The sequence below is a fragment of the Oryza sativa genome, chromosome 3 (assembly GCF_034140825.1).
Source record: "Oryza sativa Japonica Group chromosome 3, ASM3414082v1".
NCBI classification, from domain to species: Eukaryota; Viridiplantae; Streptophyta; class Magnoliopsida; order Poales; family Poaceae; genus Oryza; species Oryza sativa.
This window is the reverse complement of record NC_089037.1, coordinates 28,202,969-28,341,054: the sequence shown is the minus strand read 5'-3', so window position 1 is coordinate 28,341,054 and position 138,086 is coordinate 28,202,969. Positions and strand designations below refer to the sequence as shown.

General features: G+C 42.9%; 16 protein-coding genes, 4 long non-coding RNA genes, 2 other non-coding genes and 1 pseudogene across 29 annotated transcripts in view; 14 read left to right on the top strand and 9 right to left on the bottom strand.

Moving 5' to 3' along the window:
- Positions 1–1,126, bottom strand: part of LOC4333767 (calcium-dependent protein kinase 9-like) — a 5,775-nt gene extending 4,649 nt beyond the window's left edge. Inside the window, exon 1 of the mRNA NM_001418494.1 lies at positions 1–1,126. This exon is cut by the window's left edge and continues 216 nt beyond it. Coding sequence (NP_001405423.1) covers positions 1–550 — 550 coding nt within the window. The 5' untranslated portion in view covers positions 551–1,126.
- Positions 1,127–4,563: 3,437 nt separating this feature from the next.
- On the bottom strand, positions 4,564–9,814 carry LOC4333766 (uncharacterized). Of its 2 annotated transcripts, none has more exons than XM_015775839.3 (4): positions 9,057–9,814; positions 8,629–8,801; positions 5,306–5,380; positions 4,564–5,232 (listed from the first exon to the last, which is right to left on the bottom strand). In XM_015775839.3, exons 1-4 carry the CDS (start codon positions 9,742–9,744, stop codon positions 4,768–4,770), a joined length of 1,401 nt encoding a protein of 466 aa, XP_015631325.1. In that variant the 5' UTR covers positions 9,745–9,814; the 3' UTR covers positions 4,564–4,767. The 2 variants fall into 2 exon arrangements, with proteins under 2 accessions (XP_015631325.1, XP_066164640.1); XM_066308543.1 differs by having other exon boundaries at positions 5,309–5,380.
- Positions 9,815–12,566: 2,752 nt separating this feature from the next.
- On the top strand, positions 12,567–13,633 carry LOC107277939 (uncharacterized; annotated as a pseudogene).
- Positions 13,634–16,866: 3,233 nt separating this feature from the next.
- On the top strand, positions 16,867–17,893 carry LOC4333765 (60 kDa jasmonate-induced protein-like). Its single transcript, XM_066308251.1, has one exon. The coding sequence runs from the start codon at positions 16,971–16,973 to the stop codon at positions 17,706–17,708; it is 738 nt and encodes a 245-aa protein (XP_066164348.1). The 5' UTR covers positions 16,867–16,970; the 3' UTR covers positions 17,709–17,893.
- Positions 17,894–19,534: 1,641 nt separating this feature from the next.
- On the top strand, positions 19,535–20,431 carry LOC4333763 (uncharacterized). Its single transcript, XM_026023809.2, has 2 exons — positions 19,535–19,694; positions 19,783–20,431. The coding sequence occupies exon 2, from the start codon at positions 19,829–19,831 to the stop codon at positions 20,294–20,296; it is 468 nt and encodes a 155-aa protein (XP_025879594.1). The 5' UTR covers positions 19,535–19,694; positions 19,783–19,828; the 3' UTR covers positions 20,297–20,431.
- Positions 20,432–22,490: 2,059 nt separating this feature from the next.
- Positions 22,491–23,425, top strand: LOC4333762 (60 kDa jasmonate-induced protein). Its single transcript, XM_015773938.3, has one exon. It carries the CDS (start codon positions 22,527–22,529, stop codon positions 23,259–23,261), a length of 735 nt encoding a protein of 244 aa, XP_015629424.1. The 5' UTR covers positions 22,491–22,526; the 3' UTR covers positions 23,262–23,425.
- A 2,870-nt stretch (positions 23,426–26,295) lies between these two features.
- LOC136355684 (60 kDa jasmonate-induced protein-like) lies at positions 26,296–27,042 on the top strand. Its single transcript, XM_066308509.1, has one exon. The coding sequence runs from the start codon at positions 26,296–26,298 to the stop codon at positions 27,040–27,042; it is 747 nt and encodes a 248-aa protein (XP_066164606.1).
- A 4,522-nt stretch (positions 27,043–31,564) lies between these two features.
- LOC4333761 (formin-like protein 5) lies at positions 31,565–36,258 on the top strand. 4 transcript variants are annotated; one of them, XR_001544783.3, is made up of 5 exons: positions 31,565–32,376; positions 33,393–33,445; positions 33,659–33,764; positions 34,058–34,138; positions 35,528–36,258. XR_001544783.3 is itself a non-coding variant. In XM_015777207.3 (4 exons), the coding sequence occupies exons 1-3, from the start codon at positions 31,800–31,802 to the stop codon at positions 34,115–34,117; spliced, it is 690 nt and encodes a 229-aa protein (XP_015632693.1). In that variant the 5' UTR covers positions 31,565–31,799; the 3' UTR covers positions 34,118–34,138; positions 35,528–36,258. The 4 variants fall into 4 exon arrangements, 3 of the variants coding, with proteins under 3 accessions (XP_015632693.1, XP_015632690.1, XP_015632689.1); XM_015777207.3 differs by lacking the exon at positions 33,659–33,764; XM_015777204.3 differs by lacking the exon at positions 34,058–34,138.
- A 13,066-nt stretch (positions 36,259–49,324) lies between these two features.
- On the top strand, positions 49,325–54,628 carry LOC9269916 (protein NRT1/ PTR FAMILY 2.11). Its single transcript, NM_001418486.1, has 3 exons — positions 49,325–49,557; positions 49,656–49,873; positions 52,884–54,628. The coding sequence occupies exons 1-3, from the start codon at positions 49,413–49,415 to the stop codon at positions 54,282–54,284; spliced, it is 1,764 nt and encodes a 587-aa protein (NP_001405415.1). The 5' UTR covers positions 49,325–49,412; the 3' UTR covers positions 54,285–54,628.
- Positions 54,629–54,874: 246 nt separating this feature from the next.
- LOC4333759 (Protein FLOURY ENDOSPERM 6, chloroplastic) lies at positions 54,875–59,824 on the bottom strand. Its single transcript, NM_001418483.1, has 9 exons — positions 59,248–59,824; positions 59,103–59,156; positions 58,888–59,009; positions 57,435–57,632; positions 57,123–57,358; positions 56,442–56,587; positions 56,215–56,362; positions 55,449–55,517; positions 54,875–55,372 (listed from the first exon to the last, which is right to left on the bottom strand). Exons 1-9 carry the CDS (start codon positions 59,766–59,768, stop codon positions 55,277–55,279), a joined length of 1,590 nt encoding a protein of 529 aa, NP_001405412.1. The 5' UTR covers positions 59,769–59,824; the 3' UTR covers positions 54,875–55,276.
- Positions 59,825–62,288: 2,464 nt separating this feature from the next.
- Positions 62,289–64,863, bottom strand: LOC9271648 (uncharacterized). The gene is made up of 6 exons (XR_001544361.3): positions 64,573–64,863; positions 64,317–64,490; positions 64,118–64,203; positions 63,871–63,986; positions 63,731–63,763; positions 62,289–62,865 (listed from the first exon to the last, which is right to left on the bottom strand). It is a non-coding gene; the product is annotated as an uncharacterized lncRNA (long non-coding RNA).
- Positions 64,864–67,733: 2,870 nt separating this feature from the next.
- LOC4333758 (uncharacterized) lies at positions 67,734–71,012 on the bottom strand. 2 transcript variants are annotated; one of them, XR_001544039.3, is made up of 7 exons: positions 70,248–71,012; positions 70,088–70,139; positions 69,727–69,841; positions 69,322–69,508; positions 68,996–69,120; positions 68,711–68,918; positions 67,734–68,018 (listed from the first exon to the last, which is right to left on the bottom strand). It is a non-coding gene; the product is annotated as an uncharacterized lncRNA (long non-coding RNA). The 2 variants fall into 2 exon arrangements; XR_010740281.1 differs by having other exon boundaries at positions 69,370–69,508.
- Positions 71,013–80,045: 9,033 nt separating this feature from the next.
- LOC9271693 (myosin-17) lies at positions 80,046–93,265 on the top strand. The gene is made up of 39 exons (XM_015775920.3): positions 80,046–80,588; positions 82,398–82,526; positions 82,756–82,899; positions 82,986–83,131; positions 83,241–83,397; positions 83,494–83,552; positions 83,668–83,827; positions 83,939–84,088; positions 84,181–84,317; positions 84,402–84,548; positions 84,646–84,747; positions 84,837–84,894; positions 84,978–85,079; positions 85,897–85,931; positions 86,087–86,213; positions 86,299–86,469; positions 87,165–87,296; positions 87,365–87,474; positions 87,575–87,635; positions 87,812–87,989; positions 88,080–88,285; positions 88,481–88,600; positions 88,685–88,783; positions 88,864–89,085; positions 89,620–89,759; positions 89,907–90,021; positions 90,121–90,174; positions 90,246–90,326; positions 90,449–90,619; positions 90,959–91,111; positions 91,198–91,404; positions 91,494–91,634; positions 91,711–91,781; positions 91,859–91,958; positions 92,029–92,085; positions 92,167–92,223; positions 92,308–92,388; positions 92,525–92,607; positions 92,697–93,265. Exons 1-39 carry the CDS (start codon positions 80,586–80,588, stop codon positions 92,806–92,808), a joined length of 4,578 nt encoding a protein of 1,525 aa, XP_015631406.1. The 5' UTR covers positions 80,046–80,585; the 3' UTR covers positions 92,809–93,265.
- LOC136355704 (uncharacterized) lies at positions 86,204–87,242 on the bottom strand. The gene is made up of 2 exons (XR_010739977.1): positions 87,128–87,242; positions 86,204–86,777 (listed from the first exon to the last, which is right to left on the bottom strand). It is a non-coding gene; the product is annotated as an uncharacterized lncRNA (long non-coding RNA).
- A 1,030-nt stretch (positions 93,266–94,295) lies between the features above and the next one.
- Positions 94,296–97,021, top strand: LOC136355703 (uncharacterized). 3 transcript variants are annotated; one of them, XR_010739974.1, is made up of 6 exons: positions 94,296–94,907; positions 95,093–95,211; positions 95,342–95,564; positions 95,676–95,787; positions 95,884–96,072; positions 96,693–97,021. It is a non-coding gene; the product is annotated as an uncharacterized lncRNA (long non-coding RNA). The 3 variants fall into 3 exon arrangements; XR_010739975.1 differs by having other exon boundaries at positions 96,649–97,021; XR_010739976.1 differs by lacking the exon at positions 95,676–95,787.
- A 142-nt stretch (positions 97,022–97,163) lies between these two features.
- On the top strand, positions 97,164–97,985 carry LOC107276780 (BTB/POZ and MATH domain-containing protein 1). Its single transcript, XM_066308532.1, is given in 3 exon segments — positions 97,164–97,660; positions 97,663–97,812; positions 97,815–97,985. Coding segments are annotated over 3 exon segments (669 nt in total). The 5' UTR covers positions 97,164–97,306; the 3' UTR covers positions 97,980–97,985.
- A 1,050-nt stretch (positions 97,986–99,035) lies between these two features.
- On the bottom strand, positions 99,036–103,235 carry LOC4333753 (uncharacterized). The gene is made up of 2 exons (XM_015777461.3): positions 102,833–103,235; positions 99,036–99,305 (listed from the first exon to the last, which is right to left on the bottom strand). Exon 1 carries the CDS (start codon positions 103,138–103,140, stop codon positions 102,856–102,858), a length of 285 nt encoding a protein of 94 aa, XP_015632947.1. The 5' UTR covers positions 103,141–103,235; the 3' UTR covers positions 99,036–99,305; positions 102,833–102,855.
- A 307-nt stretch (positions 103,236–103,542) lies between these two features.
- On the bottom strand, positions 103,543–116,469 carry LOC4333751 (calcineurin-binding protein 1). The gene is made up of 21 exons (XM_015776149.3): positions 116,347–116,469; positions 116,159–116,233; positions 113,629–113,748; positions 113,507–113,547; positions 112,052–112,263; positions 109,993–111,953; positions 108,668–108,892; positions 108,427–108,574; positions 108,223–108,336; positions 107,803–108,002; positions 107,462–107,697; positions 107,138–107,348; positions 106,889–107,044; positions 106,614–106,771; positions 106,337–106,529; positions 105,655–106,046; positions 105,344–105,524; positions 105,030–105,259; positions 104,308–104,953; positions 104,159–104,228; positions 103,543–104,067 (listed from the first exon to the last, which is right to left on the bottom strand). Exons 1-21 carry the CDS (start codon positions 116,347–116,349, stop codon positions 103,817–103,819), a joined length of 5,823 nt encoding a protein of 1,940 aa, XP_015631635.1. The 5' UTR covers positions 116,350–116,469; the 3' UTR covers positions 103,543–103,816.
- Positions 116,470–116,881: 412 nt separating this feature from the next.
- Positions 116,882–120,812, top strand: LOC4333750 (uncharacterized). Its single transcript, XM_015772769.3, has 11 exons — positions 116,882–117,146; positions 117,233–117,274; positions 118,063–118,110; positions 118,332–118,451; positions 118,958–119,103; positions 119,237–119,384; positions 119,589–119,672; positions 119,749–119,864; positions 120,001–120,059; positions 120,141–120,231; positions 120,355–120,812. Exons 1-11 carry the CDS (start codon positions 117,044–117,046, stop codon positions 120,580–120,582), a joined length of 1,185 nt encoding a protein of 394 aa, XP_015628255.1. The 5' UTR covers positions 116,882–117,043; the 3' UTR covers positions 120,583–120,812.
- Positions 120,813–121,390: 578 nt separating this feature from the next.
- LOC4333749 (uncharacterized) lies at positions 121,391–124,752 on the top strand. Its single transcript, XM_015777088.3, has 5 exons — positions 121,391–121,505; positions 123,452–123,505; positions 123,697–123,777; positions 123,869–124,041; positions 124,413–124,752. Exons 1-5 carry the CDS (start codon positions 121,487–121,489, stop codon positions 124,500–124,502), a joined length of 417 nt encoding a protein of 138 aa, XP_015632574.1. The 5' UTR covers positions 121,391–121,486; the 3' UTR covers positions 124,503–124,752.
- Positions 122,164–122,278, top strand: LOC112938429 (small nucleolar RNA U19). The gene has a single exon (XR_003241629.1). It is a non-coding gene; the product is annotated as a small nucleolar RNA U19 (small nucleolar RNA).
- On the top strand, positions 123,167–123,299 carry LOC112938454 (small nucleolar RNA snoR138). The gene has a single exon (XR_003241654.1). It is a non-coding gene; the product is annotated as a small nucleolar RNA snoR138 (small nucleolar RNA).
- A 5,452-nt stretch (positions 124,753–130,204) lies between the features above and the next one.
- LOC4333748 (gamma-glutamyl peptidase 3) lies at positions 130,205–133,895 on the bottom strand. Its single transcript, XM_015773037.3, has 4 exons — positions 133,395–133,895; positions 130,870–131,025; positions 130,608–130,775; positions 130,205–130,517 (listed from the first exon to the last, which is right to left on the bottom strand). Exons 1-4 carry the CDS (start codon positions 133,782–133,784, stop codon positions 130,350–130,352), a joined length of 882 nt encoding a protein of 293 aa, XP_015628523.1. The 5' UTR covers positions 133,785–133,895; the 3' UTR covers positions 130,205–130,349.
- Positions 133,896–138,086: the final 4,191 nt, after the last annotated feature.

Here is a 138,086-nt window from a genome sequence, read left to right as displayed (position 1 = left end):
CGTCGCAGAGCTCCATCACCAGGTGCACCGCGTCGGCGTCCTCGTAGGCGGCGCGGAGGCGCACCAGCGCCGGGTGGTCCGGGAGCGACGCCATGATGGCCACCTCGCGCCGCACGTCGGCGACGTCCACGGCGGTGCGGAGGCGGCGCTTCGGGATGGACTTGCACGCCAGCCGCTCCCGCGTCGCGCGGTCCGTGGCGAGGTGCGTCACCCCGAACTCGCCGCGCCCCAGCTCGCGGCCGAGCTGGTACTTGTCCGTGACGCGCAGCCGCGGGTGGTGCGGCACCACGCCCTCCAGCACGCGCACCGCGGACGCGGCGGCGCCGCCCCTCGCCGGCAGCACCCGCGGCGGCGCCCAGTCGTACGGGTTGGGCTTCGCCCTCGCCCTGGGCTTGGGCTTGGGCTTGGGTTCTTGGCCATGCCTCTGCCTCGTCGCCGTCGTCGTCGTCGCCGACGGCGCCGGCGACTTCTTGGCCGCGTGATGATGATCTCGCGGCGGCGCGCCCACCTCATCGGTGGTAGCCGGAGCGACGCAGCACGTGTTGCCCATGGCGATCTTCTAGAACCTTCTGGAAACTTCCTCACCACAGCTATATATCTACCTCTCTAGCTAGCTTAATTCTATCTACTTCTACATCTCTCGCCCATCTCAGCTCAGCTCAGCTTAGCTTGGATGAACAAGAAGCATAAAGAAACAAGGGAAATTAAGCCGCAAAATATATATATATATATAGTGTGAATCAAATGGTGGAGAGAGACGGGCGGGAGGAAGAGAGGAGGGATAAGAAGAGGTCGATGTCTTGAAGTGGTCTACTACGCAATTGCAATGAGATCAAATCGACAGAGAAAGAGAGAAGAAAAAAATGAGACAGGAATCAATCAAATATAGTTTTTTGATGAATGATATGAGCTGATCTGAGTAAAAAAAAAACTTAATTTGATCGGTAAGAAGCATCAGTGTGCACGCATGATGCTTTGCCATGCATGGTCGATCGATCAAAGCAGGGGGTAGAAAGAGGGAGGCAGTGACGACCAGTGAGGGAGGGAGCTTTGCTTCAGGGCTACGTCGTGTCGAGAGATGGGATCAGTGAGTAGTAGAGATGAGAAATGAAGAAAGAAAGGGACCATATATATCATGCATACTCCTACTGCATGATGATGCATACTAGTAGTATATGAACAAGTTGCAGCGAAAGAACAAATTAAACCGAAACTAGTTAACGTAAATTTACAGCTATATTCTTTTTCTTTTAAAGGCTTGTAGGTGTTTATCTCATATTAATATATCTTATTAAGTTTCCTTTTAAAAATGTAACTATTTAGCTAACATGTTTATATAAACGAGATGGTATCCTTGAGAAAACACTTTAATTTCCCTGTACGAATCTGAAGTTTTGATGCGGATGAAAGGATGCGTAGCTTCCTAGTACGAGGGACAGCTCTACCAAGAGGCAGGATTACTATAAAATTACCTGATACCTTTGCTGTCTCGATCTCCAACTAGCTACAACCATTTCTAGCTCGAACTGTTCTTTTTTATTCAACTTCTTTTTCTCCCATACCTTTCTGTTGCTGTCGAAGTGTCGAGTTGCTGCTGCCTCTTGCATTGCGTCGGTCCATTGAGTTGGTCTCCCGGTGTAGGCGTGTATAGCTAGGTGCCTTTGGCTCAAATGCAGAATTTGGCCTCGTATCGTATATACTCGCTACGTCTCAAAATAAATCGATCTTGTACGATCGTACCAGATATAAACATTTATTGTACTACAACATATCCAGCCTCAACGTTTGGCATATTTTTTGAATATTTGCAAACAAAAATTAATTTGTGAATAAAATTTTTATATATGTGTTCTTAGCGATCTAAAAGCAAAGGCTGAAAAATAAACTTCAATGAAAAAACCCCAAAATCAGCTCCAAATTTAACGTTGAAAATTTAAATTTTGGCTTATAAGCATATGAATATGCCAAACGATGAGGCCCGTCATATCCGATATGAGATTGGTTTATTTTAGGACGGATGGAGTATGCAGCTAGTCAGCTGATCTATTAGCCTGCGGTTTGTGCATGCTTAATTTAGCTTTTCTGTGTGTTGTTCCCTGATCTGTTTGTTGTTCATCATGCCGCGCAGCTGGGGTCGATCTAGCTGATGCCGTGTGGATTCCAGCACAAAGGGTACAAAACGACCTGGGCTTCAGGCATGCAAGTGTCTGTGGTTTCTTCGAAAAAAGTTAAGAATTTATTCGGTTATTTAAAAATATACAAGTGGGCAATACTATTGCTCGTACAAAGACCCATTTAAATATTTTATATCCTAAAAATTTTAGAAGAAAAAATAAACTAGAATTATAATAATCAGGGAAAAAAACTGCTTGTCTACTCCACTGGCATCCCTAGCGCTACCTGAAGACGGATGCGCGTAGAGCTTAAGCCGTATTTGTTTTGTTCCTACAACAAAGCGAGAAAAAATATATCATTTTTCATGCGCACACTTTCCGAACTGTTAAATGGTACGTTTTTTATTGAAAAAAAGAGAAAAAAAAATTACTTTAGAAACCATATTAATTATTTTTAGAATTTAAAATAGCTAATACTCAATTAAACATGTGCTAATAGATTAACTTGTTTTACCTATATAATTTTTCCTTCCCACCTCTCAACAACACACCCACTACAAAATGAATGGATGAAAAATGAGCTGTTGTGTGAGCTACCCCCCTTAATTGCATCGCTAGTAATGCGTCCCAATCCCTCAGATATAGCTAAGCTAGCTACTACCGTTTGTTTGTTTGTTGCGATCAAGACACAATTGAAATGTGGACACGTCTTCTGACCAAGTGACCAGACGTACGTGTGCACAATGTTTTGTTCGTGATCAATTCATATGACATGACACATATCCAACTCCCAACATCTCGCCATAACCCATACTATAGGAGTAGTAGGAGTGAGGTGACTCGAGAAACCAAAATTTCTCTCTTGCAATCTCCACCACAAGCATGGCAGCTGATGCAATTAATGAACCTTAATCAAGCTTAGAATTTAGGAATGCCGGAAAAGCACTTGTGTGGTGTCGAATCGTAGGAAAATGACCCATCCATTAGGGCTAATTTTATAAATCCTAATTATCACAAATATTACACACAACGAAGGGAACTTTCAATCGAAGTTTACAGCCACATTGTTTCGCCTATTTGTAGAATAAGCGAAACGACATTTTGGAAACGAAAAATAATTTGTGAATAAAATTTATATATATATATATATGTATATATATGTATATATATATATATGTATATATATATATATGTGTATGTATTCTTAGCGATCGAAAACTAAAAATTGAAAAATAAACTTTGATGAAAAAACCCTAAAATCAGTTTCAAATTTAAGGTTGAAAATTTAATTTTTGGCTGATAAACATAAATATAAACGAAAAGATGATGCCCTAAGTGTGATAAGAGATGTACCGTCAACTTATGTCCTTTTAGCATGTATAATATTGTGTGTTCCGCCGTATAATTGAAAAAAAATTGCCCATCCTGCAAGTAAGAGAGGACCACTTATTAAACAGGGCAGTGAGAGCTAACGATGGAATCGGCGCGAAAGGACGGAGGAACTGTGCAAGCTAGAAAGGTGAGTACAACAAATTCCTTTCCGCTTTGAGCGGATTAAGCAAATTAAACAAGTGCTAATTAGAAGAAAGGCAATGGTCAAAGGTTTTGGGAGGAGATAGCTAACATGCAGGGTCATGATTAAGGCATGAAGCGACGTGCACCGGGGCCATGATTAGTACCCATGATTTCGCTCCTTCGGAAAGCAAGTGCCCGGCTAATTACCATGCCATTCGACACTCTCTCTCACACACACACAGACACTAATCAACCTGTCCGGTTTGCTAAAGTCAGCGTGATAAACAGGATTACATGTGTGTTTATTTTTTTTGGTAGACAGAAATGTTAGGTGGAATGGTGGTTAAGAAATGGTCAAGTAATTTAGGTGGAGTGTTAAGATGTGGCATTGTCCATGTCTATTCGCTCAGCAGAAACTCTAGGTCTTCTCATAACACAAGAAACTATAGGTCAGCTGTCTGATTAAGTCCGACCAGAACATTTCCTCGAGCTGAATGCATGCATAAACAAATTAAAACAACAGACTGGGTTAGGTATGCAAGAGACAAACATAAGACAAAAAACATAAACAAAAATGTTGCACATAGAGCACATAACCGCAGCTCTCGGCTCGGATTGCTCAGGTAAACAACACACGGTCGCACCTGGTGACATTTGCAGGGTCGTCATAGAACAACAGCTAATAAAACAATCCTCACAAAAAAATATGGTACAGTAACGGACGGGAAACTTGGGAGTTGAGTTGGCACGATTTAGCAGCATCTATGAAGCCAACTCATGAAGAAAAAAAAAAGAGCAGCACCAATTATGTGTATCATGTTGTTGTGATATGTAGACAGTAGATGCATGATAAATCTCATAAGCAGAAAATGAGAAGAGAAGTAAAACAACCACCACACATAAACACAAGAAATGGAATTAAGGAGAACGAATATGACCTTAAACTACTTCCCCAAAGTATTCCGCATTATCAACCAACCATCCATATGAAAGTCATTGGAGTGACAAAAGAACTCTGAGGGGGGCAAATGTTGACATAATAAAGGGCTAAGTTAGTTCTATAATAACAAAATGGCTCCCACATATTATGTCCTCTCCTCGCGTAACACTCACTCCTCCAAGCAAAATAGTTAGGAAGCTAAGCGTTTGCGCCCAGCTCAACCCTCCCAGGATGGGCGTGGCCACCTCCCTGCGAACCTCCACCTTGATTGTTGTAATAAGAGTTGCCACCACCAGAGCGACCACCCCTGCCTCTGTTGCTGTACCCCCTCTGCTGGTAGTAACCAGGCTCATTATAGTAGTACCCACCACCCTCACCCCCACCACGGCCATTCTGGTAGCCACCGCCGCCGCCACCACCACGACCATTCTGGTACCCGCCACCGCCCATTCCTCGCCCCCCACGTCCACCACGACCTCCATTCTGGTAACCCCTCCTGCCACCACCACGACCACCACCACCGCGCTGGTTCTGGTAAGGCCGTCGAGAAGTGAACTGTTGATCTGCATTCCTCTCTTGTTCCTCCACATCTGCTTCAAACTTCTCCTGCTCCACCTCTGCTGCTGAGAACTCTTCAGAAGGATTCACCGGGGCTTCATCCTCCTGAAGTTATGTGGTTAGTCAGTATGAGGAAACATATTGCATATAGAAATATCAACAAATCATTGGTAAATACCACATTCTGAGCATCAGCTACATTAGGCTGATTATCGTTGTAGATTTCTGTAGCCTCCGAAGCCTCCTTCTCATCCTGTCAACAAACAAAATATAAGATATCAGTAAACAAGATATAACCCGTGCCTCAAAAGAACTGACTAGGCAACAAACAAACTACGCCAACAAAACAAATTGATCACAACATTTGCCCACAGGATAATAGACCTTCAAGTTTCCTAAGTCAAATCACATCCAAACTAAAAATCTCTCTTGTAGAAATGCCTCTACAGTGCACTAGATGCAAAATAAGATAATGACAATTTGGAGCAATTATGCCCACACAAAATCCATCACAATCGATAATGGACACAATTCTAACCTCACAATATAGTGTGTTCTATCTAAATATTGCTCAGTCTATACACACGTAAACCAAAAGATTTGGCTTTAGAATGCCGAAGATGTTGCAAACATCACAAACTTTTATCAGACTCTTCTAGCAAATACTACAAATAATAATATATAATGAGCTCAATATGCCAGCAATTTCAACAGTACTATATTACACAGGCACAGTAAAAAAAATATCCACACATATGGCTAGCCAGACAGTTTTGGGTTAAGTGCCCATTAAAGGCACGACTTTGGTCATACTAAAAGGATATCGATGCATAAGCATTAATAATGTAAGAAATAATAAAGCAAAGTCTTAGCAATGATGAAAATATATCCTTCATTTTGTTGCTTCCTACGAACTGATATTAACTAGCAACATCGACAAATCGCATGTACAAAGTCTGTAGTCGTCAAAATAATCTAATCTTTATCCTTCTCTAGACCTCCATTTGTTATTGCTGTTCCTAATTTAAAAAGACACAATCAAGTTATGTCATGCATTATGGAATATGGATTATGAGTACCACAGTTCTCAAAACACAATCTCTCGAAAAACTTTCTACATCAACATTGCTTAGATAACTAGTTCTAAGCTAATCTTTTGGTTAATCCATCCCTATGGACGATTGTCTATAATCTGTTCAATCATCCATAAAGAACAGAGCTTCAGTTTGCCATGTTCATTCACAAAAAAAATTATCATGCACAAACATGGACAACATTGGCACTTTAAAGCTCAAAATAGAATTCTATAAGTTGTTCGATATTACATACTACAGAGTGACAAATGATTACAGATATTAACATATATATGAATGTGGGCAATGCTAGAAAGTCTTATAATATGAAACGGAGGGAGTAGCACTTATATAGCCAGAAGGGAGCTGATTAGGTGTTTACTCAAATGAATAATGTCAAATAATAAAATAAAATATCTTTAAAACTCAATCACACTTCAAGGCTCAATCATACAAAATTTATCAACCATCCTACAAGCGTGAATGGGGAAATAAGCATATTAAGGGTACATCTGATATTTGACATGCAACAAGGTTATCCAACCTACCTCATTAGAATAAAAAAAGGAGGGTTATGCCTGAACCATAGTCCTTACTTTCAGCTTGTGTTCTATTCCTACAAATAGGAATGACAATGATACACACAACTTTTAGGTGCAAAGCATTTTTTTTCCATTTTATAAATGCACTACCTTTTCTCTAATTGCTTCACTTAGGTGTTATCAACTCGAAGAATGAAAACATGTATGACAGACACCCATTAAAGGAGTTGGCATGCCTGTATACTGCCGGAAGGGAGTTAATAGTATTTTCTTTGGACAAAATGAACTCCATAATGGTAGTTGCTATAATAAATTTGCACAGTGGTTCAATATTATCTAAGCATTTTTCAGCAATGAACATTGAACATGTGCTCATAAGAAATCTACCTAAAATTCATAGCAGAACTCCAGAACTATCACAATAAGATAAATCTAATATGGTATGACTGTTGTCTGCGATAAGTTCTAGTCTTTATTTGTTGATGGTGACTTCAGATATGACGAAACAAGAGCTCTAGACAGAACAATATGTAAATGGGAAAGCAGCACTAGCTAATAATGGGCACATGTTCAGCATGGAAAACTGGGTCATACAGAAAGCAATCAGCAATCCTATGTAGTAAATTAAATTGATCTGAATACATCATATAGACACAGATGCAATTTGGTGTGTTCATAATATCCATCAGAACAGGATATTCATGCGAACTAGATCAGTAGACTGTAAACCTAGTTGCACATGACTGAGAGCAAATGAAAACAATTATAAACATATCCATATTGAATTACATCACCTTATAATGATTTTAGAATAAATATAATCACCATTGTCAGTACTTGTTAGTGGTTATCGGTGGGTTTTTGGATGAACCTATAAAAGATTAAGTAGGCAACTCAAAGTTTAAGATGCAAATTGCAGGCACCAAGCAAATTGGTAAAAAATGCTTGTCAAGAATGCATGGCTGTACAATAGATAATATATTCAGAGTCAAAAAGCAGTAAAATAAAAACTGAGTACGTCTAAAACTTGAAAATATATGCATTAAGCCATTAAGGCATCAGAGAAGCAATACTTCAGCATAACAATATATAAGGAGTATATTATTGCAGACAAAGCATATAAAACTTAAGTTACACAAATTGAAAAGGAGAATATTTTGCAGATCAAATCCATCCATGAGGCTTAACTGGTCGAAAAAGAAGAACATGTACAGAAAAAATAGATCTTTTAAGGACCGTATAAAAAAATCTTAAGCATAAAAAGTTCATGGAAGTTGTAATTTTGAACCCTCAGCATCTTATATCATGCTTTCAAAATGATAGCAGGCAAGAGAAACATAGTAGTATATTTGTCTACTACAAAATAATCGATTAGAGATACACTATTGTTAAACATATCAATTTCCAACAGCGGCAAAATCATTGGCACCTATATAGTGGAATACTCATGCTTTTTACTTCAGATATATGTGACATCAGACCCAGAATAATACAAATATCATGGTGTAGTACAAACAAAGAGTGGCAAGTTAAATGGGATACATGAACCTTTTCCAGCATAATTCTCACACACAGGCACTAACTGTCATTTGTCATCAAATAAACCATATGCAAGTTATCTAACTTCAAGCTTTTGATAAACACAATTCGGATCTGCCTTACAATCTCTACCCCCAAATGAAGTAATTATCCACAGTTGATCATAATAATAGCACTAGACAACAAAATCAGACCAGATATAATAGTACAAGCAGCAGCAATAATAACATATTGTACTGCATCAAATCCATCATCAATCCACAGCATGATAAAGTTAGCAGGACAACAATCATTGGGCCACGCCAAGTAAAGTTAATTGGCAAGAAAAGAACAAATATTTTTTTCACCTTGTGTCCCTCAGCCTGGCTCTCTTCCACAGCCGGCGCCTCTGGTGACACAACCATGCTCTCCTGCACAGCAGCCGACAAATCGACCGCAGCCCCCATCTCCGGCATCTCCGGTTGCGCTGTGTAGTAGTCTGAAGCCATGATCTTGTCCAACTTCGCCCTAACCGCTGCATCTGTAACCAAATAAAGCATCACGGATATATATAAATCATCCAATCAGCAGCTAAAATCAAACGAGAAAATTGCAATATTAGGACTGCAAACATGGTGGCTTCGCTGTTTTGACACTCCGCGTGGATGACAAATGGATCCATCTGTGTCTATGAAATGTGGGTCCAGTGTCATTATAGCAAAAGTTAATGTTTGCAGTGTCATAATTGCAAATCCCCCAAATCAAACAACATTATAAACAAAACCCCTATACTTACAAGTGATGCTGGATTCGGGGTGGATTGGCTCATCGGCACGGCGAAGCCAGAGGCGGGCGTGCTGCGCGCAGGACTGGAGCGCGTCGCGGTGCGAGACGCCCACCGCCGCGGCAGGGCGCGAGGCGGCGAGGGCGGCCAGAGCAGACACCTTGTCGAGATCGGACTGGTGCAGCAGGTCGGCGGCGTCCTCCGTGACGTAGTCGTAGGTGATGCAGCAGTCCCGCTCCTGCGCGCGCGCGACCATGGTGGCGACGAACTCGGTCTGCGGCTTGAGGTCGAAGAGGGTGCCGAAGTAGATGAGCGCGAGGAGATCCTCGACGACGGACGAATCCGCGGCGCCTGCGGCGGAGGAGGATGCGGGGGGCGGCGGCGCGGCGGAGGAGGAGGGGGCGGGGCGGGAGGAGAGCTCCTCGGCGAGGGCGGCGGCGAGAGGGGCGCGCATCCGCTCGAGCTCGTCGATGAGCGCGACGACGGCGGGCTTGGATCGGAGCACCCCCTCCTGCTCCTTGTTGAGCTTCCTCCCGCCGGCGAGCGACTCCTCCATCTGGAGGATCCGGTTGTGCTTCTTCCGCAGCGCGCGGAGCCGCTTCGAGACGACGCTGAGGGTCGGCCCGTCGGTGGCCTCGGCCGCCGCCGCCGCCGCGGCGGCGGGGGCCGAGGAGGAGGAGCCGGTGGGGGAGGCGGCCATGGCGGCAGGGGGTGGGCTAGGGTTTTGGGGATTCGGGCTTGGAGATGGAGCGGCGAGACGGGTGGGAGGCGATGGGTGGAGGCCGTGGGAGAGAGAGATTTATGGGGGAGAGGAGAGAGAGGCCGCCGGGTAGGGCATCTGGTTGGGCGGATTGGCTTGCACGAATCTTCAAGCGGTGTTGCCATTGCCGCCTCTCGCTACTTCCTCACCGGTGGTGTGCCGCTTGGACTTTGGACCCACCCTGGGCCTTTGTTCTAGAGCCTTCTTCCTTTGTGTTGAAGTACTTCCTCTCAAATATTGGGTGTGTTTACTTCACATTGAAATTGAAATAATGTGATGGAAAAGTTGAAAGTTTGTGTGTAGAAAAGTTTTGATGGGATAGAAAAGTTAGATGTTTGAAGAAAAAGTTTGGATCTAAACAAGAGCATACTGTAGGAGTTTGTTACTCGTTCCGTCAAAAAAAATCCATTCCTAACAATCTAAGGTGGAATTAGTGGAGAGTGAGAATGACTAAAATATCTTTAATTATTGAAAAAAAATATATTAGTAAACGTGATAATAAAACTTCTCGTTTTACCTGCTGAGGGTAGGTAGGACTGTAGGATTGTAGAAGTTGTTTTTTTGGACAATATTTAAACTCTAGAAATTGAGTTTTTTTATGGAGGGAATGCTCCTGGATATATATACACACTAGAAAAATATTATTTTAATTATATTATTGTTATACGGTATAGGTAGGGTGAAATTCACCATTGGAATTCGCTTGGATATTTTTTTAAGAAAATCATGAGCTATAATTAGGAGTCCGACTTTCATCCTAAATTAGCATGTGAGTTTTTTTAAAAAAAAAGATTTATTATATGACTCCTAAGCAATCAAACTTAAAATCCGATTCAAACACGGATTTGTATTTCCAAAAAGAACAAATCTAAAAACCGATTCAAATACGGATAACGTACCAAAATACTGACAAAAATATTTTTTATTTTTATAATATAGTAGAGATAGAGAAGATACGTAGTATTATAACTTTTGTTTAGAAAAAACAAGTGCAGTAATTTGCAAATGGATGTTACTCTCTACTAACAAGTAAAAACCAGACAGTTCGTTGGAAAGAAATACAATAATACATTACTCCTCTTGACGCACAAAGCGTAAATTATCTGCTATTTTTACCACTTCCAGCGCTGTAAATGGCTTCTACTTCGCCGGCGGCCGGCGGCCGGCGGCGTCTGCGGTCAGCTGATGTCTGATTACAAACAGCCGATGGAAGTGGTTTTAAAAAAAAAAAAAAGACCGCCGGGAGCAGAGACGGCTGGCATCGAGGAAGACGCGTTGCCGCATTTTTAGGCCAAGCCCACTAAGGCCCACAAGTCATGGGCCTTTAAAGATTCGTGAGCCCAACATATTAGGAAAAAGTATACTGAAGGTCCCTCAACTTGTCATCAAGTTACAAAATCACCCCCCCCCCACGCAAAACCAGATATCTGGCGTCCCTTAACTAATCAAAACCGGTCACAATAGATCCTTTGGTGGTTTTGACACCGGTTTTGTACTACGTGACGGCTGAGTCAGCGTGGGACCCACATGGACCCCACATGTTAGGATGCGGCAGCGGCAGGTTGGCGCCCCTCCTCGCCTCCTCCGGCAACAACACCACCCCGCCGCCGCCGCGCTCCCTCTCCGACGCCATCACGGCTCCCAACGCGATCAACGCCGCCTTCCGCTCCACCGCGCAACTTCTGACACCACCGCGCTGCCTCTTCGATTCCCACAGCGACGGGAACTTTAAGGACGGGATGCGGCACGAGCTAGCCACGCCGCCTCCTCCTCTCCCGCCTCGCCCCAGTGGCCTCCTCCCCAACCGCCAGCCGGCTTGCCCATAGAAGAGAAGAGCGAGAGAGAGAGGAGGGGTAAGAGAGATGACGTGGCATCCTGATATGCGTGGTCCACGTGGGTCCCACGTTGACTTAGTTGCCACGTAGGACAAAACCGGTGTCAAAACCACTTAAGGACTTATTGTAACCAGTTTTGATTAGTTAAGGGACGACAGATGTATCATATCTGGTTTTGTGGTTGGAGGACGATTTTGTAACTCGATGACAAGTTGAGGGACCTTCGATGTACTTTTTCCAACGTATTACGCATTTACGCCACCACTTGCGATTGCGATGACCGTATGGCAAGTCGCAACACTGCTCACTGCACGCACATTTCCAGCACGCGCAATCGAAGAAGAAAGGTTGCGAGCAAAGCAGATCGGGGAAACTGTTTTAACAGCTCGAGTGGACGTCCACCCGTTTATTGCATGTCATCTAAATGATTATGAAAAAAATTAAAAAAATATGAACAAGATAGATCAATATGTAATATATCAATCCGCAAACATGTAAGTTAAAATTCAACTTCTACAAGTTGTTACAAAAATAAGAAACAAAACTCAAATTACAATATGTATATTTACAATTAAATTTGTTATTTTTTTACAAATTGTAAAAGTTGAATTTAACTTGCATGTTTGTGGAGTGATATATTACATATGGATACATCTTATCAAATTTTTTGAAAATTTTTCGTAACCATCTAGTTGACATGTAATAAACGGGTGGATGTCCACTCGAGCTATTAGAATCCATCTCGGAGCAGATCGATTTTCCCCACGGTACACAAATGCATAGATCCAAATTTAAGTTCCGAAATTTCGTATCGACGCAGCTCGATGCCCGCCTCAATCAAACAAGTGACCTACCATTTTCTCTCCCACCCGTGCGTGCGTGCGTGCTGTACTTGCCGGTCGCAACGACGACGATTCATCACAAACCATGGTGCAGTTGTCCAACGCGACCCGCATCCGCATGCATGCAACCACGACACTATCATCACCACAATTATGTACACAATTTGCTCTCGATCGTGTCGCTCGATCGACGACGACGATTCCACTATCCAAGTCCAAGTCGAGCTCTCATCATCCCGCGGCGGCGTGCCGGCGAAGAGGAAGAAGAAAGAGCTCTCGCTCCGGACTCCTCCTCCTCCTCTTCTTCGCCCTCGCCGTCTATCTCCTCGACCTCTCGGCCGGCCGCGGCGGCGGCCGGCGCCTCCGGGGAGGAGGAGGATCAGTGGCAGCGGCGGCGGCTCGCTCGGCGGCGCGACAGGCCGGCATCTCCGGCGACGACGTGTTCCTCATCGACCTGGACGGCGGCGAGGCCACGCTGGCGGCGCACCGCCACGACCTCTCCTTCGCCGGCTTCGCCAACCGGAGCGGCCACTGGCACGTCTTCCGCGGCGACGAGGGCGCCATCCCGAACGCCTGCAGGCGCCGCCTCCCGTTCCGCAGCACCTACCGCGACCTCATCGGCCCCAGCCTGCCGCTGGGGAGAGCGGCCGCGGCGGAGGCCACCGAGGCGATCGCGTCGTACGACGCGGACGCCGCCGGCGAGGAGGAGGCGGCGGCGGCGGCGCTCAGGCGGGGCGTGGCGGCGCCTGTCGGTGATGCTCGTGGAAGCCATATGCGGCTGAAGCCGATCGGGGAGACCCGTGTCGAACGGGTGGCGGGAGAGCGGCGAGGCGCGTGCGTGGCGGCCGCCGAGCACCTGCCGTACATCGAGCACTGGGACACCATGTCGTTCGAGGTCCTCCGGTGGAGGCGCACCGGGAGGTGGGACGGGGCCGTTCACCGAGCTGCTGAGGAGGCGCGCCGGCATCCGCAGCGCCGGCGAGGCGCTCGCCATTGCCACCTTGGCGCAGCTGATCCTGGCTCACTCCACCACCTGATGCAAAATTGCAACCTCTCTCTTTTCTACTGCTTGCTAGCATGACCGCATCGCGCGTGCTGTTTAACTATTTGAGTAATTGAGTTGAGTATATATCATTCCGGTCAGGAATCTCGAGTTTCGAAATTACATGACTTTGTCGCTGGCACGTGAATAGGATAGAATATTTTGGACCCACATGTAAGTATTAAAGGCACGGTGACTTCAATAATAGAGGATCTCAATCCAACGTATACATGTGATGTGTTTCGTTTTCTAACACCAGTTTGTTTGACTGTGTGGTTGTTTTGAGATCACGGGGAAATAACTTAAATAATTTCTTTCGGCAAACTGACGGAAAAACCACATTTCTCTGTGGTCTCGGCTATTCCTATAGGTATATGGTGGTCGCTATTCCTATAGGTATATGGTGTGTACCACACAGAAATATTTTCTAACAGTAATTCATATTTTTCCCGATGGTTTTTGGCAAGTGTAAAAAAGACGTTAATATTAAGAAATGACCTAATATCAAATAATTAAAAGGAGTGAGGTTTCGAACCCAAGTCATCTAGCCCTCCATCTTGTAAAGCTAGCCGGAAGACCCCCAACATCTTCGGCCAGTGTAGACTAGAAGGTCTGGTAGTGATTTATTATATGAAGATGTGTGTGCCGTGTGCGCCTCAATGTTGTTCCATTATTCACCAACTGACCATTTCCATCTTCATGTGCATTTGCATCACATCGTGTTTCAATTTTTCAATAGGAACTGCCCGGAAATGAAATTTCATGAATTAACCCTACAGCTTCACACCTTAATGGAGGCTGCTAGTCACAAGTTTTTCATCAATATGAATGCATCAAGCCATGAACACCATTCATAACGTATACGTATGAAGCGGCAGCATACGAAATAAAAAATAAAAGCTTACAGACCACGAAGAATATACGGCCGGATCAGCTTACAAGGTATGCGGTTCCTAGGGTCAATCAACACAAACTACTCCCTCCATTTCACAATGTAAGTAGATTCATTAATATCACTATAAATATAAAAAATACTAGAATGACTTTGTTGACGAAAAAATCGAACGCACCGGCCTGAGAGATCTGCTTAGCTCCTGTGCAGGTCCAAAGATTGATGAGATGCGGGCGTGCCAGTCAGTTTGATCCTGCAACTGACAAGATATGCAAATAGTAGATCAAAACAGCCGATCGGCTGACAAGCCGATGGAGTAATTCCAGCCGATAACAGCTGATGCCGATATCAGCCGATAGCGATAGGGTTTAAGCAATCGGTTGATGATGATATAATAAAATAACAATATAGTCCTGTATAAACCAATCGGCTAGCAATGATATGATAAATAAGCATCGATCCGAGGGTTAAAGCACACATCGGCTAGAGGTCTGATATCATGAAATCCACAAGATTAGATTAAACAGTGAAACCTTTGTTGTCATCGGCTAAATCCAACTTTTATGTATATGCAATCCTTATGAGCCGATGCAACGTCCAGATAACTCACCGGCTGAAACCTCGATGAAACCCTTATTGGCAATCAAGAGGCAGGCTAGAGATTATGGTTCTAAGCACGACTTAGTAGATCAAACACAATATCTAGACAATCAAGCCGTTGACTGATTTTCAGGGTGGTAGATGCCTAGGCTAATCTAATCTAGCAATGCGATTTAGCCGATACCGGCAGAAACCCTAAAGCGAGAGACAGCTGATAGAGCTAAATTGATATGCTAAGACTAGATTAACAGAGACATGATAAATAGGTAGGCAAATATATCATCCAAACCAGAGCAATCCAAGAGGTCGAATGTACTGATGCAGCCTTGAACGACGCCGACGTAAACGATACAATTGCCTGGGCCGACGGAACATTGGACTTACCCCTTCGTCAGAGATCGAACACCGATGCAGCCCCGCGTCAGGTGCCAAATCCTACCGGACGATAAAATAAAGTAGAAAAGGTAAAAGGTGGCGATGCGCCGAATTGTATTGATCGTGAGGATAGATTACAATGACCCAGGGTGTACATATTTATACCCATGGGTTGATACAAGTCTTTGTCGGACAAGAAAGAAACCTTCCTAAAGATAAAAGGAACAGATAAAGTCCTTATAGGACACTAAACACATTTTTCTAAAGATAAAAGGAAACTAACAAACTATTTCTATTTAATAGATAACTTGCCATGCCGCATTCTTTTTAAACTCGGTCACTTATGGATAAGCTTCCGTTAGTAGATTGATTTCCTTAGCCGAATATAGCAGGAATTTGACTATTGGCGACTTGATAACTCCCATCGGCTGATCCCGAGATGCTGCAGCCGATAATGACTCTAAGCCGATGACGTCTTTGCTGATTACCAAATTTCACTGTTAACAGACTTACATTGTGAAACGGAGGAAGTACTAAGATATTGACCTGGAGTCCTGGAAACCATATACCTCGAAAAAATATTGACCTGAAAACCATAGATCTCGAAAAAAAAATGCAAGCTCTTTTCTTGAATAGTTGTGCAAAAAATAGTTTGTGCTTCGATAAATTGGTAACCTGTGAATGGCCAAACAACGCATACCCACCACACACTAGATATGTGCTTCCACCTCCTAGCGAAATGCATGGTTGGCCAAACAACACATACCGCGTGCTTTATCACCACACACTAGATATGTCCTTTAACTTATTAGTGAAATATAGATACACGAGAAAAACTGAGATATCTTATCTAATTAGACGACCTACGAACATCTCAAATCGTCGAAATGGAGTGTAACCACAATGGTTTATGAATGATGGACAGCACTAGCAATCGGTAAGGGACAAACGAAAAAAAAGGAGTCTGCACCCTCTTCCTCCTCACGACATGGAAAGCTTGAAAGTAGAGATGGATCTTGGAAAGTATTTTCTACATATGGATGCTATCATATCTAGGAGTATGCATGTGGTTTAAATAGTTACTACCTCATTCCCTAAATGTTTGACGCCGTTGACTTTTTTAAACATGTTTGATCGTTCGTCTTATTCAAGAACTTTTGTGAAATATGTAAAACTATATGTATACATAAAAGTATATTTAACAATAAATCAAATGGTAGAAAAAGAATTAATAATTGCTTAAATTTTTTGAATAAGACGAACGGTCAAATATATTTTAAAAAGTCAACGGCGTCAAACATTTAGGGGATGGAGGGAGTATATAAAAAAAATAAAATTCATACTGAACCAGCGGAGTCATACAATTAGTTTCTCCCAACAGTGCCCGGGGTCCTGGCCCCACCTGTCATCCCCTTTCTCCGGAGAGGTAGAGAGGACACGCTCTTTTGACGTGCTAAAAGCGATCGAGCTAATATCTCTCTCGTATTTATATTCCAGTATCACACTTGCTCAGAACGAAGCTATAGCTAGAGAGATTGGGAGAAGTAGGGGTGCAAGCTGATCGATTGATCGATTTGGCCATGCATTTCCAAGCCGCCTTCTTCCTCTACTTCCTCCTCGACCTCGGCGGCTACCGCAGCGACGTCCTCTCCGTCTCCGACCTCGAGCCGCCCTCCGACGGCCTCTTCGTCGTCGGCCTCACCGGAGGCCTCGACGCCGACGAGCTAGCCGCCGTGGCGCTCCAGGGCCACGACCTCTCCCTCGCCGGCTTCGCCAACCGGACGCGCCACTGGCACGCCTTCCGCGGCCGCGAGGGCCTCGTCCCGTCCGCGGCCAGCGTCCTCCCCTTCGGCGGCGACACCTACCGCGACCTCATCGGCGGCATCCAGAACCTCCCCGGCGTCCCCCTCGGCCGCGACGCCATGGTGCGCGCCGCCCGCGTGCTCTCCTCCTACGACCCGGCGGCGTTCGCCGCCGAGGGGAACGAGGTGGAGGAGCTCGGGCGGGCGCTGGCGGCGGTGACGGTGATGATCAGCGAGGCGGCGCGGGTGAAGCCGATCAACGAGACCGTGTCGAGCGGGTGGGGGGGGGGGGGGGGGGGGGCCCGCGTCGCCGCCGAGCACCTGCCGTACATCGAGCACTGGGACACCATGTCGTTCGAGCTCCTCCGCTTGAGGCGCACCGGGAGGTGGGACGGCCCGTTCACCGAGCTGCTGAGGAAGGACGCCGGCATCGGCGGCGCGGAGGAGGCGGGCGCCGTCGCCGGCGTGCTGATCGATCGCGACCTGGAGGAGCTGCAGCTTGCTCACGGCATCTGATCACTGCAGCTTGCAGTGCTTGCTTGCTTCATCGTCTCACGCGCGGCTGCTCGCTGAATAAAAATATTGTTGTGTGTTGTGATGTTGTGTTTTGTGTTTTCAGATCAAAGTGTTTAGAACTTAATTTGGTGAGCCGCCTCTGACGATTATTATGCAGTAAATGTTTTGTGCCTCAGTGCTGTTTACTGATGGGAGTTCCGTTTCATACAGATTGGTATTGTGATGGTTAATCCAAATTAAATTCAGCATCAAAATTTCATGAATCTAACTGCACCTTTGAGAGTGTTGACACATCACATCTACAGCAAATTAACAGCTGCAAGCATTGTTGAACATACTGTCAAAAAAAAGAATATGGCTCCTACGAAAAAAAAGAACTGTTGGATATGTACAGTGGTAACAGATTTCTTCTTTCACCGTCTGCAAGTTAAGCGGCCGCCAATGATTCTGTTACACTTCTAGTTGCATATACTGTTTGAAAACACAATCGATCAGCACGAGCGTCAATTCCAAGTGCCAAAGTGTTGGACCGAATGGGGATACTTCTTTTACTGGACCTGTTCTTCGGCACAGGCTTGATACTCCTTGTTCAGTTCATGAGGATTTGGGACATTTGCCAAACTCATTCTAGATCAGAGCAAGGCACGAGGATCTGGGCATTAGCCAAACTCATTCTAGGCCGGCCACACGCTTCTGAAATGATCAAACAGAAGCGTCCAAACAAATTTCTCCGTTTTCCTTCTGCCAATGCAAATGGCTGCACGGATCATCGGATGATTCAAATTCACACAAAATACGTTCCAATGTGTGTGCCACCAGATCATGCGCAAAAAATCTTGTATACTCATGCCCCACCTGTCTAGGGGTGGACAGAAAAAAACCGAACCGAAATGACCGAGACCAAAACCGAACTAACCGAGACCGAGAAATTCGGTCATAAATTCGGTATGCACTTTCAACTAACCGAATTTAGTTCGGTCAATTCGGTCTTGAGGCTCGGTTAACTGAATTGACCGAAAAAACCGAAATATATCAGAGGCCCAATACCACATGTGACATCTCAGCCCACTAGGCCCAATACCTCATCACGTGAGCAACAACCACCTAGTCCCTGCTCACGAAGCCACGATCTTATCCTCTGCAACTCCCAGTCCCGATGCCCGACGGTGCAGCACCGCCCAACGCCGCCCGACGGAGGAGCGCCTCCCAAGAAGGTCGTGCGGCTGTGGCGATCCCTTCCCAACCCGACGCACTCTAGCCCGGTCGCCCAGCTGCACCCTGGTGGACGGTGGTGGAAGAGACCTCGCTGGCGGAGGACGCCGGCCGTGAGCTTGTGATTAAAGCGATGGCAGCCGCGGGTAGCCGGGAACAACGACGATGGGAGACGAGATGGATGAGATATGGAGCTTTCGGAGGGGCGATGGAGATCGACGGGATCCAAGTCACAGTAGGATTAATTTGCTTGATTTGCTTCTTTTCTCTGAGTCGTGCTCTACCTGCTACTTGCTCGTGGGATCATCATATTGCTGTCGACCTGTCGTTCATCCGAGCTGCTTTGATTCGATCTGAGTTGATTTGATTCATCGATCTTTTACGAGTACTATTTTTGTGATTATTTTTTTCTGCCGTTCAAACCACAGTTAGTGTTACGGTTAGTTCGGTTTATGACCGAGACCGAACCGAACAAACCGAAGACCGAATCGCTCGGTCCTGAGTTTTCTTGAAGACCGAGTGATTCTAAAAACCGAATTTTTTAAAAGACCGAAAAACCGAACCGATTTTTTCGGTTAGACGGAATGCCCACCCCTGCACCTGTCAGCGGCTCTACTTTTCGCCTTCGCGGTCAAGAGTTTCGCTCACGCCGATCGCGCGCGGCGAGCCACCGCCGCCTCCGGCAACAAACTCGCCGCACACCTGCCACTCCGCCGAGATCTCACGCCGCCCTCTTGCCGGGCCGGCGGATAAATCGCCGCCCGCTTGCCCAAGGTTTGCACGCATTCCTCACTCCTCACCATGGCCGCCGCACCATTCCTCTTCGTCCTCCTCCTCCTCCCGCTCGTCTCTCTCAGCGCAGGGGGCACGTCGAGCTGTCCCCCACGAGCCTGAGGGGCAAGCTGTCCATGGTGGACCTGCTCGACTTCGGGAGCGGCGCCGGGGCGCTGGCGGTGAGGGTCGACACCATGTTCGTCGCCGGCTTCGCCAACCGGAGCGGCCACTGGCACGCCCTGCGCGGCAGCGACCACCTGTTCCACCGCGGCGACCACCACCACCAGCGAGCACGGCCCCTGCTGCTCCGGCCGATCGCGCGGGCCGTGCTGGAGGCCAGCCGGATGGGGAGGGCGCCCGCCGGGGAGCAGGCCCGGATCGCCGACGAGCACCTGCCGTACATCGAGCACTGGGACGCCATGTGGCACGAGCTCGGGAGGTGGAGGCGGCGCGGCGAGTGGGGCGGGCCGTTCACCGGCGTGCTGAGGGAGCGCGCCAACATCGGCAGCGCGGAGGAGGCGCTCGCCGTCGTCGGCTGGACGTTCCGGCAGTCGGCAAAAGCTGCTCGGCGACGGCTCGGCGGCGGCGATGTGCCGCACTGAGTCTACTGACCTCTATGATAAACTGTTAAAGTTAGTTGTAGAGTAGTAGTAATAACGTTTCCATTAGCGACAAGTTCTCGTTCATTTGTGTATGTGTGTGAGTCCACAATTTCCAGCAGCAGATTAGCTTGCGCCTGTGTTCGATTGTTGGGGTTGGAAACCATCCCCTCTGCACGAAAAACGGAACCGTTTATTAGCGCGCGATTAATTAAGTATTAGTTATTTTTTAAAAAAATGATTAATTTGATTTTTTAAGTAACTTTCATATTAAATTTTTTTTTAAAAAAAAATACACCGCTTAACAGTTTGAAAAGTGTGCGCGCGAAAAGCGAGGGAGTGGAGGTTGGGATCCTGATTGAACGAACGCGGAAAAAATGCTGTGTTGTTACGTTTTCGTGATTATGGTGTGTGCTATCAGCGTTCGACCAGTTCAAAACAATATTTTTGCGTGAGAGAATTGCTTTTCTTCTTTTCTAAGCTAGGCAAGGTGACTGCAGTTATTGGGGGTGGTTTCTTCTTCGAACAAGCAAGCCAGATCAATACTTATTTCCTAGCTTAACTAGCTTAACAAACTGAAAAGTGGTTGCATATTTAGAAAAAGATATTCACATAATGTTATTACTCACAGTCTATGTGGTCTGTACTTAAATATCTAGGTGCTTAATGCAAACATATAAATTCTTTTGTTTCTTCCCATGAAACGCTAATTTTCCCTATTGGTTTGTTGCTCCCCACCTTTTTTAACCCTATACCCTTCAGGACAGTTGGTTGTACCGTGGTTTAAGGTAATGTTATTATATTATAGCCATTATATCTGAAGTGAGCTTCTTCCTTTCTATGCATTTGTCTATCTTCTAAATCTGAATTAGTAATCTGTAACCTCACAATGCCAAAATATTTGCAACTGAAAACATAGGTGACTTTCTATAGTCCACCAAGGAGTGACGGCAGGATAAAAGTGGTTTTTCTCCACCATGTTGATCCATCCCAGAAAGCTTCTCCAATCACTACATCCTATTTTGCATTGAGTTAAAGCCAGTTTAGACACATCAAGTATTCTCACCCACTTTAGCATATTGCTAGCTTTTTTTAGCACTACAAAATTAATTGTGTTGTATATGCAGAGTTCAGGTCAAAATTTCCAATCCAACTATACACTCATTCATTTCTTACCTAAAATGGAAATATTTGTGTGGAGCATTTCCAGAATACGAACAAGCAAAGTTTTATATAGTATCACAACTGTCTAGCCTTTTTAGTATAGTATTTCTTTTCACCAGAGTTGATATGGGAGAGAAATTACAAAACTACTCAAAAGTGTTGTAATTTTGTATCGATGTGTGATATTTAAGTATCTTAATCTATCAATTTGAAATTACTGTCATTGGCAAGCATTGATGATTGGTAAGCATTGATATGATCGTTCCTTAATATCCTTTCCTTTGCATTGAAAGACTACTGGGAAGTAGTATTCGCTTCTTATCACTGCTTAACACTGATGCAATACAAAGCTGGTCTGATCCTTCACAATCAAGTGACACAATAGTTTATCGGTACACGATGTGTTGATTTCTCTACTTTCAGATTTATGTGCCAAAGCAAACTTGCAAACGACCTCCTGTCGTGTGTACGAGATAATGGTAAATAAGTCTCTTCAATATGTTGAGATAATTATGTTTGATACAATGTTCAATTGTTAATTCTCTTGAACCAGTTTGAGCAATTGTGTATACTCAATTCAGCAGCATCATGGTCAGGCGCGGCAATATTTCTAGTTTTTTCTTTTCAAAAAATGCATGATGTTTAGCAGTCTAGGAGCATACGTGTGAAAATTGCGAGAGTTTTTCTTCCCTTTCTCTAGCTGCCTAACGCTAGGAGGGACACGCTTTTTTCATGGCGCGACCAAAATATTGTAGACGAGCTAGGCTCTTGTTGGCACGCCGATCAGACCGGCCCGCAAGCAACGGTCTGACCGGCCAATACACGGCGGTTAGACCAGCCTTGTAGAGAAAACCAGTAACTTTATCAAATCTTGACAATTCTCTTCAATTTTAAACCTAAATGCCAACTTTAGGTGTAAACAGCTCTATCAGCATTCAACCAGTTCACCCTCCTGGTGCAGTTGCCCAACGCAAATTGCGAGGATTCATCACTACACACTGCGCATATATAGCTTTGCTTTGCTGAGGAGAGCATCAAAGCTTAGGGAGCTAGCTAGCTCGATCTCACCATGGCGAACTTCCAGGCCGCGCTGCTCCTCCTCCTCCTCCGCTTCCTCCTCAATCTCGCCGGCCACCGCGGAGAGGTTCTCTCGGTCTCGGCGGCGCAGCAGCAAGACCCACCCGGCGACGACCTGGTCTTTCTCAAACTGCGTAGCGGCGACGGCGACGGCACCGTCCTGGCCATGCACCGCCACGACATCTCCTTCGCCGGCTTCACCAACGGGAGCCACCACTGGCACGTCTTCCGCGGCGACGAGGACGCCATCCCCAACGCCAGGCGCCTCCCGTTCCGCAACACCTACCGCGACCTCATCGGCGGCCTCCACCACGTCCCCGGCCTGCCGCTCGGGAAAGCGGCCGCGGCGCGGGCCGCCGGGGTGCTCGCCTCCTACGACCCCGACGCCGAGGAGGGGACGGCGGCGGTGAAGCGGGCGGTGGCGGCGCTGTCGGTGATGTTCACCCAGGCCCTGCGGCTGGAGCCGATCAGGGAGACGGTGTCGAGCGGGTGGGAGAGCGGCGAGGCGCGCGTGGCGGCGGAGCACCTGCCGTACATCGAGCACTGGGACACCATGTCGTTCGAGGTCCTCCGGTGGAGGCGCACCGGCGAGTGGGACGGGCCCTTCACCGAGGTGCTGAGGAGGCGCGCCGGCATCCGCAGCGCCGGCGAGGCGCTCGCCATTGCCAAGCTGCTCGCGAACCGCAGCTTCGTGCAGCTGCTGCAGGATCACAGCCACAGCGCCTGATACTTATATGGAGTATATTCTGCATTTGCACGGGTGCTGTTTCTCTGAATAAAACGTTGCTCTCTATGCTCTAGTGTCAGTTCGTGTGTCACCGTGATGTCTGTGTTCGTTGTTCCCTTTCTGAATGGGATGATCTTAAATTTCAGTGTGTTTGATTTAAGTCCTATTGTGGTGGTCGTTTTCCAGATCATATCACGCGCTTGTTACAATGAGAACCGTTTGATGGGTGTAGCTATATTTATGGCGCCATATTTTTCATCAAAGAATAGTCGGTATGTATTTACATTGTAAGTCCCTAAATTACATATGTAATTTTAGTGTATTTACAATGTAAGTCTCAAAATTACATATGTAAGTACTAAAATTACATATGTAAATTCGAAAATTACATACTAATTACATATGTAAGTGGGTTGTAAATGAGGTGTAACTACTGTGTAAGTGGCTGAAAAAAAATCGACTGTAGCATATGGCGCCATATTTCTAGCAACTCCGTAGTTTATTTGATCCAAATCGGCATCACCCTGTGTTGCCTTTTTTTTCTTCCAACAACAAAACTTATTGGATATGTGCCTGTCGGTATATGTCAGAGACGTAAACCATTTATTCCATCACCTTAAAGAAAAACACGAACTACCATTGTCAATTCAAAATCAGCAATCAAATTTGACGAATTAAGTTACACCTTTGACAGTTCACGCACCTACGTGCTTCACATCACATTCTGCACAGCAACAACACAATTCGTTCAACATGCAGTCAAATGCAGATGTCACCACTCACAAAATGCAGCAATATCTACTACCACCAGATTATGATAAAAGTAAAATTACTTCAAGACTAAGTTTATACATAAATACAAGGAAAAAGTATGGATTACCCTGAACTATCACGGTTGGCTGAATTACCTTCTGAACCCGAAACCAGACATAACGCACCCTAAACTTTTAATACCGGATGAATTACCCCCATCGATACTATTTTGAGCGGTTTTGACTTGAGCTTGTACACGTGGCGCCAACGCGGCAATCTAGTCAGAAAAAGACTTCTTGGGCCCACATTTCATCTCTCTTCCTTCCCGGTCTCCCTCTCCTCGGTCGCGCGCTCTCTCTCTCTCCCATGCACGCGGCTGCGGACGGGCGGTGGGCGGCGGTGCGCGGGGACGCGCCGTGGGCAGTGGCGCGGGGGGACGGGCGAGGCGATGGGCGCTCGCCGCCGGCAGCTTGCCATCCGGTTTCTTGTGGTGATGAGCTCAGGTAGCTGCAGAGAAATAAGAGGAACTTGTTGGCCAAATGACCATCGCCGGCATAGGAACAGCAGCAGCAACAGGCCTTCGACTTCCCTGGCTCCAGCTAAGACCAAACAGCACGAGCAGCAGCAACATCACTTGGCGCAGCAGAGCCGCCTCGACAAGCTGAGGCCTGAGGGTGCAGCAGGGCTTCGACCCGCCGGCCGGGTGAGAGGGGAGGCCATGGCTTGCTCCGCATCGACGGCGATGAGCACGCCCAGCCTGCCGCCATGTACGACCACGCAGAGGCGCCGGCCGGGCATGGATCGTGCGCGTTCTCGGAGATGTTAAACTTCCCATCGCCGCGTCCAACGGGGCCCTCCGCCACCGAGCTGCTCGCCAGCCAGATGAACGCCAACTACCGGTTCGGGTTCCGGCAGGCGGCGGGAGGGGTCGCCGGATTGGCCGGCGGCGAAGGCGCCAGTCGGCTATCCACAAAGCATCGGACGAGCGGCGTTGAGGTGGCGGCCGCGCGGTTCCAGGTCAAGCGGCGCGGGGGTCGGCGCGCGAGGGCCGGTGACGGGTGGCGCCTAGGTGGCGGCCGCGCGGTCCCTGGTCGAGCGGCGCGGGGGTCGGCGCGCGAGGGCTGGCGACGGGCGGCGTCGAGGTGGCGGCCGCGCGGGCGCAGGTCGAGCGGCGCTTGCGGTCGGCGCGCGAGGGCCGGCGACGGGCAGCGTCGAGGTACTCGGCGATCACCTCCTCCGCCTCCCTTCCCCGCCGCGCTGGTGCGTGCCACGCTCGCGGACAGGTCCTTCCGCGCTCGCCGCCCCTTTCGTGCTCGCCACCACACGACGCCGGTCTTCCTCTCCGCCGCCTCCGCCTCCGGCCTCGTTCCTCACCGGCGGCGGCTGGGCCTCCGCCTCGTTCCTCCCAGGGCGGCGCGAAGAAGTTCGCCGTCGCCGACCCCGCACACCTCCCGTCCCCGTGCCGTCGCCATCTTCCCATCCCCGCGCCGCCGTCCACCATGAGCTCCGGCTGCCTCCTCCGCGGGCGGCCAAAGGGAAGAAGAGGGCGGCGGCGGCGGCTGGATTTGGGGGAACTGGCTCGCCTCCGCCCCTAGCCCGAGTACGCGCACGAGAGAGAGAGAGAGCGCAAGGGAGCTGGGAGAAGTTGGATGACAGATGGGCCCAGGGATTTTTTTAATTTTTTTTCTGATTAGGCTGCCACATTGGCGGCACGTGTGATAGCTGAAATCAAAACCGCCCAGAACGGTGTTAGGGGTCGTTTGTCCGGTATGTATAGTTTATGGTGTAAAATATCCGTTATTTGAATTTAGGAGGGTAATTCGGTCGACCGCGATAGTTCAGGGGGTATTTCGTACTTTTTCCTAAATACAATCATATTTACAACAACAAATTAGTTTCATTAAATCAATAATCAAAATTCAATGATCGAATATATTTTCATAACATATTTGTCTTAGGTAAAAAATGTTCATGTTTTTTCTATAAATTTAATCAAACTTAAAACAATTTATCTTTGACAAAGTAAAAAAATGACTTGTAATCCAAAATGGAGGAGTATATTTGACTTTTTTTTTTTTAGTTTTTACAGCGCTGTCAATAGAGATTCCGGGCACGCCGATCACGCACGCCGGCCGCGCCCGCCTCCGGTCTCCGGCGACAAAATCGCCGCTCACCTGCCAACCCACTCGACCGCGCGCCGCCGGCTACAAAATCGTCGCCATCGTGGAAGAACCGGGCCACTGGCTAGCTAGCTCTCCAGGTTTGTTGCACGTACGACGCCATGGCCGCCGCGCTCTCCTTCTTCCTCCTCCTCCTCCTCCTCCCGGCGCCGCTCCTGCTTCTCCCCCTCGCCGGGAACCTCCCGGCGGCCGTTCTCGGCGAGGTGCGAGTCGAGCGCGACCTGATCTTGGTGGACCTCCAGGACTACGGCAGCGGCGTGGGGACGCTCGCCGTGAGGCCCGACGTCTTCTCCGTCGCCGGCTTCGCCAACCGGACCGGCCACTGGCACGCCCTGCGAGGCAACGACCACCTGTTCCGCGGCGACCTCGTGGCGACCCCTCTCCCTTTCGGCAGCAGCTACGGCGACCTCGTCGGCGGCGTCAACAACCTGCTCGGCCTCCCCCTGGGGTCGCCCTTCACGAGCTACGCCACCGTGGTGCTCTCCGGCTACGACGGCGGCGGCGGCGGCGAGGCGGCGGCGGTGAAGCGGGCGCTGGCGACGCTGGCGGCGGTGATCTGCGAGGGGCAGCGGCTCCACCCGATCCTGGAGACCATCCTGACGCGGGGGCGAGGGGCGCGCGTCGCCGCCGAGCACCTGCCGTACATCGAGCACTGGGACGCCATGTGGGAGGAGCTGAAGCGGTGGAGGCGGACCGGCGAGTGGGGCGGCGGGCCGTTCGCCGGCGAGCTGAGGGAGCGCGCCAGCATCGGCAGCGCGGAGGAGGCGCTCGCCGTCGTCGGGTGGACGTTCCGGCAGCTGCTGCTGGGCGACGGCTCCATTCCGGCGATGTGCCGTGCTGAGCTCTAATCGAAACTTGGCGGGAACAACATTACTAAACGTTGCGGTGCTAATCTGAAGAACATGAAGATTAGATTACGACACGCAAAAATAAAAAAGTATTAGCATATTATTAATTGAGTTTAATTATTATAAGAGTAAATTTTAGAAAACTGCAAGTTTAGTGATAAAACTATCAGTTTACTGCAACATTAGCGACATATTTCAGTTTGCTGCAACAATAGCATGAAAAATTATCACAAAACTGCAACTTTTACGTTATATGCTGCTACAGTACATATATGTGACAACTGTAGTAACATATAACATAAAAGTTACAGTTTTATCATAATTTCTCGTGTTATTGTTGCAGCAAACTGAAACATATCGCTAAAGTTACAGCAAACTGATACATTTGTCACTAAAGTTGCAGTTTTCTAAAATTTACTCTTATTATAAATTTAGAAGATATTTTTTTTATTCTAAAATAACTTTTATATAAAAAGTTTTCATACGAAACACACTATATTTAGCATCTTGATAGAAAAGAACAAGACCGTGCAATAAGTTATGGTTAACGACTTGCGTGCAATTTCTCAACTCGAACAGCAGATCAGCTATTCAGCTGTACTGTGTTTATGATGCGTGTCGTCAGTTCAATATCACGAAGTATGAGAAATTGCAAGGAAAAAAGCATCCCATAAATCATTTAAAGTTTAAAATTTCATCATATAGGTTATTTTATTACCGACATACACCCCTACTTAATTTTGTTGCAAAAATCATCTTTTTGCTCACGTGCTTAACCAAATTAGTCCGTTATCGTTGATGTAAAGTCACCACAGACTAAGTTAGTTGAGTCAATTAATGTTGTTCAAATGTTTGAATTAGATTTATTTTTTTTTATGTTTGATTGAATTTTTTTTTCTCATTTAGTGAATGTGATAACATTTAAGTTCTTATCATCAATTTTATTTATGAAATCTAAAAAAATTGTCAAGATAATACAAAGTATTTAATTTTGGTAAAGATTACATTAACAGCTCACACTTTATGAAAATATATTGATTTGGTTAAACATGTGTGCATTGGGATGCTTTTTGTAATAAAACTAAGTAGGTTGATGAATATTTGAAACAAAATGATTTTAGAGAGTGGTATGTCGAACTTCAAACAACTTATGATGTTTAGCATACAACCCAATGCTGTGCAGGAGCTCAGGTCCTATACAGCATTCGGTTGTAGAGAAACAGCGAAGGGAAACTGGAATCCCATTGTAGCATGTTCAGATAAGTAGGAGTAACAAATAAGAAAAGGGAAACTATTTACATCCCTATAGGGGATATCCACTTATTGTTTATATGTCACTTAAATGGTTATTAAAAAAATTTGAGAAGATGTATTAACATGTGATATGTCATTCTGTAAACATGCAAGTACAAATTCAACTTTTACATCTCGCAACGGAAAAAACAAATTTGATTGTAGTTTAATTTATTTTTTTCGTTGCGAGATGTAGAAATTAAATTTGAACTTGCATGTTTGTGGAGTGATATATCACATATTAATATATCTTCTTAATTTTTTTAAAAAAATTTTCATAACTATTTGAATAACATGCAAATAATGAGAGGAAGACCCCTCCCATAAGAAAACAAATCTTGAAAAAAGCCAAATAGTGATCCTGGAGGAAGAGCACCTTCTTTTCCAGACATGAAGCATGCAACTCCAAGCAAAAAGAAAACATGTGTATGTGTAATAGTTTAGCACTATGGAATCTGACGCTTCCAATGGAGTAGTACCGACCGACGACCGGCTATGTGGGTGTGTAAGTGTAACAACCGTAGATGTGTGACATGTGTCCCCCGTACATTACCAACGGACGGATGGAAAGAGTGATGGTCCTCCACGGTACTGCACACTGATATGTGGACCCCACAGATATTTGGATCTACAGCCAATAAGTAGTACTGCAGAGAACATGGATTGGGATAGAAAGAGAGCTCATAGTTTTATCTCATGTTGATAATGGATATTAGAGGCATCCATACAGTCATACTAGTATCTTTGATATGTACATTGTTAAAAACTGTTAACTAGTAAGGTGATGTGATCATAGTTGCTATTGATATAACATTAACAAACCCTGTGCTCCACTCGAGACACTCATGGCTATGATTGGCCCGATTTTTCGATGAGTTGAAGATAACTATGATTTGAGAGAAACGTTGATGACCCAACTACAGCCGTACGAGGTGTTGTTGCGTTGCGTCTTAGTGATTGATACACCGATGCAGATCAACCTTATTGCTACAAGCAAATCGAAGAAACAAGCAATAACAAGATAAAAGCAATCTGAATTGCAAATAGGAATTGAAAACAAATGATAAGTTGGGTTCCGAAGACAAACAAACGGACTAGCCGACATGCGCGATGTAAGAAAGTAACAATGACTAAACTTTAATCTATACAAAACCCGAAAAACCCTAAATGGTACCTAGCTATTTAAGAAGGTGGGGGGACAACCAAAGGGTCCGTAGGGTCGTGCTCCATTAGGTTTGGGCGCACCCTACATGGGTCCTAGTTGGGCCGGGATCCCAAATGAAGTTACAAGCCTAATGGCCCAAGATAGGTAGGCATCACCTTATTTCTTCAATTGCAAATGACTAACATGTAATTTGGTGATGAGGCTGGATCCTTTGGAAAGAGGACTTCGAGAGTTTTTCATCAAGTACTCATGGATCGGAAACGAAGATCGTATGCATATTTGGCGGCCGTTTGAAGTCAACGTTGCTGCAGTTGGCCGAATTGGATTCTAGAGTGTGGGCAGCTTGTCTCCCTACTGTGCTATGATATGAGCAACGGTTATATCAATAGCAACTATGGTGCGGCACTGTCGACGTTTGATGTCGCGATTTGGGTATTTTCATAGTATGGGGATCGTTGGTACTAGGATATATACGAGACTGAGGTAAAAGAGACAGTGACGAGGATTTTTATACAGGTTCGGGCCCCTGAATTGTTAGTTAATAACCCTACATCCTGTTGGCCGAAGCCGGTATTGCTCTTATTCACCATAATCACACCAGTACAATATTTGGGGTAGCCTATCTAACTGTTGTTGACATGGCAGTCTAAAGGTCTGACTCGTAGTCGACAACAGGGTAGTCTTCCTCCTCGAGTTCGTGCCGGCGAGATCAGAGACATCGCAATGTCTCTCCTATCAGTATCCGGAGACACCGTCGGGGACTAGCCATGCCTATCTCTGAAGTCGATATCCGGTGTCTTATCTTGGTGTATGTTGGCTTCTATGTTGATCTTCTATCTTGATCTATTGTTTCGTGTATGTTGATTGTGTCCCCTCTCCTCCTAGGGGGCCTTGTATTTATATCCATAGATGCCTCCTTGTCTAAGTAGAACTAGAGAAATCAATATGGATACAATCCGAGTAGTCATTGTCGTTTTCATATAGAACTCTGGTTGTCTTTCCTTATCCGGAACTCCTCCTATATCCGAGGATTGTATCTGTATAAGACATGGTATGTGGTGGATTCTGTCGAAATTTAATCAACTAATATTAGGTATGTAGTATCCATAACCCTGACAATGGTCACATCATAAGGTTAAACCTGTGAAAGAGCACACCCAAGATGACTCGAGTGATTCATGATTGGTGGGCCAGACTGATTGGAAATATATACTACCCCGTCCAAAATATAGCTATTTCTAGCATAGTAACTTGTCCTAAAATAAAGCTATTTCTTCACCTACCCTCTCCTCTCAACCCATCACAACCATTCTCTTCGTCTACTTTCTCTTCTCCACCAATCACAACCCTCTTCCAATCATTTCTACCTACTTTCTTAATACACGTGCGTACCTAAAAAAATGGTTACATTCTGAGATGGAGGAAGTAGAAAATTAGATCCGATGAAAACAAATAATCTAAAATTTTTATTCTATATTTTAAAAAGCAAGGGTAAAAACCATAAACACGCTAAATTTTGTTTTTTTTAAAAAAAGGTTGAAAATTAGCTGCGGCTTTTCAACAGACATACAAAACCTATGGGCTTGTTCAGAATGATGCCACTTTAAATCATATCACTTTTGGTAGAGTTGCTAAATTTGCGCATCCATTTAGTTTTTTTTTTCAAATTTTAATAAATATATAGGAAATCCTGTCAAAATTTTAAAAACATTACTCCCAAATTATAGGACGCCCTTTTTTAAGGAAAATCAAACTGGGTAGCTTTTGACTAATAATCATACTAACTATATCTATACTAAGTATTATGCATGCTATATCACTAGATTCATACATTGAAGCACTTTCATGTGATACTAATTTCATATTTATTAGGATCATAGAATAAAATAAAAATCTGAAAACCGTATTGAAAATATAGACCTTATAATCAAATGTTACCTAATTTTTGGCTTCAATGTGAGCATCCCATATGCAACTATGGAAGCCGTGTCAACGCCAGCGGATGAGCGGGTCGTGTGTTCGTGTCCACCCCTATCCCCTCATCACCCTCTTCTCTCGGCTCTCGCTTCACTTCCTCCACTCCCCGCGACGCCGACGACGACGACCACGACGCCGGCGACGGCGACCTCCCGGCAGCTTATATTCCTCCCCCCGCTTGCTTGCTTCCTCCCCACCTCGCCTCCATCCTAGGTGAGCCCAGCCACACGACCAGAGCTGTGCGAGGGCTAGCTTAAGCTAGCCTTCGCCTTCGGGGTCCTCCTCGCGGTCTCCGGCGATCCCGCCCTCCGCCGCCGCCGCCATGTCGGAGCACCTCGCGCTGCGGAGCTCCGTCGGGAGCCACAGCTCCGCGCTGCCGCCGTCCTACCACCACCACCGCCGCCTCCCGCCGCCGCAGCAGCAGCACCCCGACCCGCTCAACTCCGTCTGGATCCGCCGCCTCCACCTCCTCCCCCACCAGCCGCCCCCTCCCCCGCCCCCGCCTCCGCTCCCGCAGCCGCAGCACCACCACGACGCCGTCTCCACCGACGAGTCCCGCACGCCGCCGCCGCCGCCTCCCCCGATGGGCGCCCCCGGATTCGGTCCCTTCCGCTGGAGCCCGCGCCCGCTGCGTGGCGCGCCGCTCGCCGCGTGGGACGCCGCCTCCCCCGTCCGCAGCGGCGGCGGCGGCGGCGGCGGAACTGGACCACCTATGCTCTCGCCGTTCTTCCGCCTACCCGCGCCGTCGCCGTCGCCGCCGGTGACCGACTTCGGGGAGTTCTCGCCTACCATGCCACTTTTCGAGGTTGGCAGCAGCAGCGGCAGCGGCGGGTTCCCGGGGCCGTCGTCGCGGATGATTCCCGGCGGCAGCTCATCTCCTTTTGCAATGGGAGTTGCAGGTATAGATTTTTCTTTCTTCTTCCTTGCACACATCTTCTTCTGCATTGCAATTATGTACGGAATTATATATTTGTTCCAACTTATTGGGTGGAATTGCAGCCTGTTTTTTCTTTTTTTTCATGCGCAAAGTATTCCATTCAAAGTGAGGGTGGCGATGAGCAATTCAACTTAGAACCTTCACTTGATTTTGAGAAACATAAAAATGACCAAGCATGCTGGGATCATCCTATACATGATAACGCAATCACTGGCATGCTTTTGTTTGGTCTAAATTTTATACTAACTGGTATGGTAGCACAAGAGAGGAAAGTATAGCCACTCCTCGTGGTTTTGTCAATGTATAAGTCATCATTCACGATGGCATTAGCAAATGGTTTTATGCTTAACTAGTTAATTTTGTGTAGTAAGACTAGTGAGCAACTACAAACACATTATGCACAGACTACAGAGTTGTGCCATGATGATGAATTATTTGAGGAAAAAAAAAAGGAAATATGGACTGAATATTGTGGATGTTTGTCATGCTATTGACTAAGATACTAGGTCTTCTGATTAACAAGTCACCTTTTCAATTGTTGTACCTTCCCATTTTCTCTTCAACCTTTTCCTTCAACTCCTTATCCCCCCCCCCCCCTCATGTCATCAGAATTTTCTATAAAATTTGCCATTTAAGAAAATATATGATGTAAATTAGTTGGAGCTTGAAAATGTTACAGTTACAAAAGCAAGTATTTACGGCAGAGGAAGCAATTTTTTTCTACATAGTCAATATGGTTCAAATACTGTATGCGTTTGTTCGATACAGGTATCTGTTTTTTTGTTCTTTCTGTGCATCCTTAGGATTTCTCGCTCTTCTGACTTGAGATATTGTAGCTCTAAGCCTGTAATAGAATCCAATGATTGTCTTACTGCAATACTATTTCAGCATGTTATCCAATTTGAATCTACGCATACTTACTGTTGGTTTTACAGTGGATCTCAATTAATTGTGATTATGAAATTTCTCTTGTCATAGCTGCTGCTTACCCTAGCCATGCTGTGGACATGGTTCCCATAAGAACTCTTCAGGTAAGTTTTTCATCTTCATTTCTCTCATTACATGGTGTGATGCAATAGATTATAGTTGCACAAAAAGTGACGAGGGCATTAGTTCAGACACTTCATATCTGGGCATGTGCATCTGGTGAAACTTTGTAAGATGCACTTATCTTTACAGTACTGATTTGACTAGTATCAATTCCAAGTTGCTAATTCTGCAACTTGCTTGCCTGGGATCATCAGATGTTACGTTACAATGAAGCTTTCAGGATGAGAACAGTGCTAGCGCAGTTGGCAGGGGCAGTCGTGGGATGGAATACTGTTGCTTCTTAAAATAATGAAAATCAAGGTTTGGTGTCCAAGTTTTTTTTTTTTAAAGGAAACCTTTCAGGATAAACTTAACTTCAATACGTTATGTTGAGACTTATTTAGCAATGGCTATCAGCAGTTTTTTTTTTCTGTTCACTTAAGTTTTTACAATTCAGCTTACTAGATATCAAACATCATTATGTTGAAGTGATGAGTAAATTTCTGTCAGGTTTTGCCAGCTATCAAGTTAATTAGAATGCCGTAAAGCTGGAGTGCTGCACAAGTGCATTACCCATAGAAATTTATTTACATAGTGATTGTGCGTGATTGTAGGTGAGTTATATCAAGTTAGATCAAAAGGAAGGTGTGCAAGATCTATATGTGGTGAATTGAAGATGTTCAGTGCTTCAAGCGGTAACTAAAATCCGAATAGACGAAAATAAAGAAAATAGGTCTAATCGTTGACATGGTACCATAAAAAGTTAAATATTTTTGGCTTTAACTCGTGTCGTTCTTTCAAAAGTTCAGTTTCCTAGACACCACACGTCTTCATTCTCCCATGTCTTCAATTGTATCTTGCTAATCATTACTCCCTCCATTCCATAATATAAGGCACAACCACTTTTTTTTTAGATGTTCCATAATATAAGGCATGCATACATGTAGGCAATTAACTATGATCCATTCTCCATTAAATTATTACTTTTTTAAATCCTACACTCTCATGTTCTCTAATTCTATTGGATGCATGCATTGTATTTACTAGGTGAAACTCCGCGTATTGCTGCGGGAATTTAGTATGAAGATATACATTGAAACATTATTTGAATTATGTCGGATGATAATTTAACATGTTTGTGTTTGAAAAGCTCTTAAATTATAAAAACTATAAAGATATAGCATGTTTGCATGATGTTTAAATGTGATGATTGTTAGTGGATGATGATGTGGCATCTTGTTAATTAGTGGATGATGATGTGGCATCTTTGCATGAAGATATACATTGAAACATTATGTGAATTATGTTGGATGATAATTTAACATGTTTGTATTTGAAAAGCTCTTAAATTATAAAAACTATAAAGATATAGCATGTTTGCATGATGTTTAAATGTGATGATTGTTAGTGGATGATGATGTGACATCTTGTTAATTAGTGGATGATGATGTGGCATCTTGTTAGTGGATGATGATGTGGCATCTTTGCATGTTAAGCTTAAGGAGTTAGTGCGGGATAACTTTATAGTAAGATATGATTAGGATGATCCAAACTACAAGATGATAATAATTGTTTCTTGGTCTTTGGGTTAGGGGTGGTTATGCCTTATATTTTGGAATGGAGGGAGTACCTAGTAACTAGTGGCACTCAACTTATAAGGTGACATTTCCTAGAAGCATGTTGTCTAAGAGTAATCTTGCTAGCAAGAGCTCATAATTTTCCATTGTCAGCAACCAACTCTTATTCATGGTCCATACTCAAGTCTTAATCTTAAATTAATTGAACCATCTAAGTGAACAGCAGATTCACCTTGGATCTTTCTAACGTCAGTGCCTGTGATTGTTACTCTTGAGTTGTTTTTTCCTGGCTGAAGGGATGGCAGGCCATGCTAGTTGCCATAATTGTATGTTGAATTGTTGGTTGGTGATTTGTTCCAGGATAACATATAGAGATCTTATCATAAACAGAAACTGTAGGATACCAATAACTACCAATTGAATTGTAGTAGTCCAAGGCTGGATTCATTTGTTTGTTTACAACTTTACATGTTGTATTACTGCAGATTAACTCTTGATCTCTTGCAGGATATCCATGACCGACAGCAAAGTGTGATACCAAGAAATTTTGCTATGCGTTCTCCTAGTTCTGGAAGCCAACATGATGGATTCTCATATTGGAACATGGGGAGGTTTCGGCGAAACACCACCACTTCCTTGGTCTCACCGACTGGTGTCACACCTAGCAGTTTTGGCAAGAAGAGGAACGCCGATTCAAGCAATTTCCTCCCTCTGAAGTTCAGGAAAATGAGCGGGGCAACTTGACAGCCGGCCAATGCATCATTGAGGGCATAAATTCTCTGCTCTCTGGAATAGCATGCAGTAACTCAATTCACAACGTAATACTATAGCTTAAGGAGGCTGGAGCTGGCGGCATTTTTGGGGCAACCTGTAAATTGTAAATTTGCCCCATATCCGTTGCATGGTATCCAAATCCAACACACCGATGTGTTTGGTCATTGGTGCTGGGTGCCACTACTAACCTGCATGTTTGTAGAATCTGGTGGCACCATATATAGCCGTATAGATAGGGAGATGCAATGTGCCACATCTCTCACGATGCTTGTATACCTCGGAAATAAAGCATTGCGTGCACTTATACAACAGTTTTGCCATGAGAAAGGCTCTATGTTGCTGAACATTTTTTGTTTGCCCCTCTTGTATTTATGATGTAATCGACTTGATTAATACTCTCTCCGGTTCTGTAATTCTTCTTGTTTTGGATAAAGTTGTGGTTAAACTATTAGAACTTTGATGAAGAGATCGTGATATTGTACAAAATGACAAGAATCATGGAACTGGAGGGAGTGCTATTTTTGACCTGTTAACTGCAGAAGTGCAGATTAGTAGAAGGCAAGATGGTTATAAACGAAGTTGAACAGAGGAGGAGGCGAAGGTTGCATGGGCTCAGCCGACAGAGAAAGATGGATGGAGCAAAGTTGTCCACTAGCCCAACCAAAAACAGGGCAACCACATAGGCCCATCCTTGATAGTAACCCAAAATTTGCAGATTTGCCGGATTGAAAGATGGAACGTTTGATGATACCGACTAGAGTGTTGCTAATAACCAGTTGAATAACAAAGGTTAGTCTTGCTACCTCCATTCTGAAATGCTCCTCACTTAGCATTTAGCAACTTCATGTACTATATATATTGGTACTTAGCTATAACCATGAAGTTCAATTCATATATATGCATCCGGATGCTTTGCATATTTTACTAAACTAACAATGTTAGTTCCCCTTTAAAATCTCGTTCTACTCATTGTTTTTCTAAGCTGTTGGCATTCATCACACAAAGATAGAACACTGACGGCTCTTGATGGGGATGCGCTAACAACAGTCCACACAAATTAATTTTGCTACTCGACAGGTCAGAAAAGGACGGTGAATAGTTTCGACGCCATTACAAGTGTCGGTCTTGCTATCTATCCATAAGCCGTACATACGTTTGCCTAGATTCCTGGCCTTCTGTCCATTTCAGTCCACACTCTTTCCTCTCTGTTTCAACTACAGTTTTTTTTTTGTTGTTGTTTTTTTTTTGGGGGTTCATGTCGTCACTTTACACACTCTCTCAAGTCAAGTCTCAATCTCATGTTGACAAGGTAGGAGTAGAAGAATCAATGGAGCCCATGGCCACATGCTGACCTTGAAATTAAGTGGACTCTGATTAACTGGTCATCGTGGATGTGATCGAGCTAGCTCAACTGAATCTAAAGCACTCCCTCGGTCCTAATTTAAGTATAGTCATAATTTTTCGTGTCTAACTTTAATAGTTTGTTTTATTAAAAAAAATAAAAGTATAAGTCACGCATAAAATATTATTCATGTTTTATCATCTAATAACAATAAAAATACTAATCATATTTTTTAAAAAATAAGACGGAATATCAAAGTTGGCTATGAAAATTTATGGTTGCACTTAAAATGATACGGAGGGAGTAGGACACACAGTACAGAACAGAAGGTATTTAATTTATATGATGTGTCCAATTAGGAAGTAGACTTTGACTGAGATGGCACAAGGTTTTATTGCGTGCAAGAGTTAAAATCCTCTTCGGTCTCTGTACATGATTGAGCTTAGGGTTGGCTGTGACATTTCGTGAAATGAATTCTCAGCAATCTAACCGAGGCCAGGTTTAGTTCGTAACTTTTTCTTTAGACTTTTAACTTTTTCATCACACTAAAATTTTTCTACACATATAAATTTTCAACTTCTCCATCAATCATTTCAATTTTAATCAAACTTTTAATTTTAACATAAACTAAACACACCCTGAAAACATGGCCGTGTTTAGATTCAAAAATTTTTCTTCAAACTTCTAATTTTTTCGTCACATCAAATGTTTGGACACATGCATAGAGCATTAAATGTGGACGAAAAAAACCAATTGCACAGTTTGCATATAATCGCAAGACGAATCTTTTGAGCCTAATTACACCATGATTTGACAATGTGACGCTACAGTAAATATTTACTAATGATAGATTAATTAGGCTTAATAAATTCGTCTCACAGTTTACAGGTGGAATCTGTAATTTGTTTTGTACGTTTAATACTTCAAATGTGTGTCCGTATAGTTTCAAAAAATTTGGCACGCGAACTAAACACAGCCCATGTTATTGAGGTCATAATCTCATAACAGCAAATGGCCATAAAAAGGCTGTTCCAGTTGAAGCATTCCGGGGTTGTTTGGATGGTGACCATACTTTGCCACAACTTTGGCAAGCTATTTTGGCCAACTTAGCCTAGTGTTTGCTTAGTTGCCACATCTTTGTCATGTCACACTTTTTGATTTTGTGACCCTATTTGTCATAGTCACATATCTTTGCCAACATTTGTCTAACTTATGGCCAAGAATTTCGTAGCCACATAAATTGCGGTATGCCACACTTTAGCTATAGAACTTTGGTAAAACGAAGCAAGCATCAATCAGCCCCATTTCGACGAGACGAACATGTTGTATCCACATTGCTCTGGTTTGGTGCTGTAGCAGGTGATCCCCGTGGGCTGCAGACGGACGGCCCATCCAAGCGAGGTTTGACTACCGAAGGAAAAGAGGTGTTAATTTGGTGGACTCAAAAGCCCCATTCTACTTTAAAATTAGCCCCTAATAAGATACTATAACTAACCAACATGAAGCCGGCAGAATCAAGCTGAAAAAAACAAATGAAGCAGAATTGGAGTTTGGAAATGATATGCAGAGTGAAAAGAAAAAAAAACAGAGATGATAGCGGCCGAGCAAAGTAGTTAGGTCGTGTATATATATACTTAGAACAGTAGATCATATGTATGTATATATAGTAAGGAGAGACTAGCGAATCCACCAGTGTTGCATCCGCTAATAATAATTAAACGCAGCTGCTAATTAAGCTTCTGAATTCATGGCCTCCACGACCCAGGCAACCAACGAACCACCAATATATATATAATCGTTTCACGTCTAAATCAAATTAGTACTACTACTTGTCAACTAACTAACCCAACCCAACCCAACCAACCAACCAACTTTTGTTACTCCGGACGCGTTGGAACGGAACGATCCAACAATATAATGCGAGTGTGTGTGCAATGCAAGCAAGCGCCTACCTTAGCCTAGCTACCTTGCAGGTGCCCCAACAAAAGCCCAACCGACGACGAATCGATCCAAAGCTATAGCCTGCATGCACTTTGGTCGTCGTCTCGTCGGTACGAAAGCGATATGCCACCTGATCGATCCATCCACGCATCGCATCGCATCCAAGGCTGCTGATCGATCGAAGCTGTAGGATCGAAGTCAGATCGCCGTTATCCGGCCCCTCTGAGTGATCGTTCAAACACCTATGGTATGGACATGGATCCTCTCTAGACCTTTCACAGTGCAAGCTATGAGATCCGTACTTTTAACTTAAAAAGTTAGCCGAAAGGGTTAATTGGATTAATGTAGTGTGGGAGGTAACCGAATGATTCGGTCCAAATCCACGGTGCGCGTGACCTCGGGCGCGTGGACATGGGGTAGTGGGGCGATAAAATTTCCCCACCTACCCTTAGCTTCTCTCGAACTCTCCTCCTCCCGGTCGCGAGCTCGCGCCTCGCCTCCTCCCACTCCGCCTCAACTGCCGCTCCTCCTCCCGGTCCGCCGTCGTGCATCTTTCTCCTCTCCTCCCATGCCGCCGTGCCTCCCATGCCGTGGCGGCTTTGGTCGGCGCGGTCGGTGGCGGGTGGCGTCCCCGGCTGCCGCGGCGGAGCTCAGCGTCGACGGGCTCAACACGTGTGGCAGTGGAGCTCAGCATCAACCTGGCCAAAGCGGCGGAACACGGCGTCGACGGGCTCGGCGTGCGTGGCGGCAGCGGCTCAAGAATGGGCGGCGAGGAGGAAGCGGGCGAGGTGAGCACCGGGTTGGGGTGCTTGCACTGGCGAGGTGGCGCTCTCTTCTTCGACAACGGCCTTCGGAGGAGCCGCGCCACCCACGCCGCTTGCTCCTCCCATGCCTCCAGACCCCGCGGAGGAGCCGCGCAGCACCGGCTACCACCTACTCGTGTGACAGCCACTGCCGCCGCCGCCGCCGCCGCGAGAAGGAGGAGCAGAAGCAGGAGGACGGCTGCTGTCGATTTGTTGATTTGTTGCCGCGATTTTGGAGGGTGATCTTGGGGAAAACCCTTCCACAGGCGGCGCGAGGGCACGAGCGAGCGGGGCGAGGTGCTCCACAGCGCAAAAAAGCCGTCGTTTCCTCGCCTCGCGTGGGCTCACGGCAAAGTGGAATCGCGCATCCCTTCGTGGGAGCGAGCTCCTCTGCTGGGGAGCGGACCCTGACGCCACACAAGCTCGAATCCGACGTGTCGAGCTGGAGCACCGGTCCACGGTGTTGCACTGTGAAAGGCCTTAGTACTGCATCTACAGTAGCAGTGGCTGATAGGTGGACCCAATCCCACATATCAGCGGTTGCTACTGAACGTGTAGTACTGCAGACAATACTCACTGCTATGGTATAAATCGAACTTACCCTGTATTAGTAAGAACCCCAGTGTTCTGACACTTTACCAATTTCACCACAATTTTACAAACATCAACTCAACCATTTTTTTTGGTTACCTTTGACAATTGTTCATCATCAAGGCTAAATCAACAAATTGATTTCACAGAAGCAAGATGATCGATTCCATGACTACCAGGGATGGATCCTGATAGAAATAGTAGAGGGATGAATAAATTAGATAAAGCTTCAGCATCTTTCATACATGTATATGAAAAAAAGATCAGGTGAGATATATATATGTAGTCATGTATAGATAGAGTGGGCGATTGAGGGAGCATAGGAGTGCTTCACACCTTTAGTTTTAGCTTTAGGTTGTTGTGGTGGTGCGTGCGTCCATCAGTGCACGTCCTTGTCTTGCCTCTATCTTTTAGCTCATTCCATATTTCGATGTATCTAGGCCTTGTTTAGTTCCAAATTTTTTCTTTAAACTTTTAACTTTTCTATCACATCAAAACTTTTCTATACACATAAACTTCTAACTTTTTCATCACATCGTTCCAATTTCAACCAAACTTTTAATTTTGGTGTGATCTAAACACACCCCTAACCGTGGTGCCTGGCCTCTGCCTCTGCAATCTGCATGCATATGGCCACTCAAGCTGGAGTACCAAGGACGCACAGCCTACCAACGAGAACGGTTAGGAATTTGGTTGTTGCTGCTAGAAATGAATGAATGATCAATATCGGTCGCATTTTTCTCCCAAGGTAGTAGTGCATATCGAGTTAATTTAATAGGGAAAAGTATAGTAATATATATGCATAGTTCAAATCCAACGATCAGAAATGGTCTATTATATGTGTTATTACTCAATTAGGACTTCTTTGAAATACATATATATAAATAGAAAAACGTAGGATGATTTTTTTTTCTAGCTAAGAGGTTAAAGTTCATGTTAGAATCCCTTCAAAAAAATTATGGTTTAAGCCAATCCAAATGTATATATTCTTATAAGTTTTAGATAGCCATTCCTTTAATCTAAATGATTATATAGGAAAAAACTTTATATTAAATTTCTTCGAAAATTCCAAGATTACTTGTTCCAAAGAGCCCTTAAATGGGCTGGGCGTTCGGTGGTGTACAGCAGCAAGTTCTATCTTATTGCGAGAGACAGAAGAACAGACAAGGCTCTCCTACACTTTATAGCTGCCAACTTTCTTGTGTGTGTCTGTACACTTTTTTTTTTCATCGCCTGTACTGATTGCAATGCAGCATATAGCAACAAATATATGCTAAAGTACATATATATATATATATATATATATATATATATATATATATATATATATATATATATATTGGAGACGTCAATTCTGGGTAGTTAAGCATAGCTATAACGAAGTTATTATAACGATCATAATGATTTGTGCCAATATTATCTGTAGATAGCACCAATAATATAAGTAGCATCGCGTGCACGCATCAGGTTCTTCCCCGGTCTTGGGTGACAGAAGCTTCTTTTTTTCCTGGAATGAATCAAACGCTTGATCAGTTGGACATGCATGCACAACAACTCTCCAGTCTCCACATGCTGCTATCATCGTATGTAAAATAATAGCCTAATTGCTTGGATCATAAAGGATAAACATATATTGAAAGAAAATGTGTCAATTAGCCTTCTTGACACTACTTTAAAAAAATACAGTGATCTGATTTCAGTATATGGTCATGTTCGGTATATCTTACTGCCTCTGTCTTTTAATAGATGACGCCACTGATTTTTTGTCACACGTTTGATAATTTATTTTATTCTAAAAATTTACATAATTACAATTTATTTTGTTGTGAGTTGTTTTATCGTTCAAAGTACTTTAAACATGATTTATATCTTATATATTTACATAACATTTTTAATAAGACAAATGATCAAATATGTATTCTAAAGTCAGCAGCATAATACTTTTATACTGTAACTCAATAACATGTCCTATAACAAGAATTACCCGGTAACATCGATTAATGTCGGTTGGCCGCCGCTGGTTGTGTATGAACCGACTACGATAAGGTGATCCGTTAAGCCTCTGTTTTAGTTGGAAACATGAGAATATGAGATATCCTCTGGGTGGGTAGCAAATCTACAGTGTAAATTTGGTGCTAGCTTTGGCATAAATCTGTCCAAAGCTGTACCAAAAGCTTTGTGCGTGCATGCACCGTACATGGATGGAAGAAATCATTCGAGCCGTATATCTGCATTCAATTCAACGCAGCAAGCAACAACCGAACGAGTTCTTCGTGGCTACCAACCTCCTCTGATCCTGGCTTGTACTAGTATTCCTGCAGCCTGTTTAGTTTCTTCCAAAGTTGAAAGTTTGGGTTGATATTGATACGATGTGACCAAAAAATTGTGTGTGTATGTAATGTGATGGAAAAAGTTGAAAATTTAGATCCAAAGTTTGGATCTAAACACAGCGCTACAAAGGAATAGACACGAATCCCCGTGTCTTTTCTCTCTCGCCTTGACTCTGACCTGCCTACTGTAACTCTGACAATGACGAATGGAAGGCCAAATTGGCGATTGCAAATCTGCAATGCATGGATTGCAGGGTACACAAGCAGCCCAAAACAGCGACCGCTACACCCCGAAAATGTGGGCCCCACAGATGATACTCAGGTCTCCAGTCGTCCGTCTCAAAATCAACCAATCACGATTAGGACAAGATATAATAATCTAATTCGTTATATTATAATGTGTTATATATTTTGTAATTAGATTAATTTGTTTTAGAACGGATGGAGTAGTACACAAACGCAACACAAGGACGGCATGTTGGTGTGTCACCGTCACGTGCCCGATCAGTCTAAGTTTTGTCATGTTACTATTTGACAGTGTCAATTACTAGTAGTCCACTAGTCCTACTGTACTAGTGGTTTCTGTAGCACATAGTCCATGGTTGCTGCTTAATCGCGTGCACATTTTAGAAGGGTGATTAGACTGTTTTTCAACTTGTGATCGCCATCGGATGCCCTCATAAACATGCATTCAGGTTCTTCTTCTCTGAAGGTTAGACGGTACTGTACTGAAACTACTCCATCTCTGTCAACAGGATAAGAAAAATTCTCCAATGAGCAGTGGCACTCACTGGCTGTATCACATGTCAGTACGTCGCAATCGGATTGGTGATAAGGGTAATAATGTTCGTGTCAGTAAAGTACTCCTTAACTCCTCACTTGTTAACTCTTAGGTCTGGATTAGTTTCCAACTTTTTCTTTAAACTTTTAACTTTTTCATCACATCAAAACTTTTCTATACATATAAACTTTCAACTTTTCCATCACATCGTTCCAATTTCAATCAAATTTTTAAAATTAGCGTGAACTAAACACACCCTTAGTTTAACCCATAAGAGATTCTTTCACCCCCAAAGCCTGACTGATCAAGTATTGTTAGTACTACAATTAATCCAAACCAAGTCCACGTCAGAGACTATCTTGTCTCAATTAATTCTTCAAGCCATTGCATTGCACTGCATTGCATTGTTCTCAACCACTGTTCATGATGTTGCATGCATGGTACTAGAGTATGATAGGGCCTATTCACTTTAATGGCAAAAAAAAAAACCTTACTAAATTTTGATATTAGTATAGTTGTGCCAAAATTTTGACATGATTTCTTATATAGTTACCAAAAATTAGTAACAAACTAAATGTAGCCACTTTTTTTGGCAACTTTACCAAAATTTGGTAAAGTTAAAAATAACATCAAAGTGAACATGCCCATAGTCTATCTAATACTGGTACAGTTAACCAGCTTCCAGCTAGTCAACCTTGCTTCTCCACACATATCAGTCACACACTCACACCCTTAGATCCAGGAGACAACCATGTATACCAATAATATATTTTCCTTGATTTAGTTTACAGATTAGTACTAATAATACAGATATTTAGTGGGTAGGTCGATCCATAACGACCAAAAGCAAGCACCAACTAGCAATTAACAAAATGCATCATGCATACATGAATGGATGTACACGGCCTGTATATAAATATAATTTCAAGCATAGCTGAAGCTTCGTGCATGTGAAGAATCATTTTTGAATTATTATTTAGTTAGTGAACAACCATGTGATCGATCGATCAAGGTAGGTACAGTAGTGGTAGTGTTTTGTTTGGTTCACTTGTTTAAAATCCAATGCGATGCAAAAGGACGGACACGCCCACTCATTTTGACGAATCTTTGAGAAACTTTTTTGAGGCGACCAATCATCAGTTAACCAAAATGGTTCATGCATCATGCACAATAGAAAAGGATGCATCTCTGGACAGAGAAAAAAATGAATTTTGAAATAAGGAATTCCTGAGAGCTAACGAGATTCAGATGAGAGGTCAATTGCTTGCATTCCACAGCGTGATTAACAAAACGGACCAATGACAGATGCCAGTCAACTAAACAACAATGACAGGTAAATAAAGATGCAAACAACTCTGGCTATGTATCTAAATGGTGGAGACTGAAGATGTAAATTTCAGGATCATTAAGAAAGTGTTAGTAGGTATCAAAATTTTACGCTAGGCATCTCGAGGTACTTAATTAGTTGAAGGTATCAAATTTTATAAAAAAATATAGTATCTCCTGGTACCTTATGATAAAATTACCTTTTTTATTATAAAAAAATACTCATTCTTTTTATATGTACCTGTCACCATATACAATTTATAATTAAACATTGAAAGATCGTCTTTTGGGCAAAAAATATTTAATTATAAATGCTTAGAAAGATTAGTGTTCTACATGATTGGTCAATGGTGACAAGTAAAGAGGAACAGAGGGAGTGTTACTTTTACAAATTATAGTACATGTTACTTTCCTTTACCATTTCAAAGCAAAAGGACCTTGTATGCATACACAAGGGCAGGCAATCCTAGGACTGGCAACTCGGATTCCTCTCCCATGTCCGTCCCTAACGTAGGTCACACATTGGACACAACAATCAATTGCACACTACAAGCACCCTAGTAACAGAAAGGAGAAAGTTTTGTGTGTCATTCGATGTTGATGTGCATGCCCCATACATCATCCATTGGCCATGGCCATGGGCCCAAAAGGGAAGAAAGAAAGGAGGAAGGAAGGAAAGAAAGAAAATGGCGTCGCTTTGCGTGTTGTTGTGCATGTGGTAAGGAACCTCATGAGCTCAATAATGGCCAATTGGCCATTGCAAACATGGCAAAGCTAGAGAGAGAGAGAGAGAGAGAGAGAGAGAGAGAGAGGAAAAGGAGGAGGTTTGCATTTTGCTCTCACTCACTCACTCACTCACTCGATGACAGTAGCGTACTAGTCACCGGGATGCTGCCATGCTAACAACTCTTGATCGATGGATGATGCATGCTTTGGTAGCTAAACAATGCAATTATCAATCGGTTTAAGCACCCCTCAACAACCCCCCCAAATACCACACGCTGATCCTGTCCTGCACTGATCTTCTTGGTCTTCTCTTCTCTCAAGGGCACCTAACTGACCTAACCATCACTCTTTCTGCTCGGCTCTGTTTCTGCTTCTCATTTCTTGGACTAGCAGCTGGAAAGGTCAAACGTTTCAACATGCCCCTCACGTCTCACCGGAAAGCTAATTAAGAGAGGCCAACCGGTTGGTTTAGCACATCATTTAGGTACTACTCCAAGGCCCTGTACTTTCATGATTATGGTTTTTCGTTCACATGTTTTCCAAACTGTTTATCAATGCTTTCATAAAATATTTCGTACAAACTGTTAATTCATTCGTTAAAACCCTCAAATAACCTAAAAAATAAAACCAGATAATCCAGCAATTACTATTGTAACCTCAGAAACTTTAACAAAATTGGAAAAAGATGTAGTAGGGACAGACGATGACGCTAATTAGCATGGAGTGCAAGATTCAGCTGAAATTTGGCAGGTTTTCGGGTGTAAAAACAAACTCGGACTCAACGACGACGCTACGTTATCAGATCACTAGAGATCGATACACACAAAGGAAGAGGACACGAGCTGTGTGCATCACTGAACAGACTCGCTTGGAAATTTTTGCACAAGGGTCCAACAGCAATGGACTTTGTCGCGGCAGGCAACGACGGCGACAGAGACAGCAGCAGCTTGCACTGCTCACCGGAATGCCGCCGTGCGGTGGACTCAAAGGCAAAACTCGATCGATCGATCGTTCGTTCGTTCGTTCAATTAGTCCGTCCTAACTCGACAGCGATCTCAGGGGAGGACCACGGCCAGCTAGCTCCTAAACTACTTGACTCCCCGATGTTTATCGTGTTGTCAGAAAACGCCGTCTTCGTTTTTAAATAATTGTTACAGTTTATCAGGCTGAGTTTTTTTTATTGAGTTTGAGAACTAACCTCTTGCAAACGCAAAACGGAGTAATTCATTTGCACATATGATTAATATAAATATTAGCTATTATTTAAAAAAGTGGATTAATATAATTTTTTTAAGTAACTTTTGTATAGAACTTTTTTGAAATAAAATCCGTTTAGCAGTTTGGAAAATATGCGCGTGAAAAAGAGAGATATAAGTTACGAAATATGTAATATGGATGATGGATAGGGTGTTTTAGGAAGATTGAGTGAGGGAGTGTGGTAGTAGTAAGAGCATCTCCAATAGTCTCTCCAAATCAAACTCTCCAAACACTCATATAGTCAACTCTCCATCTGATTTGGCTAGTTAAACTAGTTATTCACTTCAACAGTCTCTCCATCTACCCTCTCTATTACAAGTCTATTACAAATAGGACCCATATGTCAGTCTCTACTACTCTTCTTCCTCCTCTTCCAACCCATTTTCCCCACACATATATTTCCCTTCCTCCTACTGGACTATTGCATCATCCCCACATCATCTTCTTTGATACGGCGACGGCGGACAGCGGGCACGTGAAGCGACGACGGGCCGACGGAGAACAGCGAGCGGCGGTGGCGCCGAGCCTCGCCGCGCGGAGGCGGCGGGTGGCGCCGCGTGGAGGCCGGCGGCCGTGGCGAGCGAAGGCGGCAGGCGGCGCCACGTGGAGGCTGGCGACTGGCTTGGTGCGGCGGCGAAAAGAGGCCGGCGGTCGCCGTGCTCGTCCTCATGCTCGTGCTCCTCCCGTGCCTCTCCTCGGTTGCCGTGTGGGGATGGAGGAGATTGGCTGTGTGGGCCCACCATTGGCTAGCCAAATAGAGTGGTCAAATTTGGCTAGTGGAAGGAGGGTTTTGGCCAGCTGGAAGGCTTAGCCATCTGGTTGGAGAGGCTGTTGGAGCGCTTTTTAAGCTAGAATAACTAAAATTTGGCTTGAAGAGTGGGATGTGGAGGCTGTTGGAGATGCTTTAGGACCTTGAGTTAGGTAGCTCAAGATCATTCCATTTGTCCATTTTCAAATTTTTCAACCATGCGAAGTCACCCAATTGACTTGGAACTAGTGATTTCCATCGGTTTCAGCTCTGTCCTCCAACATTACGGTTTCGTTCGATTCAGTAGTTTGGCTGAGATGATAGACATTATAAAAAACGATTTGAGTCAATAGTACATGATTAATTAAATATTATAACATTAAAATTGTATTTATTTAATTTTTTAAAGAAACTTCTATATAGATGTAGGAGCAGATATTTTGAGGTAAAAATTTAACTTGCATTATATAAAGCTAGATTATTTTTTAGTACAATAGATATAGCCATAAATCTCAACCTTCAACAACATTGAACTTTTGAACCAAATTTCAAACCTTTTGGCACCAGGCCTAAAATGAACCAATTCATAAAACAAAAAGATCGTACAAAACTTGTACATGGCAAACGTTAGCGGTGAAAACGATTCGGATAATATCTGATCTGATCCGCTTCGAATCCGTCCGAAACGAGGATATAGTATGGGCTTTTAGAAATCCGGCGGATATCGAATCCGTCCGAAACGAGGATATAGTATGGGCTTTTAGAAATCCGGCGGATATCGAATCCGTCCGAAACGAGGATATAGTATGGGCTTTTAGAAATCCGGCGGATATGGATGCGGATATGATATCTCTAAAATCCGGCGGATGCGGATTATCCGACATTTTTATCGGATTATCCAATAAGCTGTTTGCCGAATAATCCGAAATTATCAACATATATAACCACTCTATCTATTGCATATAACATAAGTTGGTACATCCAATACCCTAATTCATCAATTAACAAAGATTTTTTAGTCTAAGGTTTTTATCGTCTCATGTCACACTCACGTAGCTATATTTTTTATATTATGAACATCATGTGTTTATGTTGTTTAGCACTTAATCATATAATTATTACGATGGATCATTTATTGATTATTGTATCGTTGTTCCTTGGATTTCTAACTGGATGTTGCATTGATCGCATATACACGTAGCATCCGATAAATTTAATCTGTTTCCGAACTGATTCCACACTGACTCCGCACCATTTCTGACATCTGAAACAATCCGCTCCGCATCCGCATCCGTACATTATTTGCATCTGCTCCGAATCCACTCAAAAAAAATATGGGTTAGGATATAGTATGACCACTATCCGTTCGAATTCGCTCCGTTTTCACCCTTCGCAAACGTGCCCTTAAGACATTTTGTCTCAACAAAAAAAGCGCGTGCAAGTCAGTGGCGACGAAGATATAGCAAAAATATCATGACGCAGTGTGAAGGGAGAGCATTAACTAACTAGCAAAGAAGAAAGAAGAAAAAAGTTTGGCAGCAGGGACCTTGTTGCAATAAACGAAAAGTCTAGGTTGTTTGAAGCAAAAAAAAGGCCCTTCCCCCCGTGACGACTGACGACTAGTACGAATCGCGCGTCTCCTCCTCCTTCCCTTTTATAAACCGGCAACTCGGCTCGGCGAGGCAGTCAGTATACTCTCACTCTGTCTCCTCCCCCGCGTCGGTCGCTTCGCTTCTACTGGAGGAGAGCAGAGGTGGTGGTTGGTGAGAGAGGATGCGCGGCGGCGGCGGCGGCGGCGGCGGCGGCGGCGAGGAGGCCGGCCAGAAGCTGAAGAGCATGGACGTCGACAAGCTGGAGAACGGCGGCGACAAGCCCGCCCTCAAGTACCACGGCTGGAGGGCCATGCCCTTCATCATAGGTACGGCGAGATCGCCGATTCGATCGTTTTCCCCCTCCGGCGGCGCCGGCGAGCGGCGATCGGCGGCTGATGGAGGTGTGGGGGGTTTGGGTGTGCAGGGAACGAGACGTTCGAGAAGCTGGGGACGCTGGGGACGTCGGCGAACCTGCTGGTGTACCTGACGCAGGTGTTCCACATGCGGAGCGTGGACGCGGCGACGCTGCTCAACGGCCTCAACGGCACCACCAGCCTCGCCCCCATCATCGGCGCCTTCCTCTCCGACGCCTACCTCGGCCGCTACCTCGCCCTCGCCATCGCCTCCGTCGCCTCCCTCATCGTAAGCCCACCTCCCCTCCTCCTCCGCCGCCGCCGCCACGCATTCGCCTCCCAATTCGAGGCCGGGCTTCGAATTTTGAGGCGGATGTCGCTGCGATTTGGGGGCGGCGCGATTTCGCTTCTCGGATTCAGATTTGTTTTTTTTTTTAAAAAAAAAAAGAAAATCGGGAGTTGGTGGCCTCTGGCTTGTCAGTAGCTCGGTTGGGTGTTGGACTTTCGAGTTGGCCTCTTTTTTGTTATTCTTATTTTTATTTTTCTTTTCTCTGCGATGGAAATGGGCGGCAAAGTGAGCGAGGAACCACGTGCGCTTGTGCGCTCGTGATTATTTTTAATTAATTAATTCACGGCGAATGTGGATTAGAAGAGTTCAATCCTTAATTATTTGGGCGGTAAATTGAAACGACATTAGTATAATTTAGTTCTGTGGTGAAATTTATATCCAAATTTTTGCTGGAAATAATGGGTTAATCTGCCAATACTAGTAGTAGCTTTCCCAAAGAGGCGGCGGCCTACATCGGTTAGCCTCGTGCCCTGCATTATCTGCTCCCCTTTTGCCAAAGCGGCACTTTGCAGCGGCGCAGTGGCTCATGATTAGCGCTCTTCTAATCCGTATTATATGCCCTATAATCCACTTTTATCTATCTTTGTGGGCAGCAGTATTAATTCTGCCCACACTAGCAGCTGGTTTTCTTTTTCTGATAACCCATGTACAACAACAACACATCATCAGTCTAAGCTAGTAGTTGTTGCATGCTCACCCTAGTTTTCTTGTAAAAGAAAAAAGGTATGGCCTATTTGACGTGGACATATTTACAATTATATGTACAAATATATAGGAGTAGTACACCTAGTTCTGTTTTGAATAGCTTCAGCTACACCTCTATTGTAGTTGGAGCCCAGCTAAAGTTTCAGCTCCATCTAAAATAGGAGTGGGGTTGGGTAGAGCGCTCTCACAAAATGATCTAAAGAAGTGGAGCTGGGTTTAGACCGATCCACAACTCCACTTCAGACCCAACTCCTGAAGCTAAATTTATAAGTTTGAGCTCTACCAAATAGTCACTTAGGTTGTGTTCGTTAGATGGGGTTGAGAGTTAATCTCCCGTGCACGGAAAACAGAGTGGTTTATTAGCATATGATTAGTTAAGTTAACTCTTTTTATTAGTTATTAGCATATGATTTATTAGTATTTTTCTAAAAAAGGAATAATATGATTTTTAAAGCTCTTTTTCTAAAAAAGAACTTTTGCAAAAAAAATGCATTATTTAGGAGTCGAGGCAGTTGGCTGGGTCTGTATTATTTGTGGATCTCACGTCGCTAATTTTAAGTTTTAAACATAGGAAACTGTGTTTGTAAGGGAACTTGTTGAGCATTTGGATTGGGTTAGTGGATCATCTCGATCTGTGCTGAATCCTGAAGTGGACTCGCTTCCTCTCCTCAGTTTGTTTAACCTTTCGCCTGTATTAATTTCAGTACAAAAATAACATGGGGACCAAACGGTGCCTTGGCTTGCCAGGCATGCAACACGGATAATTTTCAAGTTTTAATTAACTCTGTTCAACAATAATAGTACTACGTAGTACAGGGGCTTGGTTGGTGAGATGCAGTGTCCACTGTCCAGTTCAATTTGTAGTTGTGTTTTGACTTGAACGGTGTCTTTTTCTAAGGCCAAACTCTGGAAGGCCGTAGCACTGAAATCCCAAGATCCAACCTGGTTACATTATGTCATGTTTTCACACTGATAATAGTACCTGATTAGACTATCAAGACACTATTAGTTAGAACGGGGAAATCTCTTGCGTTTTGTTTGGATTTGCAGTAATTTTGTACGGTTCATCTAGTAGGAGTACAAGTGCTAGAATCTTGGGGGGCCTAGGCTAAGCATAAGAACTTTCTGCTCTGTGCTGTGCTGCCAAGTGCAAAGTGCAATGAGATGATGAACAGTGGCAGCCATTGAGGCTGAAGTGAGGTTGGGGATCCGGCCATCTTATCCGGACAATCTGTATGGAGGTGACTGCCAACTAACTGCGCAAGTGGGGTAGTGTCCTGGTGTGGCCATCGACATTGACCAGCTAGCTAGCTCACCCCCAATTCCTGGAATATATCAGCATTACTGTACACCATTAGTACTTAGCTGCGCTTGCATTTCGGTACACCTGTACAAAAAAATCAATTAGTTTCTCGCACTTGCTCGCACGAAAACGATATGCTCCCAAGTGAGAGTCAGTGCTGCCATCCAAAGCTCCAGGAATTGACTAGTGAGCTGCCCACGTCGCGGCATCAATGTCACACCACCTCCCTAACCATAACCAACCTGACTATCACCAACCACGTACTAGTACTAATGACGTAGTGTAATCATGAGCCCCATTTAGGTAGTAGTACTAAGCGTGTAATAGTATGGTTTGATAGCGAGAGCCACTTCTGACGAATGATGCTTGCGCCGCTGGTGCTCGTGGGGGCGGTGGGCCAGCTGCTTGATTCTGAAGGTCACTTCTATTGGAACGGTAACATAATTTTATATTGGATAATTTTTTCAAATTTTATGTTATTATTTAAGTAAAAAAAGGATCACACAGCTGATAATCAGCCATAAGAGTGTTCAAATCATCAGATTACAAATTTAATTTAAACAGTTTTCCCGGTTTGTGTGCTGTGCTCGCATGCATCTGTTGTTTTGGGCCGACTGGTTGTGCAGACAGAACTCGGCCCAACTAATGGCCCATTTAAGTTCACATGGGTTATTACACGAAACTCAAAGCCCATAATCATCCAATTCAAAGGCCCTCGTTTTTCGCTTATGCTTATAACTTATCAACTAAAATTTGAATTTTCAATCTTAAATTTGAAGCTGATTTTGAGGTTTTCTCATCGAAGTTTATTTTTCAACCTTTGCTTTTAAATCGCTAAGAACAAGTATATAAAAGTTTTATTCACAAATTACTTTTCGTTTGCAAAATAACGATGGCTCCAATGTACTAACGCATGGTTTCCTTCCAATGATGGACGGACAGGGCATGTTCTTGCTGACGATGACGGCCGCCGCGGACGGGCTGCACCCGGCGGAGTGCGGGGTGGGGGAGACGTGCTCGAAGGCGACGTCGGGGCAGTTCGCGGTGCTGTTCATGTCGTTCGCGTTCCTGGTGCTGGGGTCGGCGGGGATCCGGCCGTGCAGCATGCCGTTCGGCGCCGACCAGTTCGACCCCCACACGGAGTCCGGCAAGCGCGGCATCAACAGCTTCTTCAACTGGTACTACTTCACCTTCACCTCCGCCATGCTCGTCTCCGCCACCGTCATCATCTACGTCCAGAGCAACGTCAGCTGGCCCATCGGCCTCGGCATCCCCACCGCGCTCATGCTCCTCGCCTGCGTCCTCTTCTTCATGGGCACCAGGCTCTACGTCCGCGTCACCCCCGAGGGCTCCCCCTTCACCAGCATCGTCCAGGTGTTCGCCGCCGCGGCGAGGAAGCGGTCGCTCAAGCAGCCCAAGGACCCCAAGCAGGACCTGTTCGACCCGCCGCACACCAGCGCCATCGTCACCAAGCTGGCGCACACGGACCAGTTCCGGTGCCTCGACAAGGCGGCCATCGTGTCCGGCCCCGACGACGTGCGCGCCGGGGGCGCCGCGCCGTCGAACCCGTGGAGGCTGTGCAGCGTGCAGCAGGTGGAGGAGGTGAAGTGCCTCATCCGCATCGTGCCCGTCTGGTCCACGGGGATCATCTACTACGTCGCCGTCGTGCAGCAGTCGACCTACGTGGTGTTGTCCGCGCTGCAGTCCGACCGACACCTCGGCCGGAGCTTCCAGATCCCCGCGGCGTCGTTCACGGTGTTCGCCATGCTGGCGCAGACGCTGTGGATCCCCATCTACGACCGCCTCCTCGTGCCGCGCCTCCGCAGGGTCACGGGCAAGGACGAGGGCCTCACCCTCCTGCAGCGGCAGGGGATCGGGATCGCGCTGTCGACGGTGGCGATGGTGATGTCGGCCGTGGTGGAGGACCGGAGGCGGCACATCGCGCTGACGCAGCCGACGCTGGGGACGACCATCACCGGGGGCGCCATCTCGGCCATGTCCAGCCTGTGGATGGTGCCGCAGCTCATGGTGCTGGGGCTCTCGGAGGCGTTCAACCTCATCAGCCAGATCGAGTTCTACTACAAGGAGATCCCGGAGCACATGCGGAGCGTGGCCGGCGCGCTCGCCTTCTGCAACCTGGCGCTGGGGAACTACCTCAGTGGGTTCCTCGTCACCATCGTGCACCGGACCACCGGCGCCGGGAGCAACTGGCTGGCGCAGGACCTCAACAAGGGGAGGCTCGACCTCTTCTACTGGATGATCGCCGGCATCGGCATCTTCAACATCATCTACTTCATGATCTGCGCCAAGTGGTACAGGTTCAAGGGGGCAGCCGCCAACTGAGATGCAAGTGAAGTGAAGTTTGTTCGTTTGGGTGGTTAATTAATTATGTCAATGGCAGATAATTAATTGGTGGAGTGCTTTTAGCTGGGTTTTTTTTTTCTGCCTCATCATTTCTCTCTTGTATTTTTGTATCTGTGGTGTCTTGAATTATAAAATCTATAGGATTAAGTGGGTGAGGAAAGAGAAGGAAAGAAACAAAAGGGTTGGTTTCTTGTAAGTGGTTAAAATTCAAAGATAAATGAATCTTCAATCCTAGTAAATCGCTACTTGCTGTTTGACTGATTCACAAGGAAGTAAATGAAATAGTTTTGAATGAACCTTCAGGTTTGCTGTTTGCACTTGTATGACTTTGTTTGCCTTTTCCTCTTCATGCAGCCACACTCCATCAGAGTTCAACCTGGTCTCAGATACAATAATTTCATACTCAAAGCGTCAGAAAATCACAATTTCAACAGAGCTCTCTTCTTGCATAGCACACAATTCAATCCTCTGTGATATCAGATCCTCTGTGCTGGCATAAGAAGATTGCGTAATTAAGGCGTAGTAACAACTCGCAAGTGAGGCGACCACCTTTAAAACCTAAAGCTTCTGCAAGTGCAAAGTTACCGGCGGGGGGAGTTTTTGTCACCACAAAAGAGATGTACAACCACATTCCATGAAGGTGTACAACCAGACACCTGGATACCCATCACACAACTATACTTCTCCGGGCAAAAGACGGGGAAGAAAAGAATACACAACTATTCTCTTCTCCTATCTAACAGGGTGAGGCATTCTGACAACACCCTTACACTGTTTAAATTGTAAGAATCTCTACCAAAGAAAAAGAACGACGACTTAAGGCGAAGCAGATAATTACAGGGTGGAACAGAGCTAACCAGCTCACTCATTTTTTTTGTTTCCATTCTGGATGGATTGGCCTAATCATGTTGATAAAGATCTAGATAACAATCTACAAAAATGCTACCAGGATTGACAAATGGAGCTTCAAGTCAAGTGACAGTCAGAAGGTTGTTTTCATGCCCGTTATTGCTCACAAGGGGGCGCAGAGGATCATTCCTCCAAACACCATCAACAATAAATTTAATCTGGAGAATAGGCAGAGGGGCTATCAGATGAGATGAAAATAATAATGCCTGGAAGCATAATAAGACAGACCATTACCTCATATCTACCAGGATACAACCTCAGGTTTAAGGAAAAGGTGCCTCTTTCTGATCTTTCCATTCTTCTCTGCACAAAGTCAACAATGTTATGGAATTAGATTATCATCAGATTTCAGATGATAAAAAAATGTACACACAACACTTATTTAAAAAACTTTCCAATTTGAACATATAATAATAGGGGCATTTGCAAATTTGCCACCGGTTTTTTGAATATTGCAAGGATACCACTCGAATGACAGTTCTAGTGGCATTTTTGCAATTTTCTAGTGGCAGTTTTGCAATAATGATTCAAAGTAGTGGTAAATTTGCAATTGCCCCATAATAATAAGCATAACAAGGTAACAATGCGAATGTTATCAAGCATGGAAGTACAGAGCTATGTAGAGTGTCAGATTGGCTTCATTAACATTAAAATTATATTATATGAAATACAAGTGCTTGTTACATCGAATTGCCAATTACGATTCAAAACCAGAACCAGTCAGGTATGATGCAGTTATGCCTTCTGGACCAAATCTACTTTAAGCAAGTGCAGGACAATCTGAATTGTTCAAGCCATTCCCACTGAACTTCAAATACTTAAATGGGCAAAATCAATGATATCCATATGAGGATTCTAAACCTACTAGCCACATAGACGCATGATAGTTATTTTTCATATTATCTTTCAAAATTAGCACCACATGGCAGAACAATCATCCTAAGCCTTAGCGAAGTTCAAATATTACGAAAGGTAATCGAGAGCTGGTTGAAATGTTCACCTGGCTTGTCCAGCCATCAAAAGATCCAGTCAATAGAACCTCTGAAGCAGGATTAGACCACACAATATAAACAGTACGGAGCTCACTCAAGGCCTTCTCAGCTTCATCAAGCCTTCTTTGTTTCTCTTCAATTATTTTGTTCTTCTCACTGATGACATGGTATACAATTACTAAAAGGGAACATACAAAATTTAAAGCATAGGTAATCAGATATTAGGTGGACATACATTATCTCCAGTGCCATCTTTCCTTCTAATACTGCTATTTTTGCACGGATTGACCGCAGCTCTTCCTGAGCTTGCATTACTTTGGTCTCTTCAAATTCCCAATCGTCGGAGAGCCCATTTGGTGCTTTTGCTCCGTCACCTTCGGACTGGAAAAAAACAACAAAGTTGGATGCTTAGAACAATGAGTACAGTGCCTCTGGCAAGATCAAGGTGAGAGGCACAAAGCACAACTTCATCCACTAGTGTTTCATGTATTTGTATGCCCTGTAACTGCCATATTGCAATACAAAAGTAGCTGCCAGATGGAAGTGTTGCTAAATATACATTATAGTTAAAAATTACAATATTATGAACGAAATTTCAATGGAAAATCAAGTCATATCATTTCCACGTCTCTAATCTGCATTTTAATCAGGAAACTGCAAGTTAAAAACTCAAAATACATTTTTTTATTGCACACTTCCCGAGAGCATAAAGCAGATGGAGTATTAGACATACAAAAGTTTAATTAAATAAATGGAACTATCTTTCTTCTTTTGTTTGTGTGGCAGCAGAATTTTTACGTAAAACTAACAGCTTTACAGATGCAGAAAAAACACTTCGTGCACAAAAAATTATAGTCCACTAGTAATTCACAACAAATGAAAGCAAAATTGATGATGTTAGGGGAAATATACACACCATATCTGATATAACCTTGTCGAATCTTGATCTTAATGTATGAAGAGCGGCAGTAAGATCCAACTCCAAATTTTGAAGGCGTGCATGTATATCGTCTCTTTCAGAGTCTACATCATTAATATCATAATCATGTACAGCCACACCATTAGATGGCCCGTGCACGTCATCTTGTGCAAGAATGTCTAGGCCATCATGTCTAAATGATTTCCTGCTGTTAGTTGAATGGATTTCAGCAGCTGCAACAATTGACCTTGTCAACAAATAATCATCAAACAAATGGGATGCAGTACGGAAGAAAGTTAGTCATATGACCTTGAAAATCTGAAAAACCACCCTTGTCAAGGGACCATGTTCGCCATGCATCATTAGTCAAACTCTTTGAGCTTTTGTTATGTTCTAGTGCTCCATTTTGAGGATGATAACTATGTATATTTCCATTATCAGGTACCTTTGGAGTGTACCTGCCACCAGTTGCAGAGTGACTGGGTGCTCCACTCTGACCCATTAAAGCTGCATATATGCAACACAGAAGGATGATTTCAGTTATACACATTATATGCAAATACAAACTAGAAAAGGAAGTAGATAATACATCCAAAAGGAACACCACAAATATGTACAAACAAGTTATCCAATAACGACAAACCAAAAGTTCATTAATAATATTGTAAATTGTGGGGTGTATAATCACTTCATATTTCGTTTTACTTCATTTACAATATTGCCAATTACAATGCATGATTTAATCAGTGATATCAGTAGTCAAACATTCAATTTCACTTCTCCTATTTATAAGTTTCTAGTGGGTGACATAACTGTCGTTCGATGATACTAAAAGTGAACTAAGACTACCATGAATGTGCGATAATCGATAAAATACCTAAAACATGGTCAATCTTAGAATATAACATACATGCACACACTACATTTGAAGTTTAATCATATGATGTTTGTTTTACTATTACTCTTGATTGTAACTGGTGTTAAAATCAGAAAGACACATCACTGTGAAAAAGGCAACTTTTGGCCCCCTGTGCAGCTATATGTGGACAACTGATAAGCAACTATTTTACTAGGTACTCCCTCCATACTCATAAAGGAAGTCGTTTAGGACAGCGACACGGTCTACAAAACACAACTTTGACGTCTTGTTTCTATAAAAATATTTATTGAAAAGTGATATATGTATACTTTTATGAAAGTATTTTTCAAGACAAATCTATTCATATAATTTTTAGATTTTCAAACTCAACAACTTGAGAATTATTTATGATTTATATTCCCAAGGTTTAACTTAAACATTGTCCTAAACGACTTCCTTTATGAGTACGGAGGGAGTACTCAAGAGTGAAGAATTGTAATGGTTGATTTAGGAAATTCCCTACTGGAGGCAGAAGTAGGGAAGGTTTGTGGACAAGACCGTCATCCGCAAAAATCAGACGGCTTGGATAAACTGACATGAATGCCTCTTTTTGCCAGCAAGGAACTGCAGTACTGCACTGAATAGGAGCCAGCCACGATTCCACAAGCTGTAACCATGGGGGCAACAAGTGCACTGATACACGGACTAATCATCTCAAATGTAGTCAGATTAATGCTATCATCTCAAATGTAGTCAGATCAATGCTATCATCTCAAATGTAGTCAGATTAATGCTTCCCTAGGGACACGTAAAACTATTTTTGCGAAGCAAGTATATATGATGCACAATTGAAAACAATTGATGTTTCTGAAGAATATGCTGGGAATTGAAAACCCAACGCACCAACATTGTCGCGTTCCCCTCCCGCTCCATCGCTGCTCCGTGGGAGCGGCGGCCGGACCCTCTCCCTTTCCCTCTGCAGCCTGGTAAGCATCCCGTCCAACCCAGTCCCAAATTTCGTCTCCCTGCAAACCACCGCGCAAGCAAACGAACACAATCAGGAAGAAACGAACACCCCAAGGGAGCAAACAGAGCAACGATGCCGAGCAGAAACCCACGTCTCCTCCTCCTCCGTCTCCGGCTGGCGCCCGGACGGCGAAGCTTCCGCCTCCCTGAAACGCACGGGAATTTCAGCTGGAATTCATACGGGAGAGGGGGGCAAGGAAGAAAATACCCCAGTAGAAGGGAATAGCAAAACCCCACCTGGACGACGCCCACACGGCTCCCTGCGCTAGGTCGGAGGCGCCCCCCGCCGCCGCCGCCGCCCCCGCCTCGGGAGGGTAGTCAGGGTGCACGCCGACCGACGAGGAGGCCCTGCCTGCCTCCGCGCCACCGGAGGACCACCCGAGCGAGAGCCAGCCGCCGCAGGCGTCCACGGCGGCGGCGAGGTCGGCCCTCCCCGCGGCGACGAGCTCGGCGCGGGTGGGGAACGCCCCCGGCTTGTCGGACCGCCGCATGAACTCGTAGATCGCCTCCTCGAGGTCCTCCTCCCCGCGGGCCGCATTGGACGCCGACAACGTCCTCCTCGGCGCCCGCGTCTGCGTCGGCGCCGCGCGCTGGCGACGGTAGACGCGGCGGCGGCGGTGGTGATGGTGGTGGTGCGGCGCCGCGGCGGCGAGGAGGACGAGGCGTCGGCGAGGAGCGGAGGCGGGGGCTAGGGTTAGGGTTGGGGAGGGGAGAGGAGGAGGAGGGGTCACGGGGAGGGGGAGGAGGAGGGGGAGCATCGCGGTCGCATTTCGGTGCTGCTTCTCCGCGGGGGGGGAAACGCGATGGGTTGGGCGGGAGGGGGGAGGCGACGACACGAGAAAGATGAGGAGGAGGGGGGGAGCGAGACGGCCAGCCACTGCTGCCACCAGTGGCGACTGGCGACTGGCGAGCGATCCCTCTGACGCATGGGGCCCTGGGCAACCCAACCCCTGTTGCTCCTCCCTTCTTGGACCTTTCTGCACTGCAGAGTGCAGATCCCAATTTGGCAATTTGCAACCTTAGCACCGCGACCTGCTCAGGTGGCTACAGCTAGTAGCCTGCGTTTATGCCTGCTATTGTACAACTCTATCCGTCTCATTTTAAGTGCAGCCGTGAATTTATTTGTTTAATGTTTGACCGTTCATCTTATTTTAATATTATCATTATTATCAGATAAAAAATATGAATAATACTTTATACTCCCTCCGTCCCGAAATATAGCAACCTATGACTAGATGGGACATCACCTAGTACGACCTATGACTAGATAGGACATCACCTAGTACGACTTATGTCCAGATACATCGTACTAGATGATGTCTCATCTAGTCATAGGTTGTTATATTTTGGGACAGAGGGAGTACATTACTTAAATTTTAAACTTTTTCATAAATTTTTCAAATAAGACGGACAGTAGAACGTTGGATTTAGAAATACACAGATTTAAAATGGGACGGAGGGAGTAGTAGTAACAGAGTAGATATGCGCAAACAAGGAGCATGTGACTGATGGTTGGTCCTTTGATGCGACTTGGGATTTTGTGGATATGGAGGAGACTGTACAATGTGCCATCGTGGCGTTCTCTCCCTATTTTGATAGGGAACGAGATCATATATGCTACATTATTTGGATTTGAGTCACTAATATATGGTTTATTTATTATGATTTATGTGTAAGTGATCTAGAGTCACCTGGCATCATGGTAGAGAATCCGTGTCTATTTGATTGAGCTAAATATGGTGATGGCGGTGACTATGGCAATGAAAAATGATGTCGGTGGTGAACTGGTGATGGTAATAAATAGAACTGCCTGTGTTTGTAATTTAATGACATGACGTGCAAATTTGTATTGTTGGGTTGTTTTGTTCCAGTTGTGTGAATGTAAATAGCGTTGATGGAGAAAATATAATAGTGTAGTAAAAAAGATTTCATTTCGAAATTGATTTGGACTACATTGAAAAGGCTCATTTGTGACATGTGAAAGGGAACACGGGTGGTTGCTATATCCGAGAGATAGACACAAACACCTATGGGTATGTCCATACCTCTCACATCCTTGTCATCGTACGCCCGACAAATATAGGACAACATCAACCTCACATCATCGATTCGTTGATAACTTATCGTAAACATTTGAGAAATTTTTCAGTGAGCATAAAAATGCACATCTCCGATGATATTCAACATTCTCCGCGGCTTGTCTGATTGGATTGCCACGCAATTCGTTCAAGCAGAAAACGGTGACAGCTTTGACAGTGAGGAGCATATGACAAAAAGGCCAAGAGGCAGACACTTCCGTTTTGTTATTATGGGCTGAAGAGAGAATAGAGAAAGCTGGAAAATCACAGCTATGGAGGATAGCCGGTGCCAATTATTTCATCGTTGGTCGAGACGGTTACTGGTTACTGGATGCATGAGAGGCCATGAAGTTATTTCCACTGAACTGATTGTGTGAGCTGGATGGTTGATGAGCAAACAAACAGCAAAATTAAATTTTGAGTTTATGAGTGATGGCATGGGGTGTAGACAGCTGCGGTTCAATGTTACCATCGGATTCTCCGTTCATCATTAAGCAGTTCTTCCATTTCAAAATTTTGCCAAAATTTAAGCTGGACTTTTTCCTCGGGCCGATTTGAGAGACGGCTACTCCTTGCCAAGCCAACCTGGGATTTTCCTTACCTTCGCATGCTTTAGTTCAATATAGTTCATGCTGCGAGAGTACGCCGTGCCAAATTGTCGATACACAGATTTTGAAGGCGTACCTGCATATATATGGATTGAGATCCTCTGACTTCAAGTTAGAGAGGCGTGATCATTGACATGTGGATCCGATTGCCAGTGACAATGACTTCGACTACCATTAGATGACATGTTAACATCATCTTCCGCGAGCACATCGTCTCTGGCCATCATGTCCAAATGATTTCCTGCTGTTGGTTGAATGAATGTCAGCGGCTGCAACAATATTAACCATGTCAACAAATGTTTATCCAACAAATGGGATGCAAGTATAGAAGAATGTTAAGTTCTAATATGACCTCGAAAATCTGAAAAAACAACCCTTGTCAAGACATTCCGAAAATCTGAAACTTTTACGGCAGCTTCGGTTCTAACAAAAAAAAAAAAGGGAAGCTATTGCAGTAGTTCCGAATCAAAGGCACCATATCCCGTATCTTGAATTTAAGTAGACATATCCTATAATATTTCCATAACTACAGGCGGTTTCCCATTTAAGTGACTAAACAATAATCCATCTGCCACAAACATGCCAAATCTTGTTGCGTGCGCAGGATTTATAACCATTTACTAGATGTGTAGCCTCTTTAACGTATCATGTTTGGCTAGTGCTACATGAATAGAGACACCAAACGAACACATCATGAATTTAAATATAACGGAATTCCGCAACAGTATCAGTTAATCTGTATGATGATACATCGGTTGACACACCCCTTGTTCCTGGGTCACCACGGGGATCTTCTCGAACGAGAAGAGGGAGGACACCAGCTGAGCTCCAAGCTTTGGATACAGAATCACTTGCATCACCCAAAATCAATGAGGAAACTGCATCAAAACTGCATGCAGCAAGTCAAGATCTCGTGCAGCTGCACTGTCACTAGAAAGTTCACCCAAACATAAAAGGCTAACAGCTCCAAGATAGTGAAGAAGAGCTGCAACTATTGATGTCGTCATGGCAGCTGATGACCCAAGTCCAGTTTTGGCAACTTCAGGTTTGCTCCAGTCATTGTTCCATAATTCCATTAGCAACTTCTGAATTAAATGTAATTGGACAGAATGGAGGCAGCGAAAGCAATACTTCTGGTCTGGAGTTAGAGGGAGGCCACGTGCTTCAATCTGGAGAAACGGTGGAAAAAGACAAGTTAATTATTTAACAGCGGCACAATGCTCCAAAAGTGAGTTATATTCAGACATAAGTTAATCATGGAAAGAGAGTATATTTGCAGTTTATAAAACCATGCAACCCATCCGCATTGATTTTTAATTTTTATTTTTGCAGCTGGTTCATCCTTCACAGTTCCATTGAATATTTATTTGTGGACACAATAGAGGATATCATATCATGACCACACAGAGTACAATACAAAAACTTTTCAACTTTATAAAGTACATAAGAGAAAGGATAGACCTCAAAGCAATGCCATTACATTATAACCAATCGTGTTCAATTTATTGCAGTTACAGATAGGTGAAATGTAAACATTTGCCAATGGAATGATAATTCAATTAGCAGAGAATCTAACATCACCAGGTATCAGATATACAGAGAGAAAATACTTATTACAAAGCATAAAGCATATCTTCTCCCTTATGGTTCTGCCTGAGCCACCCCTTTTCAGTAAATTATCCGAGTAGTCATGAAAAATTACCAAAAGTTTTGTTCAGACATCTATCCAGGAAAAAAAAATCAGCTGAAAATTACTACAGATTGTCAGGAGGGAAAGAATAGAAGGCTTTTTCTTAAATCCTTAATTAGGCACTGGCAAGTGGCAACCGTGTTTGTTAGTGCTTTTCGTGGGATGCGAAGAAAATATATGTTCAAGATTAGGTGGTCAGCAAAGCTGAAAGAATCAACTAGGGCCACGTTCAGATTAAGTCACACTTCTTTGTTAAATTCTAACCTGGGATTGGTGAGTTAAGCTCTTGGCTAAAGGAAAGCAAATGCGTGACAACGCAAGCTAATTCAGAAAAGAAGCTTTACCTGTTCTCTATAGGAATAAAAAATCGTTGCAACCTACAAAAAATAGAGATGAGAATTTAACAACGATACGAAATCAAATTATAGCGTGGTATTCAAAATGATTCGGACAGGAGCAAAACTTGAGACTAAAATCGCAAAACCTTGCAAAAGCAAAGCTTGTCCAGTGCATCCTTCCCCTCTTTGTCAGCGACTGTCACTTCCGCAGCTGCCACCGAGAATTGCACTGTCTTGTTCCACAAAAGGGTTTGCAGATTCCCTGCAACATCAAGTCATTAACCACTATCACCAAACATGATTACATGAGGTCCAAGTCTCCAATGACAACTACAGAGCAGAGTTCTGCTGCGCAAATGGTACAATCCCAGCAAATGATCATGGACTACTTACCTTGAGGACGTCGATTTCTTCGGGGAGAGCTTGTAGGTGGCCTCCCGGGAGAGCTGAGGAGATGTCACTTTCACATTCGTCCACGCCTAGTAGCAATTTACCATATGGGACAGGTACCACACAGAGTAAGGATTAGTTCTCCCTGATGGTGATGGCTACTAAATTGTGTGAGAAATAATCTGGGGTTTCGGGGGCTCACCCATGCCCAGGATTCGTCGTGGGTGAGCTGGTCGCGGGGCGGGAGGACGACGGCGTAGAAGCGAGCGGTGGTGATGAGGACGAGGCCGGCGTTGGGGCGCTCCAGCACCTAGGAAACCTCCCGCGACGAGCACCTTCCCCGGCGCCGACGCCGACGCCGCCCCCCTGCCCTGCCCTGCCACAGGGATCGGTCGAACGGTCAGACCTGGATCGAGGGCTAGGCAATCGAGGTCAAGTAGAGAAAGAGAAACACTCACACTTCCATTCTCGGCTTCGGCGGCGAGGGGGGACGCGATCCGGAGCTCACGGCCGGCGGCGGGAAATGCCGGGTAGCGCGCGCGGCGCGGCGCAAGCACGACGACGCACGCCGCCTTTCGAGGTCGCTCCGCTTACGGCGGGGCGGGGCATAGGAAGCGAGGGGCATCGCGAGCGCGCGGGCGCACGCGGTGGCCGGGGGGAAGGACGACGACGGCGGCGGCGGCGCCGGCGGCGAGATGGCCTTTTGCAGTTACGCGGGCTCGAGGACTGGGCTTGGTGAAATGGCCTCCTGGGCCATGAGGCCCGCTACTCTTAGCTTCAATATAAAAATTTTATCCTCTTTTTTGTTTCTTTTTTGTTTAGGACAAAAGGATTCCTCCGTTTCCATTCATGAAGGATTCGAATTTTATCCTAAAATATAAGGAATTTGCATGTCTAACGTGTACTCCTGATGACTCTTTATATATATAACGACTTTGTAGATATTAACATGCATGTCGTGTTTAGGCGCATTTAGATTTTAGGGCCTGTTCACTTTGCTGCCAAAAAAAACCTTACCAAAAATGTTGGCAAGATTTCTTATATAGTTACCAAAATTTGGCAACAAACTAAATGTAGCCACTTTTTTTAGCAACTTTACTAAAATTTAGTAAGGTTGAAAATGGCACCAAAGTGAACAGGCCTTTAGAACACATGATGAGTATAGCACGATCTAGTTTCTATGTGCACAAAATTACTTTAAATAAAAATCATATGCTACACATGGTGTAAACCGTCTTTATTCTCCCAGTCTTGTTTGGCACTCGGAAAAAAAAAGGAATTGGCTGATGTTTTCCCTCGTTATGCATGCTCACACACTTTTATATCCTGTGCGAATGCAAAAAATCATGCTTGAAGTGTTTATACTTTATAGTGATAAAAACAAATTTTAAAAATTAATTAATTAATCTTTTAAGTATAACAAATAGTTAAATGTGTCTCTAAAATTAACGATGTCAATTATTTATTAGTAGTACTATGCAACATATCGTACCATCCAATATATAAACCACTCCAATAGTAAATCTTTTGGACCAGATATTAATTTCAAGGTCATGTGGAGGTTTAATTGCATATATGCTAGTACTATAGAAATCTAAGCATTAGATCTGGGGTTGCTAACCAATCCAATTAACAAAAGACAGCCATTTTGCTGGCTAATTCTCCTGCAGCACGTGCCCAACACCGAACCCGACATCCCATTTACTTTTAAGCAATTTTCACAAAACTCATATATTATACTCCCTTCGTCCTAAATTACAATGTATAAATTTTTACACATGTTTTAATGACATACTTTAACCAATAATTTATTATATTTTATATTCCTAGCAGATATAAAATTAACATCACATTAAAGCACTTTAAAATATGAATCTAGTTTTTTACTGAAAGTTAAACTATGAATCTAGTGATATAACATACATAATATTTAGCATAAATATATGGTTAATATGCTTATTAGTCAAAAACTACCAAGTTTGATCTTCCTAAAAAGAAATAGGACATCCTATAATTTAGGATGGAGGGAGTAGTCCAATTTGTTTTATAACCATTATAACCTTATAGAGTCATAAACCACAACATTAAACATTTTTTCTTTGACTAGTAAGGTGCCCGTGCGTTGCAACGGGAAATGCTATATATCAATTTCAAATTATATTAAGTGAAAAGATATTAAATAATCATTGAGTGAAAATTTATTGAACACGGAAAAAAAATCTGGCAATCCAAAAAAACTACAAATCATAATTGTTCTATAGATTACTTTCAAAGCAAGAAATATGTTATCATTATAGAAGTATAGTGCAAACTTTCTGCCACATATATAAAACAATCTCATGGTGTTTATTAAATTATAAAAAGACAACATAGATAGAAGACTTTCTTATGGATGATCACCTCAAAATTAAATTACTACATATAGGTAAATAACTATTCTAATGTTGTGCACTTGCGATACACTTAAAAAATCCCGTGCACCGCTAGGGTGTTGCTTTCACACTCATTTTGTTGGTACATCAGTAGATTTAGCAAAAAAAAAATTGCCTTAGCTCGTCACCATCCTGGACATGTTAAATATTTATAATTATAAAATATAGTTACAAGCCCGCGCTAGCGCTATGGTGACGATTTATATCGTAAATGAAACAATCATAAGATTGGCTATTAAGTATGTCGACGTTTGATGTCACGACTACAGTATTTGGACAGTATGGGGATCGTTGGTGCTAGGATATATGCGAGACTGAGGTAAAAGAGATGGTGACAGGGATTTTTATACAGGTTCAGGCCCCTGAGCTATCAGGTAATAGCCCTACATCCTGTTGGCCGGAGCCGATGTTGCTTTTTATTCACCATAATCACACCAATACAATATGTGGGGTAGCCTATCTAACTATTGTCGACATGGCGGTCTGAAGGTCTGACTCGTAGTTGACAACAGGGTAGCCTTCCTCCTCGAGCTCGTGCCCGACGGAATCAGAGACAGTGCTAGATCCCTACGGCCGGCCTCTGAAGGTACCGGATAGGGTCGATCCAGGCGTATCTCTGATGTCGATATCCGACGGCTTGTCTTGGCGTATGTAGGCTTCTATGTTGATTGAGGTGGCCGTGTCTCTTCCCTTCCTAGGGGGTCTTGTATTTATACCCATAGATGTTCCATTATCCAAGTAGAACTAGGGAAACCAATATGGATACAATCCGAGTAGTCCTTGTCGTTTCCATGTAGAACTCTGGTTGTCTTTCCTTACCGGAACTCCTCCTATATCTGAAGGTTGTTTCCGTATAGGACATGATATGTGGTGGGTCCTGCCGAGATTTAGTCAACTTCTATTAAGTATGTGGTATCCATAACCATGACAAAGTATATATTCAAGACATTAATTAAGACTTAAGTATCAGATAGTTCAAGCAGGCAGGTTTAATGAGCTGAGTACAGAAGCTCTTTGTCAAAATATAATATAATACGCAATTCTTTTAAAGAATAGACCACGCTAAACTTATTGCAATAAGTTTCGGTCCATTTTTGCAATAAGATTTTAGCACGATCTATTCTTCAAATAAAATTTTCAAAATGGTCAAATTGTCAAAATTTCAGAAAATACTCTTTGTCACAATATAATGCAATATGCAATTCTTTATACCATAAATACTGCTTAAACAGACAAAACGCTAATTTTAGCGAAGTTACATTAAGAAGGTTTTCACTTCACGTCAGACCAGCACAAAGAGCCTATTACAAGGTCCTTAGTTTTACTATAGTGTAATAAACCAGCAGCCAAAGAAACTACATCCAAGACAAGGTCCATGATTCAGTCGACGATGTTTTATCAACTCCATGTTATGCTTGATGTCTTCAGCGTCTTTCTCCCACGTCTCACGCCAGTAACCAAAGAACGAAAGTCTGAACCAATTTCAGGACACATCCAATCAATTTGTTCGAATACATAATTCATGGCTTTTCAACGTTAATTAAAGCATCACATTCATATATCAGTACATGACATGGCAAACCACAAAGCCAAGGTTGCCATAATCTAAGCTACGACCAAATTACAGAAATCTTTGCATTTGCGAATAAATGACCAAGAGAGAATAGATTAAATCGCATGCACTATTTCAGACACGTTTGGTATTCACTTCCAAATATGAGAGTATGTACTAAACCTTAGGAGATATATGATTGCGTCCATATTCTAATACAGAAGTATATGATACTTGCTTCAGATAAAATCTGACAAGGAGAACAAAAGTTCAAACTCGTCATAAAAAAATGTGTGCGTGTTGAGAAGTAAAATTATAAAGGTACCATTTTGCCATCGTTCTGAAGGAGCTAACTCTGTTATTGAATATCTGATCCTTTTTTTCATAAACTCACTAATACGTATGAGCTAGCTTTGATTGATCATCATCAGCTAGAAGTGAAATTGTAAGTCAATAGTGAAGATAAATGATGGTTTAGAGAGAGAGAGAGAGAGAGAGAGAGAGAGAGGGAGAGAGAGAGGGAGGGAGGGAGAGAGAGAGAGAGAGAGAGAGAGAGAGAGAGAGAGAGAGAGAGAGGGGAGAGGGTGGGGTGGGGAAGGGGGATGAACTCACCAAAATATCCCAACTGCATACAACCATCAAGGGTCACGCATTCGTGTGTGATAGAGAGCTAGCTAAAGGGCTGGCACAGGCAACAAAATCAAGGCAGCAAGTGCCAGAATAATGGGACATGATCACATTCAACGACAAGAAATATATAGTATTTTCCGAGAATTGCCCATCCTCTGCTAGAAAAATTCCCATGTTGAGCTATTTTGATCTGAATCCAAAGAAACTATTAATCAAAAAAGAGAAGGTGCAGATTTGCAGTTCACTGGGTACAAAAGTTAGATGCACCTCTTTAACATTTAGCAGATTGCTCTCGACATATGACAACAACTTCCCAGTCAATTGAGCTATTGTCCTTTAGACCCTCAAACAGCTCCTCCTTTTGTGTATATATGCCTTCATTATATATATGTCTGAAAAAAACCAAACAAAAGGGGGAAATTTATGAACATCCCTGCTAGTTGGTTATTTTACAAGGCATTGGAAAAAATAAGAAAAAAAATATGATCTACTCCATAGTAATGACACCCTGAAACAAACAGATACAAGAACACCAATAACCGAGCACATGGGAAATCCTAATAATTAAATTGACAACACAAAAAAGAAACTACCAAGACCACAGGCAGCAAGCATGACTTGGAGTGAAGAAAGCTGCTAACAACATAGGGCAGGCTCCCATCTGCCACCAGCCGGCTCAGATTGCACCAGCAGCAAGCATGTTGGAGTATGCAGCAACAATCATGAAGCAGGATAGGCTTAGTTGGTGATCTTGGGGTTGGTGTGGTTGTTCATCTTGAGCTGAACAATACAACCATAAAATGTTAGTCCTACTGCTAGGTATGAAAACTCAGTTCAAATTTTTAAGAAGGTATCAGATCTATCACAACTGAGGGTTATTAATAGTAGAAAATGTAAGCAGTGTCAACTGTAGAGCAGATTTACAACATATTAATTCTTGGGCTAGCTTTAACATATGTTATGCAGATTTACAGAGATGTAGTTCACTAATTAATAACCTGCAAATTTTTGTATTTGTGCAATGGCCATCTATGAGAATTTCAGGATCGATATATCACGAACATTGCTTACATAATCTTCACTGCATCGTTCCATTTTTTATTTTCATCCACTCTGAAACAATCAAGGACCAGATTAGTTTTGAGACTGCAAGATCCAAATTAGTTTGCTCCAACATATAATTTGAATCTTTCTGCTTGGTAGCAACACTCTCAACTTCCCAGCAGTTCATAGCCCTAGAGTCTATACATAGTAATTGGATATTTCATTACATTAGCATAAATAACAACAGAGAGAATCCTGCAATCATTAGTATAAATAACAACATAGGGGACATGACAATATGACATTCTCACTTACAGAGAAATCAATTTCTGGTAATACATTGGCTAAGCAGCATTTCGTTGAACACCTTTTGGGCAAAAAAGAGCATTAGTGATCCTGCAATCTGTAATAACCCTCGACACTCACAGTGATGATTCTTGACAAATGAATGGGTTGCAACGTAAAGAGAACGAACCAATTAACCATGCGTCCCTTCTCCGGCAGAAGTTCTGCCGGAGGGATCGTGCTCGGATGGTACCGGGGGCATGGAGCGCTGGAGGCGGGCACAGGTGTCACCTCTCCCATGGAGCGGGCGAGGCGGCTGGGAAGCAGATTGGCGAACCTCGCCCTTGGCACCGACCTGGGCGAGGGGCGAGTGAGGGATCGGCGGCGGCGTTGATCTGGGCAAGGACGAACAACCCCGTCGCACCTTGCACTTCATTCTCTCCCTCAACGCCTGGTAGTGTCACCGCGCGCAGCCGTCGTTGGAGTGAGGTCTTCAACATCTCCCATCTGTCGGCTGTTGTGGCGTCGATGCAGGGTCAGCGTCCGGTCCCCAATCGGCGGGGTGTCGGGCGACGAGCGGTGGCGACGAGCGTGTGACCTTGAGAGGCGGAGGCGTGCGATGGCGATCTGCAGTGGATGGATGGAAGCGGGGGTGCGGCCGACGGCGAGACGCGGCGGATGGATGGAGGCGGTGCCGGGGGGGGGAGTGTTGGGGCGATAGGGCGGGAGGGACCGGGAGAGCAGGCGGCAGAGGAGGAATGGATCGGTGGTGCGACCGGCGGCGAGACGCGGCGGATGGATGGAGGCAGTGCCGGCGGGGAGGAGTGCGATAGGAGGAGCGGCGATGTCGACCCGCGACGACGGCGGCGTCGATTCGGGCGAGCAGGAGTGGCGGTCGGTGAAGGCGTGGTGGGGGCGCGGCGAAGGATGAGGGGAGCGGCGTCGACGGTTGGATAGCGAGCGCGATCCGGCCTGTGGGGGAGAAAAGTGTGATTCGCGGAGGGGAGGAGTGCGTGCGATGGGATCCTCAGCACCGTCCGATCTGCCAATCCCACGGTTAATAAGTCGCGTGTCTGCTAGGGTTGGAGTGACTGTCACCACTACAGAATTTTAAAAAGTAGTAGAGATACACCATGCATGCATATGATATCCTGCAAATTATATCCAAAACATATGTTTTATTAATTCAACCGTAGTAATTTTAAGTTATTGTTTTTTATTTTTTACAAAATTAAGATATGGTTAACATTGTGGTTCTATAAAACCTTATGACCAAAATACCCATGATTATACGAACATGCCTAACCTCCTATGTAGGGATGGTAATTGTGCCCGTTTGCCCGTTTATCCGTGGGTAAAAACCCTATTAGGGTTGGTTTTGTTCGCTATTTTATACCCATGGGTTTTTTATTGGGTCAAAGGCTATGTCCGATGGGTAAATGGGCATAGGTATTGTCAGGGTTACGGATAGGGTATACCCTCTACCCTTAGATATACGTTGTATACTGATACGGTATACCCGCGCGTATACGGATATTTCCCGTGTACATTAAGGAAATTCATCACAAGATAGATGCGGAATCCACAGATAGAAGGAGTCCTACTCGGACAGAACTGGGTCGTTCCTGTATCGTGTGGGGTCCGATGTCTCCGAGTTCTACTTAGAGACCAACTGACCTGCGGTATAAAAGTGACCCCCCGGGAGGACCTAAGGCATTGAATCTTACTGCCAACACATCCACCACAGCCTACGAAGTCGGAGCCTACAAGAGCCAAGTTGCCGGGTGATCTAGTCGAACCAACTCGACTACGGTCTCGTCGGTATCATCGAGTTCTGCTATTCCATTTGTAATCTGTGGATTCCATTATATAATCCCATATCAACTGGATTAGGGCTATTACCTATTAAGGAGCCTGAACCAGTATAATCCTTGTTTCCTGTTTGCTTGATGTCGTACTACGTAGATCCTCGTACCAGCGTACCCCAATACCCTCTATATCCGGTCTACGGGTATCCCCCGTCGACAGGTATGGGTAACACTACGTATGCCCGCTTTGCCCATTTACCCGTGAAATCTAACTTATATTGTAGGCTAGAAGCAAAATCCACTAGAATACATCACTACTACAAAATCAATTTTTCATGGCGTCACTCTATTTTTTTCTCTGGCGGCCATACGCATAAACCGCCATTAAAAATATATTGAGGGGTGAGGGGCTAAGTACCACCAGCGAAAATAGATTTTCACTAGCGGCCGAGTTAACTTAAAATCGCTCCCAACCTCACACTTCTCCCCAACCTTATCCGCTCCTCTCCCATCCCCATCCCATCGCTCCTACCCATCTCTGTCTCCGTGAGCCCTTCCTCCTCCGCTCCTCTCCTTTCCGCCGCCGCCACCGCGCGCTCTTCCTCCTCCGCTCCTCTCTCGCCCACCACCGCGCGCCCTTTCCTCCTCCGCTCCACTCCCACCCGTCGCCGCCACCGCGTGCCCTTCCTCCTGCACTCCGCTCCCACCCGCCACCACCGCGCGCCGTCGACACTCGGCGACCACGACGACGACGCCGGCCGAGAGAGCGGATCCACCGCCAACTCAGGATCCGGAGGCTCCTCCCCTCCCTCTGTACCCTCTCCTTCTCCCAGATCTAGCTGGAAGGGAGTGGTTGGCGCAGAGGAGGTGATGACGCGGTGGAGGAAGAGGATGAAGGGGAGGCGCGGTGGAGGAAAGGGTGGGGTGTGCCGATCAGCGACGGGGGTACACGAGAGCTCTGGATCTGTCGGGCGGCGGCGGTGCTCGGCAGTGCACGGGTGTCAGCGGTGGTCGGCGGTGCACGGGCGGAGAGACGTGCGAGCAGCAGAGCTCGGTTGCGGGAGGCAGATGGCGGATCCGGCGGCGACTCGTTCAAGTCCTGCATTGGCAAGTTCTCCATCGGCAAGCCATTAGGCAATCCGGCAGCCCCAAGTCCTCGGATCGACGACGGCGTGGAGCTCCTTCCTCCGTGACGAGCTGCCGCCGTGGAGCTCCGTCCTCCACCGCCGTGGAGCTCCTTCCTTCGCATCGAGCCGCTGCCGGGAGCTCGGAGCCTTGGGTTCAGCAACCGCTGCTGTTCTTCTCGTGGTGAGGCAATGGGTGATGCATGCTGGGATTGAAACATTTTTTTTGTTCCGCAGGATCGACAGCATGGTTGGCAAAATTAATTTTGATTTTTGTGATGGTGAAATTGCACTGTGAGGCCAACATATTTGAATCGATGCTTGAATTTGTGATTGTGGACTTGTATTTGTGATTTGGTGAGAAGAAGAGGATGCTTGAATTTGTAATTGAGGGCATATCTGAATCGGTTTGAATTTGAGTTTTTGTATTTTTGCACCGGAGAATATTTTCGCAGGCGATCCTCTTAAGAATGCGCCTGTGAAAATTGGTTTTCGCAGGCGGCCTTCTTAAGAACGCGCTTGCGAAAAATTGATTTTCGTAGGCGGCTCTTTTAATAACGCCCTTAAAAAATTGGTTTTCGCAGGTGGCCCTCTTAAGAACGCGCTTGCAAAAATTGATTTTCGCAAGCGGTATTATGACCGCTTGTGAAAACCAATGATTCTCTGGCCTTTACTTACTGGCGGGGCTGCTCAGCCGCCAGCACAAACCTCTTTTTACCGCCAGCATAAATGTTTTTTTAAGTAGTGCATAAGCTACGTTCTTTGTTTTATGTGGTTTTCTTTTTATTTCCCTTATTATTTTTCTCCCACTTCCTCTATCACCGCCAGAGGAGAGACCCCACACCAAGGCAGAGAATATTTAATGTTTTCAGTTCGATTCAAACTTAGAAGCTTGTAGACTTTTGTTTCACTGATTTTGTTGTAGCCGGTAAACGGGCACGCCCGCGAGCGATGGGCATGGGCAACAATCTTTGCCCGTCATGTAGTAACGGGCATACCTACGGGCAAGGGTATGGGTAGGCACTGCCCGTGCCCGTCGCACCCGATTGCCATCCCTACTCCTATGGTTTTTTGCAACTTAAGGTTTGTTTGTATGACTACCGTCAAGTGTTGGGTAGTACCAAATTAAACATAGGCAAGTTTGGCACTACCAATTGTTTGATTGGGTAATTTTGTATTTAGTTTATAGTGAAGAAAGTTCTAGACTGCTACCAAAATTAGTATGGGTGCTACCAAAAGTATTGGCTTCAATCCAAATTAACCAATAGTAGAACAAATTTTGGTAGCAATTCAAAACTGCCCTTAAAGCATAATACTGGGGTTTTGTAAAAATTATTTATTTCTTATTTTCACCCTCGACTTAACAAGAAATAACGAAGCGGTGACGATAACAAGTCAAACAGGATAGCAATTTGCTTAGCTTGGTGTGGCCCAGTAGTTTAGTTTGGAGTTGAAACGATGATAGCGAAGTGTAAAAGGCGGTTTGGATTTCTCGGATTTTCCTTCTGTGCAGCTTAGCCCTTTTAATTAGAACAGGTCAAGCAAAACTTTGAGCCTTTCGTTCTGTGAGACTGATAGACTACGACCCTGTTTGGATCAGGGCACATCGAATGCTTAACACTAATTAAAAATATTAAACATATACTAATGATAAAACCCAGGACTAATTCGCGAGACGAATCTATTAAGCCTAATTAATCTATGATTAGCCTATGTAATACTACAGTAAACATGTGTTGGCTATGGATTAATTAGGCTTAAAAAATTTATCTCGCGAATTAGCTCTCATTTATATAATTTTATTATTATACTTCTAATTAGTATTTAAACATTCGATGTGACAGCGACTAAAATTTAATTCCTAGATCCAAACACCACCTAACTACGCCATGATTTGGATTTCATGACATGCACCAAGGACACACATTGGTGGATCCATGTACATGATTCCGCACGTGTAGAAACTATAGAACAGATTTTCTGAGCTAAACGTAGCATCCATGATTTTCACATATATAGACCAGCAAGTTAATGTTACTTGTCAATTTCATGAAACTTCAATACCAGTTATTATGATTCTTTTGCTAATTTATTTTTGAGATAATCCAAGAAATATCATTGACAAACATCCAAATCCAAGAAATATCATTGACAAGTGTAAGTTTTAAGATATGCTATCGTACAAACGACTTTGTCTAAAAATGCCATCGCCGTTAGGTTCCGTTCATTCCGCGCCGTTAAATACTATAGGATGAACAATGCATTTAACGACGTGGATTGGATGGAACCCTAACGGTGATGGTATTTTTAGGATAAAGTCGTATGTACGATGGTATTTTTTGGAACTCACACTTGTCGATGACGTTTTCTAGATTTGGACGCTTGTTAATTATATTTCTTTATTAATTTATAAAACCAATAATCTGGGATGATGGCGTGGGTCCCTTCCTCTTCCCCTTCAGATGTTGATTCAATCTTCCACTTCCCCTTTATACGTTGATTCAGCAGTAACATTTTATGATTTAATTTCTGTGATTTGTTTTTAGTTTTTGGAGGCTGCGTTTGTTTCAGCCTGTTACTAATCTCTCTCCCTCGTTTTCCACGTACATGATTTTCAAACCGCTAAACAGTGTATTTTTTAAAAAAAAGTTTCTATACGAAGATTGCTTAAAAAATCAAATTAATCTATTTTTAAAAAAATAGTAATACTTAATTAATCACGCGCCAAAGAACTAGTCTGTTTTCCGTACAGAGGAGATGGGTTACTAACCCAGTAACGAACACAGCCTAAGACTTGAATGGAGTGTGTAGACCGGATGATGGGGGTCGGCGCCATGCAAATTGGCTCCAAAGTTTAAGAGCAAGGATAACAATAGATCTGACGGCTTATTATTAGCCAATCTTAAAACCAATATATATAATAGATTAGCTATAAGATTGGCTACAATTTTCTTCTCCCATCTCTATCTTTTACTTATACATTTATTGTATTTGTCTTGGAGTTTGTGTTAAGCTAGCTCTTGCATTAGAGCCAACACCTTTGATTTTTTTATCTCTCCTCCATATAAGCTTAGAGCAAGTTTAATAATATAGCCCACTACTAGCTACAAATCATCTATAGCCAATGTAATAGCCAATTCATACAATAGTTACTCACTATACTATTAATATCTAGTCCCACCTATCATACACACATTATGTCTTGGAGTCTGTGCTGCAGCTGGCTACAGATCTGTAGCCCGCTGATCTTCTCTCTCTTCCTTTATCTCTTGAAAATATGTTTATAGCTAGCTTATAGCCTGCTATTGTACCTGCTCTTACAGTAGGTTTGTTCCCAACTCCCTACTCTCGTTTTCCGCGCGCACGCTTTTCAAACTGCTAAACGGTATATTTTTTTAAAAAAAGTTTATATACGAAAGTTGCTTAAAAAATCATATTATCTATTTTTTAAAAAAAATAGCAAATACTTAATTAATCATATTTTAATGGACCGCTCTGTTTTCCGTGTTTACTGTTTGTGTTGAGAACATGTTCGTGTGAACACACCCTAAAGACTCAGTGCCAAGTTTTGATCAATTTATATAATAAGCATGTGTTTGGTTTGGGGACGAAGTGGGATGTGTTGGGTTCATCCCTATTTTCTGGAATATGATGGTTCTATTTTTTGTTTGGTTAGAGGGATGGAGCGCACCCTATTTTTTGTTTTGTTAGAGGGATGGAGTGAGATGGAATGGTCCCATCACCTGTTTGGATAGAGGGATAAGGTGGGATATCTGGATAAAAATACTTCCTCAACTAGAATTGGTGAGGTTACTTCTCACATGAACAATATATTTTTAGCACCTACAAAAATTTAATAAACTCTCACACAAAAAATACATTCGTAGCAGCCCCAAAAATTTAACAAAAAGATAAATATGTTGCCATATCATGCTCAAGCACTAATTAATCATCTCATCACAAATTACTTGCACACATCACAAACTAATTCTTGCTCACATGAAAAAAATGTCTACTGAAAGAACATGTACAGATCTGAAACGAAATCCCCATCCAATGCTGTCGTTGGGATTCTAGGAGGATTGGAGAAGGAACATCACGCATGCTGCTGACATTGGAGGCCGACGGCGGATGGAGGCTGGTTGGACACCGCCGTGGCCGCCGACGGCTCACCCCTGCTCGCGTGCTCCTGTCAAATGAGTTTCCGCAAAAGGTCTCGAATAAAAAAAATCCAGAGTCAGCAGTCAGCACTCGGGTAACGCAATCGACAAGGGTTGAGCTAGTTCCAAGCAAGTGTTTCCTTCAACTTCTCTCTTCTTTTTTTTTTTTGAACTGCTGAGATTGTGTTTTCTTGCACGGATCCTGGTACTATTTGGACAGACGCAGGCAGGGGAACCTTGAAGTCTTCCCCGGCACAGAGGATCGGGTGTGTTTCGGGGGGCAACAAGGTGGCGTGGCGTGGCCCCCACATCCAGCCTAGAAGTAGAAGGCCGCGAGACATCCTGGCCTGACCTCAAAAGCAGCTCCCCCCCTCCCCAGTCTCTCATCCGCTCTACCGTGCGCGAGCGAGAATTTTAAAATAACATAACTTTAATAAAAAAAATATAAAAATACATTTTGATTGATTAAAAAAACACAAATTTAGCACCTTATCAAATAATCAATATCTATTGAACAATCATTATTCGATTTGTATTTATCAAACAACGATTGTTCAACAGGTTAGGGTGGTCTACCGAACTCGATAGGACCCACAGCCCACACGCATGCATGCACACACATCGAATTCTCTATTTTTTTAAACTCTATCGAACAATGTTTGTTTGACACGGTTATTCGATAAGGTGTTAAATTTATGATTTTAGTTAATAAACATTTATTTTTATAATCTTCCATTAAAGATGTACTATTTCAAAAAGAAAGAAAGTTCCGAGCGTGATGCGGCTCTCGTGTGGCTGGACTGGGACGGCAGGCAGCGGCTGGCCACACGAGCTCCGCCACACGATGCCGCGGACCGGAGGGGCAGTCTCGTCCACTCGGTGGACGGGCGGTGCGCTCTCGCGCGTCACGCCGCGAAAAACCAACGCTGCACGCTATATAGACTATAGCCGGTTGCTGACGGCGGCTGGTGGTGTGGCCGAAAGCGTGCCGGCCACACGGGCAAATAGCCATATTACAATAGGGGAGGAGGAGGAAAAAAAAAGAAACTATATGCTCTGCTTTGAGCTTTCTGGTGGTTGATGGTCAGTTGGTCACACAAGAAAAAATTGCAACTTGAGTCCTCCCATCTCTAACCGTTTTTCCTTTTTCTTCCTTTTTTCTGCGTTTCATTTGCTGTCATGAGTCCTGACACCCTCCTATATGGAAAAAATAAGAAGAGTCTTGACACCCTGGTCCTATGAAGCTGTGCTCGTACTCCTGTGGCGTAGACATGCAGGTGCATGTGGTAATGTGGGATAAAGGGCCTGTTCGGCTGTCTGGTACAGCCACTGTACGTAGCTGTTGCTGCTACAGCAGCAGACTCAACTTACTGTTTGGGTTGGCTGCACAACAATAAAGTTAAGTGCAGCCGAATAGGCCCATAATCCTTGAGAACGTTAGAAACCATGCAGGAAGCCCATTAAAAAAATAATGAGGTTTCCTATAATTTCGTATGTTTTGTTTAAGTTCCACACAACCCCAAGATCCTATGGCCCTCTTTGAAATGGAAGGATTGTCAAAATAATTTTAGAGGATTTATTTTTCTAAGGATTTTTTTAATAAAATCCTTTGATTCATAGGAAGATGATATGAAAATTTTCGTAGGATTGTTTTCACCAATTCTTTAGGGAAATGAGCAAGTGACTAGACCTCTTGTGATATTTTTATTTGGTTGATTTTTTTCTATGGTACAATCAACTGGCTCATCTTTCCGATTATTGTGTTCTCAATTACTATAGGATTATAAAACATACTTCCTCCGTTTTATATTATAAGACTTTCTAGCATTATTCTCATTCGTATGTCTAGATTAATTAACATCTACTCCTTCCGTCCCACAATATAAGGGATTTTGAGTTTTTGCTTGCAACATTTAACCACTCGTCTTATTCAAATTTTTTTCTCCAAATATAAAAAACAAAAAGTTATGCTTAAAATACTGTAGATAATAAAGTAAGTCACAAATAAAATAAATAATAATTTCAAATTTTTTTGAATAAGACGAGTGGTCAAACATTGCAAGCAAAAACTCAAAATCCCTTATATTATGGGACGGAGGGAGTATATGAATATGAGCAATGTTAGAAAGTCTTATAGTAATATGAAAGGGAGGAAGTATTATTTTAATTCAAATGTTTTTTCTGTTCCTATGTGTTTTTTCACCTGTGTTTCAAAAGGGGACTTAAATTACTTTTTATGGCAACCTATGTTATTGAAATGTCGGGCACAGAACATTTTCAGTGTAGGAGAAAATAACCATTTTTTCTTGAGGACCAATACCAGGGGAGTGAAACTTGATATAGTTATTGAAGTTCAGAGTCATCATTACTGACCGGTCATCTTTATGATTTTGAATTTTATATGGATAATGAAAAAGACTAGAAGGGCAATACTAATATATATAGAGTTAAAAAAAGAGAACAAAATATTGGAACATCACTTTGAATTCTACACAAACCTATATTTTGTGCTTAACATAACATTAATATCGAGTGCATCTTTTTCTCTTCACATGCTAGTGTTTTGTGAGCGGGCAAACGTTGTTCCGAGGAAGTAACGCTTAAGCCATCAATAAAAACTATTTTCACATACAATGTTTTAACTGTTAATCCCTCTCTTTTTAATCACCATCACATATTATATTATACATCCCCCTCCTATTTGAAGAAGAAGTACATACCTACAAAAATGTTTAGTAACCTTCCGATTGACACCCTTTATTTATTTTCTTTTCAATCATAAGGACTAAAACGAAAATGCCAAGAGGAAAAAAAGTGAAATTCCGAGAAGTACAAGCCCTTGAAGCGAAAAGCGCAGGTATTTTAGCTGCCTTGCTCCAAGAGAGCAGAATTCCTCGGTTCTTTCAAAACGCAAGGGAACTAAAAACGAAACAACCTGTAATTACCATTTCTGTCCCTTTCCCCTCCCCTCCACGACTCCGCCGCCGCCGCCGCCGCCGCCGCCGCCGTCATCGCCGCCGTCGCCGACGACGAAGCCGACACAGAGCCACACGGCGGCGCGCTCGAAGCAATCGAACCAACAAGCAGCCGCGTCGAATCGCATAGGAGGAAGAGAGAAGTTGGGGGCAGCAACCAACAGCTAGGGGTGGGTAGGTGGTGGTGGCAAAGCAGCGGGGGTAGCGGGAGGAGACCGGGGCGGCGGGCGCGCGCGGTGCCCTCGGGAGCTAGCCCTTGGCCCCGCCGCCTGCGCCGTCGCGCCGATCTCCATCGCCACCGGCGAGCAGCGGCGCCGGGGGCGTCCCGCTGCTGCTTCCGCCGCGTGCTCTGAGCGTCTGATTCCCCTCGGCCCCGCGGCTCCCGTCTCCTCGCGAGCTCGTCTGCCCGCCGCCTGCGCCGATCTCCATCCATCGCGAGCAGCGGTGCCGCCGCCGTCGTCATGGTGAGCACCCCGTACCGACGCGCATCCTCTTCCTTTCTCATCTCCATCTCGTTCTACGCACACTTTTCTCGAATTCGCGTTATCCATATCTTCTCTTCTAGATCTGGGACTGGAAGCTAGGTTTTCTATTTGTCTTAACTTTAGTACGAAAACAGCATTTTTTCCCCAAAACAAAAAGTTAGGGGTTCAACTGAAATTGCTCATAGTAGTTCCATCATTACTTGGTACTACTACACAATTTTTCATTGCTCTCACTGTAGTGTAGTTACAAATTGTTTAGCTGCCTAGTTTGCCACCTTACGAGAAACCTGGACTCATGCAAAATTGGGATAGAGCAACTTGGTTTGGAGCTTTGGATAGTAGTAACTTGGTAGGTGAAATGGCTCCTGCGAGTGACATGGATGACAACAATGGTTAGCTATTATTTGCGGAGAAATTGATTGTGCAATAATGTGAAGGACGCGGAATAAGATGTTTGCTTATAGCTTCGTGTGAAGCATGGTATTGTGTTTTACTTTTGGTGTGCTTGTTGAAGTTTGCTAGGTGATGTTTGAAATGGAACCGTGCCCTTTCATATGCATTATGAGCAGTTTTTAGGTCCCGAGTCCTGACACAACTTTCTGAACTCGAATATTTATTCGAAAAGCTCTAACTAAAACAATTTGAGGAGACTGATATTTTCATGTTTTTGAACCAACTAGCTAGGATTAAGCTTAAATATTACTGAAACTCTGCAAAACTTAAATACTAAGGTTTTGAAGCAACTAGTAAGGAAATGCTATTATACTTTGCAAAACTTATAAATACTGAGGTTTTGAAAGAACTAGTAAGGAAACACTATTATACTTTGCAAAACTTAAATACCAAGGTTTTTATATCATGAATTCATGATACTCTGATACCGCAAAAGACAAATACTAAGGTTTTCAAGCCTTAACAAGTTTGCACATCACAAAACTGATTTTGACATATTGCATGGTAAGTGGACTAGTGGAGTGAATGTTAGCCTGATGTTTTAGTGCTCTGATTTTTGAATCTTATCAATCTTCTAGATGAGACCCCGTGTTTTTGCTGTGGGAAAATTGCATGATAAAATGGTAGGCATAATGAGCGAAGTCGGAATTTTCTTGTTACCAAATGGTTTATTTCATGTGCTTTGTACGATAAGAACCTTTAATCATTTCTCCAAAGGCTATACATAATTGATATGCATGGTGTGGAAAAGAGAGACAATTTGTACCTTAGAACAATCACCTAAAATACTATGAAAACAATTGAGGTAATGTGTCTACATGAGAGATGAGAGAATTAGCACTTACTACAGTTAGTGGGAGGCAACTATGTAAGTATAGGATACAATCATTGGAGGAATTGTTAACTAAAATTCACCTGCGAGATCTACTATGAATCCACCTATGACCTACACGTTGGAGGAAAAAAAAAGAAGAGGACATCGAATCACTCATTCCACTAAAGCAAATCCTGTGTTTACCTTTCGGCTAAAATCCCTATTTCTTGAAAAGCCTTTTAATGATATGTCATATGACGTATTCGTCAACCCTGAGTGTCTGATGCTTGGTAAAGTTGGCAGCGATACGTCATGGACGTCTCCTTTTTATCCTCTGTCATGTCCAACATACTTATGCATATTCTCAGTTGTCAGTTATATATGACAATTTCGCAAGATGTAACACAACCCTCTGCATGAGAATGAGGGAGGAGTATTAGATCATCCATCAAAGCCTTAAATTATTCTTAGTTCTGTTTTATCTAGGCATCTGTTTGATTACTGCACCATGTGTTTTGCAGGGGACTCCTGTTAATATTATTGTTGGTTCTCATGTTTGGGTCGAGGACCCAATTCTAGCCTGGATAGATGGAGAGGTTGTTAGCATAAAAGACAATGAAGTTCATGTGCAGACTTCAAATGGGAAAAAGGTACAGTTTGCAGTTTCTTATCTTGCATTCTGCAGATCATCTCTTTCTAGTTCTTAGTATTTCCTTAAAATCCTTCAATGGATCTATTTTGCTCTGTTTTAATGTACAAGGAGAACTTCGCAATACTGTTTGTTTAGTTATTTATATGTGGCTTCATTGTAACCATGGATTGTATCATTTTGACATAAAATGGATTACGAGTTTCATCACAAGTAATGCTTTTGCACAGGTTAAGACAAATAAATCAAAAGTTTTCCCCAAGGATATGGAAGCTCCACCAGGAGGAGTGGACGATATGACAAGATTATCATACTTACATGAACCTGGTGTTCTACAGAATCTTGCTACCCGTTATGAGCTAAATGAAATATATGTGAGTGCCTTATCATTTCTGCCCAAAATCTTACTTTAGATGCACTACATGACTAGCGCATGATTATCATTCTGTTGCATTCCCAGACTTACACTGGCAGCATTTTGATTGCGGTAAACCCATTTCAAAGATTGCCACATCTCTATGATACCCATATGATGGAACAATACAAAGGTGCAGATTTTGGGGAGCTGAGTCCTCATGTCTTCGCAGTTGCAGATGTTGCTTACAGGTGAACTGTTGTATAATATTGATATTGCCATATATATGATCCTGTCAGCAGATTGTACTTTTTATATACCTACATTTCCCTGATATGACCTATTAATGCGAGCAACCAGAGCAATGATAAATGAAGGGAAAAGCAACTCTATATTGGTCAGTGGTGAAAGTGGTGCTGGCAAGACCGAAACAACAAAGATGCTTATGAGATATCTGGCACACTTAGGTGGGCGATCAGGAGTAGAAGGAAGAACTGTAGAACAGCAAGTTCTAGAGGCAATTCATTAGCCTTCTCTTTGTCTGCATAGTAATTTATTTTTCAAATAAAAAAAATTCCGTTGGCTGATTACCTAATAACTGATATAATTTCAGTCAAACCCAGTTCTTGAAGCTTTTGGTAATGCAAAGACTGTGCGGAACAATAACTCGAGGTAAGTTAACCTTGTTGCTTTCATTTTCTTTTCCTTTCATTGACACTTCTTGCTTTATTTGGACATCACCAATTGGTTTTTTGACATCCTCATTTGCTTTACGATTCTGGTAAAGTCGCTTTGGTAAGTTTGTTGAGATCCAATTCGACAAGACTGGACGCATTTCAGGAGCTGCTATCAGAACTTACTTGCTGGAAAGATCCCGTGTATGCCAAATAAATACTCCAGAGAGAAATTATCATTGCTTTTATTTCCTTTGTGCTGCACCCCCAGAGGTATGTTTTCCTATTGATTTACTGATATTTGTCTGACTATTAATCTCTGTTTCGAACGTGGAACTGAATGTAGCCTAAAGGGTATTCTTTACTATGGATATACATATGCAGGATACACAGAGGTATAAGTTGGCCGATGCTAGATCCTTTCATTACCTCAATCAGTCAAGCTGTATTGAAGTAGAAGGAATTAATGATGCTGAAGAATATTTAGCAACAAGAAGGGCCATGGACATAGTTGGAATCAATGAGGAAGAGCAGGTTTGTATTGTATTGTGCTGAAGGCCTGAAGCTGTTGGAAATACTAGTTTGAGGACTAATGGTAAATACGTAATTACCAAATTGTATTACAGGAAGCTATATTCAGGGTTGTAGCTGCTATACTTCATCTTGGAAATATAAATTTTGCTAAGGGAACAGAAATTGATTCATCTGTGATCAAGGATGACAAATCCAGGTTCCACCTTAACACTGCAGCAGAACTGTTGAAGTGAGTAAATTTCTTCTTTTATTATTTTCCTATATGTTCAGGGTGACCAAAAATCATATTGCTAACGACTAAAATTTCTTAAAGGTGTGATTGCGATAATCTGGAAAAAGCACTGATAACACGAGTAATAGTTACTCCTGAAGAAATTATAACTAGAACACTTGATCCTGCTTCTGCACTTGTTAGCAGAGATGCATTAGCAAAAACAATATACTCCCGATTATTTGATTGGTAATGATCCTTTCCCTTTGCCCTGGCAGAAAAACTCAATTAGATTTCAACTATGCATCTTGACATTTCCCCACTATTACTGTTATCTTCTTCTCAGGATTGTGGAGAAGATCAATGTCTCCATTGGACAGGACCCAAACTCAAAACAGTTGATTGGTGTTCTTGATATATATGGTTTTGAGAGTTTCAAAATTAACAGGTTAGTGTTTTGCACCTTTTTCAAACTAGGCCAAAAATCCATTTCATAACATACGCTAAAACAGCAACGTGTTGCACTCCTCTAAACAGTTTTGAGCAGTTGTGCATCAATTATACAAATGAAAAGCTGCAACAACATTTTAACCAGGTACATCTTGAATTTGTTCTTGAAAGAGGGCTTTGCTCTAGAGATTGCTGGTTTGTGTCTAACGTGAGATGTTTGTCCTGCAGCATGTGTTCAAAATGGAACAAGAAGAATACACCAGAGAGGAGATAAACTGGAGTTACATAGAGTTTGTTGATAATCAAGATGTGTTAGACTTGATTGAGAAGGTACACATTTCATCATATCTTACATGCTATGAGATGGCATATTTTGGCTATGCAAATGTATACCAAAATCCCTTAGATTATGGGGCGGATGTAGTATAATATAAGCTCTTCAAAAGAATATATATTACAAGCTAAATTTATCTAGTTCCACTATAAGCTTTTCGGAATATTAGATGAAGAGATGGGATAAAATTTCCCAAAAAAACCTATTCTCATCCTACAAATGATGGTTGGGCAACAAGGCTTGTTCAGCTGTTCCTATGGGGTTATATCTGCAGTACTATTCCTGCCAATAATAGTGTCAGTAATTATAAATCAGTAAGAAAATGATCCAATTTGTGTTCTCATTTTGAAATGATTATCATGTAGGCTCCTAGTCTGTTTGATGTTTGCTGCTCGAGATAGCTTAACTTAGGCTAGAGGAAAATCTGTTTTGTAAGTTTTGAACCTTCAGGGCCCTACCATCTGGGAGTTTACTGATTTCATGGATTAATTAAATTAATCTGTTTATTTGGTGTTATGTCCTTAGGTTGTAGGTCTTTTTGGTAACATTGTACTTGCAGTGCATATAATGTTTCAACAGACTTGTGTCAGATAGTATGTGGTTGGTAGAAGAAAGTCTCCTAGCTATAATGAGCTTTACAGATTCCCTTCATACGTGCGATGCTTCTAGTTCTAGGATGAGCTAAGGCTTGTCCAGACAGCATATTGCTTGTTAGTATTTGATTGTGGAAATTGGAAACAACATATTGCTTGTAATAACCTTTTATTTTGGAGTTCTATAAAATGGCAATAACATATGTTTCCGTACTCGCAGAAAGGTGGTTTGATCGCACTTCTGGATGAAGCATGGTATGTTCTGGAATTCACAACTATCATTCCAAACCACTTGCAAGCAACATATATATCTTCAATCACTATAACATCTGGATCAATTGTAGATTATCTCAATCCTGTGACATGTAACTGCTTGCGAATTAATAATGTTTTGCAAATTTTGTTCGCAGTATGTTTCCTAGATCGACACATGAGACGTTTGCGCAGAAGTTGTATACAACATTTAAGAATAACAAACGGTTTGCCAAACCGAAGCTTTCACGCACAGATTTTACAATTGTTCATTATGCTGGTGATGTAAGCCTTCTTCATTAAAACATATGTGTATTGTTACAGAAGGTAACCATCATACTAATTAGACATCGTTATGTATCATCCACAGGTGACGTACCAGGCTGATTTTTTCCTAGACAAGAACAAAGATTATGTAGTGGCTGAACATCAGGATTTGCTGAATGCTTCTTCTTGTCCTTTCGTAGCTGCTTTATTTCCTGCACTCCCTGAAGAGACTGCAAAATCTTCAAAATTTTCATCAATCGGGTCACGTTTCAAGGTGAAACTTTACTTGATTTTGTTCTAGCTTCCACAATATGGTTGGAAAAATTTGTAGTAGCATACACCTTACTTATTTACACATCCTACCTTGTTTGTAGCCTTAAAATGGTACCAATGTATCGTATCAGAAGTTATCTAGTTAATACGTGCATCCTTTTTAAATGTTATGTACTACGTATGTCGCTGCATCAGTGTTATTCAAAATTCCTAGCATGTGAGTTCTCACATATCCTTCTGACCTTCCCTTCGTACTCTCCTTTGGTTGCCATAATGGCGGCGTATGACAACACTGTTGCTCACTTCCTCCTGCTATACATAGTGACATAGTCATTAGGTCTGCATGTATATCGTACAGAAAAAAAATGGTGTTGTTACATCTGTAAAGATTGCTCAAGTCTTCACTAATTATATTTATAACCTCTAGCAACTTAGCAAGTCAAACAAGGCGGTCCCTCTGTCTCAAAATGTAAGTTATCGTGCAGTCAAACTTCTGATTCATGTAAAAGTATATATAGATTCGCTGCATGCTAATGATACCATTCAATTTGTCTTCCTAAATAATTTCATGTGATAATATAAATATGATTAAAATTCAGTGCAGAAGTCTTGCTTTATTTCTATCTGGGAAAGTATATCTTGTTTACAGTGCTGCTGACCTTTTTTGTGTTTACATTCCTGCTGTCCAACTCTCAGCTGCAACTTCAATCTCTCATGGAGACCTTGAGCTCAACAGAACCCCATTATATTAGATGTGTGAAGCCAAATAACCTCCTAAAGCCAGCCATTTTTGAGAACACAAATGTTATACAACAACTGCGATGCGGAGTAAGATTCACATGTTCTATTATTGTTTTTATGCTAGCTTCTGGTGAACTAATCCTGACAAAATGCAGGGTGTTCTTGAAGCTATCAGGATCAGCTGTGCTGGATATCCCACAAGGAAAACATTCTATGAATTTGTTAATCGCTTTGGTGTTCTTGCTCCTGAAGTTCTAGAAGGAAGGTAAGAAATCCAGTTGAATAGAAAACATAGTTTTTTGTTGCATAAGTTTTTTTTTTTTGATGTTTCAAGCTATTCACTTTTATCTTGTTCTTGTACCTAGCAATGATGATAAAATTGCATGCCAGAAGATTTTGGAAAAAATGGGGCTGGAGAACTACCAGGTAATACATGCAACTAGGCCAAATGCCCATGGTGTATACATGAGTTTGCGCCATTGTGTTAACAGAATCAGTGAAAGCAATGTTTGAAAAAGATGCATGCTGTGTATACACGTTTTGAGGTTTTATTGTTGTCGTCTTTGGGTTAGCTCTTACATAATCTCTTGATTGTCTTTCAGATCGGAAAAACAAAGGTATTTCTGAGAGCTGGACAGATGGCTGATCTGGATGCACGAAGAGCAGAAGTGCTAGGAAGAGCAGCAAGAATTATACAGAGACAAATCTCTACATATATCGCACGGAAACAGTTTGTTTCGCTCAGAAGATCAGCAACACAGCTACAATCTTTCGTTAGAGGTACTCCTCCCCTTCTGTATAATGCAGTTTCTGCAGCACTGGACAGATTTTATGCAGCTGTCCTTTTCCCTTTTTTTTTTTGTAATCTAGGGACCTTGGCGCGTAAATTATACGAATGCATGAGGCGGGAAGCATCAGCAGTGAAGATACAAAAGAATGTTCGTCGTCACAAAGCTCGCGTGTCTTATTTACAACTACAGGAGGCTGCAATCACGTTGCAGACAGGATTAAGGGCAATGTCTGCCCGCAAAGAGTTCAGATTCAGAAAGGAAACTAAAGCAGCTGTCCATATCCAAGTATGTACGGTTTCAATTACATTGTTTTGTAATAGTATTTCATCAATTTTACAAATTATGCCATGGCTTGAGAAGTTTAGGTCCATCATGTTTCTGTTCTATTTGTAGTTTTCCTTTGTTGTTGTTAAAACACTTATTGTAATATTTTTTGATGAAACACATTGTAATATTGTGTTATGGCATTTTTAAACATAGGCTCGATGGCGTTGCCACAGAGACTATGCACATTACAAGAATCTGCAAGGAGCAGCTCTTACTTATCAGTGTGCATGGAGACAAAGGCTTGCAAGAAGAGAGCTTAGAAAGCTAAAAATGGTAGCTTGTTATCCCTTTGCAATCTTCAAATATTCTTTACCATAGTATATGTCATAGTTGTGTTTATCCATGAATCGTCTGCAGGCTGCGAGAGAAACAGGGGCCCTTAAGGAGGCCAAGGATAAACTTGAGAAGCGTGTTGAAGAACTGACATGGCGCCTTGGACTGGAGAAGCGGTTAAGGGTATGTTGAGGCTGACGTGACACTATTTGGGCTTGGTAGTTTGGTACTTGATGCTTAAGTGTAACATTCTCAATTTGCAGACTGACCTTGAGGAAGCAAAAGCCCAGGAAATTGCTAAGCTGCAAGAGACATTGCATGATATGCAACAGCAAGTTGAAGAAGCAAAGGCTATGATTGTTAAGGAAAGAGAAGCAGCTAGAAAGGCAATAGAAGAGGCACCTCCAGTAATCAAAGAGACCCCTGTATTGGTCGAAGACACGGAAAAGATTAACTCACTGACAGCAGAGGTTGAACAACTGAAGGTATGGTAGAATCTGAAAGTGGTTCCTAGTAGTTGGTGCATGCATAAATACAGCCTTATTTTTACACTGATCTTTTAATGAAATGATCTTTAGCTGAGGCATTTTTCATTGACAACAATATTAGCTTGCCTTGTGAAAATTTGCAAGGTTTATGCCATACTTTTGCTTATCTTATGAAGGAAATGTTATTAAGTGTTTAGTGAAAAAGAGGTCATGTGGTTTTTGTTATGTGTGCTAAGTTTGAAGAAATCCCTATACGCTTAGAAATCCCATTTCCACAATTTGCCACCCTCTTCAGAAAAAGACTGATGGTAGTAGTGGACCCTGTGTATTTGGAATTCAAAATATATGTTTTTTGTATAGTTGAACTTACGTCAAGTTTGAAGAAATCCCTATACGCTTAGAAATCCCGTTTCCACAATTTGCCACCCTCTTCAGAAAAAGACTGATGGTAGTAGTGGACCCTGTGTATTTGGAATTCAAAATATATGTTTGTTGTATAGTTGAACTTACGTCTGACTGTGATGTTTTCAGGCTTTGCTGCAAACAGAAAGGCAAGCAACAGAAACTGCAAAGAAAGAATATGCTGAAGCTGAACGGAGAAATGAAGAACTAATCAAGAAATTTGAAGGTGCAGAGAAAAAGATTGAGCAACTTCAGGATACTGTCCAGAGGTGAAGTCTAAACAACGCTATCAGTTGTCATTATTTCATTTCGTTGTTTGTAATGCTTTTCTTTTGTTAAGGATGATGCCTCTGTTTATACTTGTATTAACTCCTTTTTCTTCATTCTGAATGGTCTTTATGTAAAATTGAGCACAGGCTGGAAGAGAAAGCAACTAACATGGAGTCTGAGAACAAAGTGCTACGTCAACAGGCTGTTGCTATTTCTCCTACGGCAAAATCATTAGCTGCATATCCTAAGTCTCCCTTCCAAGTATTCCATGACCCTGACTACTTGCATTCTGTATTAATATAATTCTTTTCAAATTTCACATTGATGGTCTAATATTTCAAATCAATTGTGCTTTGTTAGCTTAAAACTCCGGAGAATGGTGTAGCTCCGTATGGAGAAGTGAAACCGTTACCTGTAAGTGGAAAGAATAATTTGTGCATTTGATATTCATTCAAAAGTTGCTGATATTTGGTATCTCTGCATAGGATATCACCCCTATCTCACTCAACCCTAAAGAGCCTGAGACTGAGGAGAAGCCACAAAAATCACTCAACGAGAAGCAACAGGTGTGTTTTTCTGTTTGTTTGACATTTCTGTCCTGAAGCAAATTTCACACCTCTGTTTATTTGACCCTGAAGTTATGACTATTGTGAGTTATTTTTCATACTGTATTTGTTTTATGCTTCAGGAAAACCAAGATATGCTGATCAAATGTGTATCACAAGATCTAGGTTTCTCCAGTGGGAGGCCCATTGCTGCTTGCCTTATATACAGATGCCTTCTGCATTGGAGATCATTTGAAGTTGAAAGGACTGGTGTTTTTGACCGTATAATTCAAACAATAGGCACTGCTATAGAGGTAATAAATAATATATTGCTTGTCCATTCCGCTTTACCTCCTTTTTCTTGGAAGTTGGAAAGCTGCATATGATATTCTGTTTGCCTATTACAGATATCTTAGGCTTTTGCTGTAGAAATTGAAAAACAGAAATACTGGAGCTTAAAATTTTTAATGCTGCTATAACTCGCACCCTCCGTCCCCCCAAAAAAAACAACTTCTGGGGATACTGTCAGATTCATCCCCAGAAGTTGTCCTTTTTTGGGATGGATGGAGTATAGATTAAAATTCGTTTACCCTTAATGTTTTTTATATCCTTAATTTGCTATATAGCTAAGTTTAAATTCTTACTTTCCAAAGGCCCAGGAAAATAACGACAAACTAGCATATTGGCTCTCCAATTCATCCACATTACTCCTACTATTACAACGAACACTGAAAACAACTGGAGCAGCTGGACTCACACCTCAGAGGCGAAGATCTTCTGCTGCATCATTTGGGCGGGTGTTCTCGGTAAAACATATTTCATCTCTGTTTGTTTTACTCTTAGGATTTTCTAGTCCGAATATCTTTTAATTCACCATTTCTGAAATTAAAAGGGAATGAGAGCTTCACCACAGAGTGCTGGCCGTCCTTTTCTGGCTAGCCGCTTGATGGGAGGAATAGGTGATCTTCGTCAAGTTGAAGCCAAGTATCCTGCTCTGCTTTTCAAGCAGCAGCTTACAGCTTTCCTTGAGAAAATCTATGGCATGATAAGAGACAACTTGAAGAAGGAAATATCCCCATTACTTGGTCTTTGCATCCAGGTATGAATTGGGGGCACTAGCTTGGTATTTGTTTATAAAAAGAGAGTGAACTTCAGGTTTGTTTTTTTTGTGATGCTTATTTTTTGCAGGCGCCGAGAACATCTCGTGCTAGTCTAATTAAAGGATCTCGTTCTCAAGCGAATGCCTTGGCCCAACAAACCCTGATTGCCCATTGGCAGAGCATTGTGAAAATTCTAACGAACTACTTGAATGTTCTGAAAGCCAATTATGTACGTAAGCAATGTGTTCTCACATACAATTTTGATTGAGTTGACATTAACTTGTGCTGTATTAAATGTGCAACAGGTCCCTTCATTCTTAATCAGCAAGGTGTTCACTCAAATCTTCTCATTTATTAATGTTCAGTTGTTTAACAGGTAAGATTTGGTTTTTGCTTTACCTGTTCTACGTACTCTCCTTCTGTTGGGATTTTGAGATGCTCCTTATCTTGTAGTCTGCTTCTTCGACGAGAGTGCTGTTCATTTAGCAATGGAGAATATGTCAAAGCTGGACTGGCAGAATTAGAGCAGTGGTGTATTTATGCGACTGAGGAGGTATTTATGGACCTTTTAAGTTTCCTGGAGATCATTTTAATCTTGTGCTAACATACGCATTAATATACAGTATGCAGGTTCTTCCTGGGAAGAATTGAAGCATATTAGGCAGGCTGTTGGATTCCTTGTAGGTGTTCTATACCGATTATTTGTTTTGTTTTTGATTTTCTGGATCAAAATAGGATAATCTAACTGGTTGTATTATTAGGTAATTCATCAAAAGCCAAAGAAAACACTGAAAGAAATTACCAACGATTTATGCCCTGTAAGTGATCTTTGAACTAATTTAAGTTTCTCAAGCCATTTGACATTTGTTGGTTGACTTGTCATGTATGATGCAAATTTTCAGGTCCTAAGCATACAACAGCTATACCGAATCAGCACAATGTATTGGGATGATAAATATGGAACCCATACTGTTTCGTCAGAGGTAATCTTGTTTGGCCTAATTTTACTTGTCAAATTTTCCAATATACATCTGCTACTGGGTCAAGCGGTGGATTTACTATATTTCTTTATTTCTTTATCACTAAATATTGTTTTTGTTCATGCACAAATGCTTATAGGTCATCTCAAGTATGAGGATAATGATGACAGAAGACTCGAATAACGCAGTGAGCAGTTCTTTCTTGCTGGACGATGATTCAAGGTTTATTCCCTTACACCAAACTTCAACAAAAGTCAATCACACCTGAAAAAGTTGTTCTCTAACGTTGGCCATGGTACTTCTGATTGCAGCATTCCGTTTTCGGTGGATGATATCTCAAAGTCAATGAAAGAAATTGAGGTAACAGATGTTGACATGCCGCCTTTGATCAGGGAGAACTCTGGCTTTACCTTCCTACACTAAAGAAAGGACTATCAAGAGTGGTGATCCTTTCAATGCAAAACATCTTCCTATTCTCCTTTTGTCCAACTCATCTCCAACTTGTGCATAACTCATGTACATACTACTCGTGCCCTTTTGCCCTTTTACCAAAATCACATGGTCTAGTCTGGTCAGTAATCGTTAGGCCTATTTGTTATTTATTATTTAGGACTTCGGTTTGATTTGATTGGTTCTTTGTCCAATTTTCTCCCCTTTTTTTCTGGGGGATCAAATTTATATTGTAATGGGAGGGGCCGGATGCCCCTCCCTGGTCAGGTCCCCGAGCTTTGTTATTGGAAAAGCTCGTGTTCCTCTTAGCGTCTGGAAAAGGTTTTCCGCATCTGTGTCGGGTCTCCGGTGTCGTTCATTTCAATCTTCACCGTATTGTAAATTGCAAAGAAGATCATAGTTGAAAAAAAAATCACATTGGAAAACTGAAGCTTTTGGTGTATTGTGTGATTCTGTCTGCCCCAATTTTCATCCATTTCTAGATCTCTTTGATCAGGGATGCAACTTAGACCCAAAAAAACTAGATGTCTCGTTCCATCCGAGAATCCCATCAAGAGATTTCTCAAATATATAAATCACCCACAGGAAACATCAACCCCAAAGAAAAGAAATGCCGAAATGAACAAATGATCCCAAATGTAATGTTGGCGTACCAGGTCCTTGTCGCCGGCAAGGCAATGTTTCCCGTCAATGAATTCCTTGGTGTGCATGTCGTTACCTCTGCCACCGCGCAAGAGAGGTTGGGAGACTTGGGAGTTGGAGGGAGATGATGATGTATGTCGCCGCTATGCTATATTTGTCTTGTGCCGGATTCCAGGGATCACAACTCACTAGTGGGAAGGTAGTTGTTGACTCGCCCACCAACGATATATGGCAGATTGGCAGGTACGAGGTGCACCGGTCACTAGCGAGCGATGCATCCGAAAATCACAGTTTCTCAGTGCAGCAGACGGCTCCAAAACGGATGGACTGCTTGGATCTGACTCAGTTTCATTACTCCCTCCCTCCAGAATTCATCGTGTTCGCATTGAGACCAAAGGAGGAGAAAATCGACCCATACTCTATTTAATTAGCGTATCGATGAAAGAAAAATATTACTTCACTTTAGTGGATGTGTCATATAGTGCACACGAAGGTGAAGGGATACAATGAGGCACTACACGCAAACAATTGCATGCGCATGCATGCGCTGATCCATTTACTTCGTAAAGGTAAATGGAAAAGGAAAAGACGCTGAGAGGGAATATCAATTTACCAAAATACACCGATCATTTCTGAACAACATAAAAATATGATAATCTAGACTAATATAAAAAGCACGAGTTGTTTAGTGCAATTAGTACACCCACCTATTCCTAACCATCAGATCCCCTCATCCAATGATGCAAATTAGAAGTAGGATTAACCTTGCAATTAGCGCCGGATTAACTACCGATTAGCGCTTCTGAATCCTTTTCTTCGCAAAAAGAAAAAAAAACCGTCGCCCAAAGCCCCAGACCGCCCGCGCCTCCTCCTCCACCTTCCGCCGCCGCACGCTCCTCCTCCGCCTTCTGCCGCCGACTGCCCGCGCCTCCATCGTGCCTCCCATTGCCCTCGCCAGAACAGCGACGACCCCCTTGCTCTCGGCGCCGCATCCCGCCCCTCCGCCGTCGTCGTCACCCGCGATCCCTCCTCCCTTGCTGCCGCCACGCCGTCCGTCCGTTCTCCACGGCGCCACCTCGCCCTCAAGCTGTCATAGGTATGCCGCCAGACGGTTTCAGGTCGCGCCTCAACAGGTCGTCGACGATCCCCCACCGTCACCTGAGATCCCCTCACCATCACCCGAGATCCCCTTCCAGGGGCGGATCCAGGAACAAAAATTTGGGGGGGGGGGGGGGGGGGCTCAATTACACAGTTTCTTTAACCTCTAGCCATTTAGGGACCTTTAGTTTATCATTCATGGTAAAAAAATAAAGAGGTTGCTCCGGGGGTATCCATGGGTCTTGTGGGTGTAGGGGGGAGTCCCCCCTGCACCCACGTTGGATCCGCCCCTGCGGGCCCTTCCCATCCGCTGGTCCTCCCCTCCAGTAAAGGTAAAGACGATTTCTCCTGTGGTCTCGGATACTGTAACGAATTGCAGAGTGTAGATTTTGATGCTATCAATTTTTTTTCATCAGTTTGATTAATGAACCGTTTTCCTGGGTGACCAATGTTGATTGTGCTATTGACACTTTTCTGCTAATGTACTGAGACATATCTTCTAATCCTCCATTACCAGTTTCAAATACAATGTATTCAGCAAAGGGTATGAGGAGATCAGATTATTTATGTCACTGGTTGAGGAGAAATATTTCAGATTCAGGACAGTTAGCCGCTTGAAACCTTCAAACTTCTGAGGCAAGCTGACAATGCATCTTTTTAAGTGCAGATAATCCAAATCACTGATAGAGAAGAGGCTCGATGGAAGCTTATAATTATTCCCATTGTAAAACTTAATTCTAATAGACCTTGATTTTTTTCTTGACAGCATGTACATGCACCTATCAAATACATCATGATATGTTCTGCAACATGCCATTGAAAACAAAGCTAGAGGTCCATTATGGAACAGCAATGCCAGATCAACGAGAGTTATAAATTTGGATCATGTTCTTTCAGAGGAATCCCAATTGTGATACAAATCAGACAGAAGTATTTCGGGCGGGACCTGTGCTTTGGAAGAGCGTGTGTGGAGCTGATTAGTATATTGGGTATTTAGATGTTCTAATTCTTTGACTCTTTTGGTTCGATCTCCCTTGGTTATAACGAAACATTCTTTTTTTACTTTTGGCATAAAAAGCTAATTTGTGCAAAAATTGAAGGATACAACATTATGACTACTCCCAAGGATGTGGTTAATGTTGAAAAGGTTGATTTTATTGGTTATTCATGAGAACATGAAAGATTTATATTTTATTTATGTAGCCTAAAAAGGTAAATCTGAATTTCTGATTTAATGTGGTACTGCAATCCACCATTTGATTTCTATAGCTAGCCACGCTAAAAAAACTGCCATAATTGTCTCTGCAGTTAATACAAGCATATGCAAATATGCTGGGATGGAGTGAGCATAATGGAAGAACGGCCTTTATTTGATGGCTTTTAGCTTTAAGATGCTCAATGAGGAGGGCCAAGGAGATTTTGTTCTTTTATTTGCCATTGATTGGCCTTTGGTTGATATATCTGAGTTCATGTACTCCACAGGCAAAAAAAAAAAAGGTAATATCCATATATGCAAGATTATTTCTTTACTTTAGGTTTTTTACTATTTTACTATGAATAGACAAGGATAAATGGATATATTTTCATAGTATGAACCTATTAGATATTAGATAAGCTCAGCTTAGTGTATGTAGAGGTACAAACAACTGATTCTGAATAGGAATTGCTACTCTCCTTTTCTGGTCTACGAATTTGAGTGTGTACCTTTTCATTAGCAAGGCTTAAATGCTCCCAATTAGCAGTTGTTGGTGAATTGATAGAATTTTGGTAATTTTTGGTGAAATATATTTTCCAAAGAGATAAACCTTATTTTAGATAAAGAAGATATTTTATTTTGAAGCAGAAGATGTGCTATATCCCCAACCTCTGCCCCAGGGGCATGCGACGCGACCAAAACGCATTCCATGATGCTCTATAAGTCTAGAACTACTACAACATATATAATTTCATTTTTATATCGAGCACTACTACAGCATACATAATTTTCATTTTTATATCGGCATTGATCTGGGATTATCCTGCCATTGCTCGCAAGTTGCTAATAGGTAGTCCTTTTATTTTCTTCTTTGCAAGAGGAGACAACCTTAATATATACCTGGTGGCACCTCTGACCACAGGTTTGGAGGATGGAATTAGGCACAATGTGATGCATATGACTTCAGTGGAGCAATTTTATCAGGATTGCAGGTTTGGTGGATGGCATTAGGCAAGGTGATGGGCATGACTTAAGTGGAGCAAGTTAATCACGATTGTAAGCTTGGAGGACACCATTACTTAAGCATATTTCCCTGTCAGAATAATATTTGATATTCACATGTTTGTACTTACATATTGCTTGATCTCTCAGTTCTATATTCCCTCTGACAACTACATGACCATAGCTACATGTTGCTCAATGTTTTGATTTGCTGCGAGCTAATTAAAGTTATGAGTTCTTATAGCTCAAGTACTGAAATTTTACAAATTCACCAATGGATGTAAGGTTTGTCTGAGTTTAGTGTCTGACCTTGGCCCTTGCAGGTTGTGTAAACAATATACTCCTGTTACCATTTAAGGTTACAATTTATTCTCTACAAATTCATACTAAATTCATATTATACAAGTTCATGCTTAACAATTGATTTGGATTTCTAGGTATTTATAAAATCCAGATTATTTTGTGAACGTGAACATGGAATGTATCTAAATTCAGCGTGTGGACACAGCCTTGCCATGTTTCTCAAGTCAGTGTATGAATATATCCTTGCGCACACTGTTTCCCCCTATTTTTACTTTTCTTAAATATATATTATATGCCGGTGATGACGACGGCACTATACCCATCCCGCGGTCGAACCTCAACGGCCAGCTCGACGACATCGCGGACCGTGCCGACGGCTCGGACGTGTTGTTCTCCGTCGGCAGCGAGACGTTTCATGCACACCGCGCCGTGCTCGCCGCGCGCTCGCCGGTGTTCAAGATGGAGCTCCTCGGGTCCATGGCGGAGTCCACCATGCCGTGCGTCACCCTGCACAACATCGACCCGGCCACGTTCAAAGCTCTACTACACTTCGTGTACATGGACGCCTTGCCGTCGCCGACCGAGGCGGTGCCGGCTCAACGTCGACGACGACCGGATTTTTCGAGAGCTTGCTCGTGGCGGCGAACAGGTACGCATTGGAGAGGTTGAAGCTGATGTGTGCACAGAAGCTGTGGGAGAGTGTGTCGGTGGAGACGGTGGCGATGACTCTAGGCTACGCGCCTACGCCGAGAGGTACCATTGCCCGGAGCTAAAGAGCAAGTGGCTCAGCTTCTTGATGGCGGAGATCAACTTCAAGAAGGTGGCCGTCACTGATGGCTACTTTCATCTTAGGCGGGATTTCCCGTTAATTATCGAAGAGATAAAAAAGCGGATTGAGAGTTAAAAACTTTACATACATCTATATCAATCTATATTAATATAAAAAAACACCAGTTTTCTATTTAGTACACCCACACGTTCCTAACCGTCAGATCCTCTCATCCAACGATTCACATTGCGAGTTGGCAATAATATATATTATGATAATGTGCCTTGCACGTGCAAGTTCACTAGTCATTTATAAATGGAGGGGGTAGTAAACACATCTTGGTGCTAAACAACATAAATTTATCTACAACTTTTTTTTATCCAGACAATTAGTTCCAACACCTAGCAAGCACCTATACAAGTTTGTGTATCGGAACACGAGTTTTCCAAGATTTTTATACTAGATCGCACCCATCGAATAAGCTCATATACCACTTTAAAAAATGAAGAAGTCATGGGAAGGAGCCACGCAATAGTCATGGGGATTATTATAGGTGACTTATTTTTTGGTCGGCCTGCCTTATTCCCCTCCGGTGCACTAAAACAATGTGGAGGGTGTGAACTCGACAGCCAACATTGTGCTTGCCCTTAGAGCATTCAATCTACTACGCGCTGACAAATAGATGCCCTACACGGTGGCTCTAGGGTGTATTCTTTTCTCCTTTTCAATTTTTACTCCCTCATTTCCCCACACATGCTTTCCAAACGGCATGTATTTTAACAAAGCTTTCATATAAAAAAATTGCTTTTAAAAAAATCATATTTATCTATTTTTTAATTTTTAAGCTAATACTTAATTAATACTCCCTTTATTCCAAATTGATCATTATATAATGTTCTATATAATGTTTGTACAATATACATACTTACATTGATTAAGATAATGCACAAGTACACCCTTAGCATGCACGTATAATGCACAAGTACACCCTTAGCATGCACGTATTCTCCTCCTGTGATGCATGAATTGCACTCCAATAAAATCCGTATTCATGAGGTTATATGATGATCAATTTGTGAGTGAAGGAGAGAGTAGTGCGCTAATCCATCACTCGTTTCACGTACCACGTCCCAACCCACGCTAAAGAACACATCATAATATTGCACCGAAAATGCCCTAGCAAGCTTTGTATACCACAACAATTGGAATGGTTTTCAAATTTTAATGACGCAAGCAATTCCTCAGTGCGATTATTAAAACCTTCTGTGGTACAGCCATACAGAACAGTAAAATCAAGAACGGAAATACAGAACGGCCTCTCTAAGACCTTCTGGATCTGAGCTTTTAACCAAACAGAAAGCATATGACCAAAGCACGGTAGTTCAAGGATAAAATTTTCAAAGACGTCATTTGGATGGAAACGGGTTTCTTATTGCGACCACACTTCCTCACGAACGGCATCTGCAGAAAAGAAAATTAAGAAACCATCAAATCATCTGACGCTCCAAGTAAAAGATAAACGAAGAACACAAATGGACTACAGGTTTTGTAGGTAACAACACATGACTGGGTGACCTGCAAAACCATAAAATTTACAAGATCCTATCATCAGGCAACATAAACAGAGATACTAAACACCACAACAGGGGTCTAAAGACAAACTTCAATAGCTGAGCTGATAGCATTTTTCCATGAACAAACTACTTGCATTTATGAGGCTATTGCCATGTTCAACAAATGTGTTAGATCAAGTGGAAAATGAACACCCAAAGAACTCTATAATTTTCGTAGGTTGATTGGAAAATCAAAATATTGCAATAATTTGCTCGCAATCTATAAGCCTGAAGTTAACAACTTGGTTTTCTTTTGTTTGCAAGCTTCTGATAATGTAGCAACCATACTCGAACTGAGGGTGGGTCTGAGAGACTCAGTGTGCACTTCCCCAGATTCCCGTCAAGCATTAATATGGACTTTACTAGCATCTATTTATATATCATAATCCAACAGTTCAAAATAAAAGAAAAGAGCAATGAAGGCAGTCAAGGTACTTACTCCCCATTCAACATTAACATGGATACGCTGTAAAATATACCTATATAATATCCCATTATTTCAAATTAGGGGAGCTGAACAATTCATGAGAGGTAAACACATGAAAAGAGTAAGACACTGACTCCAGCGCCCAAACTATAATTGTTTCTTATCATCCAGACCATAGAGGCCCATCGAACATTTTCATAACTAGGAATCCCAATGGACATACTCTGTCTCTAAAATTAGGTAAATCAAACTATCAAAGACATACAGGAGTCTATAAGTTAATAGCAGCAACCAACTAATCATAAAAAACTAGGATAATGCGAAACTATAAGCACACTAGCCTAACAAAACTTTGATAGTGCGAGAAACTTTGTCAGGGTAAAATTTATACTAGTTAGGAGAGAAATTTTGATAGTGTTGGAAAAAAAAGGCTTCCATCCAAACATCAACAAGATACTATTGAAGATACCAACAATTTGGTGGGTAAAGTTATGTAAAAGCATTGTAGGAATAAACATAAACAAAATATTACTAAAGTTGGCAGTTCTAGCATATGCAGCAATTATATGAGTATATGTTCCAGCATTTGATTTTTTTTTTGGATATGTCAACTGAAAACATAATAACTACTTTAGGCTCAATTTTAAAATCCGAGTCTGTTAAATATATATGTAGTTAGAAAATTTTAAAGTCTTAGTCTCACCGCTTGGGAATACAGGCATAGTTACCAACACGTCATGCATCATCTATGAATTTGGAAGAGCTAACAAGTTGCTAGATTCAAATTCAAAAATATTGTTTCCTTAATGTGACACCAAAACAAAGTTAAGAAACCATTAAGTATTTAACACACCTTCTTCCTCACTCAACTTCATGTTTTAAAGAAAACCTAGAGCTGTGACATCCATCTGCACTGTATGAGTCAACAACCTACTCCCAGGATAATAGTTGAACGAACCTACAGGTTCCAAACAAGCATTATTTCCCTGTCCTTGACTCGATACATTCCGGCGACATCTCCCGAATCTATTCAATCAACCATGTATTAGAGCATGGCCAACAGTTTCCCAATACTCTTCCCAATACCAGTTTTGAGGAGTTTTGCAGGAAAAAATCGCTCCAACAGTATACCTAAATCACCCCTAAAAGCTTGGCGTTTCCAAACCCGTATATTTCGTTCTCGACTTGTAGGGAAGAGACTCGGCGCCCAATCCTTCGATAGCATGCACTTCGCGCGTGCTGGGTAAAAATTTTCCTACCAGGTTTTTCTTTGTGCGTTCGTCCGCCTGTGAGTCAATCCATCATGCCAGCAGCCTCATCTTCCCCGCAGATGTCTGGAAAGCAGCCATGGCTCCCCCAAGCTTTCACAGCATCGACATTTTTTCTCAGTGGCGGCGCCGGACCCATCTCCACCCCAATTGGGCAGACCTTCGTCGGCACTCCCACCAGAACCACCACCGAATCGATTCGGCCGTCGCCCCGATTCATCTCCAATCGTCCCTCGACCCTACCGCGTCCCGCAACACAGCCTGTCCCTCGTGTCAGACTGGCGCTGCACTGTCTCAGGCTCCCGGCCACCCGGCGCCCTCTGGTAATGTGCAGGAGACAAAGGCCCCATGCGACCAGCCGGCGACAGCCGGAGGTGCCCAGTCGCTGGCCTTCATCGAATCATCGTGCACCTCGGTCGGAGTCGATTTCATTGGTCTCTGGGCGGTGATGCCCAGATGAAGAGGAGTTCGTCCGTCAAAACAATTTACCATCGACTCGTTCAGCGGTGCAGGTCAATGATCCCAAACTATTTGGAGTATTGCTCAAACTTGCTCTAGGCATTCAAATATTTATTCTTCTCCTTAATAAGATAATTGTTTCCTCCATTCTCCACAATATATTTTCGACCTTGGATGATTAAGTGCTGTTGGTCAGTGCTTTTTTGTTGCAATTCAATGATGGAACATGGCTGTTCGTTAGCTTGCTATTGCTGATAGCTGAAAACTGATCGTTGCTGCTGCTCAAATTTTGAGCTTGCTGTTGCTGAGAACTGCTTGGTGCTGGTAATGGAAATTTGTTGTTTGCTGGCTGATGAAAACTGTTGTTCTTTGCCGCTAAAAACTGCTGCTTGCTAGTACTGAAAAGTACTGTTGCAGCTGCTGAAATATCTTGTTGTTTGCTGCTGAAAACTTCATGTTGTTAATTAACACCATTCACACTAAAAAAGCTGATTTTTTTTCTGGGCTGACACCCCCACTGTTGATGATTGCAGAACCAATATTTTTTCCATGTAAAATACAGGAGATCGTGGTAATAATCAAGTGAAATATCATTTTGGGACAAATACTCAGATGGTAGCTGAGGCCAATAGAAACATTGTTCAATGCTTCAACTGTCAGTAATGATGTCAAAGAGATTGATCACTGAATGTCCTGAAAGGAGCCGGGAGGAAGATGCAATGTGTGCGAGCGTGAGTGGAGGAGAGGAATGACCATTCTGTTGGTAGTTGTCGATGTGGCCCACTTTTTTTGTTTTGGGGATTAAATTTTTGGAATCTCTTGGAGATACAGCTATACTCATACCTTAAATCCTTTTTAGAGATCTAAAAAAAATGATTTAGGGGATTGAATTTTGAGTGGCTGTTGGTGATGTCAGATTGGAAATAGTGCAGTCAGATTGGAAATTAGTTCAGTGAACACCTCAAGCTTAGCAACTCACAGGTGACCAAGCCTAACCTAATGGAACATATACAAACTATCCGAATGCAATGAACATTGAATGTTCGACAAGCAAGCTTAACTTTGGAGTTCCCCAAAAAGGGGAATCGAGCAACGAACAGCTAAGACATTTTAAACCCTCTAAACGAGCCCTAATCGCTTAATTGGACCTCCCCAAGAGGGGAATCGAGCAACGAACAACTAAACCTAGAAATCCAAGAAGCAAATCGAGGGGCAAGTTACCTATTCCGGATCGAATCGGGGGATCAGGAGGAGGAGGGGGGTGGGTTGGAGTGGCGGTGGAGGACGTCGTCGTAGGGGTCGCGGCGGCCGGGGGCGTGGCTGATCTGGGGATCCCAGGAGAGCTGGGAGTTGAAGCGGTCGAAGGTCCAGAAGCCGTAGGGGCGGAGCGGGAGGCTCCACGCCGCCTTGGTGCGCTCGCACCGCTCCTTCATCCGGTACACGTGCTCCCGCTGCGCCGCGTCCCGCTTCCCCGGGTCCTCCATCATCCGCAGGATCAGGTTCTCCGCGAACTCCATCACGAAACCCATCCCTACTTCCTCTTCCCCTCCTCCTGATCTCCTCTCTTCTTCTTCCTCGGTCGCGGTGGGTGGTGGCTGACGGCTGCTGCCTCTGCGGCGACCTCGGTGTGCTTAGGTGCGATTGGAGTTTATCCAAGGACCGGCCCAATAAGCTTTGCTGCCTAATGATGGGCCAGCCCGTTTAATGGGGTTGTACTGTACCGTTTTTTTTTCTTCTTTTTGTAGTTGCTTTTTTTTCTGAATTTCTTTGGGTGCAATTGAGCCATGGGTATGCTAATTTATCATCGTTAATGCTCAGTGTTATCAAGTCACCTACGGGGAAAAAAAACTACTCAGTTTTATGAGCGCAGCTTTACATAGCACTAATGGGTAAGGAGTACCGAGTACACCATGGGTAAGAACAACATTCCAGGTTGTGAACCTATTCGCACTTGACCTATGTTTCCACCTATATCTTGGTAGGTAAATTGAGTGACAATAAGCATGCCACTACTGTCTGTTACAGGTTTTCAATAACTGTACAGCATATTTTCCTGCGACGGTAATCATCAGCGTTGTGAGACATCAACATTAGGAGGGGGTCAGTCACACAGCCACACAGGTCACACATATTCACATGGACACACACACACACACACACACTGCAGAAATTAGCCTACTAGCAGCCAGTAGACATGGGGCAAAGCTAAGCCGTGCCGTCGTTTCCTCTACCGCCATCCTGACCAGTGCTCTCCATCGCCCTCGATGAGCTGCTACGGGTGAGTTGAGAAGCCGCCGCCGCGGCGGCGGTTTTCTGGGCCTCATGAGGGCTGCTTGCAACTGCAACACCTGCCTCTTGCTGGGAAGGAGCAATCGCCGCTGCTGGAGCTGGAGTAGGGGCTGCTGCTTCTTGAGCTTCGCTAGGGTCAATGTGGGTGCTCTTCTCTTTGGAGCCAACTGTTATAACATCAAGCACACAACATGCATTAGGCATTTTTTCGGGTACGGAAAGAAGGGATACCCAGATGGCGGAAGTTTGATGCGATACCTTGGGGAGAAACTGTGGTTTGCTGTGAAGCTGTCGCTGTCGATGTCGGGGCTCCTCTTTTACTTCTTGACTGCAACAAGAACGGGTAGGCGTTAGTTGAGGTGAAGGGGGAAGGTTATATGGTTAAATACTGGGCATCATGTTCATACCTTCATCTCATCGCAGTACTTTACAACGGCTGATATATTGGAGTAACGGCCGTGGACCAAGGTATAAACCCATAGAAGGAGCTTCCTTGGAATACTGAGGTCAAGGTTCTCAATTGCGTCTGGGGCTTGCTGTAGGCCTTCAACAGGTGGCTGCGATGGGGTGACTGTGTACAGATTAATACCCGATGGGAATGTTCCGCAAGAGCTCTCCCGATAGAAGTTGTAGGTGCTCTTCATGACAGTAACAGCAGTCTCCATGTTATCTTCGGATGTTTGCCTGATCGGAATGTTCTTAATTCTGTTAAAAGTCTCAAACCAGTTCATATCGAGGCCTTTGAATTGAGCAGGCCCATCAGGAGACGAGATGAGAAGCTCATCAGGTTGCAAGTCGATGTAAAGCACTAGACCGCTGGATAGTGGAGCAGGCTGATCAGTTGTTTCCATGGATTCAGGCAGTGGAGTGATGGATGCAAGTTTGATGAGAATACAACGGCACCATGCCAGAGAAGCGTGCTTGCATATCTTGGCGAAATTGCTGTTTGACAGTTTGGGTGTTTTAAAACGCTTTCTTATCTTCTCATTTAGTCCTTCAAGAACATCCAGTCGGACATCACTCTCAAGCAAATGGATGTATTGGTGGATATAACTGCCACAAGGAAATAAAGTATGAAAACCATCTGGCTTGAGTAACTATGTATTTTGCACTCTAATCTAGTAATTACCTGTAAAGATTGCTTTCTGATAGCTCGGGACTATTGACCTCTGGAATAGTGCTTATATCAGCCCATAAGTTTGCATGGTCCATGAACACACCAAACATTTTCTCAAGTAGGTTCTCAACGGAAGCATCGCCAGAAACTCTACGAATCTCAGGATTGCGGATTGCTGAAGTTAGAACTTGAAGGTACTTCCCAAGACCAACAGGAACGATATCGCCCAAGCATAGAGCAAACTACAAGAAAAATAGACTTATTATTATAATATATCCACAAAACAAATATAGCTCAACATCATTGTTGTGATTATTAGGGGGTACCCTCTTATCAGTTCGCAGATAAGTGTACGCCCTCTCTAGGGTCCACAAATCCCTGTTTTTCTCCAAAAGGTTCAAGTAAAGTATCATGTACTTCCTGATGCATGTAATGAATTTCCGTGAACTTTCTGACAAGCTGACCTCCAGATTCTTTTTGGATCCACCAATATTTGGATTTTTCCTCCTGGAAAATGGAAGGTAAACCAGAGTTTTTTTGGGAAGATAATAATATTGTAAGCTGTAATGGTTGGATAAATCAACATGCATTTGTAAATGGGTAATTACGACATTACACAAGGACAAAAAAACTTTACCTTCCTTTTCTAACAGAACCATCAATTTCCCACATGTTCACCGTAAAGGAAGAACGAGTAGATTTGAAACAAAATGAAAGCTCTTCTTTAGCTCGCTCTAGGTCCCCTGCTTCACCCCTTCTATACAATCCTTGTGCAAGCTTGTATCTCGCCTTATGGAAATGCTTCAGCTCACCTTCCACACAAGTACCAAGGGCACACAGGCAATCATCATATAGGATGTGCCACACTTTATCAAGTAGATCAGGGTCAACAAACTTATTCTCCGCTGTGCTATCAAGGACACATTTATCATTATGATCAGAGGGTGAATTCTTGACATTATTTATGGACTGTAGCATGCTCAAGACATCTTCCTTGGTTGACTGTTTGTATGTATAATCAGCAACAACCTAAAAAACATAAATCAATAGAGTTAATATCAAAATATCTATTATAAACTAGCCTGTCACAATCGAGGGGAAAACCAGAAACTGCTAGTAGTAAGCTAGACCAGTGAGGCCAAGGGAGGAGCAGGCCCCTCTTTAAGGCTGCACCCTTTCCTTGGCCCTTGGCCAGTGCCCATGTCAATAGCCTAGTTAAGACTGTACACAAACTATTAAATAAGGAACCCAACCGTGCGTAACACTTTTACAAAGAAAAAAAAAAGAAGCAAAAACTGATTCATGAATCTTAGACAAACCTGTATAGCATCCAGATTCTGCTTTCCTTGGGTATAAAGTAACTTCATGCGTGATGCATGCATCCTGTAAACCGGGTCGACTGCCGTTGGATTCAACACAACAGCTTTGTTGTAGTATGAAAATGCTTCAGCAGGGGAATGCCCCAGTTTCTCACACAACTTCCCAAGGTAAAATGCATAGAGCCACTCAGCCCTGTGAAGGAAATAAGCATTATCATCCTACTTGTGGCAAACAACACACAGAATATGAGATTACTAACAAGGTATGTAAGATTACTTCAGTTCAAACGCCTTCTGAAAGTGCTTCATAGAATTTCGACAAAATGTCTCCCATGTTGAATCCTTCACTGGCAAAGTAGCCCTTTGATCATAAAAGGGTACCACATTTTGCAGGCTATCATAATAAACTAGGGCCAACATTTCATGCATTTGGGCCTGAAAGAAAATGAGTTAGACGTCATTGCCAATATTAGTGAAGTTCTCATCAAGATAGAAAGAAGAAAAATAGCACCTAAGGCATCTCATAGATGAGTACAGAACAAGAGGACACACCTTATCAGAAGCGGTTTTAGCCAATGCTAAACTCATCAATAGGCAGCGTCGACTATGTCTACGACCCATCTCAACTCTTTGGATTAAAGTTGTATTTGTTCGCCAGTCCAAAATGCTAATATGTTTACTACCATCGTTCAGCAACAAGTCAACCTCCTGTTTTTGAACAAGACAAAAACTTGTTATGCAACAGAAATGCATGATACAATGGAACAGGTTCAATCAACTGCTGTAACCAAATAAACATACCTCATCATACAGATTAGCAAGCTTCTGCCAGCTTTCGAACCGCAATGGGTTATACAGTAGATCGTACTTGAAAAGGTTAGCACTCTGTTGAACAAATTCACCCCCTTCTTTTTTTAACACAAAACCTGTATACTTGTCAGAGGCACTTATATCTTCAACTTGCGCTATGTAGTGATACAGGTTCCCATAAACTTCTGAGTATGGCTCTGAGCTGCAGCAATCAGTCAAAAATGTACTTAGGGTATATCCACAACTAAACTTGTTCCAGTGCAAAAGAAAAATAAAAGGAGAGGAGGGACTATAGGTACAATGCACAAAGCCAACCTAGCATTGGACAGTTTCTTGAATGCTTCGTAGCCATTTTCACCTGGGAACAGTACATTCAGGACAGCTTCCTTAGATCCATTAGTTTCGTAAATTTCAGAGAGAATCTTTTCGCATGAATCAGGTCCATCCAAGAAATTGTCAAGAGGATTATTGACCAATAAGTCATAAGGTGGCTGTGGAAAGTGTTTACGTATAGCTCGCAGCACTCTTCGTAATTTAACCAAGCCAGTTTTCTGAAGAAAATGAATAAAGAATGACCAAGGCACTATGCGCTGCAATTGATGCTTCTTACCAAACTGAAACAACAAAATGAAGGAACTCAATATGAATTTACTCACAGATAGAGCTTTTGCATATGGCAGGACATATTGAAACACATCAGCACATTGTTCTTTTGTCTGATAATCACCACGGCTTGTATTTTTGTGTACTGCTAAATCATCTTCACTGCAAGAATCAGGGTTTATCTTCAAACCATATAAGCAGAAAAAGGCCTGGTCCAAGGCACTGTCAATGCTTGACTGTATTTCATCCAATTCTGCAAAAACAGAGAATTTCAGGGTCAATGGTAAGTCGGTAACAGAAACCTTATTCAATCATTTGTCGGATTCTAATTTGACTATATCACCAGGCATTTACGTGTCAGTAAGTCAATATGCATGCGACATAATCAGACAGTATTGTCTGTCATTGTACATCATGTCTACCACAAGATATATAGGAAAATGGAATAGTTACACGCAATGAATATGGCCTACCAGATTCTTCCTCATCCTCAGAATTATGTTTATTGTCACAAACAGATGCCTCATCAGTCGTAACATCTTCTGCTCTGTCATTTTCTGCTGCATCTTCTTCCATCCCATTTGGATCTAACAATAAGATAGAGATAATAAACAAATTCTAGTAATTAATTGGGACAGAAACATGATACCATAATAAATTTGCTAGGAAACACCTACTAAGTTGGGATTTTAGTTTCACATCTAGTGCCATGAGATGCTTGATAGTGAACTTGAGGAATGTCCCTTCCTCCCCTTCACCATCACGCCCAGCACAGCAGAGCCCATATTCAGCAAGCAAATCATGCACTGCCACAATCAAGTCAACCTGCAAAGAATCATATGTGAACAAAAGCAACTAAAGTTAATCATGAAAATCAATACTAGAGAGTTTTTTGGTAAAGTGGTGCGCAGAACGTGCCTGAATTTTGATAGATATCATAGGATCAAGATGCTGAAGTTTGCAAAATGCGATGGCTGCATCAACAAGGCAGGAACTCTCCAACTGGTCAGCCTGATAGGAGGTTCCAGTACACGAGTGTTTTCTGGATAGGATCATCTTAACAGCAGCACACATGATTGTGAGGAGCAATGATTGAAAATCACCAACAATAGAAACTAGTGAACTGAAACCGTCTTGCCCATCCTGCAAATATGACAATAAAACAGTCGTTTCAGTAGCCCTCTTTGAGGAATTAATCAATAATAATATCCCCGAGATTGTTAGAAATATAGATATTCAGCCTGATAGATTAAAGAAACTGATACAGGCAATATAGAAACAAATATGAAATTGAAAAATCTCAGAATAATGGGCGTCTTACAATTGCTCATATACTAATTTCACTCATGCTGGATAGCATTAGTGTTAAGCTAAACTGGAACACACCATTGATAAACAACTTCCACATAAAGCAGTAAACAGTCAGGAAGGACAGTACAAACCATCCTAGAATGCACAGCATAACCTTTACCCTAACAACCATCCTTAAGGGTTAAATTGTATATTAGATAGCTCGGGGGCGAGTTGATGTTCCAGAGAAGCTCAAAAGATTTACCTCTGACATGCTATACAATTCTACATATTGTAATTCCCTGTGATCATTTATGGTATTCATAGTATTATCTATTCCTTTGTTCAAAAAATAAACATGAAAATTTCCTTTATACTGTCTGCAAGATACTTATTTATTACCATATGTTACTAAAAGCCTAAAATCATAGATAGAGGTTATTTTTCACAGCACTCAATGAGCATGCAATACAAATATTTCTAATGAGTAAATGGTCAAAGTAAAAAAAAGTTTGGCAGTCACCAATATACCAATTCTTAAATTGTATACCTAGCTTCTTTTTTGTGTGCATTTTTCTCTCTGGTAGCTTAGCGGTGTGTCCCTATACTTGAGCCTAGCTCACTTCTAACCGCAATGATACACAGTTCTCCTGCCTATTCTCCACAAAATAAATAAAATAAGAATATTTAAGTTTCCTCCCTTCCTCCTCCTCCACTGTTCTATGCAGCTTCACCAACTTATATAGACCTACGGAATTTTATGAAATTATCATTTAGCTCCACACATACTTCTTCCTTTATACCTTGTTTCTAATATTCTTTTAGTCTGGTGCAGTGTTGTGCATTGACCTATAATATAAAAGTGAAGCTTGGTAGATAGCGTTCCAAGTATGAAAGACTTGAATTAAAATGACAGTCAAGAAAATCCACAGAAAATAGAACAGTCAACTTACAGGGTTATCACACTGATCAACAAAGGCTTTCGCTTTACTAGCATTTCGAGAAACATCTTTGACTGCTTCTACAACACTTTCCAGTCGATTCCTATTCATTGTTTCCATAAACTCTATATCACTTGATTTTTTCCCCTCATTGGTGGTAACCGATCCAACCATGCCAGCTGCCACAGTTAGAACTTGCATTTTCCTTCGATGAGAGTCAAGGTATACCTGGATGTTCATTGGTTTAGCATTTTCACATGCTGATATTAAAACATCCAAGGCACCTAACTCTAGTGAAATAACTTTCTCACTTTCTCTTGGTGGACCATATGCACTGCCAACATAGACATCTTTGGTGGAAAGCAAAAGTGGAGGAAGCAATTCCATGAACTCTGTATGAGTTATTTTATTGATGTTTTCATCATTATGCCAAAGTAAAGATTCAAGCTTGACCAAGTTAATTTCACGAAGAATCCTATCAGCTGTAAGCAATTTTACAAGCTTATTGTGAGGTAGAAGGACAAACTCTCTATTGATTTTGGCTTCGTTGCTACTTCTCATAAGTGACAGGGCAATGTTGAACTCCTTGTAAGCTTTTTCTTTGCAGTCTGATGAAAGGGACAGACAACCACTCAGCCAGAAGAAGCGAATCCAGAAAACACAATTAGTGTTTGAAGAAGAATCACATTCAGATGTTTCATCACAAAGAATGTTACTGGAAACCGAGTTGACAGAATTTACAGAGTTTCTGGACATATTTGAGGCATTCTTCTCAGTTTTATCGCTTGAACACACCTCTTCCATATGGCTTTCCATATTCAAATCCAAATTGGTGGACTTTGCTGCTCCATCAGAGGTTCTGAATGGCAATTCCAAAGCTACTGATTGGATGACCTTACAAAGATGGTAAGATGAATTGGACAACTCTGAGGATGCTAATGGGCTTCCAGAACAAAGAGCTTGATCATAGTATAATTCAGCAAGAAATAAGCTGCATTGTGCAGATCTATCTTGAGCCCAGCCTCTAGTAATTTTGTCTAGTTCAATGAACTTAACAAAGTAATCTTGAAAAGGTATGTTGGTCTGAGCTATTTCCTCAAGTAACATATAGCCAATATGAAGAGGTCCACAATTTTTTGATATTTTGGAAAGAAATTGCTTCACATCACTTGCCTCACGATCAGGTGTATATGTTAGAGCTTCAGGGGTAGAAGCATCACCATTTCCAGAACAATCGATCTTTTCTGGAATACTTGTGCGCTTCAAGATAAATGAATCTAGAAATTGAGTTATAGCATGTGATATATCTTTTCCATTGGATTCATGTTCATCTTTACCAGATTTACGACTTCGCAGCCTCTCAAGACGTGTGCTTCTCCTTTCATGAGGATGTTCTCTATCTGAATTGGTGTCCTTCTCTTTAACTGCAGTTCTGCAGTCATGAGACAGCACACTTTCACCATCATGGTACAAATCATGTTCATTCCCACCTGCAGATTCCATAGTTTTCAATGTTTCCGTAGATAAGGAGACATCCATCATGTTATAAGCAAACCCATTGATACTCCTCTTAGTATCACATTGACTCTCTGTATTGGCACCGTGATCTTCATTAGATTTTGTGTTGTTTGAACTTAAGAAGCTTAGGATACCATCTAAAAGGGCCATCCATTTGGCTTCAGTCAACTGCAATTTAGCATTCTGCCTACTCTTCTTTGTCACTGTTTCATGATGCGTTTCATCATCTCCAGATTTTCTTTTGTTACAAAATTTGAGTTTTGCATGCTTGGGTTCAAGTATGTCGATACCTCGAGGTGCAAAGGGTACTGGTTCTGCATCCTCAATGGTCTTCTTTACATGTAAAGCCCGATGATGTGATGGCCAACTCCTAAGTATTAACTTTGCTACAGAAAGGCATGCAACTTCATCACAGATAGCTATAAGCACCTCCAAGAGTTTCTCCATGCAGTTCCCTGAAAACCAGAAAAAAATCATGGATTTTAGGAACAATAGATGAACTAAAAGGCAGTGGGAATAAACTAGAAGGGAATAATGAAAAAAGACATCATACAATTATTTGGGCTACATAGAAGCCCTTGCTCAAATGCCCATCTTGATGTGCTCAACAAACCCATAGAGCAGGAAAGTGTTCCCAGATGGTTCCATACAACTGAATCATTTGCATCAAGCTCTACAGCTTGTAGGTAACAACGAAGAGCATTATCATAAAATGCTGACCCTTGTTGAAGAAAAACAGACGCAAGGTTTTTCAATGTAAGAAACCTGTGAAATTAAGAAGCCTCACGTTAAAAATTAATGTTGCAGATTTCAAACCTATCAGCCATTGAAATTTAGTCAGTTATATCTGATTGAAGAGTCAACACACCCAATTATGCACATGTGTAGTATAGCACAACCTTCAAGAAATCGTGACACACAAACAGTTGCCTATGATTATATTATATCATCCATATGATATTAGCTACTTAAAAGAAGAGATCTATCCACAAAACATGATCAAACCAAAACCATGATTAATCAGATTGGGGTAAATTGGGATGGGATGTGGTTGAAAGGTTCTGCTTGTTGCAATTCAGCATAGAATTGATTTAGTTGATGCTTGCAATTCAATCTGAGTCATTTGTATCCCAAGTTCTTTTTTTATCCTCATTGCATACTGTATGCAATGTAATAGTAATGTATATTTACGTTCTTGTGATATATTATCAATATCTTACTTTTTAGTTATAATACTCCCTCCGTCCCTAAATATAAGGGATTTTGGTGGGATGTGACACATCCTAGTACAACGAATCTGGACAGTAATTTGTCCAGATTCGTTGTACTAGGATGTGTCACATCCCACCAAAATCCCTTATATTTAGGGACGGAGGGAGTAGTATACAAGCAGTGCCATTGCAACTCGTCACTCAAATTATGCTTCCTTATATGAGAGAGAATTGTCCCACCAAAAAATATGGTTCTAAAAAATATGGTGTCCTAAGGAACGACCATCTCCACGGCAAATATATGTTGAATCCAACACATTCCTATGCTTCACAAATTAATATAAACATAATGTTTATAAATCTGCACAAATTTAATGACAGATTCATCCTACAAGTTGAGATCCAAAAAAGAGAGCTGAGATCCAAAAAAGAGAAGTTGTAATGCTAGCACATGATGAATAGTTCCAATTGATTGCTTCTCTTTTTTGTTCCTCGATATCTGGAATGAATTTTTGCAGGCTTGTATAACTTTATGTGTACTACACATGAGTTTGTTTCTCTTTTGGAATTTTATGAATCATTGCAACATGGTGAATTAGATGATGGGGGTGTGGTTACCCCATGACACAAATGCATCTTTCTTAAATTAAGAGCTGTTGTAGTTCTAAGAAATTTCATTATTTTATGAGTGTTTATTCCACTTGGTATAATTCTTCGCGCTATGTCAATGATTTTAACCAACAAATAAAAATGGAATTACATCATGAACATTACAAATGAGGTATGGAGAAAAGAACCTTAGCTGCAGCAAATGCTGATCACTGACAATGTTATCAGCCTGTTTAAAATAAACAACTTGGTGTTATAGAGAGCACAGGTCTAAACAAACTGATATCTGAAATGTTCTTATAGAGATTGCCTGAATTTTTGATATTAGTGGGTCCTTTAAGACATCCTCCAGAAGTTCACGAGCTTTTACATAATTTTTTTCTTGCAACTTGAGGAGCCCCTCGTGGTACTTCTGAGAGAGTGCTGATTCCTGAAGCATTTTGAAAAGTAATTTCAATAACACAGTAATATTGCGGCAACAAAATTGAGAGCTTGTAAGTTGTAAAACTAAAAAAAATGACCTTAGCACAGGAAGAGATTTACAAAAGAATCCTTCAGTTAAATACTGTTAATTAACTACTAAACGTGTTCTCAGATCAATTACAGTGACCTACCTATTGCACAAGACTGGCAGAATCAATTCCTTGGACAGACATGATATGATAGCCACGCACATCTAGTTGGTGCAGGTAAAACTACATCAGAACTGGTATATTATGATATACTCCCTCCGTCCCAAAACATAGCACATTTAGCATTCAAAATTTGTCCCAAAATATAGCTACCTTTCCACCTCTCAACCAATCACAACCATCTCCCATTTAATTTCTCCACCTACTTCCTCATCTGAACCAATCACAACCATCCATTTTATTTTACATTTCTCCTTAATAACTGTGCCCAACTCTAAAAGTCCTTATATTGATATGGAGGAAGTACTAGCACAGTGACTGACTGACTGTGCATCGCAACAATTCTCGAAACAATACAGATCACATATTCTAATTTTAAAGATACCGAAATAATTATCTTCAAATCTAAAATTAAATAAAAATGTGTACCAGCCAGAACTCTCTCCATCCACAAGAGTTCGACCTATTTCATATTTTAGTTTTTCCAAAATCCAAATAAGTTGTTCCTATTTATAGTCTCTATGCATCCAAGACTTAAACGGAGAGGTAAATTTGATGTTTAATCAGAACCCGATGAGCCATCTTAATGTTCATTGGTTGCATGCGTGCATATACTCCTTGATCTTTGTTACATGCAAATGAGTTAATTTCTCTTGGTCTTGGTGAAAAAAGTAACAGGTCTAACTTTTGTGGAAGGAGGGAGTAGATATGTATACATAATGCATTAAATTACCAATCATGTATCCGTCCATAAAAATCCAGCACAGAGAACACCATCCCCAATCCCAAATCCCAACACATCAACACATCAATAAAAGGGCAGATGAACAAGTATATTACCTATCAAACTATAAATTAATACATGCATTCCATTGTAATCCAGGACCAGCAGAGCAACATCAAGACAATCAGAGTGGTCAATGAATCATCCTAAATTAATGTTTACATAATAGAACCAATGTTATTCAAGGATTAAAAAAGAGTAAAATAAAGTAGAAATCTGCCCCTGGAAGATTCCCTTTTGTTCCGTTGGAGCACCTTTTTATGATCATGCCTCTAACTAAACAAAGTTCCACATATATAATCAGATGGCAGCATGTTCAATAAAGGGCTATTAACAATAATAACTTGGAATTTCCCTGAGATATCCTTCTTAACCATTTAATTAAAAATGAAAAAGACTTGCACCAAACCAAGTTTAGTTCAGGGTTTTTTTTTTCTTTTTTGGGTTGGGGGGGGGGGCATATCTCTCCTTCCGAATAGAGAAGGAGCATTAGAACATCTAAATCAAAAGGCTCCTATGGATTGAGTTGGTGAGATGTTTTCTAGATAATAGATAATCTAGGCACATGATATAGATATACGTGTTTTCCTTCTGAGAAACATATACAACTTTTCATAAAGTTTATAACTTATGTTAATTCAAAATATGTCAAGGAGGATTGGTAATTAGCTAGTAATCCTAAAAATTTCCATCCCAAAGTTATTTACTTATAATAATTGTCTGTGTTAATCTTCCGATTCTCGTAAAGCAGTTTAGAAGATATTTATTCCGTATTTCAATTAAATCGGTTCCTAGCATAACTAAAGATGACACCAAAATCTTTACCAACAGCTAGCTTTCAAAACGACCTTAACCTCCTAACAATTTTATTTTTTGGAAAAAAAATGTAGTACTATGCTATCACGCATTCGTCTACATCATGAGCAATTGAGCATGTATAGCTCAACATCAAGAATACTGCCCCTTAACCTGAAAGGTCTAACCTGAGTGCCCTCCTACACCTACAACCGATAATGAAAACCGAAATCTTACATTATCCTTTTATTAGGGGATAAGCAAACATCAAATCAAAGGAACAAAAAACAGTTATTTTGAATTCGCAAGTCGCAGAATCGGAAGAAACCATAGATAGTAAAAACCCCACTTCAAGCTCCCAAATTGTCGAAAACACAAGCTAAAGAACACATGGTACCTTACATCACATCACATCAAAGAACAGGGTGATCGAATTCTACATCTCCTAGAGTCTGCTTGCCACAACATTAAGCTGCGTTTACCCACTTAAAACCAATCAATCCATCACATTGCGCTCGAAGAACCGAAAACCCTAACGGGGCCCAAAATCACAAGCTACGGAGGCGAAGCATTAGATAGATACGCAGGAAGAGAGAATGCTCGGGGCGACAAGGGGGGAGGAGACTTGCCTGAGCTTCCTTGGTAGGCGCGAGCGGCTCCCACTGCCCGCCGGTGTCGCTCTCGTTGATGGCCGCGATGGAGAACTGCGAGCGCCGCGGAGACGCGCGCGCGAGAGAGAGGAAGCGAGTAAGGAATAAGCCGACCGGAACATGGAGCGAGGCGCGCAGCCACACGCAGAGAGAGAGGTGGAGCTCACCATGGCCAACTCCGGCAGGGGAGGTGGCCGCGCGGGCTTCGCCGGCGACGAGGGCTCCCTCCAGCCGAGGAGCGGTGGTCGCCGCCGTCTTGCGGCGAAGTGATGCTTCCTGCGAATAATTACGGGTTTGCCACGGCTTTTTTTTTTACCTTTTGATGTTCCATCTTCTCGTGGGATTGGGCCTATGGGGGAAAACCTACCCACAGCCCACGGATCAAAGCCCAAGGCCCATCGCCGCCTCCGCTCGTCGCCGCGCCGCCGCCATCTTCGCTCCGCCTCGACCCGTCGCCGCACCGTCTCCGCTCCGCCTCCGCTCGTCGCCGCCGTCTCCGCTCCGCCTCTGCCCGTCGCCGCGCCGCCTCCTCCAAGCGTCCTCACCTGCGGGTGCAGCGGGGCCCCGGAGGGGCCGGGGCCGGGGATCGATTTCGACCCGCCCTCCACTCCTGGGCCGGGGGCGGGGCCGTTCCAGACCAACCCGGCCCCGACCCGCCCCATTGCCATCCTACTACACGAGTGACACTAGGCGGGAGAAGCCGAGAAGTCCAGAACCCTAGTCTGCCCCAGCCCGGCTCGTCGCAGGCAAGCATCGCGGCGGCGCGGGCACACCTCCGCCGACACAGGCGCCGCTCCTCCTCCTCCCTTCTCCCCTCTCGTTTCTTGCGGCCGAGGAGTCGCCCCCAACTCAGGTGAAGTCACGATGAGCATCTCGGGCGAGGTCCCCGCCGGCGAAGGCTCTGATGGAGAGGAGGTGTTCATCAATGAGGAGGACATCATACACGAGATACCCATCGACGAGGAAGGTTTGTATTACTACTAGTAGTAGTACTATCCATCTATCTGTTTTCTGCTTTGCTTGGTGCTTACTATTATTGGTTGTGTTTTTCAGATCTCCCTGACCGGGATGATGATGAGGATGACGATGGGATGGGTATGTTGCATGCTAAGGCTCAATATGCTTTGTAGAATATAACATTTTCCTCTCCAATACTGTTGGAATTCTGTAGAATATCATGAGTTCGACTCTTAAGCAGAATTACAATCATGGGCAATAGATTGGGGGCTACATAAGCTGGAACACTTATTTTGGATGCATTTCTGTGTTACTATTATGCTGTTATACTGCCTATATAATTGTTGGAGTTACATGGGGCGTAGTTTGACATTTGCTTTGTTGATGTTGGTGTCTTGGTGGTTCTCTTAAGCAAAGCTACAATCTGGATCACTTCTCTTGAGTGCACTTCTGTTTTATTAGTATCCGGAAAACTTATTTTGAGTGCACTTCTGTTTTAGTATTATGCTTTTTGCCTGTTTTACTGTTTATCTTATGCTCCATTTGGCATTCAGGTGCATTATGGTAATCTCGTTTGGTGCAACTGCATTTAGATGATTTAGCAATCGGCTAACTGCTTTCTTTATCTAACTTGCAAATGAAAATATTATTGCGTCCTAAAAAAGATGGAACAATTGTGAGAAATATGACAGTTGGACATATTTTGTCCAGCCTTAATTTGATTTATAAAGAAAACTGCAATGGTTGTGTATTTATGTTTCTACAGCTGTCCTGTCAGATCCTAGAGGAACATTCTCTTTTCTAGAATTTTAGTTGCAATCTGTTCTTCAGTTGCTCATTTACATGCTAAGCATTTAACTATTCTGAACTGTCTTACTTGTGATTTGTGAAATTTGGTTTGTAATTATCTATCCTTTCAATTTCAGGTGATATGCAAGAGGATGATTCCCAATATGCATTTCGTGCTCATACAGGCAAGTTGGTTGAAAAGAATGAATTTATGATTTTTTTGGTGCTGATCATTGGTCAATATAGTACTTGATTGGTGTAACTTTGATGCACTGTTCTCTGAGCCACACCATCCATAACTCAGGCAGCAATTGCTCCTTTTTTTTGTACTCCAGTCTCCAGTTATACTTATCCATGCAGATTTTGTTATACATATTCTGATACTTCCTGTTCTTGTTCTACACAGACGAGATATTCGCTGTGGCATGCAGTCCTACAGATGCATCACTTGTGGCTTCTGGAGGGAAAGACGATAGAGGATTCCTGTGGAAGATTGGATCAGCAGAGGATGTTTTGGAGCTGGCCGGTATGATTTAGTTATTAATTACTATTACAGTGTTAATTTGCTGTGTCTAAAATATTCATGGGAACATCTCTGTTCCTTTCCACCTTTAAAAAATATTAACTCTCAGGTATATGCTTTCACTTCCATTTCTTTTATTTATTAAGTTGATGTATTCATTTATGTTAATGGAATGTTTTGGTATACTGCCTGTAGTCTCTAAATCAACATATTAGCATTTCAATTGTTATATATTGATCTTATGCAGACAAATCATTTACTCATTTTTTTATTAACCATTTTGTGTTAAATTACTCTCTCTTATCATGCATATCAGCAATGGAACCCAGAAGCTTTCTGTGCTCGATACTTTGTATCAAAGAATTTTGAGATTTCCTATGGCCCATGGATTTCTTTTTTTTCTGCATGCACATTATTGTTGTAATTAGTCATCACATAATCATTATTATCACAGAGTGTTGATACTCGGAATTATTTTATTGAACTTATGCAATAGCTTCGCAATACAGGGCACACAGATACTGTCTGCACGGTTGCTTTCAGTTCAGATGGGAATCTTTTGGCTTCTGGAAGTTTTGATGGACGCATAAATGTGTGGAATACAGCTACACGAACACTTCAGGGAACCCTTGAGGGTTCTGGATCTGGCTTCGAGGTGAGATGATTCTGTTCCATTTCATTTGTTAGTTGAACTTATTGCCGCTGACAAACTCTTGTTTCCTCTCCCAAAATATATGAATACTTCATGATTAGTCCTGTGGTGTAACTGTATGTCTTTGGTATTGTAGTGGCTTAAATGGCATCCACGAGGGCATTTGATAATTGCAGGATCAGAAGATTGTAATTTGTGGATGTGGAATGCTGACCATAATGCCATTCTGAATACCTTTGCTGGCCATAGTAGCACAGTGACATGTGGTGATTTTACTCCAGATGGTACCAATATATTTCCTTGATCAATAACAATTTGCTTATGTTAATTTTGTTAGTTAACCCTGAGTAAACAAGTTGTTTGGGATGCTTTAGCATGGAAATTTTCTCCTACCATCTTTATTTAGCTGTCCACATAGAAGTTCTACAGTGGCAACATAGTTTTTGAACGAAAATATTGTTTGCTAATGCACATACCTTCTTCTGAAGGTAAACTTATCTGTACTGGATCAGATGATGCATCATTGAGAATATGGGACCCAAGAACTGCACAAAGCAGACATGTTGTTCGAGGTAAATTACCATATGATTGAATTCATATATACTCAATCAGTCGTGAACATCAAATTCTGATCTTTTTTGTCTCCAGGCCATGGCTATCATACGGATGGATTAACATGCTTATCAGTTACTTCGGATTCCCAAACAATTGTTAGTGGTTCAAAGGATAATTCTGTGTGTGTTGTGAACATAAACTCAGGCCAGGTAAGTGTTCTTATGACTCAAGCTAGTGTGTCTTTATCATGTAAGTTGGTACATAGGCTGGAATTTTTTCTTGTTTTGTTTGAAAATGTATGCAGTCTGGCATTTTGGTACCATCATCATCGCTGTCGTTTTGCAGGTTGTTGGCTCACTGGACGGCCACACTGGCTCTATTGAGTGTGTCGGCATCTCACCAAGGTACTGGATCCATAGAGTAGCAGTATGGTAAACACGTGAACACCGCACATTTCTCACATTGACCTGGAGTATTTTCTGCAGTTACAATTGGGTGGCTACAGGGAGCATGGATCAGAAGCTCATCATCTGGGACCTTGGTCGCCAATCGATCCGATGCACTTGCAACCACGATGTAAGCGCCAAAAACCGTCGCCCATTTCTTAGATTCTGCCTGCGCCAAAAACCGTCACTTCCATTTCTTAGATATGCACTCAAACAGTATATCTGTTCTGCCTGTGTGATGGACAACAAACAGGAGGGGGTGACATCCCTGGCATGGCTGGGCCCGTCCAGGTTCGTGGCGTCGGGGTGCATCGACGGCATGGTGCGAATCTGGGACAGCCTCTCCGGGGAGTGCGTGAGGGCCTTCGCCGGCCACGGTGACGTCGTGCAGTCCCTCGCCGTCTCTGCTGATGGCAACTCCATCGTCTCCGTGTCCACGGATGGCTCTGCCCTCATCTTCGACATTTCCATGTTCAAGTGAAACCATAGTAGCAGTAGTTACCAATACATGATGAAGCCAACGCAAAACTGTACAATGGTCTCCTCAGCCACTTTGGTTATAGGCCAGGGGATTGAGATTTTATACATGGAGCCACTGCGAGTTGTACAATTAAACACCCTCGTCTAGGGGATTACAACTGCAAGTCGAATCAATTTTTGTGTGAGCATTTGGCATGGATTAATAGCATATTTTCCTGATGTTTTGCAGCATACTCTTTTGTTTTCAATGCCAATGGTGTGTGCAATTGCAACATGCGTTTGGTTGTGTGTGTGGGATCTAGCTGGTTGGACCAAACCTTAATATGGATATTAGTTTGAGATTTCTAGAAGATTATTAATTAGAGATATTTCATCTGGCATTTATAAATGCATGCTAATTTGAGCTTAATATTTTTGACTAAATTGCTCAATTCATTTTGTACAAATCGGAAGAATCACGAATCATTTTTCACCTTATCATCACGGGAGCACGAAAAATGAAAACGTAGCCGTTCACGGCTTCGTGCTGCTTCCGGTCATCTGGAGGAATCCAGAGTGTTCCGAGCATATCCCCTCCAACGGTCAAAGGCTCCCAGCCAGCTTGCGTGCCGCCGACATGTGGACCCCACAAGTAATGGCCCCACATGTCACCGCAGATTTCTGGCCCCACATGTCAGCTTGGCGTGTCTTGCAAGAAGGTGGGAGGTTGGAGAGAGAGAGAGAGAGAGAGCAAGAACGGGTAAAAAAAAAAGAAAAAAAAATCCGGACTCGCGGCTATAAAAGCCTAACCCTAGGCGTGGCTGCCGTTCAACCTCCCGACCCGTTGCTGCCCTCTTCATTCGCTCGCTCCCCTCCTCGCCGCGCCGCCATCTAGGGTTTCGTCTTCTCCTCCGCCGCCGACCGCCATGGCTCGCCGCAGCTCAGGTAACCCCCATCCTCTCTCTCCCCCCTAGCCCCAGTAGCCATGCGGCGTTTGGGATTGGGTTCTCGCGTTGAACGCGCCCGTTGTTGTTCTTGTTCGGATCTGTGGCCTTCGTTTGGATTGGGTAGATTTTCGATTCGGATCGATCTGCGCCGCGCGATTGGGCGATTCGTGGTCTCACGTTTAGCGTTTGGTGGGATGTAGGATCAGGAAGTGCCCTCCCTCTTGTATTGGCGTATTTAGCTGCTAGATTGGTCAGATCTGTCGTCGGTGTATACATAGGACTCTACCCGTGTTTGGGGGATTATCGAAGGGGTTCTTTTTTTTTTTTAGATCAGGAACGGGGAAAAGATTGCTTCTTGAATAACCGGTTGCGAATTGTTTTGTGGCAAAATGCGCAGGCGGTTCAGACAGGGGCATATAACAAAGTTTGAATCCATAATATATTAGGGAAAGGAAATTTCCATTGATCCTTTCTTAGATGGACTCCACATATGTCTTATATTCCATTGCGAATTGCATCGTGCATGTGCTATGATAAACCAACATATATATCTTTAGTTTATATACATTGCGAATTGCATCGTGCATGTGCTATGATAAACCAATGGCTTCCATTCCATGTTCCTCTTTGAGTGGCCACTTCAGTTGTGCATACTGTCCTGGCTTAGTTAGGAGGTGCATACAGATGGGCATTTGATGCCCACTTGGGCCTTTTGAGGGAGCGCCTTGTAAACCATAATATGCGGTGCTCCCCAAGCAGCTCTAGACATTCCATCAAATTCTTATGTTCATACTATTTCTTGCTACAGTTTTCCATCCACAATCCAAACTACACCCTTGCATTTTGCCTTAGTCATTAAAGTTAACTGTTTGTGTTTATTTCATCACTATTGTAGAATTTCATTCTGTCTTAATGAGTAGCCATCATAGCTGTGGAAGTTTTGAAATTTGCTTGGGCTTGGGTACCTCATCTTCTATAACAAGAAATGATACCAAGATGTTCTAGATGTACATCTTCTACGTGTTCCTGCAGTCTTTAGTTCCATACAACTATCTCTATTTCATATTTGGTCATCAGAAAGTGGTGTTGAACATGCATTAAGATTGTTCAATTCGGTTCCTTTGGGGAGCTCATGCTATTTGCCTTTTTGAGTAGCCATTCTAGTTATACATGCTATCTTGGCTTAGTTAGAGGGCATATAGAGAGGCTATTGACTGCTTTAGCTGTTTTAAGTACAACTCCCTTCTTTATAGGGATTGTTGAACAGCCTTGCACATTGTGCATTAAGCTTTTTTTTTTCAATTGCTTTGGGCTGCAAATACTGTTTGCCTTTTTGAGTAGCCACTGTAGTTGTTCATGCTATCTTGGCTTAGTTATGGGGCATATAGAGATGTTATTGACTGCTTTGGCTGCTCTAAGTGCAAGTCCCTTCTTTCTGGGTTTGTTCATTGATCGGCCTTGCATATTCCAGCATTTCTCTCTTATCAATCCATTTCCTTTAAAATTCGTGAGATTTACTAATATTAAGATTTTATATATATATATATATATATATATATATAGTGTTCAAAGATTAAAAGATCTGAATGACTAAAATTAGTTTGCAGACCACTTGTATAAGTTAGTACTGTACTATAATGTTCTATGCAGCTTGGCACCACTGCCTCATGAATAACCAGCTGCTTAGTATATTTGCATTTGGTTCAGACTGGGGCACATAGCAAATAGAATCTTTTTTGAGGGAAGGGGCCTGATTTTCTGTTCATCCCTTCTTAGATAGATTCTGATATGAAGTGGTGTTTCTTTTTTCTTTTTTCTTATGTACGAAGACTATGATGTTGTTAACTGTATGTATTATGCCCTTCTACATGCATATGCTCTAGATTAGTGTGACACATCTCAACCCATTTCATTCTTTTTTATGCTTTGACATTTATTTTGCAGCAAGGTCTCGCCCTGCACCACGTGCTGCTCCCGTGAGGAACCCTCCGCAGCCAGGTATTGATTTGTCCATGTTGGGGTTTCACAAATTTTGTGTTATTCTTTACTGTTCTAAAGTGTTTTGTCTTGTCAAGTTGTGCCTTATGTTCTCATTGTACCTGTATAATCTGTACTGGTTTTAAAGTGTTTTGTCTTGTCAAGTTGTGTCTTGTGTTCTTTGATTGACATCTGTAATTTGTTCATTGCAGCAAGGCAGGCTCCTCCTCCAGCTCCTGCCCAGAACGGAGGTGGCTCTATCCTGGGAGGAATTGGTTCCACTATTGCTCAAGGTATCATCATTTTGCTTCATTTTAATTGAAATGAATAGCATTATATTAACAATGCAGTTTCTAATAAGTACTTCTTTGCACATATATGCAGGCATGGCTTTTGGTACTGGTAGTGCCATGGCACATAGGGCTGTTGATGCTGTAATGGGTCCCCGTACCATTCAGCATGAGACTGTTGTCTCCGAGGCTGCTGCCTCTGCCACCCCAATGGCCAACGCCACTCCATCTGACTCATGCAGCATCCATTCCAAGGCCTTCCAAGACGTATGTTTTCCTGCCCATTTTGGCTTAGTTATCTTTTGTTGCCTGGCTGCTTCCATCTACTCGTGCTTACATTTCCCATGCAGCCATGAGAATGAATTTGATGATGCTTCATTTATCTATTTTAATTTTACTCTTAAAACTCTATCTGGCATTCTGGCTTGCATGTTGATCCCCACCATTCTCTGGTTACCATCATCTGATTAATTCTATGTGAACAGAAGAAAGCATCCTCATTTCTTCATAGTGTTAACATAGATTGAATTGATAAGAATTAATTTGTATATGCATGCTACTACCTGTAACTAACAAGAGTCTACGCACTAGCATGGAGGTTGTCCTAAATCCTAATTATTGGTTTTTTTGTATTGCAGTGCATCAACAACTATGGAAGTGACATCAGCAAGTGCCAATTCTACCTGGATATGCTGAACGAGTGCCGCCGTGGTGGTGCATCTGCTTAGGCTGGTGGCCTTTTGGAACTTTTATTAATTGGGCCTCGCGTTACTCTCATGATTATACATGAATAACTTGGCAAATTCATGAACTTGGTGCCACTGCTTATGGCTGTACTCTGATAATCGTTGGTACGCTTGGGTTTGTGGTATGCTACTTCTGGGAGTAGGTACATTCTACTATCCTAAAATGCTAGAACTGCCTACATTGCTCTGGGTGTCATAAATATTATGGAATTAAACCCGTTATTTCTCGAAACGCTCCGTTGTTTCATGTTTCGTGGAATCACAGCAGTCTCCGTTTGCCGCCTTGTTTTGATGCGATATTGTTTTGATTTGACAAGTTCGTGAGCTCACTTTGGACGGATTTCTCCTTGCGTTCCACTGCACTTCTGTCACTGGTTCTGGCCCATATTCTGGCTGGTTGGGGGTTTTGCATACTTATAACTTTACTGACGGTTTCATGCTGCGTTTATATCTTGTTTAAATTTTTGTGGAAATTCAAACTAGTGTCAAAATTGTGGCTCGCCTGAGAGCAGACTGAGTTATTTTTTATACGAGGGCAAATCATTAGGGTAACTAACCATTTTAAGAAGTGCGACATGTACGTTTCTATGATAGAAATTGAAGTAAAACCATGAAAAAGATAGTAATAAAGGGTAACTGAGGCTGCCTTCTGTACCCTATCTAACTCAATTTCTCACGCTTATCAAAATACTAAACTTTTGAAAAAACCTGTAATTCATTTTCCATGCAAAGCCTATCAAAATACTATAAATGTTTGGAAAAACCGTTATACGAAAGTTGTCTTAAAAGTTAATGTATTTATGTTAAAATATATAAATTGATATATTTATGTTAAAATAATAGCTAATATTTAATTAATTATATTCTAACGAGTCGTTACGTTTTACGGGTCTGTTCGGTAGCCCAAATTTTACAGCCGTCATTCGTTCGGCTGCACAAAAACTACTGCTCCCTACACTTGCTAGCTTCAACATCTATAGGTTGTAGCTACTATTAGCTAGTTGCAGCCGTTGGTTGGCTGCGCTGTGCAGCTGCAGCCGTGTGGTAAGTAGGTCTTCCGAACAAGGCCTACGTATGCAAGTACTAGGTTGTTCCGTTTTAAGTGTGTTTCTAACATCAACAACCAAATTATATGATCCCACATTCCTACATTAGAAAATGTTCATATGCTCTGGTACCCTCGTGGAAAGTTGTCTATTACACCATCTGTCACTATAAAGGCCGAGTTTAGTTCTAAACTTTTTCTTTAAATTTTCAACTTTTCCATCACATTAAAACTTTCCTACACACAAACTTTCAACGTTTTCATCACATCGTTCCAATTTCAACCAAACTTTTAATTTTAGCGTGAACTAAACACAACCAAACATCTATGTCATGTTGAGCTGTTGACATGTCTTCTAACCCTTCTTGATATGCTTCCATTCCCGACGTTTACAAGCATATGTCAATGTTGAACCCCTGTATTGCACAGCATCTTGTGCACAGTGTCATCCCAAGTAAGTTAATGATGAATAGTCGCTGCGACTTGGCACTGTGTTGGTGCGTTTCTTCTATAGCAACAACTACTGGTAGTAGTAGATAAGAGCAGCGGCAATGCAAGATACGCTATGGGTGTGGCTAGTCCTTCTGAAACTAAGAAATTGGCCCAAGGCCTCGAACGCCCCATTGCACGTTACTTTTTTCATAGCTTAAATTAGGGTGAGTAATTGTTGAGGTCACATAGCCTACAATGCATGTGACCAAGGTAAGGAAGTGTATCTCAGTCCTACTCTCAGGATGCATCGCCTCGCCTCCTATCCACCGTGCCGCTTCACTCTTCTATCCGTCGCGCCGCTTCTCCTTTCACCTGCCGCCTCTTCCCCATCCGCCGCGCCGGTCCACTCTCCCATCAACTGCACTGCTTCTCCTCCCAATCCGCTGAGGAGCATCACCGACAACCATGCCCCAATGTAGCTAGTTCATGGGGGCTAGTGCTGCTCCCACAGGGGTATCTTGTATAGAGTGGCAAGGGAGAGCGGGAGGAAGAAGAGGGGTAAGGCGGTGAGAGTAGTGGGCTGGAACCTCGCACAACGGTGCTCCATCGTCCTTGGCTCCACTAGAGCTTTGGATCGTCGATTGAGAAGTGAACCGAACCATTGATTCAGGATGTGGTTGACTTGGATGGTCCACAACTTTTGGGAGCTCCACAGCAATTGGGATGGCTACGTCTATCCACAACACGGACCGGTCACGGTCGGTACCGCTTGTGGTTCATCGAACCTAGACACCTATCTTATCTCTAGTAGTGTGGCTGGCAGCGAGTTGGCCCAATTTTGTACTACCAAAACTCTCGTGCTATTTTCTCGTGTAGCTGCTCGTGCAAAACATGGAAAATCGTATTAACATATTTTTTTCCTTCGGAACTGATAGACATTATAATGAAAGTTTGGTGCATAACCATCATAATAAGTTACACGCGGTTCTTGATGCTGATTAAACAACTCCATATGATGGATGTCTCTGAATGTTAAGCAGTTTGTGAACCTCTAGATGAGGGGGCTTATGTGTCATGGATCAATTAATTTTGAGTAAAATGCACCAACGGTCCTTAAACTTGTCAGGAGATTTCACTTAGGTCCACGAACTTGCAAAGCGCACATCGAGATCCTTAAACTTGATTTATTGTATCATTCAGGTCCAAAGCCACTTTTGACCGTGGTTTTGCCTACGTGGCACGCCACGTGGACGATGACATGGAATTTTTTTTCTCTCTTCTTCCTTCTTTTTTCTCTTTTATGAAAAGACGATGACACGGACGATGATGTGTACGAGGCATTTTCATCTTTTAGACAAGGAAGAAAGAGAAAAAAGAAGGAAGAAGAGAAAAAAATAAAAAAATTCCATGTCATCGTCCACGTGGCGTGCCACGTAGGCAAGACCACAGTCAAACGCGGCTTTGGACTGGGATGATACAATAAACCAAGTTTAGGGACCTCGATGTGCTCTTTGCAAGTTCGTGGACCTAAGTGAAACCTCCTGACAAGTTTAAGGACCGCTGGTGCATTTTACTCATTAATTTTCAACAGGAGAACCTATTGAAGTAGAAGGGGACATGTCCACTGCACAGTTAGATGAAATTAAGGCCCTGTTCTTTTTCAGATTATCCATTGAATTATTGTCATTTACTATTTGCCCCCACTTTTCTAAAAGTACATTTCTTTTAAAAAAACCATTTTTTACTAACCACTTGTTCTATAAATGAATAGGTATCTGCTCAATTTATCCCTATAAATGAATAGGTGATCCATCAGTTTTCTTCCACCAAACAAAATGTTGTTGACTCAATCAGACCACACGATTGCACGGACGGAATTGGGATGATCCTACAGAACGACATGAACAATGCTTGTCTCTATGGCTTACAAGGTGTTATAGGGATTTGTTTGGAAGCACTAGTTGCATGATAGAAGGGCCTAAAAAGAAGCAATTTATTGTCTATACACGCAGAGAAAAAAGGACTCACGTGCCGTTCTCCTAAATAGACACGGGAGCCGACCAGCCCCGAGAGGAGGTTTGCCGGCCACGTCCCACTAGCGTCGCCGCCGCTAGCGATGGCAACTCCCACCCTTTTCTTCCCTCCTCCTTCCCTCTTCCTTTCCCTTCCTCGTTTTTCTCCTGTTCCACCTTGTCTTGCCATTGTCGGCATAGCCACGACGCCTCCCTCCCCACCCCCCATCCTTCCTTCCTCCTTCCCTCTTCCTTTCCCCATCTTTCCTTCTCCCTACCCCCCCCCCCCCCTCCTCCTCCTCCTCTCTTTCTGTAGATCCACATCCAGGTTATATGGTGGTCTCTGTGAGGGGACTGTCTAGTTGGTAGTCATCTAGTAGCACCGACGACCTGGCTCCCTGGGTCTGGCTAGGTGGCAGAGCAGGTTGTCAATGGTACCAGTCCGACCATTGTGCAGGTGGTAGTGTGCATAGTGCAGGTAGCTTCGGTGTGTATGTGAAATTTGGTGGCTTTCGTTGTGGATGCTAGGGTTGTATGGGGACTCTGAGGTGAAAGTCTTACTCGGCTTGCTGGTGGAGCGACAACAATGCCCTCGAGCGCCGTTCACCTTTTTGAAGGCATTGCTATGGAACCCTCGTTCAACTTCACATCAAAGTGAGATGGCATGTTCACGTTGTTACCACTTTCGACGTATTAAATTGTAGTGCTACCAAATTTTAGTAGGGTAACGAACTAAACATTACCTTACCAATGACATTCTACTAAAATTTGTTACTTCCGAAACTTTCCTCTCAAAAATACTACTAAATTTTGTAAGGCATCAAGTTAAGTAAGGTTGGAATTGGCAACAAAATAAAGCCTAAAGTGTCCTAGAGCAGATTTTCCCTTAGAAAAAATAGGGATAAAGTAGTAAAGCAAATAGAATCTTATTTCCACTCTATAAATATCCTAATTGCCACCCCCTAAAAAAAACTAAATAGTTCGGAGTAAATTTCAATGAAAAATGCTACAGGACGATATTCCGTTCAGAAGAGATGAAACCTCTAAAGTATTGTCAGATACCTGGTAGGTATCGGCTGATATCCACACATCAGATGATACTACCTCCGTCCCATAAAAATTACATTTCTAGCTAATTTAGGATAAAATAGTAGGATTGAAAAATGACCACAATAACTTATTTAATGAACCCACTGCATGCACACATTCCATATATACAAATGATTAAAAGGAAGTTTGAGAGAATTAACCCATATAATTAGCATACTTAATAAAATTACAAGCATTAGCAGCCCAAATTAAACTTATATAGATGAATCAATTGGTTGGGCCCCACATGACTAGAAATATAATTTTTATAGGACAAAGACTTGGAGCTAGAAATATAATTTTTATGAGACGGAGAGGAGGGAGTACCTCTGAAGTATCATCCCGTTTAAACGGAATACCGTTACGTAGCTATCTCCATTTCAATTGCATCAATTGGTCCCCCTCCGCCAAGCATGAGCCACCGGCCGCCGGTCCCGGAATCCCTCTGCCTACGGAGAAGGCTGCGCGTGGATCCGTCTCGCTCGCGCGTCTCCACCAGCTTAACGGCGCTCCGCCGGTGGTCCATTGTCCATACTACACTAACCCCCCGCACCCCACATATGGCCATGGCTGGCCACATCTCTTCAACTCATTTCTACCGCGTTTGTGTTGTGCTGCGTTGCGTTGTGGTCGTCCTCACCAACGCCGCAACGGCGTCACGTTCGCGAGAGATGGGCGCGTGCGTGGCCGGGGAGCCGCCGGAATCTTGGATCTTGGCAGACTCTCTCGCGCGATGAGGACGGCCAAGAAACCGAGCGGATTCTGTAGCCCAAATGATGACAATGTCCTTCGTTCGTTCCAACTAACAAACACAACACTGTTGAGCCATGAGAGGGACTTGGTACTGGCTTGTTTTGTTTGGTTGGTTGGGTCTTTTGAAATGACGCCAAAGAGAAAGTTAGTGTTTTTGTACTTTGCAGGTTTGGGCGCTGTGGATGGACACAGCTTTGTTTCTTGGAAAAGTTGAAAAGGGACTCGGTTTCAATTGGAAGCATCCTACAGTACTGACGATCGATACATGAACGAGCATCCATGTAAGTACGTTTTGTTATGTGCCGCGTGACGAAAATGTAGGATGGAAGATGGGAATTGATTGGCAAATGGGATTTTGCTAATTAGGCCACCCCCAATTACTCTCTTATTATTGCTCCGAATAAATAGTTTTTTTCCTGTACAAATCTGAAGCAGAAAATAAGGATTAATCTAGGCTCCCCAATGCCCCCATCTGATCTCACTCACTAATCTTGTTTACTATAGCACCAGCTGCGCCGCCTTCTGCTGCTTCTGATGTTGCTGCTGCTGCGGCTGCTGCGATGACTGAAGCCTCCCCTTCAGAAAACCCCTGCACACCTTCTTCCACAGATCCTTGTCTGGTTGCCGCAAGTCGAAGCTCGCCTTCGCCTTATCCACCTGGTGATCCTGTAATCAACACAAATCTTCAGTTTTTCAGACCAGCTACAGTAGTAGACAGAAGAAACCACAGAGAGTTCAGTCAATTCCGTAGCTTACCAGGATGAGATCGTTCCGGAGGAGACGGTCGGCGATGCTCATGAGGATGTCCTTGCTGTACTCCGGGTGGCCCTGGACGCCCATGGCGCGGTCGCCGAGACGGAACATCTCGACGCCGGTCATGTCCGACCGCGCCAGCACCTCGGCCTGAGGAGGCAGCTCCCACACCTGCATTTTGCCATGTAAGTTATGTCAGGTCATTGACCATTTCTGAAGCTTTGATCAGAGCAAACCTTGAAAACGAAACGGCGAAAAAGTGTACCTCATCTTGGTGGAACTCGATGATGGGCATGTGGACGGGGAGCTTGATCGGCGAAAAGAGCCTCGCCATGGCCGCGGTGGGGTGGATGCAGTTCACGCCGATGTCCCAGCCCTTCTTCGATCGGCCCGTCTTGCCGCCCAGCGCTCGGCACAGGACCTGCAGCAGAGTGATCACGCCTCTGTTAGCCACTTGTGTAAAGATTGTTTTTTTTTTTTCAAACGGCAAGAAACTGAACCATTGTACGGCAAAACTATATTATTACTTCATATCTGAAACTTTCCAGTAAAAATAAAAACAAATGTTGCAGACTGCAGTCAATCACATGCAGAGATCTTCAAAAGGGGGACCAGATCAACAGCCAACTCGGTCCTGTGCGTGAATAATTAAGACCAAAGCTGGCATTTTTAAGAGCTAAACGTGTTTCTTTCTGACAGGCGATCGATTCCATCCTCGCCACACTGGGGTCATCATCGACCGATGCCGGGGCCGGCCGGCGACGCATCACATCCAGCTCGTTCACAAATCACAAACATTTCAACTAATTCCAACTGGTAGAGCTTCGCAGAGCCCAGCCATGTGGGTGGAGGAGGAGAGCACACCGACAGACAGACAGTGGAGTACTCCCTCCGTCCAAAAAAAAAAAAAAAGGCAAACCCTAGGTTTCTATGTCCAACTTTAACTGTCTATTTTATATGAAATTTTTTTATAATTCGTATTTTCATTGTTGTTAGATGATAAAATATGATTAATATTTTATGCGTGACTTGTCTTTTTAATTTTTTTCATAATTTTTTCAAATAAAACGGATGGTCAAACGTTAAACACAGAAACCAGGGTTTGTCTTTTTTTTTTTTGGACAGAGGGAGTACATGCGAGCTGAGCTGGCATGATCCATTTTCGGATTCAGACAGCTTGCGAGATCTAACGCGGCACACCGAATGTAGGAGTAAATTATAACTGTTCTTGCGCAGCTGTTGCTGCCATGGACACGCTGACCTCTTCGACAGAGCTCTGTACGGTTCTTGCAAAGCTTTGACTTTTGAACAGAAATCACGGACGATGCTTGGCTTGGATATTAAGCTATGATCGGTACGGGACTCCATCCTACGATTATACTAATCACTAAAGAAACCAATCCCGCTGACAAGTTGGGGATCAATGTCCCCCAAGAACAGCAGCACAAGTTGCGCTTCCCTACTCGCACAAACAAGAACAACTCGTCTCTTCGATCAAGTTAGGGACAAGGCTACTTCTATCTCCTTTCTATAGACACAGATCAGACTGTGCAATCTCTTAAAAAAAATTTAAAAAAAAATCAAAACAATTATAGTAAGTTGAATACGCGCACTCATCCTTTTTTTTACAACAAAACGTATACAGAGTCCTCACGTAACCATGGTTCCCGCTCGTTCGGACAAACGACCGGATTCAAACATGTATATGTAAGCCCACCCCAACCTAACACAAAAATCACACTCTTTGGGCGCTGTCGCTGGTGGTTTGATTTGAAAAGCGACCGCTGACCGCCTTCACCGGTTTAGATGCATCACGCCAACCGTGTGCCGTTCAAACCGAGCAGCTTCCGTGGCAGCAATTCCACGGAGGAGTTGATTACCGCCAAATATAGAGAAGAAAAAATATATATTAAATAAAATTAGATTACTAGATTGTCTTGTGTGTGTGCAACAGCAAGTGAGCTCAGCCGGTGCCGCCACGTCAGCTCACGTGAACCGCCTTGGCGCACTGTGCCAGGCTGTCATCAACCGTGTCCGGAATTAGATTTAGCGAAAGCTAAAAATTCATTTTCTTTTATTTAAGCGGCCAGGCTAATGCGTTGGCGTGACAGGGAGTGGGGCCCACCTGTCCAACGCACAAGACGGGAATTTCTTCTGGCCACGGGTGCGGTTCGGTGTGGGCCCACGGGATTCACGCCCCATAAATATTATAGCTCTACTAGTTTTAAAAACGATTTTATACTTGTACTTCTTTCCGTCCAAAAGAAACTCAAGATATATTATATCTTATAAATCTGGATATGGTCAATATTCAGTATGAGGTTGATTTTTTTTGGACGGATAGAGTATATTTTAAGTTTAAGCAATTTTTATTTATTTGAGAAGAAGTACTTTTTCAAAATAAAAAAAAAGTCCGTGCGGATCACTGCAAAGGCTAAGCTCACCTCCTGTGAACTTCTGCAGTTGCCATTGCAGGTTTACCCCCCAATTTATGAATTACTATTTACAAATTTTGTACTCGGATTCAACCTGTTTAACCTGCGATAATGCAATTAGTTCGAATTTTTACTGCGCATGGTTTTAAAAAAGCAAAAGGAAGACGAAAAAAAAAGAATCCATAAGAAGTCGCTAGAACAACGCCACTCCAACCAGGTAATCGCAAGCGGCGCCGATCTCGGAAAGAGCAAATTTACCATTTCACCCCTCCCCCGAGCAAACCAAACCAAATCGCAACCGAGACGAACAGAGGGAGACATCCATGGCGGACGAGGAGGAGGAGGGGGGTGGCACCTGGTGGCCGAAGCAGACGCCGAGGATGCGCTTGCCGGCGGCGTTCTGGCGGCGGATGAGGTCGACGAGGGCGACGATCCACGGGTCGTCGGCGTGGGCGTCGCTGCAGCTCCCGGAGATGACGAACCCGTCGATCCCCGCGGCCTCCTCCTCCCCGGGGAGCTCCCCGCGCACGGCGCGGTACACCCGCCACCGCTCGCCGTCCTCCGCCAGCAGCGCCCTGAACACCTCGAAGTAGCCCCCGTACGCCTTCCTCACGTACTCCGAGTCCTCCCCGCACTGCAGCACCGCGTACGAACCCCCCACGCCCACGCCGCCGACCGCGGCCTTCGCCGCCACGGCCTCCGCCGCCGCGTCCACCACGGCGTTCTCTAGTGGCCCCATCCCCATGGCTGCTGCAACACCGGCGGCGGCGCAATCCGGGAATGGAATGGGAGCTCGCGGAGGCGGAGGCGGAGGAAGGAGACGAGCTGATTCGTTTTTGGTGTGAGATGAGATGATGGGGAAGGGGAGCGAGGCGAGGTGGGAATATTTAAAGGCGGAGTTCAAGGCTTCTTTTTATATATATATCTTTTTTCGTTACGAAATTGAAAATATATATATTCATTTCCTTTTCTCCGGCGGTTTTATTTCGGTTTCCCCTTTGTATCCGGCGTGTTGTCTGCGAGCTTGCTTCACTGCTTTTTTTATACCGTTATCATTTTTTTGATCCTCCCATGAAAGCAAGAATATACTACTGTATTACTTTGATCCCAATCGTATCAAGGTAGATAAAATACATATACAAGGCTCGATTGTTTGGGTATATTTTATCCCTTTTTATTAGTATCTACTTCCTCCGTTTCATAATGTAAGTCATTTTAGTATTTCTTATATTCATAGTGATGTTAATGAATCTAGACATATATATCTATCTAAATTTATTAATATCAATATGAATATGGAAAATGCTAGAATGACTTACATGATGAAACGGAGAAAGTAAGTCTAGCTTGCATTTTCCATATTTATATGTCTAGATATATTAACATCAATATGAATGTAAAAAATGCTAGAATGACTTACATTGTGAAACGGAGGGAGTAATTGTTAAACCATTATTATCGGAGTTTAATAAGACCGAAATACACCTATTACAAATTAATAATAACTGTATGATAGAATTGCACTATATATGTAGGAAAAAAATCTAGAAATTCATATGAGTAACAGTGCTATATTAGCTCGATTTTGGATAGCGGATTCATTTCTCCCGGTATCTTCGGCGTGTTGTTTGCCCATTCCCTCCTCAAAATGGAGTCTCTAATTCTCAATTGCTCCGAGTAGATTTCATTCAATTTCCATTCTCTTATCCTGTCTTGCAACAAATGTGTTAAAAATCGCAATTTCAATGCACAATATTTTAGGAAACAAAATAGTGTCAGCGTGATCGTGCGATTTTATTGATATAATACAATGATGTGCTTATTGTATGTTTACCCTTAATTTGTACATTTTATGTGCTAAAAAATAGGAAAATTATAGGCAAACTTTTATTAGTCTCGTCACCAAAAATATAGGTATCTTTACTTATGAATTCGGCTGCACTCATTCGACTACGGTACAGCTAGCTCGAATAGCACTTTGTGTCAGCAGATGTGACATAGCGGCTATACCGCGAACATGTCTAATTTGGTTTACTCAAATTCATAGGAAAAGATAGTCCAAATTTATACCTAATATAAAGATATCTATGTATTTTATAGGACACAAGAAATTGCAAGATCGGTAGAGATACTTTTGAGATTAAGGGAGCACCAAAGTTGCTCCCAGGGTTTATATTACCGGTTGACCACTAAATTTCGAGCCCGTCGGTATCACGGTTTTCGACAAATTTTGATCGGTTTTCGATAAATTTCGACTAAATTTCGACCAAACTTAATGTTTAACCTTCAAAATTTTAACCAAAAATTAATTCCGAGCCATATCAAAAGGTCGAAATTTCATAGAATACAGCCGGTTTTTGTCAGAATTACGAACCCTGGTTGCTCCTCTTTGGAATCACTCAAAAAAAAAACTTGTCTGCCACGAAACGATCCAACGCATTGTGTTTTCCGGCCATGTGGCGACTTGACTGACTCGTGTGCGCACACACAAGCCTGCTCGAGCACGTTGCCCGAGGCCGCCGATCCGGCCGAAACGGCAAACGCTCGCTTTTTCTTATCTCGGGGAGAAGAAAAAACAACCTCACAATGCAAACCAGGTCAAAAAGCGGTAGCAACCGGCCGGTTGCCACCTTGATTTTAAGCGGCTCAGCCAGTGTAATTTGAACCTCTCTTGGATGGACCTGGACATGGTTTTGAACTGGGACGGGTTTTAGAGGTTTAGGGAGGCAGAAAAAGGCGTCCAGGTTCGTTGAACCTGGGTGGACTCCAAGGATTTTTGGGTGTCACTGCACGTTGGCTGATTGTGAAGGGAGGAGGGGAATTTGGTGATCCATGAGGAGGGCTAGTGGATATGGAGTCATGGAGTGTGGATATACTGCTTTCGCTCTCACATTCGACGAGAGTACGTTCTGGCACGAAATGGAATTAGATTCGTCGTGGTGGCGAAAATGGTGACTTTGACTGACAATGGATGTCCTAGATATGATCTATCTAGTGTTTGATGGATTATGTGAAAGACGTATGCACAACCTAATTAGGTCAAATCATATACTACTACGCATATGATATTATATGCATGTATTATATTTTCAACTATATATTCATCATTCTCAAAAGAAATACATATATTAAAATAGCATAAGCAATATCATAAAGGATCAAGGACAGCTCTGGTGCACCACACACAAATATATATATATATATATATATATATATATATATATATGTGTGTGTGTGTGTGTGAGAGAGAGAGAGAAAGACCGTACAAATTATTGATGGTACCACGTTAATATTGAATCATTCGGTATGAATATCTTTGTCCTGCAGACACGGAAAAAATAAGTACAGACAGGATGACGTTATATTTGCCCCTCTCTCTCTCTCTATATATAGAGAGAGAGAGGATTGTCCGGTATGTTTTGTCTATAATAAATATTTGTGCTGTTTGTGCTTGGTTGCAAGAGAAATATGCTCCCTTCGTCTCTAAAAATGACATACTCCCTTTGTTCAAAAAAAAAAAAACCCAATCCTAAGTTTGAACCTGGACACATGAACCTGGACACACATGTGTCCAGGTTCTAATCTAGGATTGGATTTTTTTTGGGACGGAGTGAGTACATCTTAGTACTATCAATCTAAATAATGGTCTGTTTAGATTTATAGTTTTAGGATATATCATATTTTCGTATTAGATTCTTTTCTTAAGGAACGGAGAGGGAATACGCGGGACGTGAGTGAGGCGTGCCACTGCTGCGTGCGGTCAGTGTGGTGCAAGTGCAACTAGCTTACATGCATGATCCATCCATCCATGCACATGCGACGCAAGAACAACGAGACGAGCTAAGGACCACATGTGGCGGCATGTGACGCCCCAAGATTCGGATCTTTGCTCTGCCAGTACGTCGTCCGGCCTTGATTTTTTTTTCTCTTTCGCTGAGGGAAAAAATATATTAAAGGTTCAGAGTTCAGAAGAGCCACCACGTTGTAGTAGTAGAAATTCAGAGAGCTGAGCTGAGCTATTTTTTTCTCTATATTAATTTATCTCAAGGCAAGTACACTAATGTGACATGCCGGCTGTATATTGTTTTTACAAGTAGCTCGGGCTAGGAAAAGTACAGTAATTAATTACTGCCCCTATTTTTTAATATTTGAAGACGTACGTTTGACCATTCTTTTTTAAAAGATTATACAAATATGAAAAAAATTGATTAAAGTATATTTAATAGTAAAGCAAATAACAATAAAAAAATAATAATTATATACTACCTCCGTCCCAAAATATAATAACTTTTGGCTTATCCAGATTTATAGTAAAAAAAATACTTATATTGTACTCTAGTAACTTTTGGGATGGAGGGAGTAACTTCTTTTAAGAAGAGAAATTGTTAATTTTTTATTGAAAAGTTAATGATGTCAAACGTTAAAGAAGCAACGGAGGGAGTATTGTTTTGCTGAATGTTCTGAAACGAGTCGAGAGTGTTAGGCCGGTCGGGCTTGGAATTTCTAGATACGCCTTGACCAAAATTTCTTGCATCGCCTTCATTTTTCCACCTGTTTTGTATGTCTAAATGGTTGTTCATGACTTTGAAACTGAGCACACCCAGTAATGTTGGATTGTACATTTCGTACAACTTATTTAATTTTCTTTTGTTAGTCTAAGCGCTAGAAGATGAATAGAGCATTAGACAAATTAACTGGTAAATTGATCTAGCTAGCATGTTCGTGTCGTGTGATCTGTGTATGCCATGCGGTTTGAACTTCTCTCGCTAGCTACTCTCTCCGTAAAAAAAATAAAAAAAAAACTAGGATTGGATGTGACATATCCTAGTGCAACGAATTCAAGACATATTTCTGTCCAGATTTATTGTACTAGAATGTCTAGATTCGTTTTATTAAAATATATCACATCTAGTCATAGATTTGTTTTCGTGTGATAAAGAGAGTACAGCTGCGGGCGGTTTCGACTTCCAACCAGCTGCACGTACCCTTCTTTGCTGTAGCCTGTAAGCACATCGCATCGACTAGTCAGGACATTGAAGAGAGGATT

What these genes read in the sequence shown, in the direction of transcription:
- LOC4333751 (XM_015776149.3), bottom strand. An exon ending in CGCCTACCAAGGAAGCTCAG is followed by an intron (nt 113,749 to 116,158) that starts GCAAGTCTCCTC and finishes AAAATGCTTCAG; the next exon opens with GAATCAGCACTCTCTCAGAA. An exon ending in GGTTCTGTTAGAAAAGGAAG is followed by an intron (nt 105,525 to 105,654) that starts GTAAAGTTTTTT and finishes TCCATTTTCCAG; the next exon opens with GAGGAAAAATCCAAATATTG.
- LOC4333762 (XM_015773938.3), top strand. Translation starts at nt 22,527, where the DNA reads ATGGCGAACTTCCAGGCCGCGCTGCTCCTCCTCCTCCTCCGCTTCCTC.
- LOC4333763 (XM_026023809.2), top strand. Translation starts at nt 19,829, where the DNA reads ATGGTGGACCTGCTCGACTTCGGGAGCGGCGCCGGGGCGCTGGCGGTG.
- LOC4333753 (XM_015777461.3), bottom strand. Translation starts at nt 103,140, where the DNA reads ATGGGTTTCGTGATGGAGTTCGCGGAGAACCTGATCCTGCGGATGATG.
- LOC4333765 (XM_066308251.1), top strand. Translation starts at nt 16,971, where the DNA reads ATGCATTTCCAAGCCGCCTTCTTCCTCTACTTCCTCCTCGACCTCGGC.
- LOC4333749 (XM_015777088.3), top strand. An exon ending in TGGTTCCACTATTGCTCAAG is followed by an intron (nt 123,778 to 123,868) that starts GTATCATCATTT and finishes ACATATATGCAG; the next exon opens with GCATGGCTTTTGGTACTGGT. An exon ending in ATTCCAAGGCCTTCCAAGAC is followed by an intron (nt 124,042 to 124,412) that starts GTATGTTTTCCT and finishes TTTGTATTGCAG; the next exon opens with TGCATCAACAACTATGGAAG.
- LOC4333766 (XM_015775839.3), bottom strand. Translation starts at nt 9,744, where the DNA reads ATGGCCGCCTCCCCCACCGGCTCCTCCTCCTCGGCCCCCGCCGCCGCG. An exon ending in CCCCGAATCCAGCATCACTT is followed by an intron (nt 8,802 to 9,056) that starts GTAAGTATAGGG and finishes ATTTGGTTACAG; the next exon opens with ATGCAGCGGTTAGGGCGAAG. An exon ending in TAGCTGATGCTCAGAATGTG is followed by an intron (nt 5,233 to 5,305) that starts GTATTTACCAAT and finishes ACATAACTTCAG; the next exon opens with GAGGATGAAGCCCCGGTGAA.
- LOC9271693 (XM_015775920.3), top strand. An exon ending in CTTCAGGATACTGTCCAGAG is followed by an intron (nt 89,760 to 89,906) that starts GTGAAGTCTAAA and finishes AATTGAGCACAG; the next exon opens with GCTGGAAGAGAAAGCAACTA. An exon ending in CAATAGGCACTGCTATAGAG is followed by an intron (nt 90,620 to 90,958) that starts GTAATAAATAAT and finishes TACTTTCCAAAG; the next exon opens with GCCCAGGAAAATAACGACAA.
- LOC4333761 (XM_015777203.3), top strand. Translation starts at nt 31,800, where the DNA reads ATGTCGGAGCACCTCGCGCTGCGGAGCTCCGTCGGGAGCCACAGCTCC. An exon ending in TTTTGCAATGGGAGTTGCAG is followed by an intron (nt 32,377 to 33,392) that starts GTATAGATTTTT and finishes CTCTTGTCATAG; the next exon opens with CTGCTGCTTACCCTAGCCAT. An exon ending in TTCCCATAAGAACTCTTCAG is followed by an intron (nt 33,446 to 35,527) that starts GTAAGTTTTTCA and finishes GATCTCTTGCAG; the next exon opens with GATATCCATGACCGACAGCA.
- LOC4333759 (NM_001418483.1), bottom strand. Translation starts at nt 59,768, where the DNA reads ATGCTCCCCCTCCTCCTCCCCCTCCCCGTGACCCCTCCTCCTCCTCTC. An exon ending in ACAAGGTTATATCAGATATG is followed by an intron (nt 56,588 to 57,122) that starts GTGTGTATATTT and finishes GTTTTTTTCCAG; the next exon opens with TCCGAAGGTGACGGAGCAAA. An exon ending in AAGATGGCACTGGAGATAAT is followed by an intron (nt 56,363 to 56,441) that starts GTATGTCCACCT and finishes CCATGTCATCAG; the next exon opens with TGAGAAGAACAAAATAATTG.
- LOC4333748 (XM_015773037.3), bottom strand. Translation starts at nt 133,784, where the DNA reads ATGGGGATGGGGCCACTAGAGAACGCCGTGGTGGACGCGGCGGCGGAG. An exon ending in GCGTCTGCTTCGGCCACCAG is followed by an intron (nt 131,026 to 133,394) that starts GTGCCACCCCCC and finishes ACTCTGCTGCAG; the next exon opens with GTCCTGTGCCGAGCGCTGGG. An exon ending in TCCGGAACGATCTCATCCTG is followed by an intron (nt 130,518 to 130,607) that starts GTAAGCTACGGA and finishes TGTTGATTACAG; the next exon opens with GATCACCAGGTGGATAAGGC.
- LOC9269916 (NM_001418486.1), top strand. Translation starts at nt 49,413, where the DNA reads ATGCGCGGCGGCGGCGGCGGCGGCGGCGGCGGCGGCGAGGAGGCCGGC. An exon ending in GGCCATGCCCTTCATCATAG is followed by an intron (nt 49,558 to 49,655) that starts GTACGGCGAGAT and finishes TTGGGTGTGCAG; the next exon opens with GGAACGAGACGTTCGAGAAG. An exon ending in CCTCCGTCGCCTCCCTCATC is followed by an intron (nt 49,874 to 52,883) that starts GTAAGCCCACCT and finishes ATGGACGGACAG; the next exon opens with GGCATGTTCTTGCTGACGAT.
- LOC136355684 (XM_066308509.1), top strand. Translation starts at nt 26,296, where the DNA reads ATGGCCGCCGCGCTCTCCTTCTTCCTCCTCCTCCTCCTCCTCCCGGCG.
- LOC4333750 (XM_015772769.3), top strand. Translation starts at nt 117,044, where the DNA reads ATGAGCATCTCGGGCGAGGTCCCCGCCGGCGAAGGCTCTGATGGAGAG. An exon ending in GTTCTGGATCTGGCTTCGAG is followed by an intron (nt 119,104 to 119,236) that starts GTGAGATGATTC and finishes TTGGTATTGTAG; the next exon opens with TGGCTTAAATGGCATCCACG. An exon ending in TGGTGATTTTACTCCAGATG is followed by an intron (nt 119,385 to 119,588) that starts GTACCAATATAT and finishes CTTCTTCTGAAG; the next exon opens with GTAAACTTATCTGTACTGGA.